The sequence below is a fragment of the Hypomesus nipponensis genome, chromosome 18 (assembly GCF_054491055.1).
Source record: "Hypomesus nipponensis isolate SF chromosome 18, ASM5449105v1, whole genome shotgun sequence".
Classification (NCBI taxonomy): domain Eukaryota; kingdom Metazoa; phylum Chordata; class Actinopteri; order Osmeriformes; family Osmeridae; genus Hypomesus; species Hypomesus nipponensis.
In genome coordinates this window covers 10460542-10600579 of record NC_140378.1, presented here as the reverse complement: position 1 = coordinate 10600579, position 140038 = coordinate 10460542, and the positions used below count along the sequence as shown (strand labels likewise).

The 140038-nt window shown below is 43.6% G+C and overlaps 15 protein-coding genes and 1 long non-coding RNA gene across 22 annotated transcripts in view; 10 read left to right on the top strand and 6 right to left on the bottom strand.

Annotated features, from left to right (window-relative positions):
• Positions 1–985, top strand: part of LOC146252058 (uncharacterized) — a 16708-nt gene extending 15723 nt beyond the window's left edge. Inside the window, exon 3 of the mRNA XM_084680502.1 lies at positions 1–985. This exon is cut by the window's left edge and continues 692 nt beyond it. The gene's annotated coding sequence lies outside the window, so the exon portion shown is untranslated.
• A 249-nt stretch (positions 986–1234) lies between these two features.
• irf10 (interferon regulatory factor 10) lies at positions 1235–4249 on the bottom strand. 3 transcript variants are annotated; one of them, XM_084679715.1, is made up of 8 exons: positions 3838–4249; positions 3357–3552; positions 3101–3186; positions 2720–2771; positions 2532–2639; positions 2001–2387; positions 1704–1822; positions 1235–1534 (listed from the first exon to the last, which is right to left on the bottom strand). In XM_084679715.1, the coding sequence occupies exons 1-8, from the start codon at positions 4009–4011 to the stop codon at positions 1409–1411; spliced, it is 1248 nt and encodes a 415-aa protein (XP_084535841.1). In that variant the 5' UTR covers positions 4012–4249; the 3' UTR covers positions 1235–1408. The 3 variants fall into 3 exon arrangements, with proteins under 3 accessions (XP_084535841.1, XP_084535843.1, XP_084535842.1); XM_084679717.1 differs by having other exon boundaries at positions 2532–2633; XM_084679716.1 differs by having other exon boundaries at positions 2720–2768.
• Positions 4250–7044: 2795 nt separating this feature from the next.
• bmp7b (bone morphogenetic protein 7b) lies at positions 7045–26874 on the bottom strand. The gene is made up of 7 exons (XM_084679929.1): positions 26173–26874; positions 12599–12791; positions 11466–11614; positions 10168–10371; positions 8956–9032; positions 8651–8761; positions 7045–8554 (listed from the first exon to the last, which is right to left on the bottom strand). Exons 1-7 carry the CDS (start codon positions 26570–26572, stop codon positions 8405–8407), a joined length of 1284 nt encoding a protein of 427 aa, XP_084536055.1. The 5' UTR covers positions 26573–26874; the 3' UTR covers positions 7045–8404.
• A 5337-nt stretch (positions 26875–32211) lies between these two features.
• spo11 (SPO11 initiator of meiotic double stranded breaks) lies at positions 32212–37774 on the top strand. 3 transcript variants are annotated; one of them, XM_084679370.1, is made up of 13 exons: positions 32214–32413; positions 32590–32703; positions 33510–33598; positions 33896–33962; positions 34115–34223; positions 34516–34602; positions 34979–35015; positions 35568–35677; positions 35787–35886; positions 36246–36283; positions 36580–36656; positions 37108–37219; positions 37633–37774. In XM_084679370.1, exons 1-13 carry the CDS (start codon positions 32301–32303, stop codon positions 37750–37752), a joined length of 1173 nt encoding a protein of 390 aa, XP_084535496.1. In that variant the 5' UTR covers positions 32214–32300; the 3' UTR covers positions 37753–37774. The 3 variants fall into 3 exon arrangements, with proteins under 3 accessions (XP_084535498.1, XP_084535497.1, XP_084535496.1); XM_084679372.1 differs by lacking the exon at positions 37633–37774 and having other exon boundaries at positions 32212–32413; positions 36512–36656; XM_084679371.1 differs by lacking the exons at positions 34979–35015; positions 35568–35677 and having other exon boundaries at positions 32213–32413.
• A 266-nt stretch (positions 37775–38040) lies between these two features.
• LOC146252054 (5-aminolevulinate synthase, non-specific, mitochondrial-like) lies at positions 38041–42635 on the top strand. Of its 2 annotated transcripts, XM_084679368.1 has the most exons (11): positions 38041–38191; positions 39402–39604; positions 39709–39885; positions 40015–40152; positions 40288–40510; positions 40628–40812; positions 40921–41100; positions 41223–41387; positions 41648–41916; positions 42014–42176; positions 42337–42635. In XM_084679368.1, exons 2-11 carry the CDS (start codon positions 39418–39420, stop codon positions 42495–42497), a joined length of 1848 nt encoding a protein of 615 aa, XP_084535494.1. In that variant the 5' UTR covers positions 38041–38191; positions 39402–39417; the 3' UTR covers positions 42498–42635. The 2 variants fall into 2 exon arrangements, with proteins under 2 accessions (XP_084535494.1, XP_084535495.1); XM_084679369.1 differs by lacking the exon at positions 38041–38191 and having other exon boundaries at positions 39024–39604.
• Positions 42636–45945: 3310 nt separating this feature from the next.
• On the top strand, positions 45946–50149 carry LOC146252053 (dual specificity protein phosphatase 7-like). Its single transcript, XM_084681131.1, has 3 exons — positions 45946–46688; positions 47229–47657; positions 48543–50149. Exons 1-3 carry the CDS (start codon positions 46319–46321, stop codon positions 48848–48850), a joined length of 1107 nt encoding a protein of 368 aa, XP_084537257.1. The 5' UTR covers positions 45946–46318; the 3' UTR covers positions 48851–50149.
• Positions 50150–56865: 6716 nt separating this feature from the next.
• Positions 56866–60612, bottom strand: tnnc1a (troponin C type 1a (slow)). The gene is made up of 6 exons (XM_084679713.1): positions 60536–60612; positions 58684–58714; positions 58414–58560; positions 58124–58238; positions 57654–57790; positions 56866–57454 (listed from the first exon to the last, which is right to left on the bottom strand). Exons 1-6 carry the CDS (start codon positions 60557–60559, stop codon positions 57423–57425), a joined length of 486 nt encoding a protein of 161 aa, XP_084535839.1. The 5' UTR covers positions 60560–60612; the 3' UTR covers positions 56866–57422.
• A 14017-nt stretch (positions 60613–74629) lies between these two features.
• On the top strand, positions 74630–80666 carry LOC146252051 (sodium- and chloride-dependent GABA transporter 1-like). The gene is made up of 14 exons (XM_084681376.1): positions 74630–74855; positions 75042–75173; positions 75374–75474; positions 75609–75718; positions 75859–75991; positions 76665–76799; positions 76907–77010; positions 77643–77767; positions 77967–78079; positions 78746–78877; positions 79095–79197; positions 79570–79670; positions 79825–79992; positions 80190–80666. The coding sequence occupies exons 1-14, from the start codon at positions 74630–74632 to the stop codon at positions 80664–80666; spliced, it is 2160 nt and encodes a 719-aa protein (XP_084537502.1).
• An 11642-nt stretch (positions 80667–92308) lies between these two features.
• LOC146252050 (transcription cofactor vestigial-like protein 4) lies at positions 92309–97282 on the bottom strand. Its single transcript, XM_084681170.1, has 6 exons — positions 97095–97282; positions 96552–96695; positions 95919–96084; positions 95326–95551; positions 95109–95223; positions 92309–94931 (listed from the first exon to the last, which is right to left on the bottom strand). Exons 2-6 carry the CDS (start codon positions 96631–96633, stop codon positions 94732–94734), a joined length of 789 nt encoding a protein of 262 aa, XP_084537296.1. The 5' UTR covers positions 96634–96695; positions 97095–97282; the 3' UTR covers positions 92309–94731.
• Positions 97283–97338: 56 nt separating this feature from the next.
• On the top strand, positions 97339–99278 carry LOC146252049 (uncharacterized). The gene is made up of 3 exons (XR_014732153.1): positions 97339–97382; positions 97490–97760; positions 99135–99278. It is a non-coding gene; the product is annotated as an uncharacterized LOC146252049 (long non-coding RNA).
• Positions 99279–99553: 275 nt separating this feature from the next.
• Positions 99554–113631, top strand: syn2a (synapsin IIa). The gene is made up of 13 exons (XM_084681370.1): positions 99554–100011; positions 107745–107802; positions 107949–108040; positions 108113–108269; positions 108485–108574; positions 108766–108828; positions 109070–109212; positions 109298–109372; positions 109643–109745; positions 109845–109994; positions 110084–110150; positions 113013–113397; positions 113499–113631. Exons 1-13 carry the CDS (start codon positions 99680–99682, stop codon positions 113629–113631), a joined length of 1848 nt encoding a protein of 615 aa, XP_084537496.1. The 5' UTR covers positions 99554–99679.
• An 838-nt stretch (positions 113632–114469) lies between these two features.
• LOC146252047 (peroxisome proliferator-activated receptor gamma-like) lies at positions 114470–118205 on the top strand. Its single transcript, XM_084681371.1, has 7 exons — positions 114470–114553; positions 115165–115392; positions 115524–115750; positions 116008–116146; positions 116735–116931; positions 117104–117608; positions 117842–118205. The coding sequence occupies exons 2-7, from the start codon at positions 115167–115169 to the stop codon at positions 118087–118089; spliced, it is 1542 nt and encodes a 513-aa protein (XP_084537497.1). The 5' UTR covers positions 114470–114553; positions 115165–115166; the 3' UTR covers positions 118090–118205.
• A 1037-nt stretch (positions 118206–119242) lies between these two features.
• Positions 119243–129128, bottom strand: raf1a (Raf-1 proto-oncogene, serine/threonine kinase a). The gene is made up of 18 exons (XM_084681115.1): positions 128668–129128; positions 126949–127175; positions 126714–126826; positions 126497–126599; positions 126253–126410; positions 125614–125706; positions 124176–124329; positions 123545–123661; positions 123357–123381; positions 123116–123231; positions 122833–122950; positions 122592–122676; positions 122252–122428; positions 122098–122144; positions 121833–121951; positions 121554–121685; positions 120612–120746; positions 119243–120491 (listed from the first exon to the last, which is right to left on the bottom strand). Exons 2-18 carry the CDS (start codon positions 127147–127149, stop codon positions 120351–120353), a joined length of 2034 nt encoding a protein of 677 aa, XP_084537241.1. The 5' UTR covers positions 127150–127175; positions 128668–129128; the 3' UTR covers positions 119243–120350.
• Positions 129129–131687: 2559 nt separating this feature from the next.
• Positions 131688–135149, top strand: cnbpa (CCHC-type zinc finger, nucleic acid binding protein a). Its single transcript, XM_084681119.1, has 5 exons — positions 131688–131819; positions 133225–133342; positions 133498–133563; positions 133804–134002; positions 134168–135149. The coding sequence occupies exons 2-5, from the start codon at positions 133228–133230 to the stop codon at positions 134283–134285; spliced, it is 498 nt and encodes a 165-aa protein (XP_084537245.1). The 5' UTR covers positions 131688–131819; positions 133225–133227; the 3' UTR covers positions 134286–135149.
• A 272-nt stretch (positions 135150–135421) lies between these two features.
• LOC146252044 (haloacid dehalogenase-like hydrolase domain-containing 5) lies at positions 135422–139467 on the top strand. Its single transcript, XM_084681116.1, has 8 exons — positions 135422–136018; positions 136658–136861; positions 136955–137067; positions 137164–137257; positions 137371–137404; positions 137519–137693; positions 137818–138006; positions 138226–139467. Exons 1-8 carry the CDS (start codon positions 135899–135901, stop codon positions 138620–138622), a joined length of 1326 nt encoding a protein of 441 aa, XP_084537242.1. The 5' UTR covers positions 135422–135898; the 3' UTR covers positions 138623–139467.
• Positions 139468–139588: 121 nt separating this feature from the next.
• The window catches only part of gp9 (glycoprotein IX platelet), a 1568-nt gene continuing 1118 nt past the window's right edge, over positions 139589–140038 (bottom strand). For both annotated transcript variants that reach the window (XM_084681118.1, XM_084681117.1), the window contains exon 2: positions 139589–140038. This exon is cut by the window's right edge. In XM_084681118.1, coding sequence (XP_084537244.1) covers positions 139849–140038 — 190 coding nt within the window. In that variant the 3' untranslated portion in view covers positions 139589–139848.

Below are 140038 nucleotides of genomic sequence, written 5' to 3'. Positions count from 1 at the left end.
CCAACCACGTCCCTCCCTCTTCTCTCTGCTCAGCACAACTCTGACAGGGGGCAGAGGTCAGGGGAGGAGGGGGGAGGGAGTGAGTGACAGTGAGACACCTAGTGAGACAATCAAGCACTTGTCTGTGTTCACTCTGTTTTTATAATGGTTGTCCCACATGCCTACTTACTGACAGTGTTTTCTGCAGGGTATCGATTTTCAATCAGTGTTATGAAAGTAAACTCTACTGAAGAAGTGCATATATAAACATAAATATATGACTATATATTACATTAAAGATGTTATATTAATATGCTAAAAATATTTTAATGCAAACTCTGATTGTCACTTTCGTAATGCGTTTTCGGTTTTTTTATTTTTCTCGCTTCTGAGCCGAAGTCTAAGTGTGGATCTGGGCAGGCAAGGTGAATGTATCAGCAACTCTTCGCCTTTCATTCTCACCACTGGGGGTCAGGTCAGTTCGCCAAGGCATTACCCTCCAATATGTTCTTAACATTAACTCCAAAAAGGGAAGAACACTAATTACAATAGCGCAATCTCCACCCACACAGAAAGGTCTGTGCATTCTCGCCTCAACACTCAAGTGTTTTTCAGTGGAGGACATTTTTTACGAAAGAATAAAAGCAAGAGAAACTTGGGATGGTAAAGAGAGTAATGGTGCTAATGACACGTTGGAACTTGATGCTTTGTGAACGCCCTAGACCCCGGTGTAGGGTACGCTTCTGTGTCCTTTTCTTCATGTACTGTAAATGTCGGAGCGCAGGGACAACGATGAAAGTATTTTCAACTCAGATACGGGTATCTCCTCTGATTCAGCACACTCTTTCACTTTAGTTTTTCAACTTCGTTTTTGTTTGTTTGTTTGTTTTTCAAAAACAGAAACCTTTTTTCTTTGTAAATGTTATAGCTATAAAATGTATATTTTTAAAATTGTGAATCTGTTATATGATGTTCGCTAGAAATAAAAATAAAAAAGCTTTCTAGATTCAAATGGAGGTGTGACATTTTTCAGTAACCTGTGTACAACACAGGCTCTGAAGACTTTACTAACTTCAGAGAAAGACTTTAAAGAATTTACTAACATACCACAGTTACAGGAGTTCCATTTAACAATACTTTATTTATTTTTAAATAGTGTGCTGTTCGTGTCTGATACAATTGCCTTGTAACTTGGCACATTGCAGTAGCTACTAGACTATTGATTATGAAGTCACAGCAAAGTAAAAAAGCTCACTTTTCACATTATGCACAATTTATTTGGCAGCAACAATTAGTCGACCACTAAATTTAAATATGTCTTGATAAAAATCTTAGATTCAAGAGCGCTCTGACAAGTTGCCTATGCTCTGAGATTGAGCCTTTGTAGGTTTGAGGGGTGCCCCCCCCCAACCCCACAACCCTCTCCTCTTTAGGGCTGGGGAGGGGGAGGGCTGTCTGGCTGGCCCTTTCCCTCATGAGTTCTGGAGGTGTCCAGATGTTGTTTCTCTGCTGTCTGGACACTCTGCAGCAGATCTACAGCAAACAGGGGCACCACCTGGTCACCGGAGCACACAGACATTACAAACCACAGGTTAGCAGGCGCGCAAGGACATCTGCTGGTGGCTGATGGACTTACAACCCCCAAGTTAGCTGGATTTCATTTCACACTGACATAGCCTTCTAGGACTGAGAAGAGACACACAAAGAAGTAGAGAAGGACCCACCTGAGCCATGATAAGCTTATTGGTCTCCTGTAGGCTGGAGTCTGGAAACTCCTCCCCAAAGCAGAGGTCAATCTTATAGCGAGGCCTATGCCCCTCCCCCTGGAGATATCTCCTAAGTTCTGAAAACAATGATTAAGAGAGCAAAATGAAGAGAATGGGAGAGAGGAAAAGAGAGAAAGAAAGAAAGAGAATGGGGAACTGGTAGACAAGTGGCAGATATGTAATGTTCATATGTCATATGTCATATTCAGATTAGTTCCCTCTCCATGATTGTGCAGTTCTACCCCCCAGACGTACCACTCTGAAAGATATGCATATCCAGCAGCTTACAGGTCCTCTCCCTGTCCAGTTTGTTGGGCCTGTCAGTGTGCTGGGCCAAGGGCCCGCTCCAGTACACCCGGCCCTGACAAAAGCGCTTGATGAAGAGGCCATCAGGGGCCACCCACACCAGAACTCCCCTCTCCAGGTGGGGAAGCAGGTGGGTCATAGCCTGGGTGATGTCTGGAGGCAGGTGCAGCACGGCAGGGGAAGGGAAGGAGATCTGCTGGGCGGAGCACGGCCCGTAGATCCTCTCACTGCCCAGGGGGCCCTGACCCTGCAGGATGAAACAGCCGTCTGGAGAACAGGTCATCACATCCAGAACCAACTGGCCATGGTAGAACAACCGCACCTGTAGACGGATGTCTTCATACACACACACACACACATCATGAGCTTTCAGTTTACATTCAGGATGTGGGATACGTGTCATATATCACGAGTCTCTGATTGACAGACAGATGTGAGAAAATAACATGTTTTTCTAGAGTCTTCATGTGTGGGTCTTACCAGAGATGGAGGTGACAGTGAGAGCAGGGGCTGTGATGATCAGGGAAGGTGACCTGTGATCCTGTGGGGCCTCAGACCAGTGGTACATGTGTTCTCTCACCACTGTTTCTAGAAAAAACACACAAATAACCCAGTCACTTTGACTTGACATGGTAAACACTGGACACTTAGGGCATCTCTGTGCTTACCTCTCAGTATTTGTACTGCGTCTCCATTTTTACTTTCATTTGTATAGTCCTGCTAAAACAGACACACACATGTTGTTTTAAATTATGTCCATAAAAACCTGACACTTTAATAATATACTATGTTCAGTAGTTGAGCCTTGATGAAAAAGTGCTGCTGTTACACACACTTTCCTCTAGATGGCAGCACACACAAAGCACTTTTTTAAGGCACTTACGGAGAGCGACAACACTCAACGAAGAAAGCTTCAGTTCAACTTGAGTTTAATACATCTATTATAATGTCCATCTATTAAACTACATTGTTCATCTAAAGTTACAGTAAGGAGATTTTGTCGATTCACTGATTCACTCTGAAGGGTTTTTGTTTGAAGGTTGTGTTACCTGTGGCTGGGGAACTGGGAGGTTATTTGGGGGGATGCTGGAGGGGCTAGCATGGCTGCTTACATGACCCTTTATCTGAGAAGACTCTAAAGGGATGATCAACAGAACAGAGGAAACTTCAACACAATTAGGAACAGAGATCATAGGATACAGAACCGAATAGACTAAAAAGAGAGAAATGCGAAAAGAACATAAATGCAAAAAAGAAGAGAAGTGGAGAGGAAACAACAAGACAGAAGTGGTGTGTAGAGTATACCCTGGCCCATGTCCGTGTCTGTTTCAGTGTTGATACGGTAGACCTTGTAGGGCTCAGACAGGTCCAGCTGGCTGTGTTCTGGAACCTCCTGGAAGTCTGTGCTCTTATTGAGGGCACAGCGCAGACGGGTCTTCCACATGGTGGGGTCAGCTTTATCCCTCCCCTCACGATACTTCCCTTTATAGACTGCCCAAGCCTGTATTACACATAATAAGATAACTGTCTCTTAGCAAATGAGTGGTTACCAACAGGAGTCAATGTAAATCATTAATTTAACACATAAGCACATCTTGAGGAATCAAATAATCCATAGGAGATTACTTAAAATCCGTAAATCATACTGTAAAAGCACTACATTTTTATTTAATTTGTAAAACATAATACATGCATTGACATCTACATCCAAACCCGTTTACAATATAATTGCTACTGATGGTAATTATTATGTGACAGTTTGGTGTGATTACAACCACATCCTGACCTTAAATAGAGCAGCGTCTTCGTTCTGTTTATAATCTTGCTTTGCAGCATGCTTCCACGGGATCCTGAACAAAGTTTTTTCCTCATTCTCCCAGCTCAGTCCTACATATTGTCCGCTGTCTATTTGAGCAATCAGCCATTCTTTGAGGCGCAAGTTCTTTATCTGCTCTTCCATGTTAAACTTACATTACAAACATAATTGACACATTTCCAGACAGCCTGTTGATGGTGCGACCACAGATTCCAAGCATGGTCATAAACAATATATTTCTTAGATCTGTAATAAACAAATAATTATACTCAATACTAAATATCCCGCAAAATAAACCATATTCAGTTGCAATGCTTCAATATACCAACGTAATACCCATCCCTCTCCACTCAAGAATTAACAACGACTAGTGAATGTAGCTCACCATCATGGGACCGATTAGAGGGTGCATTACAAACGAAAACGAAAGTTAGAAGTTAGATCACACTTTTGGTTTCCTGTTAAATCCTATTTCAGTAATGTGGGGGAGCAAGCTTCTGGGTTGTTGCCCAACGGCCTTTGACATAACGACGTATATAGCTTTTTGCTGTGTTCAAATGTATTTTATGTGTTGGAAGGCCTGTAATGTATAACATTTGAAGGAATTAAACATTATACTTGTATTAGAAAGGAGATGTGGGGGATGTTCCCTTTAATCAACAATGGAACATTTTGTGTAAAATGTTGTGCTTCCTGATACCTTTGCAAGTGTGTGTGTGTGTTTGGGTGGGTGGGTGTGTGTCTCTGTGTGTGCGTGTGTGTGCGTGTGCGTGTGTGTGAACACTATAATTAAGTTAAAATACCTGTGAGCCTTTGATTTGGGTAAAAAGATGAAATGTGATAAAGAGCAAGTGAGAGACAGAGAGGGAGTCTGAAGGCTTATTATTAACCAATAGAACAGATGTGTGCTCTGCTAAAGTGAAAGTTGAGGTAAAAAGGGACTTTCTGTTGGAAGCCACTCCCCATACTTGTAAAGTAGAAGCGGCACTTTTTACTGGCCAAACGAGATCAGGTCGGAGCTGACAATAAAAACAGAGACAAGTATATAACCGCAATGGGTTATCTTTAAATCAGACAATATGTCAAACAAATGAATTGATTACACACACTCACACGCAGGCTCACTAGTACAGCATTTTCATCAGTAGATGGCGTCCAACACACAGATAAATAACAGAGGTGCTTGTTTGTGTATTTCTGAGTGTGTGCGTGTGTGTGTGTGTTATGTCATCCCTTCACACTAATTTCAAAGCTTGTTTTCAACAAGTCATACACCAACATGCAGAACAATTTACAGAAGAACAGTTCAAACGTATTAATCTATCTATGCCTTAGGTCCTTAAGAAGTCTTCTGACTACAGCATTATCAACAGTATCTTTTTGCTAATCTGTAGGTCCACTCTATGAAACAGAGTTGTTTTTTTAAGGCCGTCTCAGAACGATTCCTTCTCATACGCTACATTTCCCTCTTGTATGTTCTTCTGTAAATTGTTACTGTAATTGTACAAAATGAAACCTTGCCAGTGTGGTGATTGTATGTATGTTTTATTTGTGGTCAGGTATTGACCACCTGACCAAAAGTTGTAAAAATAAAATAGACATTTTTCTTTCATTTGTTGCCTATCATTTTTTTACTGTACTTCAAAGCCTGGTATTGACTTTAGTTAACCAGTGTTGGATCAGTTTTGCAAAACTTTCCTCTTTATGTACAAATGGTTAATATGCGTTATCTTGATAGTTTATAGGCATTCTACTACACCCAGCAGTTTTTCACTTTAATAGGATGGCCCCTAAAACACCTCTTCAAACATTTCGTGGAGAATGGCTGTTAAAAGCTTGTAAATAATCAAGAAGGGAAGCACATTATCTTTAGTTGAGAATCAATACATTATCAACAGATAGTAAACGTATCAGTTAACTGACATTTAGTTATGTTAGTTAAAAACCTTGAAAGTCAGCAGACATTTTGTAAAATATGTAGATCGACACTTGAAATGCTGATAGTAAACAGTTAGTTGAATGTATGGTACTTGTCTGTTGAAACTGTTGAATGTCAACTGATACATTGATGACATGCTACTGAATAGCTAATTACAGCTTATAGTGTGCCAACAGATGGATTATCAAAATGCAACACACAATCTACAGACAGTTTGTTGAATATTGATTTATGACCTGTTGAGAACAAGCTTTGAAAGTCAGCAGACACATTCAATCAAATCTGCATATCAACACTTGAAATGCACCTGATAGTCAACAACAGTTAGTTGAATGCATAACTACATATCTGTTGAAACCGTTTTGTTGAATACATTGGATACATTGTTGACATGCTGAGTAGTTACTGATAACCTTCTGGTTTGGGCCTGGGGGGAGGTGGGGAGGTCGGAGGTGGGGAGGGGAGAGGGAAAGGTGGCGGCCGAATCTGCTGGTTGTAAAGAGGGCCGGAGCAGGGGCACCAAGGAGGTTACCGGAACACACAACCACATTATCAGCCCGTCAACTTCTAAGGAAGGAAGATATCAATTTGTTTCAGTACAGAGCATCTTCTCTTTAAGAGACTGGATGAACATGAGACACTGTGTTGTTACAATCATGGCAGTTCTCTTTCACCAGGGACAGTGGAACTAGAAATCCCCACGCAGGCTGGGGGTCTATGGGAAGGAGAGTCCACGCCATCAGACGTGAAGCTTCAGAGCTGCTTCTCAACTCGTCATACCTAGACAGGAAGAGGGTAGGAATTCCCAGATATCTTTGACCTGGAGGTGGTAGAGGCCTGTTCCCTAGTCTCTCACTTCAGAGCACCCCTTGACCCTGACACACACACGGACATGCAGACACACAAACACACACATATACACACACGGGGGCTGAGTTGAGCTGTGCTGGAAACTCAACGGGTGGCATGGAACACTAATCCAAACCAGGCTATGCAATAAACAGGATGTAGGAAAGGGAACCGCTCAGTGTGGAGACTGGGAGAAGGTCGGAGAGCTAGTGTGAGGAGAGTGCACAGGAAGGTATATTGTGTGTATGGAAGATATAGAACGTCTGAGAGAGAGGTATGTCCCAGATACTATGGGGAGTTTTGTGGCATTGACCTTTTCCATATCCCCCAGTTCAGGTAAGCAGACTGGTAGCTCTTTGTTCATTCAGACAACAGCCGTAGTCAGAGTGGCTTTACTCAAGTTTTATTGTAGCAGTTGTGCAGTAAAACACTGTGGAGAGTGAAGGACAAACTGCATTGGCACAGAGTGCCAGTCTCCCCAGCTCGCAATAAATATTCCTCTTAAATAGGACCGAGACATAGGGCAGACTGGACAGCATTTGAGGGTAAAACTGTAGATCCTACAATGACTTGAAACAGAATATCTCTCTGTTTTTCTCTTTCTTTCTGTTTTTACGTCTCTCTTCCTCTTAGTTGCCAATTTTACTGAAAACCAATATCCAATCTGTATTATTGCTCTGTGTCGTTTGATTGCAAAAAGAGACACTTAACTTGAATTATAAAGAGAGTCCTATAAACGAGCTAGATGGAAATTCACTGTTTTTGAATTAACAACAACATAGCTTTATGGAGCTTAGTCTCTGTTCTAAGGTTCCGTCATTTATCGCCACTCGGGCAAAAGCCTTAGCGTCACTGTTCCGAAGCACGAGGTCCCCTACAGCTTCAGGATTTGGACGCGTAAGGTCCACCCTAACCCTAACCTCCTGCATCATGATATAACGCTAAAGGATGCCCAAGAAGCGTCACATTAGGACGAGTGACGAGATCACTTGACTTTATCCGCTTCATCTGAGTCAAGTATAAGCATGTGTGTAAAACAGGGTGTGTGCTCCAGCAGGCAGGGCCCTGTCTGGGCCGGGCTGGTTCCCATGACAGCATAGCCTGCTGCTCCACACAGCCGAGGGATTTATCCCCTCCACCGTGACAGCAAAAGAGAGAGGAGAAGGGGAGCGTGAGAGCGAGTTTGTATGTGACGATTATTATTCCTCAGTAGACCTTTCTATGGTGCCAAAGATCTTTTGAATCTGATGACAACATTTGTGGCTCCAAGCCTCTGTATGTTTGAGTAACACATGGTAAAATGGCTGTAAAACATAGACAGTAAAGTACAAGGGTTTACACAGCCCTAACCTTAACACTCCCAAGAAATAAATACACTTCTGTCTTTGTTTAAAAACTATTTACACAGTATTGTACATGAAAGTTCTCAGATAAAACCCTCCCAAATCTAGGCCGGTCAGTCATAGAAAAAGCATTAAAAAATAACATCTACATTAATAAAGATCACATTAACTACAATAAACACATACACATAAAAATAACAAAGGATTGTTGATTGTGGATAACTATACAATCACTGTTTTAATGTCTTATATACACAGTAGAAAGCACAGGATGAGTGTATCTGTGGGTGCGTGTATGCATGTGAATGTGCGTGCATGTCTGCATGTCCATGTGTGGTTCTCCCGTGTGTGTGTAGTTGTGTTGAGTGCATGTGTGTGTGTGCACGAGGGGGGGCATGGTGTGGCCCTAGTGGCATCCGCAGGCTCGGACCACCATGTTGCGGTATTTTTTGAGGATAACGTTGGAGCTGTCATCGAAGTACAGCACAGAGATGGCATGCAGCTGGGTGGGCGCGCAGCAGGGCTTGGGCACCGTCTCTGGGTTGATAAAGTGGACCTGCACCGGGAGGACAGGGAGGTGTGGAGGTCACACGTTGCTGGTGGATAACAAGCAACATAACAAAACTGTATTGGTCACGTCCTCACTACTTACGAGTGTTTGTACGATGGCGTGGTTGGTGGCGTTCATGTAGGAGTTGAGAGGGAAGGCACATTCTCCCTCACAGTAGTACGCCGCATATCCCTCTGGAGCAATGATCCAGTCCTGGGGACACAGACACAGAGATGTGCAGTTAGTCATGCGTCATCGTGGAATCAAACGCAGGAATCAAAAGAGCATAGTGGGAGAGGGAAGAACATCTGGAGTGGGTAGGTGAAAAAAAGAAGAGCGGTGAAAGGAAGAGGAAAGAAGAGAGGAGGGGGGGGGGGGTGGAGGAATGTGTGGGATGCGGTCCGTACCTGCCACCCTAGGTCTCTGAAGCTGACATACAGATCATGTTTCTTACACGCCTGCTTCTGATCAGCACTGCTGTTCTCTGAGGGAGGGAGAGAAAGAAAGAGGAAGATTATGTCAATGACACAATTGCATACTGTACTACATTCAGGGTATGTATTTGTTTCTTTCACTTTCATGACTCATCAACAGGACATCTGGACAGACATATTCAGTTCAGCAGACCCTGACAGACAGACAGACAGACAGACAGACAGGAAGACAGACATACCCAGCAAAACACACCCACACAAACAGAGAGGGCCACCAGGCCAGATACAAACAGAGGTCAGTCTAGTGATCCAAAGTCCTAACATCTGAACAGAGATCAAAACTGAAAGCTGTTGAGTTGGATGATCCACAGTCCTAACATCTGAACAGAGATCAGAGCTGAAGGCTGTTGAGTTGGATGATCCACAGGTCAGGACGCTCAGAGGGTTGGGAGTCCTACTGTCCAAAACAAATTGAGTTTTCCTAAAATTTCCCAATGTTTTCCCTTCACTCTCCCAGACTTCTGCTTCTCTCACTCTCTGACTATTACTGCCGCTCCTCTCCGCTCCTCTCCTCACATCTCCTCTCTGCTTTGCCCCAGACCCGCAGGGGGTTCTGTGCAACATTACTTTCTGCTGGTCGGTCCAATTGGAAGTGATCAGAGATGACTGCTTCTCATCAGTTATTTAACAGAGACCATCCAGCCCTCCACACAGGCCCTGCGAGCACACGTGTCCTGGTCTAGCCCGCCCTCCCCACACTCCAGATGGGCTCTGTCCCCCACCCCTCTCCATGCAGAGCTCTTGGCCCTGGGCCTGCTATAATGGTGGTGTAAATAAACAGGATGGTGGACGGGTTATTTGAAGCGAAAGCATGACGGTCCAGTGTTCCATCGCTCTGTATAAACTCAACTTTCTCGCACCTCCGACCCACAGACCTAGCCAACACATGCTCTGGTAGCCTTTCCCTCGGCTCCAAAACAAAGGCATTCTCTGGGTGATTTGTGTGTGTATGTTGGCTGTAACCCTGTCGATGTGTGGAGATTGTTTGTAAGGAGACTAAAGTCACCCAGAGCAGCTCAGTAAGGGAATGGACTCACGTCACCACTGAAAAACATACAACATCCATACTGATGACACACACGCGCACACATACACACACCTGTCTCCCAGGGACAGCCCCCTCACCTGCGATGTTGGCCACTCTGAGAGCCTCCTGCTGGCCCTTGGCCCCTTTAGAGCGGTTGGGGTTACGCTGTTTGGCGCCCCCTGCTGAGCGGATGCTGCGCAGGTGCACTTCCGTGGCTTTGAAGAAGGCCACCATGAAGGGCTGTTTATTCTGCGGCCCGCTGCGCCCAATCAGCCCTGCCGTCCGTGGGTTCACACTCTCACCTACAGGGGGAGACAAACATATGGATATCAGACATGGGATGCCTTGGCTCTTTGTTGACCATCTTGTTTTCTGGGTGTGTGTATGCATGTGTGTTTCTGTGAGATAGACAGGGAGGGAGGCGTGGGGGATTTTGAGGGATGGAGAAAATAAGATTGAGGCTTATTTATTGTGTGGGTATCTGAACGTGTGTGGCCCTTCAGTCAGGCCTGGTAAGAACTATGTCTTTGGTGTCTCCTTGTTATTCAGTGGATGTTTTCCCAAATGAGGTTTTCCTTTTTAAATTCCTTTCCCTTACTCTCATGCTCTCTCCGCCGTCTAAATGTCAAACACGAATGTGTTGCCGGACATCAAAGAGTAGCCCTGGCAACCATGTACTTGACATTGTGTGTGTCTGTGTTGTAGACTGTAGTAGTCTGTTCTTACGCACAGGAATGTTCCTCTGATCAGCCGAGGTAAACCAAGGCTGCCTGTCGCCGCTGGCAATGGGACTTCCCACGCACCTCTCTGCACATGCTCGCCAATAACCATCCTCCCACAAACACCTTCGACCCACCACCAACTCACACACACTTACACAAGCACAACGACACACCACCCTATTCAACATGAAAGGGAGTGTGGCTGTTCTTGCGAACATGTAAGATCTTGCCGTTCTCTGTGATAAGAGTCTATCGCACAGTGGGCTGTTGTTAATATTGTTGATGTTTTCACTCAGCAGCTTCCTGATACTAACTCCTCCACAAGATTATGTCATATTACTGTAATCATAGGAAAGCTATCTTGGGAAGGATTTTTTGTGGGCTACGTGATGAGGGTCTGGCAGCTTTCAGAGAGTGGATCTTCTATGCTGCTTCTGCCAGTGGAGCCCTACCACCATGCAGTACATGCCCTCTACATCCTGCATCACAATCACAACCACATGTTTAATAATGCCACTTCCACTGTCCGTGATCCTGTTCTGACCTCTCTGCGTCAGAGCGTTCTGTCTGGATTCTAAATGAGGTGAGTGGATCTATTTGTGGTTGTGGCTGAGCTGGTTCTGCTTTTGTGGCTGAGGTGGTTCTAGTTCTGGTTGTGGATGAGGTCTACCTACCATGGATGCTCTCCAGCGCCAGCTGTAAACCCAGGTTCCTCCCTGGGTTCAGGACCCAGTGGTTGCTGGTCACCGTCACGTCAAACACCAACCAGCCTTCCTCTGCTGCCCAGATGACCCTGGAGTCCAGCAGCAATAGGTCTGACTCCCTACACAAAAGACATATTCACACACATATAAACACATGTACACACCATAATCCACACGCATGCTGTAAATGAATATAGATGTAGTATTTAAAAACAATGGGAAACACAGCAACACAGCAATAAAACACCATGATAGGATGAGGCATATTAAGTGGTGAGGTATAAAGTGAAGCAGAGAAAGAGAGGGAGGGAGGGAGAGAGAGAGAGAGAGAGAGAGAGAGAGAGAGAGAGAGAGAGAGAGAGAGAGAGAGAGAGAGAGAAAGCGAGGGAAGAAGGGGAGGAGGGGGAGGAGGGGGCTCCAGATGGCAAGGCCCAGGGGAACACTTCATTTCCTTAATTGACAATAATGGCTTTATAAACGACTGCTCTATTCATACACAACACACAGTTCATCACCAGCAGGAATTCAGAAGAGAGGGAAGGAGAAGGGGAGAGTGAGACAGAATACTGAGAAAACTAGAGGGAAACTGTTTTCCTTTAAATTCTCATCCAACTATGAATCCTTGCTCTAAAGTGGGGCATGCTCTCGTCTCCTCCTATCTGATATTCTATCCCTCCGTCGGCATGTATACCTCCATCTATCCCAGGGCTGATAGAGTGTCATAGAGCTCTGGGCTCATTCATGTACCTCAGCAGCGGTCTGGCACATGGATAAATGACCGTGTTGTTCCCCCTGGACCTGGGAGGGCAACAGGACCCTGCAAGAGGAGGCAGGGGGGAGGGGGCAGGGGGCAGGGGGAGGGGGCAGAGATGGGACAGGGGGGCTAGAAGAGCAGGAGGGCAGAGGGAAGCAAGGCATGGGCCATTCCTCAGTGTGGCTCACACACCTTCCTGTGGGCTCAGACAGTCCACACAAGGGGAAGCAGCACACTCACTCCACGCATTGTGGAAACCTCCAGAAAGCAATTAAGAGACTACCGTTTGGGCAGGGTAAATTCATGCATATATACACCAACACACACATACACAAACACACCCACTCACCTGTCAAAATGCTCCTCCAGAACCTGGTAAACACTGATGAGGAAGGTTTCATTGTCAAAGCGCTCGTGGATATAGTCCTTGTATATCCGGAACTCTGCAGCTGTGACCGCTTCCCCCTCGGGGATCCGTGATAGGTCAAAACGGAATTCTCGATGGTGTCGTCGCACGGGGAGGAACTCCTTATCATGCTCCACTGGAATACAGAAACACACACACCCCAGACACAATGAACATCGGGCATGATCTGAAACACACACACGCGCAACATACTCAATTAGATCAGACACCACACAGTTTGCCAAAAGGTGACTCTCAGAAATACGTTTTGGGGTGGAAGGAGCCTTGAATGCATGTCTGTGCTGAGACTGGGCCACAGCTTGAATGCATTGGGAGACAGTGTCCGGTCCACATGGAACCCATCTACGTGTGCTGAGTGGTACATGTGGTCCCCTATGATTGAGACATCCACCCCCAACAGGCTCAAGTAGGGCAGAGATATCATGTGGAGCTCTGAGGGCCGTGATAGAGAGATGCACACTCCCTGTGACAGCTTTACGAGAGGCCTTTCTTCTCCCTCTTCCCCTCTGATCCCTGGAGAGTCATCTCCTCTGCCCCTCATCTGGATCTCATGAGGGGGGCCGGCGAGGGGTGGGACTCCCCTGGTTCAGTTAGCCCCCCCACCCCCGACCCTTGTGACCCCCTGACCCCGACCCCTCTTAGTGTCCCAGCAGGCAGCTCCAGAGAGCAGACAGTCCCAGGGCAGTCCCCTCCATTCCCTGTCTATCAATATCTCCCTGTCCTATCCATCACCTCCTCCTTCTCCCCCCATCAAGCCACTCACATCCCCTCATCCTGAGACCCCCCACCACTCAGACAAACACATACCCACACACACATACCCACACACAGGGTTGCAAAACCTATAAACGTGCATCTGATTCCTGCAACATATCCTGTTTCATTTCCAGCCCATTTGTAGTGAGTGCCTTTGAGGACATCTGCGGTGACTGGCTTCCTGGCGATCTACCAGACAACAGACACAGTCCCTGTCTGTCTCTCAGCTGTTGCCAATATACTGCCAGGTGAGCCATGGACTGAGGGGGGAGCCAGAGAAGACCTTCTGACAACCCCACCCCCTCACTGGGGGACATGGCCCTGCTACTCTACAGCTCTTTATGAGCACTACTCTGAACTCTGCAGAGCATGGACTGAACAGCCAGGACTGCTGTTGCCCAGGCTCAGGCCCTCACCCTCACACACTCTACACCGGTTACACTATGTAACCGGGATTAGAAACACACAACCAAGCACATAACCAACTCTCTCCCTCTCTCTCTCTCTGTCTCTCTCTCTCTCTCTCTCTCTCTCTCTCTCTCTCTCTCTCTCTCTATCTCTCTCTCTCTCTCTCTCTCTCTCTCTGCCTCTCTCTCTCACACACACATTCTCATCTTACATTCTCTTTACATCATACATGAAAGAGCAGGTGTAATGTTATATGTAACCGGGATTAGAAACACACAACCAAGCACATAACCAACTCTTTCTCTCTCTCTCTCTCTCTCTCTCTCTCTCTGTCTCTCTCTCTCTCTCTCTCTCTCTCTCTCTCTCTCTCTCTCTTTCTCTCTCTCCCTGTCTCTCTCTCTCTATCTCTGCCTCTCTCTCTCACTCTCTCTCTCTGCCTCTCTCTCATACACACACACACACACTCACATTCTCTTTACATCATACATGAAAGAGCAGGTGTAATGTTATATGTAACCGGGATTAGAAGAAACACACAACCAAATAAATCAACCAACTCTTCCTCCCTCTCTCTGCCTCTCTCTCTCTCTCTCTCTCTCTCTCTCTCTCTCTCTTCACCTTACTCTAGCCTTTATCAACACAAACTGCTTTTATCTTTCCCTTCCCTTCCCACCATCCTCTCCTGTCACCATCGAACATGCTTGCAGACTGTGTGTTGCACAAAGGCAGCACTGTCTGATTAGGCAGTGCAGGGTAAAGGCATGGATCTAATTTCTCTGGAATAGACCACAGCTCAGTTGGCCATTAGTAAGGCTGGCTTTAGGGTCCCATTGTCCTGGTTCTCCCATAAGGACTCACACACTCCTATATACCAGCACACAGTGGCCTAGGACTGCTCTCTACTCACTCTCAGTCATAGGGTAAACAGGAAACCATGGAAACCATTGTATACTGTGCATCTCAGGCAATAGGAAGCCCAGGTCTGGCCCTGAACCACTTGGAATCTCCACCCCATCCACACCTGTGCCAGGATTCATCAATGGGGACATTCATGGTGCCCTCGCCCCCACCAAGCCATCCTTCAGAAGGTCACACTGACTGCACACATTCTACTGCTGGTGAAGAGCTTCAGCACAGCTTACAGTGCTGCAACACCTGCTCATGGACAGAGAGGGGGAGCGGGGGAGGGCTGTCCAGTCAAAAGGGCATGGCTGTGTACATGACTAGTATTTGGCTAGGTGGGCTAATATGGAACAAAGGGTGTCCTCTCATTCAGGGCTTCTCTATAAATGGAGATGTTACTGGGTGCCCAGGCCTCCAGCTCTGCCCTGGCAGACTGGCACAGACCCAGACAGCACAGCAGCTAAAGAGCTTTTCCATCTCCCTCCGTGCCTGACGGGGGTGTCGTCTGTCTCCTGACACACCACAGCATAAACACAGCCCAGCTCTTAGCCCTGTTAAGGACAGACAGGCTGAGCGCCCAGCCCCATTGGGTACATCCAAGGTCTTTCTGTGACCAAGACTGAACCTATTCAGGTGTACAGCAGTTTCCTGTTGTTTACCATGCAATGAGTTGACCTCTTGGCCTATGCCCTTTAAATGGAATGTATATGGTGCAATGCCATGACATTAATAGGGACTCTGTGAACTCTCAATTTACACAAACAGATTGCACCATTGGGTCAATCTGTCTCAGACAGGTTGGCTCAAGTACACACATACACCTACCGAGGAAACCTTTCCTCTCTCGTACTGTGTGAATATGACTAAATAACACAAATAAGATTTAAAAAGGAGAGATTTGGGGGAATCCCTACAACCTGATCCTCCAACTCAGTCTTCCTCTCTCCCTAATCCCCTGTACCCCTGCTCTGGGGCTCACTGGTCCCACCAGGGAACTCTCCCTCCTCCTGTGGCCCAGCGCAGGTGAACTCCCTCTGGGGACAAAGCCAGAACTGTTCCCCTGATCTTAGATTAGCTGTCCACCGATCCACTGGAAAAGCCCTTTACCTGTTCTTCTAAGAACATCTGGATGCTTCTGTGAAACTCCCACAGTCACCCTTTCTTTACCCGCTTTCTAAACCATCCATGCCCTCATGTTGTCTCGATTTCACTCTTTCCTCCTCTTCCTATTTCCCAGAGAATAAAACAGCCTCAGCATGCTGCTAACTCATCAACCCCCCCCGCCCATCTCTCTCTTTTTCACCCTCTCTCTCTCTCAGTCTCTGTCGCTCTGTGCCTCCCTCCCTCTCTGCCTCCATGGTAATTACAGTAGTATGGCAGTCATTAGATGTGAGGCAGAGGAGCCGTTAAAGCCAAGCGGGCACATTTATGACTTCCTTTGGGAGGAAGTGAATGGCCACCGTCCCACCTGTGTTAAACAAACACGCACACAAACATACACACAGGCACACAAACTCAGAAACACACACCTAGAGACACAGACATGTGCACATAACAACACACAAACAACCCAGTCAACTCACTGGTTCTGTCTCAGTTATGTACACCGTACATAAGCGCACTAGTGTTATAAATGTTACAGGCTCTTAGAGATGCATATAAAACAACACACACACAAACGCACACACACACACTCAAGTAAACTATATTTATTCCAGGTGTTCCTTCAGGCACATTGGAAGGACACAGCGTACACCCATGACACAGATGTAGGCCTGTATCTTTTATCAAGATGCTGAATGTGGTTATGAGTTGGGTGTGGATATTTGAACCGCCTTGTTTGGCTCTTGAAGTCCCACACATGTGCAGACCACAGTAGAGATGCAGTGATGTGATTTTGCATGCAGGCTTGCATCCCACCTGGCAAACACAAGTCAACCATGACCCCATTTACAGCAACCACTCCAAACCCAGTCCATGAAGGAAGCCATGAGTTGGGACTGAGACAGACCCACCCACGCTCAGATTGGGCTGCATCTGCCCTTAACCCCTCTCTCACCCGCCTTTCCTCTCCTTCCCTTCCTCGGTCTCTCCTCCCCCTCTCCCTCCCTCTATCCCGCCGAGCCAGTGGACCTCAAACACTTCTCCGACACCTCGGCCTCCGGAGCAACAGCAGACAGAACTGACGGCTCACATTAGGACAAGTGTCTGTCCAGCCCCCTCACACCTCACAGCCCTGCCTGCCCTCTGCCCGCTTGCTTCCGCCACCCTGCAGGGGGGGACACTCAAGCCCCCTAACCCCTCCTCATAAGACGACCGTTCCTCCACAACCCCACCCCTCCCTCCCCCTTCTCCCCCTTCCTTAAGGCCAGCTGTTGGGCAGGTGAGAGAGGGAAAGAGAGAGTGAGATAAGACCTGTAGCCAGTCTAACCAGGCCAGAGTCAGGGTTAACAAGGAGATTATGATGCCTCGTAAGAGTCATGCCTCAGCTTCTTATCACACACACTCTGACCTGCAGAGTGCTAACTGGAGCACAACAATTATCTCATCCTTTTTTTCTTCTTTCGCTTTTTCCACTTTTTCAAAGCACCCTTTCTTCTTTTCCATTTCTGCTTTAGTAAAACATCGTCCTCTAGAGGATTTTTCACTTCACAATACCAGCCAACAATGTTTTCAACATGGCACAAAGAATATGTGTCACTTTTTCCATAAACCCCAGAGAAAGAGAGATACATAGAAAGAAAAAAAGACAAAAAGAAAGAAAGAAAGTGAGAGAGATGACGATTGATCAAGATGTTTATCCTATAAAGAGGAAAGTGGGTTATATCTCCCGGGTAACGGGTGACTACCCGCAGTAGAGTGATTACCACGTTAGGAAACATCCTGCCCACTGGCGACTACTGATGACATCATGCCTCTGCAATGTATTTACACTGCTGCAACACATGACAGCAATGGCTCCTAGGGAATGGGCCCCTGCTATAACTTACCGAAGTCTTAAAAGCCATTAACTCACCAGTGTGTGTGTGTGTGTGTGTTTTAATAAGACTATGCCATATGTGTGTGTGTGAAGGAAGTAACTCCAGTACTCAGACATCAGAGAGGAGAGGGAGAGTGCTGTGTGTTTGGTCTGTGGTGACCCGTCTCTCCTTAGTGCTGCAGTCAGAAGAGAGACCATAAACATGAGAGCAGGGTTCCACCTCACGCTCCACTGGACGTTATGGAGGTGTACTTCCCCTCTGAACCCCAGATTTACTGAGCATCCACAGGCTGGGCCTGGAGGAATGTGTCTGACTCAGGGTACACCCTCCCTGGCATCTCCCGCCAGCCCAGCTGCCTCTCACACTGCTGGGCCAGCTGCAGCCACCTTGTGGTCTTGGAGGGCTGGAGGACACAGCTTCAGGAACGTGTGATGCCAGGCCTCCAGCTAGCCCATTAAGTAAACAGGGAACAGTGAAGGGGAGCCTGGCAGATGGTGTGAACTGCAAGATGTAACTCAGAGCTCCGTGGTGTCCATACACAGTGTTGTGAGAGAAGCAGCATGACGACACCCAGAGAGGCTGTAGTTATCAGATGTGTCTGCTGATGCCACAGTAACCATCCTTCCCTCCTCTCAGCCGGGGGGATACAGCTCACAGAGACAGAGAACCACAGCCCTTTATTTTCCCCATCGCTTTTCTCTCTTCCCCCCTTTTTATGTTCTTTCATTTTGCGGCTGCAGCAACCACACCCTTCTCCTCAACCAGCCAAGCCGCCTCTTATTATATACCCCAGGAGAATTCACATGTAACACACACACACATAACACACACATGCATAGCACAGACACACATACATATAACACACATGCATACAGACACACACACAAGCAGTGTGCGCATTAGAGACACAGGCAGGAGAAATCCCAGTGTCGGTGTAAACATTTTTATAGTTTGCCCCAAAACCCTTGGCGGCATCCAATGCACACATGACGGCACTTTGGCACCCTCATTTTAAGAGCTTGTTGTTTATTTAGTTTAATTACAACCATTCCTTTTCAAATAAATAAAAAATTGTTGCGAAGGATGTGGTGTAACACCCAGGCTATAGCTGTTGGCGTTCCTTAAATAAACTGAAAACTGCCACATCAAATTCATATTTCACACTAAATTGACACTATATTTCAGCACTCGTCATAAAAACACTTGGTAACAGTTGTAGCTTGGCTTTTACAAGCTTTGATTTGGCTGATGGAGCCTGTTCAGGAATCTGTTTGACATTACTGTCTTCCGCAAACACAATCTTCAACTAGGAACACCAACATACAACATGTGAAGCAGCTGGTCACAGGATAGGGTAGGTTTTTCATTGTAAAAAGTATTCTCCTCTCCACTCCCTTCAATTCATCTCCTCTCCACTCCTTTCCTCCCCTCTCCTCCCCTCTCTTCCCCTTTCCTTCTCCTCCTCCCCTCTCTAGATCAGGGCCTCAGTACAAAGCAGCCACAGAGTTGTGTTTGTTTGTTTTCCCAGCAGAGCTGAAGGTCCCAGGGTCTCTGGCTCAGCTCTGGCCCACATCTGGGCCCTTTCTCTGGGGCACACTATGTTGCATGCTGCCCTCCATCATGGAAGTCAAGAAAACAGGTCTCTCTCTTTCTCATGTTACCTGTTGCAGTTTCTGTTACAGAAGTATTTACACCACTACTCTGAGACTACTTTGAGATATTGGAGCATGTACAATGTTTTACTGCCCAGACTACAGAGTAGCTGGGTGTGAATCACTCCTCACCTTATCTATCTCTTGCTTTCATAAGCTCCCAATTCTCCCAACACTCGGAATTTAGGATTCATTTCACCCTCTCTCTCTCTCTCTCTCTCTCTCTCTCTCTCTCTCTCTCTCTCTCTCTCTCTCTCTCTCTCTCTCTCTGTCCCTCTCCCTCCCTCCCTCCCTCCCCCTCCCCCTCCCCCTCCCCCTCCCCCTCCCCCTCCCCCTCCCCCTCCCCCTCCCTCTCCCTCTCCCTCTCTCTCTCTCTCTCTCTCCCTCTCTCTCTCTCTCTCTCTCTCTCTCTCTCTCTCTCTCTCTCTCTCTCTCTCTCTCTCTCTCTCTCTCTCTCTCTCTCTCTCTCTCTCTCTCTCTCTCTCTCTCTCTCTCTCTCTCTTTCTCTGTCTCTCTCTCTCTCTCTCTCTCTCTCTCTCTCTCTTTTTCTATCTCTCTCCACCCATCAGGCCATATTCTGCAGTGTTTACATGCCATCCCAGGGGTGACTTATGTCAGAGTGACTCCTATGGTGAATATGACCCAGGCTAAGACAGAGGCATGATTAGAAAAAGTCGCCCTGGCTGAACATTCCTGGCCTTGAGTGTGCGCCGTCCGTCATCTCGGCACAGCCAGAACACCCGCCACTGCCTTCCTCCATCTGGGCCTTTTGACAACTCGCCACATCGTCAAGTCCCACCCGCAGCCTGTTTCATCATCGCTCACAGCAAGTGCCTCAGCATGTCCGAGAGAGAAGGAGACTAGGAACATCCAGATGTCTGGAGCTTTCAGGTGAATACGGGAGGAATGAAATACCAAAGGAATGTGATTCTTGGACTTTTATATCTTGAGAGCGAGCGGGCAATCTTTCTTTTCTGACGTTCTTTGTACTTGCTCTCTAAACTACAACCTGGAGTCTAGCATTAGAGAAGGTAGCACCAACATGACTGTAATTACCAAAGTGCAACAGTGGCTACCTGAAGCTACTGTTACATTCCTTTGCCCTGGTTCACTCTCTGACCAGTGTATGTAGGCCATAAAACATGCACTCTCTGACACTAATTAGCTTCAGAACATTCTTTCTGTGCAAACAAAGTTTGTGTGCTTGTCCATGTGAGTGTGTGTGCACATGTGTATGTGTGTTTATGTGCATTGGTTAGTAAATCCAAAGGGAGTGTGTTACAAAGTGATCACATAAATCAGTCGGTAGGAGAGGAAGCAACACCTCACAGAGTCAGTCAAGGCCAGGCAGAGAGAGGGCTGCTGGTGTCACTGCTGGTGTCACTGCTGGTGTCTATGTTTGGTAAGCCAGTGTGAGGCTGGTCTCAGTGTGGTGGGACTGAGGAAAGGCAAGGAGGCTGTGGTAGCTGTGAGCAGGACAGGGATGGGGGTGGGGTGAGGCAGGGGTTCTGCTGGACTTTGAAGAGATAGAGTTACTCTGCACAGCTGCTTTGGCCTGCAGACAGAGAGAAACATCTGTATTAACCTCAGTCCCACTGAGGACAGGAATGCAAGGAGAGAGAGAGAGACAGAGAAAGAGAGAGAGAGAGAGAGAGAGAGAGAGAGAGAGAGAGAGAGAGAGAGAGAGAGAGAGAGAGAGAGAGAGAGAGAGAGAGAGAGAGAGAGAGAGAGAGAGAGAGAGAGAGAGAGATTATCTGATGTGCTTGTGAATTGTCTTGGATATTTTCACTAACATCGTCCCATCTACGCCACAGCCATCCACACACAAATACATCCACACACAGACTCTACCAACAGCTGTCCTAGACCAAGCAGCCTGGTCTCTATGCAATCCACCCTAGATACCAATCGTCAAACCTTAAGACTTTTACATATGATTAAACACAGGGCTTTGCCATGACCACAATGTAACTTTACCATGACTGTAACATGACGTAAGTGCTTCCGAGCATGCAGGTGGGAGCGTGGAATGACACAATACGGTCTGACTGCCAAACCCTCTAATAAATCCAAATAAATTTGCCAATTAGAACTAGTTTTTTTTTCCTCCACACCCCTTATTATTACTATTAACACCCACCATAAAGTGGAGTGAATTAGCTGCCAGCTCTGTGCTACCTCCCATGGGCACGAGTTAGGGTGTAGGGCTGGCAGGGGGCCAGGTGGTGCCCTGCCGTGTTACCATAGAAACCCCTGCCCTAATTACCTGTTGTTGTTGTTGTTGGTGAGTCACCATCCCATTTACCACCTGGCAGATTCTGACTAAGATCAGCTATCCAATTTCCTTAACTACTCACAACAACCACGGGTCAAAGATGAGTTCAGCAGTGTAGCATACATCCTTTATCACTGTTCCAATTTGTTTTGTTTTGAAATGTGTTGAACATATGTTGTGCTGTGATTTAATGGAAGGCAGAGATATTTCACATTTTATTCAAATATAATCCAGCAAGAATCCACAGCTTTGTTTTAAAAACGGTGTATTAAATTCCCCTCTCCACAGCATAAACAGTGAGAGAGTGGATTGTACATCTATATACTGTACTCTTCATATTACCTTCATGTCGATTGTTCCCATGCTGACACAAGAAGAGGAGGGAAACCACAGAGAACTCTAGCTTTGTTTGTTTAATCATGTCCATCTAGTGAACTGTTGAACACATCTGGAGCACATTGACAGCAGCAGAACATTGGACAAATAAAATGCACTCCAGCAATGCATTGTTTTTTAAATAAGCTGACATTTGCTGACACGTGACAGTGTTCATGCCAAACTGGAGATTTGATTTGATGACGACCCCCCTTGGCGTCTCCCGGGTCAGAGTGGCGGACTTACAGCAGGACTATTACACACCCTGGGAGCCATCAGCCAAGCTCTGGTTACGCACATGCCAGAGAAAGAACAAGCATAGTTTCATGTCTTTATTCACACAGCCTCTCTCTGTCTCTCTCTTCCACTCTCTCTAGCTTACTCTGTCTCACACACAATCCTCACAATGACCTCAGGCTAGGTTAATCCACGCAGGGTTGCATGCGAGCGAGGCGAAGGAGGAAACTGTGACTAACACATCTGAAGATAACACATGAGAGTTAAACCTTCCACCCGGAGGTGAGGAGAACAGAGGCCGTAAAACCCCCATGCAGGTGATGCCAGTCTTTGTGTTCTTACGTGACAGATGCAAATACTAAACGTTCAAGTCACCCTGCGGCCCTGTGATGCATGTGCATCACTGTGTGTGTGTGTGTGTGTGTGTATGTGTGTGTGTGTGTGTGTGTGTGTGTGTGTGTGTGTGTGTGTGTCTGTGTGTCTGTGTGTGTCTGTGTGTGTGTGGGTGTGTGTGCATGTGTGTGTGTGTGTGTGTGTGTGTGTGTACGTATGTGTGGGTATGTGCATATGTGCGTGTGTTTGTGTGTGTGTACGTGCATATGTGTGTGTGTGTGTATGTGTGTGTGTCTGTGTGTGTGTATGTGTGTGACTGTGTGTGTGTATGTGTGTGTATGTGTGTGTGTGTGCGTGTAAAGGGACTTCTCACCACCAGCCCAGCCAAGCTCAGCCAAGCCAAGCAGCCCAGAGCGCTGGAAGCTGTGGTTTGTTGAAGGGGAAATGCCTTAATTCACTGTGGCTGAGGGCTAATATGCAAGGGACCACCAGGGACCATATCAAATAATTACCCAAAGGGGAGTGTGTGAGTGTGTGTGTGTGCTTGTGACCTTGCATGTGTGCGTGTGCGTGTGTTTTTGGAAGAAATGGCGGAGTGTCAATCATCCTGGCCATTATGGGGGACAACCCAGAAGGTGGTTACTTTTAAGCATGATCTTTCAATTACATTTTCCCTTTAAATATCCAAAGCTTCCCTCATGCATCTCTCCGCTGTCCATGTGTTTTCAGTGGGGAAATGCCCACACAGTCCAGTAATCAGCAGGGCAAACATGGAAGAACTGATGGCAAAGCTGACTGGCACTTAAAGAAGTCAAGTGTGTCAGCATTTTGGTGTGTTGTCTTTACATGTTCAGCACACACCCAAGGCGGGGGGCGACCCATGTTGCGTGTAGAGGTATACATTCTGCATGTATGCCGTAAGCCATTTACACAGCTGGGCTTTTGACTGGGGTTACTCTGACAGAGGACGTCCCTGACCCAGGGGTCTGTCCCTGGTCCACACGCCAACCACCCTACTCTGGAGACCACTGCCCCCTGTCCCACAAGCCACACCCCATCCACCCTACACTGGAGATGACTGCCCTGAGATACAGCTATATTGACAACACAGCCAGCGAAACACATGCAACTATATCAACTCTCGAGAAGGACTATCCATCACACCAGCCCCCCAAAAAGCTGCATAGAATATAATTTGGTTTTGAACCATGCCATGGACTACATTACAGACAATATTAAAGTGGAGGATAGTGTCTCTTACTGTGGCAGGCATGAAATGCACAAGGACTTGGTCAGTAAACTGTGAATATGACCATTACAGCCATGTTCCCCCCTTATGCTTCTAAAACTTCAAAATCAAGGTAATGCAGAACAACCCCTCCCCCCTCTTAACAGTATGTTGAAGGGAATATTAGTCAAATTGGACACACTGCTGTTGCCATAATATATACATCTGCCAAATGTATATAAAGAACGCTGGAATCCAAGCCACTGTTAAGCAGTTATTTTCTCAAAAGATGTACCTTGGAAATGGCCTTGGTGGTGAGGTGTCTAACTTCTGAGGGGAAATAAAGAACTTTCTGGTCTCTATGAATCGTAGCATATCGGTTGCTCCCTTTCTCTCTCTCTCTGCCCCTTGCCCCCTCTACTCCTTACCCACACACATCCTCCAACCTTTCTCCTTCTATCTCACGTAAAGGTTATTTCATCTACATATCATCAGGTGGATTAGATCAAGACAGGCTTATATATGATGTTATCACATGAGACTCAGCAAGAGCATTCACAAAGAACCCATTGATAGACAGAACACAGGTCAGACGGCGATTACATCACAAAGACAAACGTTCACTTTATACCCAAATGAGTGACACAGATAATTTGATATATGGTGAGATGGATGCAGTGTGCCATAAAGGAAGTTCAGCATGTGAGTGGGAAGATGGCCCTCGGTTACCAGGCCACAGCTCCTCATGCTCACTGGAGAGTGGAAGTGACTCTGGACAAGAATGCCAACATGACTTTTATTAGAGCTTCACTCACATGCCGCTAGTTACAGAAAAAACATTGCAACCTCCTGCCAAAAGGTCTCCATTTCACAAGAGAGACTCAGTTATGATTTCTTTTTTTTCTCATACAAAAAATCTAAATATTCTTTCAAGCTGAGGTGAACCTTTGTTATGAGAAGTTATGTCTGCCTAAAAGATCAGAGATTTACACAAGAAGGGAGACAAAGTTTAAAAACAGTCTCCCTTTTGCTACTCCCTGCCTCTCTTCGTTGGGACTCTTTCCTTGCCTTCTGCAACACTGACCTTGGTCTGGGAGGCGAAGGAGAGGTCTTTGACTGAGCAAGCTTCTGTGGTCAAATCCATCTGTGTCACAGTCTTTCAAAAATAGTCACAATGCAGCAGCTCCCACTGTAATGATACGGTGCACCGGAGGAACGAGTGTCACCTCCCTCACTTCTGCCAAGTTACTCCAACAATTATCTCTCCAGGATTCATCTAACACTCCCAAAACCTCCCTATGGACCCTTCTTAATTCACTTATATTCTGTTGGTTAGCTAAACTTAGACATTAAACTCTTACTATTGACCAAGTTGTAAAGTGTTTGTGTTGGTGCCGATACTTTTATTTAAAAAACATTTATCGGTTCGTATAGATCTCAACTGCTGGTCCTGAGACACACAACTGCTATGATTGCATCATTTTTGACCAAACTGACTTGTGGAGGTGTATTTATCTTGCCATGAATCCCTGAATGCTCGCTAATGTTGTGATAATGTGGACTAAAGCCCTGGTCATTGCTGACAGTTATAGTAGTTTGAAGATAGAGCAGGGCTGAGAGATTACAGTAACACAAACCGATTAGATAAAGGGAGCAGTTATGAACAGCAACACATATCCACCAGACAACTGAAAGTAAATGGTGTACAGTACTTGTACAGCAATAGAGAGAGGAATTACAAGTAATACAATTCTCTATAAAGCTTTAGGAACATCCAACCTTTCGGAAGGTTAATGTCTAAATCCATTGCCAGACACCTGACAATGACTCAAGAAGGCACAACTGTTCGGACCAAAATGTACTTTGAATGTGTTCCTTTGTTGCCACACATTTTCAAGATAGTGCAATTGATGTTGAAGTGACAGCAGGTAACATTTCCAACAGCCTGGCCACCTCAACACTAGCACTTTGTAGGCCTATACGGATGTTAGAAACACAGGGACACGGTACACATGGAACATGCAGACAGGTATGGAACACTCACTCCTAGATTCCTAGCTGATTGACATAGCTAACATTAATTTCCTTTTATGCAATATGAGTCTCCAAAACTGATCTCCTTATAAAAAAGGGCACTAGAAGAACAAAGTCAAAGCAACAAACAATAAAAAAAGAATTTGGAAATAAATTGAACTATAGAACTGTATAAACAAAACACTACATTATAAATGATAGGGTCTACTTCACATAAAAACATTTAATAAAAGCCTTCCATTATCTATTCAACTGTAGCCACTTGTGCTAGGACAGCATAGCCAAAAGTACAAGAAAACAAGTAACAGACTTACCTAAATTGACAAAGCTCATAACCATGTCTGCGTCGTTAAGGAAGTTGTTGTCTTGCAAGGTGGCAATCGGTGGCCCCTGGGTGGTAAAGACGGGCTTGTAGGGGTAGGAGTACCCGTCCTCTTCTCCCTCTGTAGACATGGCATTGTACAGGTCCAGCATGAACATTGGGGCAGCGTTGTGTTTCCCATGGAGATGGGGTCGCGGCCGGTGTGGTAGCCCTAGGATCGAAAGGATCTCCCGTTGCATCTCCCGGCGTTCCTGGCTCTTCAGACGACGGTGGATAAAACTAGAATGGACTTCGTTGTCCAGAGTAAAGTTCGTAAAGACTGAGTCCGCCAGGACGCAATAGCCCCATACCAATAACAAAACTGGAGCGCGTCTATCCAAAGTTGAGACCATTTTCGATGCCGTGCGTAATTACGCTAAGTTCTCTTACAGAGACTTAAAACAAGGATATTGAACTTAGCAATAGGTTTGTTCAATACCTAGATCAGAGACTGACCCTCATGTTGAGGGAAGAATTCCCGATTGGAGCATCAAATCAGCTTAAACGTCCACTCTTATTCTTGTCTTGAGATCTGTGCACAACTTTGGTCTTTTTCACATCTATCTAAACCAGTAATAGCCGTACAGTGTTAGCACATTGTCTGAGTCACGCGTAAACTTCGAGGTTGACAAGACGTGTCTCAGCGAGTGCGATGTCTAAGTTCCACGAACAAGTTATGAGGAGGCGCTATATGCTGGGAGGAGCGGGAGAGAATTGTGAACCACAGTGCAACAGCGTGTGCGTGTGTGTTTGTGTGCGTGAGTAAGAGAGAGAGAGAGAGAGAGAGAGAGAGAGAGAGAGAGAGAGAGAGAGAGAGAGAGAGAGAGAGAGAGAGAGAGAGAGAGAGAGAGAGATGGTGGGAGGGTGGGTGGGTAGGGATGGAGCTTGCTCGATTTTTTCATGCTGTCTATATTATTGCCTCGTAAATTAACATGTCAACATGGGAGTCCCTCGCGATAGAAACTGTTTCAGTGATAAAACACCTGCGGCTAAAAATACCTTTCTGCGGGAATGTCTGCGTGTCCATTACAATAGCAACCTCACATTACTATCTACGATGATTACAGCCCGAGAGAAATTATTTTTTTCCAGCGGAAATGTGTTGATAAGCCTCAATATCTATTGAAGGTGTAGAGTTCAAAAACAGAGTTGTCTTAAGATTCAAAAAGCTTACTTTATGTCAATTAAATTTCTGTGAGGGTTTGCTTACCCATCTGGGGATGCGCAACAGGTGCATGCTTAAAGGTAAAATGTTATGAATGAACCATCATAACTTTAATGTTTGGATGTACTGCAGGGTTGGAGCAGGTTAGTGGATATGCAGCAGTCCATCTGCCCTAGCTATACATGCACTTACATATGGACTCTGGAGCCTCCCATGCCCTTTGTGTGAGTACTGAGCAGGCCCTGCTCCTTGGGACAGGAAGTTGGTAACGACAGCCCCGATGCTCAGACAGAGAGCAGGCTCAAAGGGAGGGGTGCAGATGTTTGGCAGCTGTTTCACCCCTCCGTCTGCCCCCCTGGCCCCAGCACCTCTTAAACACCACACTTTAATGGAACGTTCCTGACCCTCTCGTGCGCTCTGCGCTTTCCTATGCTGGGAGAGGGATTTTGGATGGGATTTTCACTGTTAATGACCACTTTATGTGGCGAGAGCTCCTCCTCGTTGTGGAATGGTAAACTTTTAGATTCACAGAGAGACTCTTTTTTTACTGGCTCAGTAGTTGAGATGTTTTAGGACCACAGCATGCCAGGTAATTTTATGACAGTCAAATTAGACTTCAATGGCGGAGTTTGGGAATTGGGTGGACAGTTCAAGATTCTGAGCTATAATTGCAAGGAAGGGAAGGGAGGGGGAAGACAGCATGAGCTTGTGGTAAACAAAACTCCCCTCCCTGTCCATTTAATGTGGTTTATTTTGAAACAGACCAACTCCATTTTTTTCAGATTACAATGCAGTGAGGTTTGCCTCAAAGCCTGCATTTCTTGACACCACTCATTTGGTGTATCCGCCAGTCACTATATTGCTATTAAATTGCCTTTCAGCGGTAGCCTGTAACATATAAACACTGCTATCCGGTCTCTCAGATAGAATCAGCTAATGGCCGCAGGTGTTTACATTACAGCAGTTTCCGATAGAGGACATGAAAGAAACTTGGTTTCAGTTATAACCACGCTGCTCTCTAGCTGGATGTGAGAGCTAAGCCCCCTTTGCTCACCAGCCCCCCACTAGCCCTGGCCTCAGTCAGTGCCCAGAGAGGGGCTGCCACTCTGGGGCAGGACAATAGGAACAGACCCCCCTTTGTTTGGGCCTCCAAGGCCCCAGTGACAGTAACAGTAAACAGTGGGCACAGGCTGAGGCCAAGCTGGGTGAGTTGCACTGAGCGGCCTTTGACCAAGGGAACTTAAGCAGAACAAGTCCTGTTTGAGCTCTCCGCTCACTCACTTTCAGATGCATATGTATAGACACACAAGCACATTAAGACACATGCAGAAGACACTCAGGCACTTGCACACACCAACAGTGGCAATGACTTACCCTTTTACAGGGAACCACCTGCAGTCTTAAGCAAGAGTATTAATTGTCAAAATTGCACAGACAATCCTGAATGCCTGTTTGTTGTTTAGTGTATAGGCTAGCACTGACAGACCCCCCTGTTACTGTTGGGAATGAACAGACACATGTGCCAAGGGGCCCAAGGCAACAACCCAATTCAGTACAGAGACGGAAGACGACATGATAACCTACTATCACGAGAACAGACAAAATCAAGATGACATTGAAGAGATGCTGTTACATGCGGTGCTTTAATTTACCCTATTAGATGTCATTTAACCCCCCTCTCTTACCCAATTACAGCAGGAAGTCCTACTTTCATAGTGTATTTGGTACTCTAAGCTTTTTGTCATTCAAGATGATCTGAATCTGAATTATCTTATTACCTGAATTATGTCAATTTAACATACACACTTCAACATACTTACACACACACATACACGCACACACATACCTCCCACTCTGATCTTTGCCTGCGTGCCCAAACACACACATCACACAGCCCTTGGCTCTTCTGCAGGTTGGAGCATGATACCCGCCACTCAGACCACAGCAGCCATTTAAACACCCCCGAATCTCTCTCTCTCTCTCTCTCTCTCTCTCTCTCTCTCTCTCACACACACACACACACACACACACACACACACACACACACACACACACTCACACCCTCTCTCTTCTCTCAAGATCTCCTTTTCATCTCCCCTTTTTGGTGGAGGGTGAAGTAGTGAGAGTTGGTGCTCTCTCCATCTGTCCCTCTCCCTCTCTCTTTAACAGCTCAGAGGAGGGGTCAGAGGTCGAATTAATATTTATTTCGCATGTTGTCTTGGAGAGCGGCGGGCGGTGCTCCTTTGAAAGCAGCGGGTGTGGGGGTGGGGTCCAGTCCAGCAACCCTGCGGAGGGTACAGTAAAATGTTCTTTCAGGGTAAACTGACCCTAAAATGAAGCAGTGCGGGGTTGGGGTGCAGGGAGAGGAGAGGGAGGGGGGCACATTTTTGTCTCCCCCCGTCTGCCTGCCTGATCCGCCCTTGTCTACATTTTCGGCACAGCCCCACTGTGTGCACTGCACGATGTACCGGCCTGTTAAAACAGCCCGACCAGGTGGGGCTGAGCGATTGCAAATGTTCCCCTTCTGGTCTCTGACACTTTCAGGGGCCTCAGGAACATATGAGACACAGCTGTGAGACAGACGGAAAAGGAGCAAGAAAAAAGATGCATTAAACGGCTTTAAACTTCTGCCCTTTGTGTTTTCCATTCCCTCTGTGGATTTATAAATCTGTGCTTCACATTTCCACAACACATGGAAGACTCAGACAAGTTATGAATAAGTCATAACTTGATCAGGTGATCATGATAGAATTTGGCATCCTGCAGCTGTATTTCTTTCTTCTGTCTTTCAGTACCTTATTTTCTGTATATCCTGTATCTTTTCTCACCCTGTCTTTCTGTGTACCTGTCTATCTGCAGAAAAACAAGCTACTTAAGAACACCCCAGCTGTCTGGCTCTGATTCATAGCACTCAGCAGCTCCGCAGACCCTGTTAAGGGATGTTGACAGAGATAGGGTTTATTTAGGCCTCCCATAATGTGTGGTGTGGTAAGACTTATCCACAGCAGAATGTTATCACCCACTTACGTTGTCACTTGTGTCATCAGCTGAGAGTACTGGCCTGATGATATGCTGCTCTCCCACTCCACATAACACTCACCACTGGCCATACTGGGGTGGGAGGGGTTAATAATGGCCCCTCCAGCTCTACAGAGGCCCCATTTAGATCTTTGTCTTATGTGGGGAGAGGCCTAACCCCTTCAGGTCTTGTCCTCATCACTCTGTAAAGCTCTGCTTAACTGTCAATCAAAGCCCTTGGCGATCAGTCACCTCCTCTTTAGAGATGCTGGTCTGAGGAGCCATTAGTGAAGAGGCAACACAGCTTGATGAGAACCAGGGTAACAGGGCCATGGATATGAGGCTGGGGGGAGCATATGAGAGGGAGAAGGATGGGGAGTGCTGGGTGGAGGGATTGGGGCTGTTCTGTTTTCTATTTGTGAGGATTAGGTTGACAGATCTGTATTTGGTTTCTTTGGGCCTCAAGCTGCAGCTAATCCCCCTCACCTGCAGTGGTCCCCCCTTCTCTTTCCTCTGACCCTACAACCCCCCTCTACCCTCTCCTCTCCCCCTTGCTTCCCCCTTCACCCAGTACAAACACTCATCCTGAGACAAGCACATGACTCGCTGCACTCTGTCTCCTTAGGTTAGGGCCTCGCACTCGACACAAATCTCTCCCAGGCCAAGGAAGCGGCAGGGGACTCAAGACTTTCTGAAGCAGAAAAAAGAGGACCCCCACATCTTGTGGCCTTTAACAGATTATACGTTTTTCAGGGAGGGTGAGGAATAGTTGCTCGTCACTGAGAGATAGCAATTACTTAGCGAGTAAGAGCCATTACTGCGGAAGCAGCTTGTCACAGCCACTCAGGAGAAAGGGAGACCACTGCTAAAGTACCACATTAGGAAATATTTAGGGTCAGGTCAAGGGCTGAGACCTCTTCCCTTCAGATCCTGGCTCCCACACACTCAGACTTAGCCATCAGCACTCTGCAGAAGACCACAGTGCCTCAACAAAGGGTACCCTGACTGCAAGCAATTCTTTAACGTGGAGATTTTAGATGACCTAATAGTTCTAGCATCTAGAATGTTTTCTGTTCATTATCAACACAGTGACACGATTGCCAGATTAAAGTGATAGCCTGAGGCTCACATCAACTTATTTTAACTTCAGATGTTTACAATAGAGAAAGAAAGAAAAAAGAAATACAGAAAGAAAGACTAAAAGAAAGAAAGACAGAAAGACGAAAGAAAAACCTATGCCTTTTTTGCTGTGGGGTGGGATGGAATTTGAAGCTCAGGTGGTTATTCTCTGGGGTCACAGGCATACTGACACAATTTGAAGGGCTTGGGGTGAAGGAAACACAGACTGCAGCTGCAGGGTAAAGGCACAGTATGGAACAGGACAACGACCATTTCCTAAAACACACTTAATGAGAACCAGTTATGATTTTTGACAGTTGCACTCAATTCCCAATTTGTGAAACAATGTATTCGATTAGATGATCACTTTCATCAACTCCAAGTTGTTTTGAATGGGGGGGGGGGGGGGGGGGTGAACGGTGGCTTTCAAAACCTCACAAACATAAACTTACAGCATCTAAACAAATAAAATACGTGATCATTTATGCTACTACTGTACAAGTAAAATGATCACACATGGCGTTTATGTACCGCATATTGATATTATACACACACAGGGGCGTACTCAATCTATCTCTATCATTTGGACTTGAATATAAAACTGCACAAACAGAAAGGCGCAAAAAGTGCAAATGTCAGATTGCGTCAAGCTAAATCTTAGCGTCAATAACATCCTCGAGACCACACAACTTTCTTCACATTGATTTTCGCGCCCAAAGTACGTCATTCGCATAAGGAGTAGCAGGGGGCAGCACACCGATCAATATCAAGAATCAGCTATGGAACCAAACATATTTGAACAAAAGTTTGTTGCGATTGATAAACTTCGTGTAGAGTTGCTGGAACATTTAAACAGTATGGATACTCAACATGAAGAGGAAGAAGTTAGCAGGTTTGGCTTTCATCATGTGTAATCTTGCTGGCTAGCCTAGCATTGCAAGGATGTAGGCCTTCAGTAGCCTACCTACTAATGCCTACCTACCATGGACTAGCTAGTTGTAGGCTACCTTCCATTGTAACGCTTGTTCAGTGATATGGAAACATACATTTACCAATTTATGTTTCCAGCCAGGACGTTTTAACACGCATTGAAAAGGTGATTGTTGGAATAGTGAAGGAGCTGTCCACGGGTCATGCACCAGCTTTTGTCCTTCCAAACAGATCGAGTTGGGCCAATGTTAGGTAGGCAAACAATCGTGCACTAGGCCTGCAACTAGTAGGTCAAAGTTCTTCAACCTGACTGTGTGGGTGGTTGAATACTTGCCTTAGTCACTCTGTTTAACCTTAACAAGATAAACATGTAGCCTAGGCCTTGATGATATGTCATTTCATTAATGTTGTGTAACATTTAGGATAAACCATTGTGTGTGTGTGTGTGTGTGTGTGTGTGTATTGTATGTATGTGTATTTAAAAGACTGGATTAAAACGTACAATAATACAATTGTGTGAATTAAGAGGAATACAATGCATTACAGTCGTGGTATGTAACTCTTAAAATAAAAAATACTCCAGAATAATAATTCAAGTCCTGGGTAGGTGTCACTTGGATAAAAGACTAAAACAATCTCCCACCTCACACACACACAAAATGCAAGCACACACACGCATACACTCAACCACACACCAATCTGGCCGTTTGTGGAGGTCTTTAATGTGCACAGGCTGTGGAGACCTCATGCTCAGAACAAAGCAGACTGTCTGGTTGAGTTTACATCAAACCTTCTTACAGCTTAAAGCACATTCTGGCCCAGGCCTTTCAAATGTGAGAATCCCACAGATATGGAGCCAAAGGTTTCTTGGAGTAAACGAGCTACTTTGAGGTTCAGGGGAGGTTCTGTGAGATTCCTCTTACAGGTAGCCTTCAGGCTCTTTAGAATGTTGGGGAGGAATTACCCAGGTGGTGAGCTGCTAAACTGATCAAAGGTAAAAGAATGAAAATTGAATATCCGAGAGGAATGCATTTATGAGTTTACCATCATTTCTTGAGTTTTGACAGTGCCATCGGGCTTCAAATGAGCTGGAGAAGGTCTGTCACCACAGTTCGGAGCGACTGTTCCTCGTCTGTCACTAAATTTGGTGAGAAGAAAGACATACACCACTGTTCATGTGTTTCCCCCTTTTGTAACCGCCTTCCCCTTTTCCTGTGCTCAGAATAACCCACATTGTTTCCATTCGCAGACATTTCAAATTATTCAACTGAAAGCAATTCAATTTGTCTCACTTTCATTCTTACAGAGCTATCATAAGCTATCTTAACTTAAAAATGTGCCTGGGATTTGATAAACCCTCTGTATATAAAAAAAATACAATTTAGCAGCAATCAAATTGTTTCAGACATTGTGTTTGTAAGTTGTTGTGTGGTCCTGTTCGCAGCACACATACTCAAAGTTCTGTCAACCATCTACAAACTTGTACAGACCAACTCGTACGCTACTAAAAGGTATTTTATTTGTGATTCTTCACATATACAGCTGCTTTCTAATTTGCAGAAAGCTGCACATGATTACAAATGTACAGTATAATCCCCCAGTACTTTGAGCTCCACCAGCAAACTGCATGGCAACAGTAACGTTTTTTTTACCTTCTCAACAGAGACATCTATTACAATGACACACAGCTGTTTGGTTCACAGAGAATCGTAGATTCCATTGTGGATGACCTTTCCTGTATGCTTAGGATTCCACGTAGGAAACTGCATGTGGTATGTATATGTGAGTAAGAGAGAATATGACTTCCAGTACATGCAAGGGGACAGAACACTTTAACCATGTCTTTGATACATGCCTATGTTATGGTTATCTCAGTTTTATCAGATGAAAACTGTTAGCCAGGTCCATATTTTGCTTTTCTCATGTTCTAGGAAGCACCTGTGGCAAGGAGTTTTACTTATGATCAAACAATGAAGAAATTAAGCTTGATTCATAACAAATGTCAAAGGTTTGCATGCAGTGTATCTGTGCTTGTGTGTATGTGTGTGTTTGAACTGTCTCCAGCTGGCTACGTCCAAGGGACTCATCTCAGGCGCCCTGTGTTACCTGGAGGAGGACGGCACCAGGGTGGACTGCAGCTCCAGTTCCACGGTATGAACCACAGCATTGTTCTGATACATATGCACTACACTGGGACATGGCCTGATGCATGTTTGGATTGTTAGATATCTTTCCTTCTATTTATTTCATTCTTGTAGTGTCTTTAAAAAAACTCATCTATTGTACAAGTATGACATAAACCCTTTGCCTCATTGTCAGAGGATGGAGGCACAAGGTTAGTCAATCCTATTATATTGTTTCCTCTTAGGCCACTATCTTCAGGTTCAACCCACATACAAATGATTTGGTTTCCCTATAATCATTAAAGATGAAAAACAACCTCAAATGGTTGTCTTCTGTCTACACACAAATCCCATGTTTACTAAGTTGCCAGCTCCATTACTCAGTGTTCATATTTCTTTCTCAGGCTGTTCCAGTCTCATCCAATGTAGGCGGAATAAGGAGTATCCTAACTTTTTTGTCAGAGGCTGATGACATGGAATTGATATAGTGTATATTGAGACAGATAGTGTATATCTTTTTCCAGAATGCCCGTGTCAACTCTCACAAACTGCGTATCCAATGCAAGTCCCTGGAACTTGTACTTCCCAGAACTACTTTTTAAGGAACTTGAAGGTTCCTTTAGCCCATTGTTGGCGTTGATAACACCATAGGAGCTTTCCCCGTAAGATGAGGCAAATTAGCCTGCTGACGAATGTGCCACACTGTATTTGTACGGTATAAATATATGCATTTTGCGGTATGAAAATGTTTAGCTCGCTTCATATGCAACAAAAAAAATGTGTACACTTTGTCATCGTGGTTTGACAATTGCAATTGCCGCTGGATTTTGTGCTCAGCATGAATCCAGACGAGGCCTGGACTGTGTTCCATAGGTTAAATCCCTCTAAGGAATGTTGTTCTGTTCTTCATGTTGACGTGGGTTTGCGTGGACTTGTTGTGGGGACATGGACATGGGGTCATGGTTGTGTTTGCCTTAATCCTTGGTACTCCAGACATTGTGTCATCAGCTAAGTTTGTGTTGATCGTGGAGAAGGACGCAACCTTCCAGAGACTGCTGGATGATGACCTTTGCTCTAAGCTGTTTCCCTGCATCATGATCACAGTGTGGCCAACATCTAACATAAGGCCAACATACACTCATTTATATACAGCTCATACATTTACTTAATTGATCTGATCTCCTCTCAAAACGGCATGCGTGTGTTTGTCAGGGCAAAGGAGTGCCAGATGTGAACAGCAGGCTGATGGTGAGAAAGCTTTGGGATACCCTGCACATCCCCATCTTTGCTTTGGTGGATGCAGACCCACATGGTAAAAACATCTTTCTAATAGAAACAACATGTTCTGTCCCTTACTGCTCCCCTTTCCTCTGCCTAATCCCTCATAATGGATCATACATACAGTTCTACCTCATACACACACACATGCAGAGGGTTGCGTGTCTTGGTAAGCTGATAGAGCCCTGACTAACGTGTCACGGTGTTCAGGCTGGGGGTTGTTAGCGTGATCTTCCCCCGGTGGGATAGTACTGTCCCTTTACCCTCTCATCGCATGGCAAGACGCATGTGTAATGCTTTGCTTTGTTCTCCGGCTGTTACACTGCTTAGGATAATTGCTCTGGTATGGTGACTGTTATTGCACTGTGTGTCTGTCTCCTCTGATTTCCCCAGGCATTGAGATCATGTGCATCTACAAGTACGGATCAGTGGTGAGTCTTGACTTCTGTACATTATCCGATGTGGCCTGGGCAATGTCTCGGGGATGATAGGATGTTAGTACTCTAATTTTGTAGTTGGAGAAATGGAACATCAACAGTGGTATTTGAAGTGACATTGTATGAAGTGGAAAAGTTTGATTATATGAACCCTTATTGGTTGGTGGTGTGGTCGTGTTTTTCTTGAACAGAACATGGAATAAGTACGGTTCCTTTTTTCAGTCTTCGTTAGTCTCTGTCTTTGTGCTTCTGCTGTGCATGTGTTTGTGCGTGTGTGTATCTTTCCACAGGCCATGTCGTTTGAGGCCCACAGTCTGACCGTCCCCAGCGTGATGTGGCTAGGCCTCCTCCCCTCTGACCTCCAGAGGTTTGGACATACCACGCGCTACTTCCTATTTCCTCTTCCCTCCTCTAATTGGGATTATATTCTGGGGATTTTAGATTGTTTGTTTTGGTTTCTGTTGCTGTTGCCTTCACTTTCCTTCTTCCAGAGAGCTGTTTTTGAGGGTATATTGAGTTTTAAGTATATAGGGCAATCTTAGCCTTAAAACGTTTTTTTTTTTTTTTTTTTTTTTTAAATAAGTAAAGTTTAATTCTAGTCCATAAACTTCTTCCTAGGCCTCCTCTGTATGTATGTACAATCAAAGCATCGTGAAATCATATTGTGGTAAGACATGGTAAAGCAGTTTCCTTTGACGTTTTTGTTGTTGGCGGTCTGGATCCATCATGTCTACTCACTCCTGTCACTTTTCCTACCTCAAACCTACAGTAAGGTCAGATCTCATTTCATTTCTTCATGTTTGTCTAATTCACCTCAGATTGAGGGTGCCTGAGGATGCTCTGATTCCCCTCACCCAGAGAGATGAAAACAAACTGAGCAGCCTGCTCAAAAGGCCTTACCTCACCTGCCAACCAGTCTGGCAGAGAGAGGTGAGAGATGAAAGAAAGAAAGTCAAATTATTTTCATTTAAAATAATTTGTTAAAATACTGTACATCTTAGTTGATAAGCCTTCTGGTCACCTTGCCTTCTGAGCATATGAGTTAACATATGTTAACATATCTACAAGGGTCCCTTCACTGCAAGAATTGTGTATTTGGCAATCCTTTTATTTAATTGTTTATGGACAGGCACTAAGTGTGTTTTACTACTATTTAGACATGTTGTAGGTGTGACACACCACCAAGGAATGTATATGAGTAGGTGCTTAACCGCTGGACTTTGGTATAGTTTACAGTACAGAGATACTTGCTTCATTATGAAATAGATGTTTGACTACATGATCTTATCCGTTTACTACTGTTTTGCTTATCTGCTAAGTTTGCATGTTTGTTCTTGTTATAGATGGAGTTAATGCAGCAGAATAAGGTCAAAGCTGAAATCCAGTCATTGGCATCCATAGCTCCTGGTTTTCTCCACCAGGTCTACCTGCCTAACAAGCTGCGCTATGGAGGATGGATATGACCAAATACTGCCCTCTTTTGGTGTAATGTGATAGTAGAATGGATACAGGAAGTCACTTTCGTTTTTGGTTAACTTATTTTATAACTTAATACTTATCTCATGAATTGATTACATATTAGTAGGAATTAAAGCACTTTATAACAAAACAATATGCATTGATATTGTTATTGGCCATAGTGCATAGTATAATAGCATTTGCGATTACACGAAAAGCAAGTGGGCAACGCCAGAAATAGCAAACGTGCAGTCACGTGCATGTGAAACCAAATCCTACGTCGTGATCAGGGTGTTGTAAAACCCTACTAACATGGTTGTAATGCAAAGCGAGTTTCCCATCACAGACGCTCATTTCGAAGAACTGGAAGGAGATAGCTAGTTGTTTATTTCTGCTGTGAATCACCGGACTCTAATCCAAGAAAACTTGTTTTAAATAATTCAAGTAAGTCTTTTGTCAAATATGGTTAGATCTCAAAGGTGGCTAAGCTAGCTACAGCACAGTATTCGACGCTGTCGGTGGCATGAGCACCTTAAACAACGTTACGTACTATCGCTGTAACCAATGACCTTGGCTGCTAGTGGTTGTACGTTTAATAAGCTTTGATTTAGTAAAATATTTAACACATTTTTCTCGTCTTTTGTGCTAACGTGGCTAGTCTAACTAGCTCTAGCAACACTAGGTAGAATTCCCATAAGAGCCTGTCCGGACCTAGCTACTTAAGTCACAATTATTCAGTCGCTTTTAATTCTATGTACAAACACTTATCAATTCGATTTAGCACGGACACAAATGTTATTGGTTAGGTATATGCTAGTGACCAGTATGGAAGGTATATGATGCGTTTGGTGTGAGTTATATTCTGGGAGGTAAATCTCATAAGGGTTTGTTACTATAAAGAACAGATGTTATTCAACCAGTGGCTTTGATAACCCAGTGGTTATATAACTGATTCGTTGTAGACGTGGTGACTAATACCTTAGTGGTTCTATATTAGAATGAACAATCACTTGAAGAAACAGATGGCCCTACTACTTAGTCTTGATTGTGGTTATATTTATGTTCCTAGTGTAAGGACAGGCCCTTGAGTGATCCTCCCTATTTTCCTCATGTCAAGGGCAGCTGACAGAAACCGCCCTGCTGGCTATGAACCTCTAAAATCTTCATTACTCTTGACTATTGCTTAGTACTCTTTCGGTCATGTTTCGCAAGATATTTTTGTTCTGTTCCGTGAAAGTGGAGTGGGATGCATTCAGGTAATGGCTAGTCTTGGTTAGGATTTGGTGACATTGACTGTGAGTATTTTTGCATTGTTTATTAGTTATTTTAAGGTTTGTGGTATTTTAGTAGGGTCATAACCTTAACCTATTGGGGAATTCTACTTATTTTATTGTTGGTACTTTCTGTAACCGAGCCTACTCAATCATCACATTTCAAATTTAAAGCCTTGAATAATCGTGTTCTATTTTTGATTGTGATAGACCATTTGGCTTACCTTTGATGACAGTCCAAAGTAGAGCTTAGTGTCTCTACCCAAAATGACCCTTGTTCAGAAATATACCTCTGATCAGATTTTACATCCCACAGTGTCTGCCTACTCAGACGGATAGGGTAATGACATTAGGCTACATACACATTTCTCCCCTCCATTCAGAACAAAAGGATTCCAAATGGACACTGTCATACGTCGATGCCCTTTTCTGACGATCGTGCCCCGGGCCTTCCTGCAGCTGGTAGCAAAGTCGTCTCTAGTGGGCTATGCTCAGAGGTGTCCTGTGATGATGGACCTGGCCTCAAGACCTCTGGCCAGAGCCCTGTCCTCCTCTGCCTCTGTGTCCGATGACACATCCAATGACGGTGAGTAGTAGACCTATTTAAGACCACTAGAGCCAATGAATCCAAATACTTTCAGTAATCGTTTCCTTTGACAATAACCATTATGTTCCAATGTCCTGTGTTAGAGCTGAATCGTGCGTCCAAGCGCCCCCCCGGCCACCCAGTGCCCCCTGCTGGCCAGGTTGTGGGCTCCAGGTGCCCGTTCCTGGCTGCTGAGATGGGGCAGAACAACAATCGAGTGGTGAGGGAGGCCCATATAGAGCTGCAGGAGGATGTGCAGGAGATGAACACCGTCCGCACAAGTAAGGGACTGTGGGCCAGTTACGCAAGCCTGAAATGAGTCACTATGAAATAACTTCACTACTGCAACTAAAGTTGGAGTTGGTGGCTAATGGAATCAAGTTAACCATCTCCTTTTGTTTTTAAAACAGACAAATCTGAGTCGGTGGTTGATCCATCCGTAATGAATCTCATCAAAGCAGACAAGTCTGACCCAGGGGTTCTGAAGAACATTCTAAAGCAGCAGCCGCGCAAGGTCTCTCACTTGCTGAAGGACAACTTGCCCAAAGGTTAGTTACAATACAACCATGTAATGTGAACCTTGTCGTATAAAGAACCTCAGTACCCTGTCCGATAGCAGACAAAATATGTTTGTGTGTCCCTTTGACAGTGCTGTAATAATGCTGCTCTATTTTCCTATCCAGCTACAGCCACCTTTAAGTACGATCAATTCTTTGACAAGAAGATTGAGGGGAAGAAGAAAGACCACAGCTACCGGGTGTTTAAGACTGTGAATCGACGTGCCACAACCTTCCCCATGGCAGATGACTACTCAGAGTCTCTCCACCTGAAGAGAAACGTGTCTGTGTGGTGCAGCAACGACTACCTGGGCATGAGCCGCCACCCCCGTATCACCCAGTCCATCATGTACGGACAGGCACAGAGAGCATGCAGTGTAGGGTGCATGATAGGTTGATATTGGGAAGACTTGTGTCATGGTTTTGTGGTTTTCCAGTGGAGTGAATGTTCTTCATCTCTCCCCAGGGACACGCTACAGAAGCATGGGGCAGGAGCAGGAGGCACGCGCAACATCTCTGGAACTAGTAAGTTCCACGTGGACCTGGAGTTTGAGCTGGCCGACCTGCACAGAAAAGACGCTGCACTCCTCTTCACTTCCTGTTTCGTAGCCAATGACTCAACATTATTCACTCTGGCCAAAATGCTACCCGGTAGGATGAATGAAAAGGCGACGGTTGGATACTTTCATTTGATGGATGTTCCATTTTAAGCCCTTTCAAGGCTAAAAAGCTGTGTGTTCATGCTTCCCCTTGTGCCAGGTTGTGAGATTTACTCAGATGCAGGAAACCATGCCTCCATGATTCAGGGTATAAGGAACAGCGGAGCCAAAAAGTTTATCTTCCGTCACAACGACGTCAACCATTTACGAGAGTTGCTGCAGAAGTCTGACCCTTCCACCCCCAAGATCGTGGCTTTTGAGACGGTACATTCAATGGATGGTGAGTTCAGCGTTAAATAACTATCTGATAACTACTTTTATCGTGTCCATGGACACCTCTTGTTTCCTTCCCCCACTTGGTGTTTGGGTTGGTCTGCAGCCAGTTGTGATCCTGTCCTGCAGGTGCTGTGTGTCCTCTGGAGGAGATGTGCGACGTGTCCCACGAGTTTGGGGCCATCACATTTGTGGACGAAGTGCATGCTGTGGGCCTCTACGGCGCCCGGGGAGGAGGCATCGGAGACCGAGACGGTGTCATGCACAAGATGGACATCATCTCAGGCACTCTCGGTAAGAACCGCTGCTCACGATCAACGATCTTAGGAGGTTCTTCACACCTCAACAGTAAGAATCACAATGGATTCTCCTCCTGATCGTCTAACCGAGTGAACCAGGAGAGGAGCCAAGTGATTTACAGGGGCAGCATGGGACGCAAAGAAAAGTTTATTGCTATACAAGGAAGATCTGATTCTTAGGAGCGGGTGGGCGCCTGACTGGAAACAGTTTGATAAGATCTGGTCTAATCCACCGTTACCCTCTGGTGTGTGCAGGGAAAGCGTTTGGTTGTGTGGGCGGCTACATTGCCAGCACCAGGGCCCTGGTGGACACGGTGCGCTCCTACGCAGCAGGCTTCATCTTCACCACCTCCCTGCCGCCCATGCTGCTGGCCGGCGCCAGGGAGTCCATCCAGACCTTGAAGAGTGAAGAGGGACAAGTGCTCCGGAGGAAGCACCAGAGGAACGTCAAGCTGATGCGCCAAATGCTGATGGACTCGGGGCTGCCCGTGGTCCACTGCCCCAGCCACATCATCCCTGTGAGGGTAAGAACGGCTTCCCGTCAGACTGTCCGTTCTCAAACACTGATGGGCCCGCCTGCCTCTTAGTCCTCACATGCGGGAACCCTACCTCTTGTGGCAGGTGGCGGACGCAGCCAAGAACACGGAGCTGTGCGACATCATGATGGCACGCTACAGCATCTACGTCCAGGCCATAAACTATCCCACGGTGGCCAAGGGGGAGGAGCTTCTTCGCATCGCCCCCACACCACACCACACCCCCCAGATGATGCACTACTTTGTCAGTAAGTACACAGCCAAATAACTCAATGTTTTTTGGGGAAAAAAATAAACATGATCCCTTAACAGGGTATTGATCCTTTATTATCTCTAAATATTATCCCTTAACCTGATGTGTTCCCGTTTTGATTAGCTTCACTGTTTGACCTGCCTGTCCTTCCACAGAGTGCCTCGTGCAGGCTTGGAAGGAGGTGGGACTGGGCCTGAGGACTCACTCATCAGGGGAGTGTAACTTCTGCCAGCAGCCTCTTCACTTTGAGCTGATGAGCGAAAGGGAGAAGTCCTTCTTTACAGGTCTCAGTCACATGATCTCTGCCAGAGCCTAAGATTAAATACCAGATCACAAACGCCTCACCCTAAAGAAACACATATTGATTATATTTATTGTTATGTTATCTATAACTTCACATGTATTCATAAAAATGAAATATTCTGTATCACCAATAAAATTATGGGGAAAGTAATTGCTTTGCTTCTGTCCAACTGTTACTATCTCTTGACTTCACAGCCCTATTCAGTTTTCAGCCTTGAGTGTAGTGTGTGACAAACCAAGTTGACAGTTGAAGCTGCATTTGAGGGGCAAGGCTGAGTATCTGCATGTGTTGACTCAAGTGGACCAAGTGTTTACTTAACCTTGAAATTGTTATCACTTTGGCAAAAGGGAGATTCATGTTTCAGGATATTTGGTAGTCAACAGTCAGGTTATTGAGTAACATTATTGAGAAACATTACTTCAACAGACAACATTAACTCTGGCCCATGTGATTTAGCAAACATGCACCCAGTGTTGACCAATCTGCCAAGGTCGTCCTCAGCATCAATTGTATATTGCCAAATTATGAATCATAAGCAAACAATCGTTTATTCTGAAAAAAAAAAAATATAAAGAAATGTGTTTCTTATATACTAGTGTAATAATTGGACCAATACGCTGTTCCTATTGGTCAAGAAGACGATCTCAAAAGTTTAAAAATCCGTTTATTGACCTCCCGAATGTTTGCAGAGGTAAATAAACGTTTTTAACCAACCAGGGGGGTATTCCAGAAAGCAGGTTATGCCACATAACCAGGTAAGTTAACCCACCAGCTGATTCACAATGTTGCAACAACCTACTGGCAATGTTGCTACAACGCTGGATGTCAGCTGGGGAGTTAACTTACCCGGGTATGTCACATAATTTGCTTTCTGGAATACCCCCCAAAGAGTTGTTCTGTTCAGTTATGTTGGAGATGTAGTGACGTTACCAGTGCAAGTGCAGCTGATTGCTATGACAACATAGCGTCTGCTCCAGATTCTACGGGTTTGATTGGGATCTTCCCACGTATTGTTGTAGTAGCCTATATAATAAACCAAATGTTTACTCCTCAAAAGGTCAGCAAACGCTTTGTCGCCTCAATTTGTTAAAATGATTTGTTAAAACAATTTCGACCTACGGTCTCGGTTAACAAACGTTTTAACAAATCTCGGTTACAAAGGCGTTTGCAGACCTGTCGAGGACGAGTAAACATTTGCTGTATAACTTGAGTGGGAAGTGGCATGTTAGGCTGAATACATACTCCTTGACGACTCCTGGTAATATTTCTAGTTAATATCCAGTTTTCACAGTAAATCTCGCTCCAGTTCAGTTGCTTAGGCCTATTTGTGTTTTAACACATTAAGGGATGGTTCAGAGAATTCTACACGGAACTGAAAATGGTCAAACTGACAACCCAACTTGTTTTCATCCTTACTAAATAAGCACATTCTTGCATAACCTGAATAGTTGTAAAATGATTTTTGTTGTTTCGTTTTTTCCGATAGCTTGTTAATGTTGATTTGATCCGGTAAACTGCTTACCACTAACTTAATGATTTACAAAAAGTATAATCTATTACTAAGTACACATGTATTTCTCCCAGAGTCGGAGTAACCATTTTGCAATAAGAAGCACCTCCCATCCATCGATGACTCATTAGTGTATTTTCCATAGTGAGCCTGTAGATGGCGGTAATGTAGTGCAGTCACAATTACGAAAGCAACACAGCGCAGTAAAATACATTATCAGTAGTACCTCAATGACGTAAGAATCATCATTTTGATTGAGCAGTCAGATGTGATCGAGTTCATGTAAAAATGAATGGTAAGAAAATACCTTGTTTTAACCACAGGTCTGAAACCCATGCTAAATCAATCGCATGGCTTCACAGTCCTGCGTATTATTTAGGTCTATTCGTGAAATAACTAAAACAACTGCTTGCAGACCAATTAACACATTTCCCGACTTATCTATTACTCTGAGTTGAATGTTATTATTCACTCTAAGTGAAGTTATAAGGTGACCATCCTAAAATCAGCTAGGCAAGGCAGATCACAACCAGGGTTGCTCGTGTAATTCATGTCTAATATTTTGTATGTTTTGTATGTCTTGTTGGTGGTTTAAATGGGTAGACAATAGATGCAGAATGTACGTTTTGGTCATATATAAGGCATCTTATTCAAATTCCAGTCATCCATTTCCTGCATAATGCCATGCCATGCATGAGCATTATGAATAATCTTGCGCAATGGTAGAACGTCTTACACTACCTATTGTATGTGCCCTCATTTTTTGTTTTTCTTTCAATCTACATCGTGGCGCACACCATGTAGTTCCTTATCAGGGCAAGTCTGAGGGGCAGGCCCAATGACTGGGTACTCTGGGAGAGGCATAGAGAAGAGCTGAAGCATGCCTGCATGTGGGTGGTAGGGTGGGTGCGTGTAAGTATCTGTGTGAGTACTACATTCTATGCTCTGTGTTTGGTGGCAAGTGATGTGATAGGGTAGAAGCTGATTATTTATTATATATAGATTTTGATGCTGTGACTTCAATGCCAGCTTGTTGTTGTATGTGCTATGTCAGGTTCAACAACATTTGATTCTCTGTCTCTATCTCTCTCTCTCTCTCTCTCTCTGTGTGTGTGTGTGTGTGTGTGTGTGTCGTTCTTCCTCCATGCTGTGGCAATCCTGCCAGCTTTGCACATCTGTGTCTCTCCCACTCACGTGCACCGACAGATGAGCTGTATGGCTGGCTTCCCAGTGCGCTCTGCTCTCTCACTCTCTCTCATTATCTCTTTCTCATTATCTCTCTTTCATTCTCTCATTATTTATTTCTCTCTGTAACACACACACCATAACTGCTCTTGTAAAATCTTGTGAGACTGTAGTCATCCTCACAGTAATCCTTGATGTGAGAGTAAAATTACACACCAGCATGCTCTACTTTTCAAAAAAAGATCTAATCTGGCATGTTGCCAGAGTGTTTGGAGCACTGCAATGAAGTAAACTACTCAGTTAATATTGTCTTGGGTTACCCTCCTGAATGAAGTATGTATAATCCAACATAGGATATTTCTATATCGAAATGCTGTGTGTCCTGTCCATACAAAGTAACTATATACCCCTCCAACACATCTGGACATCATTTCAATCATTCAAAATGTTTGTTATCACATCAGTTTAGAAAATGTTTTTATAGACTAGATGGAGAATGTTAACAAGCCTACTTAGAAAACCAATGTAAATATTGAATAATGTAATTCTTTTGGATGGAATTCTTGTAATGACAATCTTCAATAAACCTCTCTGTAAATCCACTGGATGATGAAATATAGTTATCTAAGGAAAGCAGAAAATAAATTAATGCCGTAGCTTGACTGATTTTTTTCACCCTGAAAGTTTTGTTCCTGTGTCTTTAAATCCCGAGGCACAAACTCCTCCCCGTTGTCTTTCTACCCTGTCAAAGAAAAAAATCCACTGTATCGGAATGGCAAAAGGAGAACGTGTTGTAAGTTTGTGTGGGCTCACTGTGTAGAATAGTTTGGTTAATGGCGTTGTGGTCGGCTGTCACTGTCTCTTTGAAATACCCGTAGGTGAATTTTATTTGACTACTTGTGCTGAAGACTATTAGCCTAAATACCAAAACTATACCCTAAAATCTTATGCTTATGGACACCAAAAGTGAGGGGTAAATCGCCGCTCCCGCTCAACCACAGGTTATCGGAACGTTTGAGCTTTGAAGCCACCAGCACAGTACATTGTTTATTCTACGAAGTAGTTTTATGGTTCTTCAGTACAATGTAGCAGTGTTTGTGAATTACAAGCTTGAATGTAACATGATATTGAGTTCGATATGACTAATGTGACGCCAAGCAAGAGCGTAGAATGGCTGCAAGTGGAGTTAGAATCCGGAGGGAGCTCCTTGCTTTTGCTGGATTGCCGATCGCACGAGGTTTTCGAATCATCCCACATAGAAACGGCCATAAATTTGGCCATACCTGGACTAATGCTACGGAGGTTTAAGAAGGGCAATATACCCATCCGAACTATCATTCCAAACCACGAAGATAAGGAGACATTTCTAAGACGATGCGACACAGATACAGTGATTCTGTATGACGAGTGCACTATGGATTGGCAGGAGAGTGGAACCACAGGTTCGGTTCTAGGACTGCTTCTTCAGAAATTATGGGATGACGGCTGTAAAGCATATTACCTGGAAGGCAAGTACTGTTGATGCGAATCACCCCTCCTTCCCCCTCACACACACAAAACTGTCACCCATCCTGATTTTTAAACTAAACATGTTTAAAAATGTTTCTCTACTTTAACAAACTTTAACAAAACAACAGATACACAAAGCCCTAAACATAAATACTTCGTACATAAAGATTGAATAATATTAGTATTCAAAACAGCTTTCCTAAAGGCATCTTGATTGATTGTCTTTGCATGAAATGATGGTGTTTGGGGAATTGAGCCTCATAAATTTAAAAAAGTATAATTGACAGTTTTTTCAATTACAATTCTATAATGGCTACCATGTTTTGTTCCAGAAGAAAAAAGACCAGCATTTTATCAATGATGGGAGCCCCTCATTAATGTTGTGACATAACTTAAGAACCTGACAAAATAGGCCACAATTTACTTAGATAAGAGGAAAAACTTCATAACAAAGCCTCTGTAAAACGTTTTGTAAAATATGTTATGAGATGACAATCGATTGAAACTATCATCCTTTTCATGGCCGCTCTCGTTCTCAGGGGGATTTCTGAAGTTCCAGACAGAGTATCCAGAGCACTGTGAGACGCTGCTGGACAGCTCCTGCCCCAGCTGCTCTCCTCCCCTCTCCGTCCTGGGCCTGGGGAGTCTGAGGATAAGCTCTGACTGCTCCGATGGGGAGTCAGACCGGGAGCCTAGCAGCGCCACCGAGTCTGAAGAGAGCCCCGTTCCTAACAACCAGCACGCCTTCCCCGTCCAGATCCTCCCGCACCTGTACCTGGGCTGTGCCAAAGACTCCACCAACCTGGATGTGCTTGGACAATACAACATCAAGTACATCCTCAACGTCACACCCAACCTGCCTAATGCGTTTGAACATGATGGCCACTTCAGGTACAAGCAGATCCCCATTTCTGACCACTGGAGCCAAAACTTGTCTCCGTTCTTTCCTGAAGCCATATCATTCATTGGTGAGTATCTCACTTACAGGACGTATCAAAAAACAAATGTAGGGGAGTTTGTTAGACCAACCCTCTTGACCCCCATTTGCTTTATCGAATGGCATGCAGAAGTTTTTGCCTCCTAAGGCATGTTACTAATCACTGAAATATGAATAGTTTTACTTTTCATATGTGTTTGTGTAGTGACACCACAGAAGCATCCATGACCTGACATTTGAGTACATTTGGTTTTGTGGCAGTTGCAGGCTTTTCAAACACTGAGGGCTTGGCTTGTGGTACAGGAAGGAAGCGAAGCTTCCACTCTCTGTGGCTGGGTTTGGTTATCAGGATATCGGTTTGACACATCCTGACATATCCGGCTTGTGGAGCTGGGCGGATACTTGTTTGTCTACCTCCTATGAGTTTATAAGAGGATATTAGACATCTGCTTATCTAGATTGAGGAGGATGTTAATATTTGAAGTAGACTTCAAAGCCAAAGGCTTACCCTAACTTGTCTAACTGCAGACTGGGCTTTCACAGGGAAGGGGAAGTGAAAGGTCTCAACAACATCAACAACAGTTGGCAGTGAGAAAGAAATATGAGTTTCATGTTAAGCATATATATAATCACTGGTAGATGATAGAAGACTCTGGATTTGTATTAGTTTGTTTTACTTGGCTGGCCCTTGAAACTTTCTGCAACCCAACCATGGGCCTACATGTTCACTTCAGTTGGCTTTCATGTCCACATATGAATGAATTGGCCCTATTGATTTCTTGTTCCTTGGTGTCATAGCAAAATTCCAGTTAATAGGGTTTGGACCAACTGTGTTGTGTGTGTGTGTGTGTATTAGGTTAGGGTTAGTACGATGGCTTGTAGCTCCTGTGTACTGATGAGTTGTTTGGTCTTGTAGATGAGGCTCGCTCGCAGCAGTGTGGCGTCCTGGTCCACTGCCTGGCAGGGATCAGTCGCTCTGTCACCGTCACCGTGGCCTACCTGATGCAGAGGCTCAACCTGTCCCTCAACGATGCCTACGACTTTGTCAAGAGGAAAAAGTCCAACATTTCCCCAAACTTCAACTTCATGGGGCAGCTGCTGGACTTTGAGAGGACACTAGGGTTGCACAGCCCATGTGACAACCGTGCACCGAATGAGCAGCTCTACTTTACTACGCCGACCAATCATAATGTATTTCAACTGGACAGGCTGGAATCTACATGATGGGACAAGGCAGCCATTTTTTTGTTTCCCACCATGTAGACATTTTCAAATAGGATGCCTGCTTGTGTCAAGGCCAGGCAGACAGAGACCAGGGGCGGCTGGCAGTACAGATCCTTCCAAGGACGTGATATGCTCCCTTCTGTATAGAACATGCCCTGTGTCTGATGCCTTACATTTTACCACAAGCAGGACTATTGTAAAACAAGACTAGTCATCAAAGACAAACAATGATGTACAATCATAATAAAACGTATAATATCTTCAGGAGGATTAGAGAGGCTTTGATTGTTTCATATTCTCCAGCTGGAAAGGCATTGTATGTTGCTTGGCCGTTTAGAATGTGAGCCATGGTTTTCTTTGACTTTACTGTCACTGATTGGGTACACAGAGGGACATGGGCTACTGTAAACTGACAGTGAATAACCTTCCTACAGATGACTGTTGTAGACCTCTTCATTTGCAGCTCAATGCATTAGAATGGACATTTAGCAGAACTTGTTAAAAGCTCTCTAAGGCTTACTTTTCTACTTTTAATTCCTTCATTACTTACAGTATGTGCTATTCTTTTCATTTGGAAAATGTTTTAAGATTTTTTTTTTTTTTTTTTTACAAAATTCTTGTAAGATGTATTGTGATAAACTGTATATGCACATTTGGCATGTGATTAAGATTCACAGAGGATATTTTTTTATACTTTACCTCTTTCGCCTGTTGTTCCTGTGGCCTTTACCATACCTTTTCTAAGTTAACAAGCAACTTAACTGTCTTTCACCAAGGACTTGGGTATAGTGTATAGGATTGTATTTTACCATGCTTGAATGAAAAAATGTATCATAGTAATAATCAATTTACAAATGAATTAACATGAGCTTATTACCACACTCCTAGACAGTCTTAAGTGTTTAGCTACTCCTGTTGTGGCGCGATGATGTCAGGGCATATTTTTGGTGTTTTATCAGTGCTCAATTGCCAGTAATAACAAGTGGGCTAAAAGTTAAATCTTGAGGGAATTAAAACAAATGAGTCACACAGTTGTGCTCTTACCTCATAGAAAAGCATATTCAGGGATTTTATACAAGACATCTGTATCTTGTCACAGCTCCTTAAATATATTAAAGAGCTTGTTTATTTGGTGTGTACGTGTTTGTAAACTGTACAAAAGATTTGGTAATGGGGACCTTTTTCCTCAAAATCAAGAATTGTGAAATTGACCCTATTATAAACTGTATGTGACTAAGCGTACAGAACATTAATGCACAAGTTTATACAAGAAATAAATGGTATATTTTTACGCATTCATCTTCATTGTCTTAAGTAGGTGGAAACACCAAATCTTAGTTTCTATATTAAGTTTTGTATATCATACTGTGAAAATACATCAACTGATGGCCTGTTATGAATTTAGAGAGAGCCGTTGTGCACCACAGTTCTGTCCACTGAGTGGTATGTGACTGGTGGTGGTCTGCTGCCCTGGCCCAGCCCCGAGGCTCTAGGTGTGGTCAGATATCCGCTCTCTGTCCACTCTGATGCCTGGCTTCCTGTCTCTCACCGCCTGTCAGATACGGAGACGGGTGGCAGTTCCAGATCCCTCAAACCACAACAGACCCACTTCCTCTCCCAGTTACTCATGCAGCACAGACACAAGAGGAAGAAGAGACTGTACCAGAGAATAACAGCATTGCGGGATTATTTAGGCCATTGTTACTTGGAAACTGATCTCTCAAGGAAAGCACCCGAAATATGAATGTCTAATGGACCCACAGCTGCTGTCTTTTTCTTGGAGCCGCATTTTCCTGTTTATTGGATGAATGCAATATCCTGTTGTGTGTGGGTCAAAGTTACATTCAGCACTATTTGGTTTACAGGAGGAAATGAGAGCCCTCTGCTACATCCTCATATCCACGTTAGGCATATTCGGAAAAGGGTGAAGTAGCGGTCATACCTTTTCGAGGGTGTTTTGTCAGAAAGTCCCCAAGTCTTTTCCTGCTTTCCACTGTAAACTTTCCTCAGTATTTGTAAGATGTCTCATCAAGGGGGATATTCAGTAAAGTTCAGAAAATGGTGGTATCCCTGTAAGTTTACTCATGAACTTGCAACATCGACATTCCAGTTTATGACAGAGAGGGGATGTGAAAACGGATGACACCAGGTATTTCAGATGTAAAAGTCTCAAAAGGGCTTTTTTATAGCCTGCTATCCCGCAATGACAAGACAAGATCACGTTTCCACTGCTGACAATAGCACAGCACATGAACACAGCACAACTTTGCGGTTGCGACAGTAAAAAGTGGTGTAGGGCAATGTTTTATAGCATGACTGAACTGGCAGGCTACATAACTACAGGTTAGACCTGTCATGATGTCAGAGCTACCCAGCAGGCCTGAGACCAGACACACAGTCCCAGAAGGACACACAAGAACACCAGTGATGTCCTGACACTGGGGACAAAGATCTGACAATGTCTGCAGAGATAAGATAGGCACATCAATATTCCAAGTTGGGGGGGGGGGTTGTTGCCTCCCCATTTTATGAGTACAATACAATTTCATGAATATTTAAAATAACAATACGATCTTTCCATTCCATTGTTACTGCCAATACGATACAGATTCAGAAATGAAGTTCCTCCAGTGCAGGACAGTAAAAGGGTGCGTCAAAAGAAAGAAAAGAAGACAATTGTTTGCGCTTAAGCTTTTTAAAAACAGGTATAGCCTCACATTGGATGCCAGGGGTATTTCTGTCCTTTTGTTGTTACTTGTGAAGGGAAGCAGAGGTTGAGACACTGCTTACTCAGCAGCAGTGACAGGGGAAGCATATGTGAATGAGACATGGTTCAGAAAGAGGAAGACAGAAACCGTGTGTGCGTGTCTGTGTGTATCTGTGTTGTGTTGTTTGGAGCAAGAGAGAGGGAGAGAGAGACAGTGAGCTGATCCCCTCAGAGCTGTTCCACACCTGCTGTGGTTAAGCACATTTACAGCACTCACATTCAGCACATTGCTTGACAAGAAGAGAACCTCACAGCTGCTAGTGACTCCATAGGACAAGCATTCACTGATGTGATTATCCCTCATTGAACCAAGATGGTTAGAGTTCAAAAGTCAAATACACACTTAAATACACTGAAGAGAATACATTGTTGCTTTATTTTTTTTAATCAAAATCACTTCTCTCTAGCCCCTTTCCTATGGTTTCGCTCTTCCATTGTAATATCTATTTTAGGACACTCCATCTTCACTGGGGTGATTTTCTCCCCAGTAGTCACGCTTTGTTAATGGTTAGGCAGATGTTCCCAGGGCCATTGAGAATAATCCTAATCTGATTTTTGGCTGAACAAACTGAGTGACATCATGGCAGTCAATAGAGAATGACATCATGGATGTTGTGTTTGTTGTTTACTCTCCTGCTCTAGATAGACAGGATAGATACTTAATTAGGTTTTGTGGTTAGTGATGCTGATCTGGATGTAATCACATTGACATTTGTGATAGGCCTATACTGGGTCACATTGATTAATTGTCCATGTCTTTTTCAGCGGGCAACCATAGTCTGAAAAATGTATGGTTCTGGACATGATTTTAAATTCAAAACAGAACACATTAAAATACATTTATGATACTTAAACAGTTTTTCTCGACTTGACCATTGACAATTGATTTATTGGTAGATTTTTGGACAACAGAGAAATATCTGTCTTTTCCTTATCCAGGACTGGGAACATAATTTACGTGCATCACATCATAGTTGTATTTTTAATCCAGGATTTCCCAGAACTATACATAGACTGTTAGAATTGTATGCATTGTCGTGCCTATGATTTAATTTCCTGTGGTGGAGGATTACTGTTTAATTCCATGAATCCATGAATCACATATAAAGCCTTCAGCATGATGTTGTCCACCCCCATCTTTGTAATGGAACAAGCCAGATTCCCAGTGTTGTGCACTCATGGACTATCGCACATATTGGGATGGGGAGGCAGATATTTAACACTGATACTTACTTGACTGTAAAATGAACCATGACAGAACAGTATATTCTGTGTTCTCTGGCAAAACACCTTTACTACACTGTTCAAGTAGAATGTCATGAAACTCTGAACTGGTCTAAAATGTTAAGGTGTTTATCTTGTCATGTATTTTGGACTCCTACTTGGACTCAATAAAATCGTGCCGTTTTAGTTTGCCATTATCTAACCAGGAAGTCCATATCTAGTCAGGGATTCTGTTTGAACAAGACATCTGCTGTTCAAGACATATTCCAAACCCCTCTGTCCTCATATCTAAACTTACAGAATCCAACACAACAACTGTGTTCTGAGAAGAGTGAGTAGTGTGAGTTTGGCACTATGGATACTGGGTCAAGTATAAAGCAGAGCCACATGGACATGACGGGCAGAGAGAGGGTGCCATCTGTTAATACCAGAAGCCTCTCTGTCTATGGCCAATTTCACCATCCGGCGACATACACCATCCCATACTCACTACACTGACTTGTTAGTCGGAAGACCGGTAGGAAACTCCCTAGGGAAGCAGAGAGAGAGAGAGATAAAATCCACAGTTTGGGATTTAAAGTTCGTAGAGTGAAAGGTCACAGAGTGAATAAGGGAACAGCCCTAAGGTACATACAGTATAGGTCAACACCACATGTTGTCTATCTCACATATGGACACCTACATTAAAGAGCTAGGTCAGAGGGTCTGTTCTGCTGGCTTGTTTCCCACTCATGCAGGGCCATATGCTGCTTACAGTATGGAATTGCTGAGTGTGCCAGGAAGATCTGTCTGTGCCTCCAGTCTTGGGACCCTATTCCTGGTCCACTGCTTACCATAACAATGATGTCACAGGAGATGCAACCGAGGTTAGGGATTTCCTGCTCTGTTCTCTGTACGCGTTCCGTATTGTAAAACGGAATAATAAGGTTATGTGGCTATCCCAACATTGTTCTATGTGGAACTCTGAGAAGATCTGAGGAGTTTTCTCGTGCTTAGCATTTCAGATATTCCAGGTTGTAAAAATAGATACATCTTTTGATTTCACAGAGTGGTACAAATCAAACAATTGCTGGCATTCATTTGAATCTATGAATAGAATGGCGGAATTTCAGACTTCTATTTCTTGAAGGCTCAGTCATCTATGAGCCATTATGGCTGGGACAGCTCCAAACAGTACTTCAGTGTTCTCTCGAGGCCAAGTGGGTTTGCATATCACCATACAACATTCTGTCTGTTGAACTCTGATTTGCAGTCATTCCACTCTTTCTTTGTGTAAGATTTCCTCTCTTTCGGTATTGTGTGTTTACAGGAACCAATGTGTTCAATTCTCTCAGCAAGTGCGGTGTCATCCATGATATCTCATATTATACGTGATCATTAAGTGCTCCAGTCTTTTGATCTTTTCAGGGTATTCCTCTTCATCTGGCTGTGTGGGATTATTCTCTCCACCACGGGGGTTTGCTCCAGTGTGGGAAAGCATCAAACACAGAACCTCATTACCATAGTAACTGCAGGTTCTTCCTTGACCTGAAATATATATTTGGGGTTTAAGAGCTAGTCATCCTCAGGTTTTGTGCCAGTAAACATGCATAGAAGAGATCCTGCTGACGGTGATGGCACGTGTTCTTGTACTGCTTCAGTACCAGTGGAACGGGTAAAACAGGAACACGTCAAAGCCGTCAAGCTTCCTGTTTTCTATGTGTTGCTCTGTGGTTGTGTGGGAATCATTTGTACAGAATGTTTATAAGAGTCCTTGTTCTCCTGTAATCAATTACGAAGAGAGATAGACATTTCCATATATTTGTTGCAATAATAATGTGACCAATATATAAAAACCATCCAGTGTACCCATAGCCCATTGAGGAGATGTTGTATGCTACAGTATTAGACAGCTGTCAAAGTAGACCATGCATGTGATCTTGTGCGTCACTAATACAGGATCAATGACTGGCTTGTATACTACAGCCCTTTGTCAGTCACTCTTGCTGGTAGCCAATAAGATGCCTGCTAACCACACAAATTCACACACACACACACACAATGAATGAAGAATTGAATGAATGAACAAATGAATGAAAAGGGTAACATCATTTCAGTTGCATACTTAAATCAATGACTTTCAATGACACAATAAAGCAATCTTGCCAAACTGTGTGTGTATGTCTCTGATATACATGTTACCCACTGCAGTGCTTTAAGACACATAACTGCAGTGTGTGTTAATGACAGCCAGCATGAGTCATCAAGCCTTGCTTGCGTAACTCGGTGACTCCCCCACCCTTCTCTCTGTCTCTGCACCACACCCCAGACTCATTCACACACTGGTGGCCTCAGCCTCAGCCTCAGCCTCAGCCTCTACTTCAACCTCAACCTCAACCTAAACCTCAATCTCCCAGCCTCCCAGCCTCCCAGCCTCCTAGCCTCCCAGCCTCCCAGCCTCCTAGCCTCCCAGCCTCCCAGCCTCCCAGCCTCAGCCTCTGCCTCAGCATGCCTCCCAGTTGCACATGATTGCGGCTGCCCTATACACACTGTCTTACAATAGCACTGAAGTAGTATATTATGGATCGATAGAATTTAGGTGTGAGGCTATAGTAACTAATAATGCTGGGTTATTTATCCTCTGTCTCTTCCCATGTCTCCATACCCATATGAGTGCACAGCCATAGGTGTTTAGTGACAATCAAAGTAACCATCTCACCCACTGTCTCACCTACTTTAGAAGCTATTGCTCATGGGGTAAAGGTGAACCCACATGACTTTACCTTTGACCTGGATCAAGGCAGTCCAAATGTCCAGTTGCCATCAATCATACATAGACAACACACACACACACACACACATACAGGCTTGCACTCTCGCACATGTACGTAGTAGAAACGCATGGCCATCATGACACACTTCGCTTTCTGTCCTTCCTATGTCCCTCTCTCTCCCACACACAGACATGTTTACAATCTTAGACATGTCACCACTTTAGATAGTAGGTGAGTGACCCCCCTGCTACATTGTGCTATTTTTACTACTTAAGTCCAAATCAGGCCCCTTCATTCAGCCAGACGTCCTGTGAACGCCTAGGCTGAGTCATTAGCCCTATTGTAAGAGTGTGTATTTATGACTCTGTGAAGTCTAGTGTGACTCACCAGTCATCACCACTCCCATTCATTCAGTACCCTAACTCACCTACTCCCATCTGACTAGATTTGAGCAATTTTGTGTTACTATCGTGTTGTTGCTCAGCACCAGTCTCACTGATCTGATTGTCATTAGCATACTTTTCAGTACGAGGGCTTGATACTGGTCTGACCGAGTCTGACTGTAATCCTCTGAGAACGTCAGTTTAGACAATGCGTCACTTCAGAATGTGGATGTCTGCTGACACCTAGTGGAGAGAATGGGGACTTTAAATTAAATAATTAGATTATGAATTTGATAAAGCTCTGAGTTGTCTGTCAGCGGGATATTGCATTATCAGCTGTGAGATATGAACGTCTAAGATACTGAACAATCTGGAAACAGAGGACTGACACTCTGAGTCCTTCAGTCCAGAGGTGTGTTGGAGACCCACTCAGTACTGGGTCTCTCCTCCTTGTAAGGCTAAAGGCATTTGATTGTCAACTGGTGTCGGTCAAATCTGATCCCCTAACATGGGCACTAACGGGATTAGACATAAATAGCTGCTGTCTCCAAACATTGTGTAACTAGATACTGCCCCTCCAACTATATGAATGCTGGGATCTGCTCTACCTCCTCTATACCCTTGAGGAGATCCTCACAAAGGCTCTTAACCCTTCCATCAACAACACAGCTGTGTACAGAGCGAGAGGACGCAGAGGGGATCCCACCTGCGGAGCTTCACTTTGTGATCATCCAGTCATGGACTGGCTAGCTCTAACATCTCTTTTTGAAGCATCAAAAAACATTGATTTCCCTCTTTTTTTTTGTTGAGAAGTGACCTTAAATAATTTGAAGAATGTCAAAGTAATACACTCTAACAACTGGGTATGAGTGAATATGAAATCCTTGCTTTGACAAATGCATCATGTTTATTACGTGGTTGCTCAATTTAAGCAGATGTGCAGTGTAGATGTCCATGAGAGGGTATCTCCCCAACATACTGGAACACACTATACATCATACATTGTTTGCTGACAGTAGACTCATTGTAAATGTAGCTTATGTTTAGCCTACATATGGACCAACCTAATTGTGGTATAGGGGTATGAACAGAACTCATTCGGTAGAAAGATTTGTAAACTGTATGTGGTGCTGCACAACTATGAAATCAAACATTATAGTTTGTGGCCAAACTGAAGTAATGTTGGGTTTGTTAATAGGTTGCATCTACACAGATGCTGTATGTGGGCACCCAACTAGATGCAAACAATATTTACAACAATGCAAGAAATGGTAGAAAGTAAGAAAAATACAGAACCAATCCAATATTCAACTAAATCTTGCAAAGTCGTTCAAAGTTTCTCAATGGCATCCAAAATCAGCCTCCAGATGTTCACAGGTGTCTGTGGACTGAGATACAAAAATAACACTATGGTGTGAGGGTAGTCCATCGTCTCCTGGTCCCGTTTACTCCACTCCTTTCATAAACTCCAAGAACTCTAGATCACCAGGGAGAGACACACACAGAGACAGTCAGATGAGCTTCATGAATAAGCCAGCAGCATGCCTTACTCCCACACGTGTGATCTTCAGTAAATGACAACACCTCACATCCTTTGATCATCCCATGAATAGGAAGTCCATGGCAGGTGATCAGTCAGACATAGTTGTAGTCCCACCAGTGTTTACACTCCTCACCATCGTAGTCAATCTTTCCGTCGTTGTTGCGGTCGCCGTCCTTCATCAGCTCCTCTATGTCGTCCTCGGTGATGGCCTCTCCTGTGGCCTCCAGCATCACCTTCAGCTCCTCCAGATCTATGTAGCCGTCTGCATTCCTGCAGGGTCACACGTCACAGCAGCCGTGTGTTACACTGGCCGTGGGTCTGAGGACTGTGTACAGGCTTTGGTTTTGGACATTTTATGCTGCTATGAGAGCACTGGTCGGAGAACACAGAGAATGAGCAGGGTTTATATTTGGGCCCAGGTGTTCTCATGGGATTTAGGGAACTTTTCTACCAGGGTTCTTCTACTCTTATTACTCACATGCCTGCTGTGGGATTTCCGTTTGATGGTACACACACACACCACACACCCACCCACCCACCCACACACCCACAGATATGGCTCGATAAGATCCAAGGCAGCAAGTCAACAATAGATCCACTCACTTGTCAAACATGCGGAACAGCTCGGCAAGTTCCTCCTCAGTCTTGCCCTTGCTGTCGTCCTTCATGCACCTTACCATCATGACCAAGAATTCATCAAAGTCCACCGTGCCACTCCCTGCAATCAGCACACACACACACACACACACACACACACACACACACGCACACACACAAGGTGATGCCAAGATACCAATGCATCATACATGGACAATGTCATACAACCCCCCCAAACCTTGCCACTAAGGATAATCACAGCTTTGTATTTGGGTTTGGATTCATGTTGAGTTTACCATCTTCATCCACCTCGTCGATCATCTCCTGCAGCTCCTCTGGGGTGGGGTTCTGGCCCAGCATCCTCATCACCTTCCCCAGCTCCTTGGTGCTGATGCAGCCATCCTCTGCATCCTGCACGAAGATGTCAAACGCTGCCTTGAACTCTGGAACAGGACAACACAGAGCTCAGTCAGGTCATAGGTTGGTGTTATACTTCTTTCATGTGTGGTCAACCACACTGTTATGTCTTGCTGAACTGCCTTCACATATTTTGGATCCAAACACACCATTTTTCTGCTCATCCGTCAGCTGCTCTACCTGAACAGACAGAAACAGAAGGTGGAAACCAAGTGTCAGCTGGGAAAGAAGAATACTTTACATATGACACCGGCCTAGATTAAGGTTTAATACAATTTGATTGAAACATTTACAAATACAACATTAATGATGTCAGGGCAAGATATTTCCTATCTCCTTTAGAAAAGGTCTGGTTCTAACCTTGCATGCAGTAGCTCCAACAATATTAAGCCGACAAATCTGGATAGTATCCCTAGCCCAGCCTGTCAAACAGATCCCCTCCAGGGTTGTTTTACATAAAACTTATTCAGCCCTCAGTTGTACGTTTATTTTAGTGCTTCACACTTTACTAACCCTCACTAAACACACAACCTATATATCATATGTGTGGCCTGAGTCTGTGGGCACAGAGTTATAAATACATTGACAGGAGGATCAGAAACCGCAGATAAAGGACACAATACACAGTGCTTTAAACGAGCATAGCAGTGGATCTGGCCCCACAATGGAGCAGTAATCCTGGAAAAGCTACCATGTATGAGAGAGGGAGACAGCTGCTTATGTAAGAGTTATTGTCTGTCGACCACCACAGATTGAACAAACACTTCACTGGTGATGATATATGAATAAAGCAATGTCCCTCTGAACATCACACACGCTTCCACAGACACACAAACACACATTCCTGTGTTTTCTCTGGCTGGTGGTGCCCAGCTGAGACATGGGTGGCCTGGGGAGTCAGGCTGGGGAGGCAGGCTGGAGAGGGGGTCTGGGGAGGTAGGCTGGAGAGGGGGTCTGGGGAGGTAGGCTGGAGAGGGGGTCTGGGGAGGTAGGCTGGAGAGGGGGTCTGGGGAGGCAGGCTGGAGAGGGGGTCTGGGGAGGTAGGATTGAGAGGGGGTCTGGGGAAACAGGCTGGAGAGGGGGGGTGGGGAGGTAGGCTGGGGAGACAGGCTAAAGGGCTGGCCAGTCAGGCAGGCAGGCAGGCAGGCAGGCAGGCAGAGATAGACAGATAAACATACAGCCGGAGCAGCTCACAGATAATGCTGGAATTCAGCCTTGGGGGCTGAGGGGGTGGGGCGTGGGGTGGCTGGTATCTAAACCTGAAGCCCTTCTCTGGCACCACACAAACACACATGCAGGAGCATCTGAGCAACTGGGCCAAAATTAGCCATGTGAAGTGGGACTAGTCCATTTGTAGTCATGAATGAACCTCCAGTGTGGACCAGGGATCTGTCCTGTCAGTGACCCCTGAGTGGCTCCTAAATGCTCTGATAGCAGGGCATCTAGAGACCTATACATGGTCTCCAGCCTCACTCATCAGAAGCTGATGTTGTATGTTCTAGACAGAGGAGAGACAGTGTAGAATGTCAGTCAAGTCATTTGGGATTTGTAAACCATCCAGGAAATGTAGGACGGACAAAATACTACACAATATAAGACTTCACTGGAGTGTTGACACTTGAAATCTTTTAAATCCTTGAAATATTGAAATTAAGTTTAATACTTTAAGGTGATTGAATTCTGTATAATTTTGTTTTAACAATAATTTATTGTTAGTCAGAGCTGTTCATCCATAAAGTTGAGCAAATAACGCACCAGGTATACTGTACCTGATGTAAACAGAGTTCTGCAACAGTCAAGAGATTTACAGAGTTATTAAACTTTACGTATTGACCACTCCCCTTGTCTCCCAAATCACTCAGTGTCTCTCAGTCATCATCTCAGTGTCTCTCAGTCACCCCCAGACTCATGCTACTAGGGAATCAACAACAGTCCACATATTTGGGACAGTTCCTCAATAGAAGCACCGCAGTGAAAACGTAGGAGTTGAGGAGGACGTACCGCTGCTTTGTAGATGTCGTTCATGGTGGAGGCCGCTGCCCGTCCAAGGGTGTAGAGGCACAGAGGAGGGAGGTGGAGCAAAGAGCAGAGCAGGACACTGGACCCATCCTAGGAGGGTTTTATAGCTGGAGCCTGGTGCGGCCTGGTCCCTCCCTGCCCAGCCTCTTGGCTCTGTGTGTGTGTGTGTGTGTGAGTATGTTTGTGTGTACCGATCCGTCACAATCACCAGGCTCAGATAAAAATGCGGCTGCTCTTAGGGGGCACACACACACTTTGGAATGGAATGAAGTGTGGGGGCATGCATGGTGAACCCTAATCTCTAGAGAGGGGCCAGAGACACTCAACATTCCAGCAGACCTGGAGCAGAGGGCCAGGAGAGAGGGGGTAAGGGCCAGGGGAGAGGGGTCTGGGCCAGGGGAGAGGGGTCTGGGCCGGGAGAGTGGGGGTGTGGACCAGGGAAGAGGGGATGTGGGGTAGGAGAGAGGAGTTGTGGACCTGGAGAGAGGGAGTGTGGGGTAGGGAAGAGGAGGTCTGGGCCACGTGAGAGGAGGTGTGGGGTAGGGCAGACCGGGTGTGGGCCAGGAGTGAGGGGGTGTGTGCCAGGGCCAGGGGAGAGGGGATGAGAGCCAGGACACAGCCCAGCCAGGGCAGCCCTATAAAGAGGTAGGGAAAGGGAGTGAAGAGAGAACAGAACAGTGGGGTTCATCTTACCAGTAAAACACAATCATATAGGTGTGTGCATGCAACTGTGTGTGTGTTTGCATGTGTGTGTGTGACTATGAATATGGCACCAATACTGGGCATGGCACTGAGCTTCTTGATGAATTTCTGATTGAGCTGCTCTTCCCCAACCAGCAGAGGGCACTGCCCACTGTCTGTTGGAGTTGAATGGCTGCACAAGCCTGGCATATAATATGTGATTCATCAGAGGGTTGAGAGAGAGATCTGGGTCAAATCTAAGGAACCATAATTGACATGAGGTAATGATGGCAAATATTGAATTAGATTAGCTCCCTACACGGGAGATACCTGTCACCTAGATACCTAGAATATACTAAGTCTTGTGGTATGAATCAAGGCAATTTTGACGAGCAAAATAAACCCTGCAGATTTCTGTCATGAAAGCCATTACAGTAAAGAAACATTCGTCTGTTGCTTTGTTAAAATAAGTCTATGAAGAGACATAGTTTATTTTTCCGAATAATTCATGTTTCCACCAACATCATATTGGCTTTCAGTACGCATTGGAAATTGTGCAATATTTTGGATAACAAAAACATTTAGTGCACTCATGCTATGCTACATTATCATCATGCTAATTTATCTCGAAGGAGAGATACAAGCTATCTGTAGCGAGATAGAAACACACAAACACACATGCAGTGAGCTGTGGCAGGCACTTTGAGTGACTGGTGATCATGCTGGGTTATAATGGGATGCTAATGGGGACTGGCACAGCCAACAACCACTGCACAACAACCCAAAGAGAGAGACAGAGAAAAGAGAGTGGCAGAGAGATGGAGAGAGAGAAGGGGAGAGAGAGATAGAGAGAGGGGAATAGAAAGGGAGCGATCAAGGTGGTGGTGGTGGTGGTGATGTATGTAAGTGTGTGTGTGTGAGTGAGTGGGGGCGGGGGGTGCTGGTGTTCACACTGAACAACACATTGCTACCATGTACACCCTTGCAGACACACAGAGACCATCACAGATCGCCTTGACTGCGAGGCGGCCATGCTCTCCATCACTCCTGCACAGACTTCACAGACAGAGCCCACACACACCAAACCATCATTCACCAGCTGATCGAGAGAGATACAGAGAAAGAGAGAGGGAGAGACACACAGACATAGAAAGAGAGAGAGAGGGAAGGAATGGATGAAACAAGAAAGGGTGAATGATTTGATGGTGGATGTCCTTGATAGCTGTCATCACAGTCATTTGTCATTGTTCTGTGCAGGGTTGATCTCATGAGGCCCATGTCCAGCGCCCAGCCCCCAGCCAGTCCAGTCAGTTCTTCCAGTGTAAGCCTATAAGGTTGCCTGTCTGGGTTGGGGTCAGTGCAGTGGCACCATGGATGGAGTCCCTGTTTGGGGAGACAGAGAGCAGAGTGATGAATCCATAGTATCTGTCCCACACAGACCCACCACAGGAGCCAGCATTAATGAGCTGCTCTGCAGGGGGCAGCAGATTCTAATGTAAAGCTGCTTTGAGCTCACAAACACACACAGCGGTATAGAACTCTGGCTTGGCACTGCCACAGAGCCTGCATACACGTACATCAAACACAGCATATGGAGAGGGCCGTTTCAATGGAGCACTTCACCAATTTCCTGGTACAGGGGAAGGCTGAGGAGGGAGAGGCAGCCATCTCCTCCACACTCCACAATCAGGCAGTGCATCTCGAATCCACAATTCACCGCACACCGCTTTTTGAGAGGTTGCCATAGAAACTCTGCTGGGTAGTAGAAAATGAGAGGAGATGAGCGGGGCAATTTCCCCCCTCCCCTCTCCTCTCCACCGACACATTTTGTCCTCACAGTCACTATATTCTTTCCTTCGCCTTTTACACACACGTGTGCATGCTTGCGCGCACACACACGGACACGCACACTCATGCACACACCGGATGTTAAGGAGTGATTATTTGTTCCCTTGTAACCTTAATGAAAAATGTTTGCTAATGCGATGGTTGACTTGATCCCCATGTCCAAACAATCACATTTCACATGTCAGGGTGAAGAAAGCAGACAACTGAATTGTACTCCCTGCCCCTGCTTGAAGAGCAAGGGTCTACAGTGGCATATTTGTTTTGTTTAGAAGGTTTGCCCATGTGAACAAATAATGCTGCATGAATTGTCTAAATCAGTCACACGTGTCGCACGTTGTTTTCCAGTGGTGTTGTCATTGTGGTGATGTGCAGACTAGGTTACGGCACAGGTCTTTCACTTCCTCTCCCTCTCCTCATCCCCTCAGTTGGAGGGTTACTCTGTGTCCATCAGCTTGTCACTTTCTCTAATGCCCTTTCCCTTTCTGCCATTCCACTCTCCCTTCTATTGTGTCTCTCGCGCTTTTTCTTTTTTTGTCTCTCTCTTCTTCTTTATCTCGCTCTCTTCCTCCTTCCTAGCCTACTTTATCCATTGCCCCCCCCCCCTTCTATGTGATGTGCAGAGAGAGAGTGGTGGAATAGGAGGAGTGACTGGGGGCATTTACATCTCTCTGTATAGCCAGACTCCTCCAGCGAACACTTACTGCTCAGAGGGGAGTCTATACTCTCTCTACGCTCTCTGCTTTCCTCTCACAAGGAGACTAGCGTAACACCAGAGACAGGGATTAGGAGTTAGAGAACAAGACTGAGGAGAGACTGGTTGTCTCTGCACTTGTCTGCTGTGTTAAGACCCAGTTGGGTTTACATTGAGGGACTCTACTGTCATGCAGGCTCTACACTGGTTCTATGATGGGCCAATGGTCACTTTCCCCCCAGCCTAATAAAGGCACTCTGTCTCCCTGCCCGGGGGGGGGGGGGGGGGAAATGGGGTGGGGGGAAGGGGGGAAGGGGGGGGGGGTTGGGAGGTTTTCCAGGCCAGTGGACCACCGTGTATCCTAGCCTTCTTTGTTAGCGGTAAGACACCCAGAAAAAGAAATCATCACACATATAGATTATTCTCTCATGCAAGAGAATATGTCTGTTGGCTGCAACTCAAGGGGTCTCGATTGAGTTTAATTTGTTTACTGTACAGTAGTACGCAGTACAGAGTGCTTGTCAAATAAAATATTGAGAATAAAAAATAAAAAATGCAAATGTACACTGAAATAATGCGTTGTGTCCATGGAGTGTACTAATAAATCAAAGGGCCATTTTCCTTCAGTTAAAAAGGTCTATTTACATTGCTGGGTAACTGCTTATCTCTTACTGACACATGTTAAAGACAGCAATGTTTGTCTTAGTATTGACAGCTTAAACTAAAGACCACTGCATTTATGCCATGACAGTGAGTGTATCCATGCACAAATGTGTGTCTCTGTGTGTGTGTATGTGTGTGTGTGTGTGTGTGCATGTGCATGCATATGTGTGTGTACATATATGTGTGCGTACGTTTATGTTTACGTTCATGCATGCATGTGCATGCTTGTAATTATTTCTGTATGTCTGATATGACCAATGAGCTTTGATGAAGATGCTTCTGAGCACAGATGACACACTCTTCTGTAATCAGTGCTCCTCATTGTCATGGCCAGCTGTGTGCGTCACAGTGCTGACGGTGGGCTCAGTACATCACTGCCCTGCAGTTACAGACTTAACACCTTCACTACCTCTCTCTCTCAGGACCCAGGCACTGTCCACAGCAAACATCTCTCTCCTCTTTCTCTCCTCTTTCTTTCTTTCTTTCTTTCTTTCTTTCTTTCTCTCTCTCTTTCTCTTTCTCTTTCTCTTTCTCTTTCTCTTTCTCTTTCTCTTTCTCTCTCTCTCTCTCTTAACATTGTGCTGTTATAAAGTCCAGAGTTCCGGGAGTGTGAAAACAGGTCATATCATGGTCACAGTATGTATGGACACTGCATTTGAGTTTGCTTGTATCCTGGGAAAGGAGGACACATATGAAACCAAAGACAAGCTACTTCAAGCATGAACAGCAACATCCTGCTTTACATAAAGGTTAATGTCTGATAACATTGTCCAACATTTCATCTTTTCTTTCAGAGTTTTCATTCTCCCAATGACTTCTGCCCAATGGCAAATTTTAATATACATGCAAATTAGCAATCTGGGTTACTTACATAACTGCAATCATTTTTGGGGGTCTGCAGCAACAAAACTTCCAGATCATCAAAGTCCAAATATTCAGACGTATCAAAAGCATTTTTTGACTAAATCATTGTCGTAAATGTGTCTGTGCTTTGAGCTGGATATGTCAAATGTTATTCAATATGCTTAGGTATAGACCTTTCAAAATTATAATAAGCATTGGTGGTAAGAGTTTGTATGTATATATTTCTATAAATTCTTAGGGAAATTGAGATAATACAAAACAAAATGCAAAATTTCACAAAATATTCTGTAGTCTCCCTGTGAATTATTTCCATTACTGCTGAGGTGATGTCTTGACACTGCACACACACATGCACACACATGCAGTTGCAGCATGGCTGAAGGAGGAAGAAGGCACCTATGCATGGGTCAGTGTGTGAGGTTCGGCCCTGGGCCCTGGGCCCCAGGGTCCAGTGGAGTGTTCTGTGATTTGACAAGGCTGATGATGAGAGACTCTGTAAATATCCGGCCCTCATGTGACTCACTGCATGGCCTCAAGGAATCAACAAAAGGTCAATGTTTCCTGATGCCGCTGCCAACAACTGAATGAAATGACTTCATGCCTTGCTCCTGCATCTGTCCCAGTTTATGAGTTACACTCAGCACTGGAGGTGTCGCACTCCCGCCAAATAAACTGCTCATTCACTGCTCTGCCTATTCTACTTTACACAGAAAGAGAGGTTACTACATTCTTACACACAGACATACAGGCACACACACACACACATAGACACGCACACACACACACACATCGACACTCCTCGTCCAGGGCTTTACAAAGGCGCACACTGTTAGCTTCTAGGTTCATCTCATCATCCCTCTCACATCTGTCCATGACAACAGTGTCTGCATGTTATTCAGCACCATAACATGCAAAATAATTTGTTTTACTTCTGTACCTCAAGATATATGAAGGGGTAAAGGGCATCACTTAGAGTGGGCCACCAAATCTACCAATACTACAGAGAAAAAAATATTTATTACATTTTAGGGAAAAGATTTGGAAACAAAGTTTCCCCTAGGAAACTTAATACCATCCCTAAATCTGGCATTTCCTAGTTCAAACAATGAGAGGTGAAGAAATAGCCTAGGACACGTTTAGTTCTTAAATTATGATGTAAAACAATGGTACATTTCCATCCTGACAGGGGGTACATGAAAGTATGAAAAAGGTACATTTCACAAAAGCTTTCCAGAATTACCCTTTTGTACTATTTTTCAACCTAATACTCATTGGCCATGGCTCATTTTCTGGGAAGAACATGTGCAAGAACACAAATTAATTTAGTTCACACAGTGCACTCCCCTACACATAACACATGTGGGTTCACTGGACCCGGGGTAATGAGAGTGTGTGTAGAAGTAAACAAGTACAAATCAACCAAAAAGGTTTACTGTGCACTGTATTCCTCCTCCCTGGTGCTGCTGTCTGAACACAGCTCCAAGAGCCTTTCTGCCTTCTTGCATGGCTGATTGTCTCCTGCCTTTGTCACACTCATTACTCTTTGTAGTTTGTGAAAGTACAAAACGGTTTAGGGAAACCTGCATTACAATACATTCTTTGTTACATTCCTTCGATGCAATGTAAGAAATCAACACTGCCCAGTCAGACAGTTTGTTTACAGACATTTTTATGGCATGTTGTTTTAAAACCCCAATGAGTGTGGGTTCATCAGACCAGAGCATATTGACTGAATAACACACATGTGAACACCACACAAGGGATTCATGGACTCCATTTTGTGAGTGGACCATAATATGAAGTAAACCAGGAGTCTAATATGTGTCTGAACACCACATGTACCTGCAGATGATCCCACTGTTTGATATTGATCAATCGGGTATGCTATTTTCCTCTAAGCTCTTTGTACTGGTTTCAAGGGTCTCTGGCTTGCTTTTGGTTACCATGGAAATGTCAGGTGAAGTGTTGTTTATTCCTTTGGTGGTTCAATAAAGACATTGGATCTACATGACAGGACATCTTTTTACCAACGTGTTAACATCTAGCTACTTCTGAGTTGTAATGGAATAACCTTAAAGACAGACATCTGGACAGTGAAGAGAGGATATATTGTGGGTACTACTCACTGTTTACTCACTGTAAATATTTCCCTCCACTTGGTGTGAGTAGCTGGAATCCAAGTATTCCTCTCTCTAAGACTCCCTCAGAGGAGGCCGATCAGATGAATCCTCCACTTTGTAAAAAGGTTTGTTTCATTTTCACACTGGATGAGTGCCAGTATTAACTATCCACATTTACAATCAACCCATCAGGTTAGAGAGCTTCTCATAGACCTCAATGGCCAGAATGTTCTTTGCAGGTGTGTTGAATAAGTGTTTGTAGGGGTGTGCAGCGGGTCTGAGGCTGGAGGAGAGCAGGGCTGAGCTTCCTGTCTGCCTCTGCACCCCTGCAGCACAGCTCTGTGGGTCAGTTGATTAGTCGATCAGCTGAGACTGCCATGACTGATAGACAGCTGGGAACACTCCAACAACCTAATTGGAGAAGGATCCTTTAATTAAGCATCATGTGCTGTAGAGAACCACTGGAGGCCCCACTGTGGGCATAGATTTCATCCAGCCAGAAAATTCAAACTCCACGCACGCTTTTGGCACTTTTATGAAAAGATGTAAGGTGACAGCAACAAGAAGAAGATTTTTTTTTCATTTTTGGGGGTGGGGGAGGTTTGGCCTGCTTTCCTAAGCTCTTTATACAGACACGAATCATAACTGTGCACAGTCCCTGTCTTCATGCCAAATAACGTTTAGCACAATGGAATTTGGATTCCAGTCAATATGGTTCTATGTTGCAAGTACCTGAAGATACTCTCCAGTATTTTAAAGGGGCAATTGATTGGGTTTTTGTAGTATTTCACACTGTTCCTTAAAGAATTGTTATCCTTCCGCTACAATTAGCTAATCTTTCAATACCAATGTTGGTGCTGACTGCGCTGATCTGACTCTTATTAATGTTGCCATTGCTGTCCTGTAAGTACTAATGACTGTATCTGGGCTGCGAAGGGGTTCTGAAGGGTGTGGCGTGGTTTGGGGAGCTGGTGTGGATGGATTAGCCCTGACGCCAACAGCACATGTTAATGTGCTACTCCAAACTTTCTGTAAAAGCCCTGAATTGGAAGCTTATCTGGGAAATTTGTCCACATGCTCTGGTCCATTCTTGTCAGAGCTGGAAGGATTGCGTGGTCTCACTGATGGGTAGGACTAGCAGCTCACTCAGCTTTGAAGCTGGTAAACCTTTTAAAACCATGACCAAGATTTCCTGCAGTTCTCCTCAGAGGAAATGGACAGAAATAGAAAAGGTGGCAGTTTTAAAAATATTTAAATATGCTCGGCTGTCCGCCCAGCCAGCCTCCATCACAAGCAACAGGCTCATAGAATCAAAACAAAACAGCTAAATATTTGATATGTCATTTGGCATTAAATTACTTGTTTAAAAGATGATTCAACAAGCATGTGCCCATTCCAACTCCTACTAACCATCCTTTTAACCTGACATCTGTCATTTTCTTGATGCCACAGCACCTCCTACATATGGGGGGAAAACTGGTGTGGTGGGTTGATGGCAGGAAAATTGCCCACAATCCAAGATGGCAGCCGGCAAAAACCAACATGGCCGCTGAGCAAGCTTGGTGGAACATTGTTCAATACACACAGCATCTGCTGCGCAACCTCTTTTTCAGACCCAGACATGGCTGGCTGCATGGCACAAGTCAGGCTGCAAGGGCCAGCCATCCAGTCAGTTTCCATAGTGATGTGGGTGAATAGAGGAGATTAGCAGGGGCAGTGTGCTGCGGAGAGATTGCAGGCTTCTGTCAGAACTTGTCATTCAGACAGCTCCATGTCTCTGCTGCTCCATGTAGCTCATATTTGGAGATCATGATGACCCATTGCCCCCCCTCTCCTCACTCCACTTACCCCCTCCCTGCCCGCCGGGTTGTCTGAAAATAATGTTGCAGTGCTGCAGTTGGCACCTGGTGTTTTGTGACATTTAATTTGAAAAAATCTTAAGACAATTGGCAGATAAATAACCTTTTTGTTTGATTACAGGGTTTCATAGCTAATGCTACTAATATGGTGGGGAAAGACAGCAAATCAAACAACATTTTATTACCATTGCAGAAGTAAAGGGAGAGATAGTACTGTTTATGATAATGGTGATAGAAATAACAGCAGAATTAGCCCCATTAGTACTGCAGTAGGTGTGTTTTCAACAAATGGAATCAGTTTTTGCTGGATGTTCAGCTGTTAGCAGCATTGAAGAATCGTACGTGTGTAGTTTAGTCCATTTAAAGGTCCATTTCATCCTTAACACATTCTCATTTCAACACCCCACATGTATGTTTTCTAACTCTCAGAACTTTAATCTTTGCCGTTAATGGAGTTTTTGTTGAACTTAATTAAACATTTCCAATGGAAGCAGCAGAGCAATCCCACCAGAGAGAGGCATAATATGAGGAAGACTGAGACCGATTATGCTGTTGCCTAGCAACACGTGTACAAAATTTGAAGCGATCCAGTGCCCCCATACTGCTATATCATGGAGGTCATATGTTTACACAACCAACATAAACGTGTGTTGGCTGTCAGAGCTGAAGGTGATGAGGAACTGAAGGGTCTGTCTCCTAGCTGTTCTGCACACATTGGTGCAGACAATGCGAAACATGATGCATCATAGCTGTCCAACATCACAGGTCAAGGAGGCTATGGTGTTTTCTATGAATGAATGACAAATGCTCCATCAAATGAAATGCTTATTGACACTTTTGTGGAAGAGGGCTTTGACTCATTTGCATTCGAGGAGAAATCAGAGCCAAGAAAGGCTCAAGAGAGTGTCAGTGAAGTGGGCTCCATAAATCTGAATGACGCTTGCTCACAGTTCCTGGAATGCGACTGGTCAACGCACACCTATTTCCAAGCTCACCATTATTATAAGCCATTTCATAGACGTTTTGCTGGTAAAACAACTTTGAATATTTTTTGTCTAAATGTGTGTGTGCCTGTGTGTGAGAGAGAAAGAGACAGAGAGAAATAGAGAGAGAGAGAGACAGAGAGAAAGAGAGAGGGAGAGAGAGAGACAGAGAGAAAGAGAGAGGGAGAGAGAGAGACAGAGAGAAAGAGAGAGGGAAGAGAGTTAGAGGAAAGAGGTGAGACAGAGCACTTTATAGTAATTTAGGTCACGTTAAACAAATGGTTTACTGCAGCAAGCAGACAAATCACTTCCTTAAAGTGATTTCACTGTCTTGTTCTTTTTATATTGCATCACCTCCTGTTCGGAGGGTATTTCTGCATCTATACCTATTAGACAACGTTCCTCCATGCTTCTATATTTGACAATTATGGAAAATTAAGAATATACGATGATGTGTTTGGTATTGCAGCGCAAATACTGAAATCCTTTTTTCATAGAGATTCATGAACACTGTCCAACATCGGAGCATGTACATTTTGATACAAAAACAACAACAAACTGAAATATGTTAATTTTTCCCAGACTGAATAAAAAACAAGTCTGCATCAAATATGAATAAAATATGTGCATTGCTTATGATTAGCAGACTAATGACTAATCATCATGCTCATCAGTTCATTTGTGACCTCAAATTGCAGATTGCTGGAAGAAAACACAGGGCCACCGAAATTCAGCTAAAAACCAAGAGATGTTCTGATCCTACATAAAGTAGATATGAATGTATATAGATATGTATGTATGTGGAATGTATTTGCCTGGTACTCTCAATTTCACCATTAATGTAATTTCACCATTAAATTATGTAATTTACATTTTGGCCATGTTTAGAAGGGGGTCTAAATGCAATAATTTCAATTAATATGAGTCACAGTCAATATAAGATCAGGCTGTCCACATTTGAGTGTTTTTTGTTAATCTTTTAGGACATTTCTTTTTACAGCATAATAACTGGAAGATTAATCCCACCCATTTAATAAAATGACACCAATGTACCATTACTGTTAACTTGTCAGTTGAAATCCCAAAATGTCAACTCATTTGCTCAAGCGATGCACTGTACATAATTTTTTTTATAAAAAATCACTGAAAATGTCATTGCTCATGGTGAACATTATACATACCTTGCTCAAGTACTCATGGGAAATAATTAATGAGTTCTAACAAAATAACTTTTATAATTGTTGGTAGGAGTCGCTTACAAAGCAGTCCTATATAAGGCAGTTTACATTACATTAACCTATACGAATCCCAGAGTGGAAAACTTTTCAGAAATGATCCTCCAGTATCAAATAGACAGAGTTATTGACCATGAGAGCCCCAGAGTTTAGAGGTCAGTGGAGGGACCAGCGTGTCACCAGCCACTGACACGTGTGTGTGTTCCAACAGCAGGTGTATAAATATGTGTCATGTTTCACACTTCATGTCCGCGGGGAGAGAAGCCCAGATGGGATTTTAAATGTTACATTTCATGTGGTATCATTTAGTGGGTTAGTTCACCCCTCATTGGCTTACCATCTGGTGCCCTCTCAGCCATTATGTGTGTGTGTGCAGAGGGGATAGGAACATTCACACTGAACTCTACTGCCATAATTCCCTTGATCAAATGACATGATGACTTCCTCTACATTAGTCACACATAACCAGAATGTAGTGCAATAACTCAAAAAGTATCCATGTCTCATGTCATTAAGTCATAGGCTGACACATGTAACGGCATTCGTAGACATTGGTTTGGATATAAGCATATATGTTAAATAGCTTAAGTGACTAACAATGACTGAGCAACTTTGGTTTGCATTTTTTTTTTTACAACTGTGACTTCTTATTGATCATATCAATGACCTCATTCTCACTGAGAAAGATATGTAAAGGAGATTACATTTATCTCTTATGTTACTTATTTTTTCATTTGTTTTTCAGATTGTTCAAAAAAATAATACTTACATCAAACACCAAATCCAGATACGACAATGTTGTATTCTTTTAGCTCTACATAGCTCAGGTCTTCAATAAAACACAACAAACATTTCCAAATTCTTGAGCCCACTCCGCGTGTATCGGTGTTCTCACTTTTAAGACTGACCCAGCTGCCGTTTGAATTATCCTGCTTGAAGCCATGCATTTACTTGAATATGTAAGTTGAATTATTCTCTATTGGGTGAGTTTATGCCTCTCACATCATCCCCTCATTTCTGGAGACGATAGGCTAACACGATTACAGGCAGAGTTAGACAATCAGCGAGTGCCCCCTCCCTTTATTGACGGACTCTCTTATCACATTTGCCAGATTGGAGACAGCGTCCGGGCTCACCTTCCAAATTGCACATTGGGAATTTTTACCATGCTAAATATGTCCTACGTTTTCAGCACCCTGACATTGCATCTCATTTTAGGGAGGCTGGACTGTGTTGGGGTAACAGATATTAGGATGGGGCTATGAGCGAGGAACACAGACATTTGATTTTTTTTTCAAATTGAAAACGGTGATAGGTCGGGGGAAATACTAAGTACAAAATACCTGTAATCAATTAAATAAAAAAAATGTGTTCAAATTAGATTTTATTTAGTTGTGAATACTTGCTAGAAATGTGTTTATTATTGAAATAAAGTTGCAAGGAAGTATAGGACAAACCAGTTTGTCCATCTTCCCTGCAATTAATCATAATTTGGCAATTTGTAAAACAAGAGCAACTAATTTGAAATCATTAAATATTAAGAACCAGGCTCCAGTGCAATGTTACTCTTGACTGTGTATAGGGAAGAGGAGGGGGGGGCGACTTTCAGATGACATTGACGCTATGTAGACGGGAGTTGAGAACTGCGCTCCCTTCAACGTTTCTGGTTGTTGATGTTAGACAGTCGCACAAGGCGAAGCGGCTGCTTCTCGTGTTGATTCGCCACCTCGTCAGCACTGCGCGCTGCTGGACAGCTCCCCGCTGCGGGATACGTGCGCGCTTTCCTCTCGGACACCTTTGGCGCTGGTTCCAAGTATTTTAATGGAAAGAAAATATATTTATGTTCCAAGTAAAACTGGAAGTTTACAACTTCAGGAGGAATCTACGGATACCTCGTTTCAAGATTTGTGGCAGGCAGCACATCCTCGGTGGCAGAGAGCACAGAATAACTGTGAGTAAATTGGCTTCTCATGCGTTTAAGAATTCCTTTGCCCACTAAGGTGTCTCACAACGTAAGTGAGACACACATTTGATTAGTTTGCTGTCACTGATAATGCTGGTGATTAAACTCGGGATTGAATGTGTCAAAAACCTATGTTACTGAATGGTTTTGCAAGATACAGCTGCGAACCGTATTATAGCTAATTAAATGTTGAAGTAATAGCTCTTTCTAACAATAAAATGGTGCAAATCTGTGTACGCACTTTGATGCCTGTTCGTCTCCTTTGGTTCCCTAGGCTATTTATTGAATGGAATGGAATTTAGAGCCTATTTGTGCAGCCGGATGCGTAAAGCTTTACGCTTTGGACATTCCTTTGTCTCCACAATACGATTGTATTACAGTTTGTTTGAGAGATTTCTTTTTGTTTTCTTGTCGATTAAATAGAGCAAATATAATTGTTAAAAGGAACTGCAAGTGTTAATCGTTGCTCACAACAAATTCGCATATTGGCGATCTCATTCTCTGGAATATTATATTGCTGTTGTGCGTCTCGCGCAGAGTGTATGTTCCTGGATTCTGTGTGTAGAAGTTCTGGCTATATAACAAACACGATTGCATGGTTAGATTTGCTCTCCTTTATTGACTCCACTAATTCTATAGCAGAATGCATTTTCTGTTCTGATAGTAAGGATGGGCTACAGCTTTCGAAATGCTATCTAGACTACGCACAACTAATTGTCTGCGTATTGTTGATGGAAAAAGTCCAGTATGAGTTTTCTGCAATTGTTTTTGCATTGTGTGTTGTAACATGATGAGTTTAGAGATTCGTATCATGTTGAATACGGTTGATGGAAAAATATCCCTACCAGTAATTTGTGCAAATGTGTCTAATTGTGTATTATGGTTATTTAACACAACCAATTTACATGATAGTGTTATTACAATCAGATTCTGGGTTGGCAATCAATTCCATCGTGTTGTTTCATCAATCTCTTAAATTGAGTGCGCCCTCAAATGACTCTATTCACCGATTCCAGGTTAACGGCAACAGACGAGCCGTGTCTCCATAGTCTTCACCTCCCCCAAACATTTGGTCCAAAGGTTTGGTGTAAACCGCGAAGCTGCTGTCTGCGTGGACTGGTGCTGAAGCCTCTCGTCCGACTGCCAGGACCTCTGCCAAATCCAGAGACATGGCGACGAACGGCACCAAAACGGATGCACAAGTGACAGAACTGAACGAAGTGGCAACTAATGACAAACCCAAGTCACTGGATGTGAAAGAAGAAAAGAAGAAGGATCTTCCCGAAAGAGAAACATGGGGGGGGAGATTTGATTTCCTTCTGTCGTGTGTAGGTTATGCAATTGGACTAGGCAACGTATGGAGATTTCCATATCTCTGTGGAAAAAACGGTGGAGGTAAACACAATTTAGAAAATGTGGTCTAGGGCCTATTTGCTTCGTCAATTGATGCCTAATTAATATGGAAAATGATTAACTGAATGTGTAAGGTGTGCACAGTGCAGATATGTAGACAATATTATTTGAATATCAATTAGATGTATGCTTATTCTAATCTAATTTGATTCACTTATGTCCATCCAGGAGCCTTCTTGATTCCTTATTTTTTGACCCTCATATTCGCTGGGATCCCCTTGTTTCTGCTGGAATGCTCCCTTGGCCAGTACACGTCTATTGGTGGGCTTGGTGTGTGGAAACTGGCTCCCATGTTCAAAGGTATTCATTCCTCATACTCACAAAGGCATTATCAGTTTTATCTGCAAATGATTGTGGTCATTTCTACAGTTCTAATCAATTACCTCAAACAGATGTAGAATGGCCCTTCCGGTGAATATCTGCACCATTACATGCCACATTTTCTTTGTTCGTATATATTCTATAATTAATTAGAAATCTGCTTGATTTCCAACTGATAGGTGTTGGCCTTGCAGCAGCTGTTCTGTCCTTCTGGCTTAACATTTACTACATTGTCATCATTTCCTGGGCTATTTACTACCTGTACAATTCGTTTACCACTGTAAGTACTTAACTTATTTCACATGGGGAAGAAATGATCACACTTTGCTCTGGTCTATGTGAAGAGCCCAATAAGTAAATGTGTGGTAATGTCATGTAATGTGTATGAAGGAGAACAAATTGTTTGTTTTGCAGGATCTTCCATGGAGTTCATGTAACAATCCATGGAACACAGAAAAATGTTACTCAAACTACAGCATTGCATATAATACCAATCTCACCAGTGCTGTACTGGAGTTCTGGGAGTAAGACTGCTTTCTCTATGCTTTAAACAACACTGCATTAAGGGGGCATGCACCCTCTTAGAAATAAATAATAAGCAGACACTTAGCTACACAGCTTCCTCCCTATGTGTATGATAATCTCATTGTCGCACATCTTATAGGCGCAACATGCATCAGATGACCGATGGCTTGGATAAACCAGGACAGATACGATGGCCATTGGCTATAACACTGGCAATCGCTTGGGTCCTTGTGTACTTTTGTATCTGGAAAGGGGTTAGCTGGACGGGAAAGGTGAGATGTGGTTTTCCTTTGTCAGACTCTATTCCTTGATTTCCAATATCCAACGTTTGGCAGTTATGCAATATTAATAATTCTCGTATCACCTCATCAATCATTTAGAATGCAGGGAGTATTGTCCAGATTGATTTTAGAATGAGAGAATAGACATCAAACACTCAGTAATCATATTCACACTCATGGTGCTTTCTCTAATTCCATTTCTCCTGACACAGTTTTTATACAGTGGGGGTTTGGCTTTAAGCTTGGAGGAGGAGCTAACAGGCCCACTAGAATCTGGTTGCTTCTCTCCCCAGTATTCTTCCCCAGTGTAGCTACATTTGGAAAATCTAAGGCATCATGTGCCCATGGAAAGTAACATGTGTTGTGGTTGCGAAACACCCCACCCACTGTATTTTCTTTGCTCACAAATTGTATACGCAGTGTCATAAAAGTAAAAAATAAATAAAAGGAATGGTGAAATGGCATTTATTCAAATTTAAACCTGAATGAATGACATTTGAGATGTGAGTTGAGGAAATAGAAAGGGACTTTCTGCTCCTCTGAAAGACCTTTTGTAGTGTCAGAATTACAATCTGTTCATTCAGGGACTTAGCTGTTCTTCCAACAGTAGTTTTACCATGCATTGTCTTCTTGGTGATATTGACTCATGAATGATATTTCCTAGGTGGTGTACTTCTCAGCCACGTACCCTTATTTCATGCTGTTCATTCTGTTCATCCGTGGAGTTACTCTGCCTGGAGCAAAAGAGGGAATTCTCTTCTATATCACACCTGACTTTCAGAAACTCAAAGAGTCTGAGGTAATGGTAGATTGTTCAAAGTCACATAGAAATCTTCTGTATGTTTGAGTTACCATTGATAAGCTTCTTTGTCAGTCAGTTAATGGATGCCTGTCTCTCTTTGTCAGGTATGGCTAGATGCAGCCACCCAAATATTTTTCTCTTATGGATTGGGACTGGGGTCCTTGATAGCTCTGGGCAGCTATAACACGTTCAATAACAATGTTTACAGGTAAGATTGGAGGATGGACTATTGGATTTAAATTAGACTGTGGCTATAAGAGGGTCTTGAGGACAATTGATGTCCTTTGAGATGCCTGAATGAACACTGTCTGTTATGTATAATAATCAATAGAATATTATGATAATTCATTGCTTTGATTCTGCATAGCATATTTACAGATGAACATTAGTTAACAACTGCAGATCCTACCCTCTAATAGCATCTTCATGGTTCTAGGTCACACAAATTGCTTATCTGTTGCGTAATTACGGGGCCCTTAACTTGCATTTATTTCAATTGGCTTGTTGTTTTTGATTATCCCAATAATACCCAGCTAGAGGTCGAGGGTTTTCATCATACAATTAACTGTGTAAAGACAAACTCTACTTTGTAAATGGGGCCTTATTATCCATTGAAATTAGGATAATATAATTTAACACGTATTTTAAACATTAAATCTAGGCATGTTTTCACAGCACGTGGTCAATACAGACGTCAATAGCTGTTCAGTTATCTCCCTGGCGGAAACAAGCTTCCTCTCCTTCTCCAAAAGCTCCCTTTTCAGGAAGGCATGATATAGGAGAAATGACAAATCACTTGAAGCGTTGACAACAGAACTGTTTGATGTTTTCTCTCCCCAGAGACTCAATCATTGTGTGCTGCATCAACTCCTTCACCAGCATGTTTGCTGGCTTTGTCATCTTCTCTATTGTTGGGTTCATGGCGAACGTGACAAACAGGCCCATTGCTGATGTTGCAGCTTCAGGTAACTATTCCACATGCTCCATCTGTAATTGCACCATCACACCAATGCTAAACAAAGAGATGTAACACTGAGGATCCTGACTCCAGCTCACAGCAGCCCTGATTCACTCAGACTGAAGGTAAACATCCAGTCCTACACTGACACAAGGCATTGGGAAAAAAGGATACATCATGTTTTCACACTGTTGTTTCTTCCACAGGCCCCGGCTTGGCTTTCCTTGCGTACCCAGAGGCTGTGACCCAGCTACCCGTCTCTCCTCTCTGGGCCATCCTGTTCTTCTCAATGCTGCTGATGCTGGGGATTGACAGCCAGGTATGAGATGCTCTGACCTAGATATGTAAGCACAGATACTTATCATACCATGCCTATTCTGGTTTCTTTGTATGATAAACATGCAATCTGCTGCTAGTGGACAGTTGTGTCTGAACTTTGACTTCTCCTGTCGGATGGTTTTACTGCAACATATCACCTCCATCTGCCCCTAGGCTTCTCTCCCCCATCCTCTCTGCTGTATGAACTATGGTTTAGTTTGAAGCTGTTGAAACCAGCAATAATGATACATTAGATGTACTCCTTCCATCCACCACTTACCCAACCTATTGGGAAACAAGAAAATCTTAAATATTCTGACTATTATTTAAATCAGGGTCAAACCAGAGCCGTTTTTTGCCTGTATTAATTCCCAAGATGGCCTTAAAGAAGGGGCCATTAAGAAGTATTTGGTTATAATGCATTACAATGTCCACAATACAATATGTCATCTGCTGAATTGACAGAATATAATTCATCAATGTCCATTATAATTGTCACTAGTTAAAGGGTGGGCTACTTTGCAAATGTAATGGTATGTTTACAATTTCTGTCTTGAATAAAATAATAATCATTAGAATTCACAATTTTGGGACTACCTGTCAACCCACGGCCTAGCCTGACTCACAGCCTCACATCTTACAGTAGGATTCCCTGTCATTGTTTCAGTTCTGCACAGTGGAGGGCTTCATCACTGCTCTGGTGGATGAGTTTCCTAGAGCTCTTAGAGGGAGACGAGAGCTCTTCATAGCAGCTGTCTGTTTTGTCTCCTACCTCATCGGCCTGTCTAACATCACACAGGTACACCAAACATCTGCTCTTTCACATCAGTGCTGGATAGGAGGGCAAACTAAATATATTGAAATCCTATTGAAATATAAAAAGTATTAGATAAGCACTGTAAGGATGAGCAACTCTAATAAACACTGCAGTTTCTCCTCTGCAAGAGTCATTCAGAAAACCTTAGTGAAGATTTACTGTGTGTAGTGGTTCATCTGACAACTGCGTCTGTCACCAGGGTGGGATCTACGTGTTTAAGCTGTTTGACTACTACTCTGCCAGTGGAATGTGTCTGCTCTTCCTGGTCTTCTTTGAGTGCATCTCCATATCCTGGTGCTATGGTGGGTGTTATCACTGAGGACATCTGCCCTTCATCTGCTTTGTAGATCCAAAATATGTAAGAAACAGGACATACATGACATACTTTGCATAAGTGCAAACTAATTGTCTCCTTTTGTTGGATGAAAAAATCCTTGAAAAGAGGATACAAAATGTAACAGCTTGAAGGCGAGGGTAATTGTAAAGGTGGAATGAAAGAACCCCCTCGCACCTGTCCAGAGGCATTAGTGCAGCTTGGAAGGTGCTGTTGCTTCAAGGACATCAGGGCTCACACACTGTATCCCTCTTTTCTCATCAGAATGCATGACAGACCACCGGTAAATTGAAATAAATTGGATATGAATATTTTGATCGGACAATCATTTGTCTCACAGGTGTGAACAAGTTCTATGACAACATCCAGGAGATGATTGGCTACAAACCCTGTATATGGTTTAAGTTGTGCTGGGTCGTGTTCACCCCTCTCATTGTCGGTGTAAGTACCCTGAACAGATCCAATCGTACATCCAACATCATGCAATGAAAAATGAAATCAACATGTATGTCAATATCCCTATCCCAGGGCTAGTCAGAACCTTGAATCAGGGGTGTCAGGATGATGCATAATGAGTTTCCCATGTCTTCCTCAGGGGGTGTTCCTGTTCAGTGCCTTCCAAATGGTCCCCCTCACCATGGGCGACTACGTGTTTCCCGGCTGGGGCCAGGGAGTAGGCTGGCTCATGGCTCTCTCCTCCATGTTGCTCATCCCGGGATACATGATTTACATGTTCATTGGCCTCAAGGGCACTTACAAAGAGGTGCCAGACTGTATCTTGTCTTTTTACTGTTTAGGTGGTCCCCTTGGAAAAATTATGCATCATGATCATTTGTCTTTATTGATTCTTGTTATTTATGTAGTAAGCCTGATTTTTTCATGGCAGAGCTTTGGCATATGTCTGCTGGTATTGATTTGACATTTACAGTGGGTCTCAATCATCTTGTGTTGTTTTCCCAGCGCTTGCGGATAATGCTACAGCCCCCAGCAGTGGTGCGACGGCCCCAGGAGAATGGACCTGAGCAACAGGTGGAGACCAATGCAGCCAATTTAGCTAGCCCTGCTAACCCAGCTGCTCCTGCCATCCCAGTTGTTCCTGCCACCCCAGCTGTTCCTGCCACCCCGGCTGCCCCAGCTGCCCCAGCCGCCCCAGCTGCCCCAGCCGCCCCAACTGCCCCAGCTGCCCCAGCTGCTGCAGCAAGCCCCACCAATCCAACCAGCCCTGCTGCCCCAGCCACCCCAGCTCCTCCTGCCAACCCAGCCACTGCAACCAGTCCTGTGAACCCGACCAGCCCAACCAACCCAACCCAGACCACAAGCCCAACCAACCCGATTAGCCCCACCTATCCGCCAAACCCAGTGAGCCCAACAGAGCCTATCATCCCCCTCAACCCTGTGAGCCCCCCTAACCTGACCAATGCAGAGGCCAATGTCTAGACGTGAAAGAAACCCTAACGGAGAGTGGAGACCAAGGACTTTCAAGATTTTAATTGATTCACCTACCTCCAGGGGCAATATGTGATCAAACCGGATTTTAGATTCATGTTTAATTTTTCTGCATTTGTACAACCAACCTGGTAATGTCTTATTATTGGTACTGTATGCATTACAAAAACAAAAATCAAAGACTGTTAATGTTCTCAAAACTCCCGTAAATCTGAGAAAAAAAAGTTAACATAGTGTGTAATACTGTGAGAAAATACAAATATTGAAAATAGAATAGCAATTTGTTAAATATATTCATGAACCAAGTAAATGCAGTGTGAATATAGTAGAGATGAAGTAGTCACCATGGTCACCATGGGAGAGAGGAGGGGACAGGGTCCAGTCATTATGTGGTTGTTTACCAAGCCTCACACTGTTGTCCCCTCTGTGAGGCTCCTTACAGATCACCCTGATGATGAGGGAAACTTTGACGAAGCACAATGCCAATATGAAGATGAAGTCAATGAGCCCTGGAGTATTCCAGTATCTGTTGCAAAAGAATTTGTGTGAGAGAGACTGTTATTTTATCTTCCTTTTTGAGTAAAAAAAAAAACTTTGATGTGATTGATACATTTTTAGAATTATTTTTAGGATGTTTTCTACTATACATGTTGTGACCGAGGACCAAAATCGTAGGCAGACAAAAGCAAAAACTATCTATGCCATGTAGAGTTCAGTTTGCGAAGCACAGGGTACAAAATGTACTAAAAAAAATATGAGCACAGGGTTAGAAAAGTGATTTACCAACATTGACTATCTCTTAATGCTGACAGTCAATCCTGTTTACGTTTTGCATGCTTTCCTCAGGAACATCAGTGAAAATTTCCAAAATGTCTCCTAACAAAAATAAAAAACAAGATCAGAGAAGGCCTTAAGCCAGTTATCAATCAATTTCTAAGTCATGGTCTGTTTACACGACTGGGCACATTTCCAGAATAACACATTTTTACGCAATCAAACAATATTGGACCAACTCTGTGTTTAAAGAAAGTCATTCATTTTACTTTATGTGTAAGGATCAATTATATTTTGATCAATATGTATTCAGCAATACATATGTAGACGTATAGGTGCAGACCAGTATGATAGTGGTCTGCTTCTCTTTTTTTTACGTTGTCTTTGTTTTACTAGTGAAAAGCACAAAGCTTTAATTTCAACAGACTTTTGCCATGACGTGTGAGGACAATGCTAGTTTGCTTCTATGGCAGCTACAGTGAAAGCATCTGGTTGATCGAAACATGTTTACTTTGAAAAGCAAAACAACAGAGTGGAAATGTGAAATGGCTACAGTTCATGTCCTGTGAATTTTGTATAAAGTTACTCTACCACAGTTTTCTCTGGAACTTTGTTGTAAAACTGTACTGTGTAAAACATGTAACTGTGAATGTCTGTAATACATTGGAAGTTATTGTCTAAATGTTGAAAAAATTCTAAAGGAGTTGCTGTTTTCTGCAATAATATTTTGATCACAGAAACTAAAGCACATATCTTACAGAAGTATACGAAATGATGATGACAATAAAGATATTGATGATTATATTAAAAATAGAAACTATGTCTAGTAAAAATGATATTGTTTTGTATATTTTTAACTGTCTCACTGCCTAATGTACAACATAATATATACATGATATGTATTTAAATGGTGTCACATGATAAAGCACGATTGTCATGTTATACAAAAAGAAAAAATATTGAAAAAATAAAGAATTATAGAAAACACTACGACAGGTCCTGCCTATATTTATTACAGCACACAAACCTCATGCAGCCTCCTGTTTCCTGTAGCTGTTGTTGTCAATGAAAATGGGGTCACAGTCTTATCAAAACAAAGTGCATTCCGCATTGAATGTTCACATCACATTGTTTCTCATATTAGTGATAAAACCTGCAACATTCCCTTGATGTTTACTGTATCATCAGATTTGCACATGTAATGAAATGCACTGTTGAGAAAATATAAGGCAAGGATCAGGCAAAACAATGTTTTGATATGGATGCATTTTCAGGGCGCTGACTGGAGCCATGTGGACGACAGGAGATGGAATAGAAGGAATTTATGGAATAGAATCAAAACTATTAAGAAAGGCATAAAATAAATAAAAACTATTCAAAATGGGTCAGTTTCATCTATACATAATGACAGGAAAATATCTGCTAGGCAGCCTTGTGTTGCAAGCATCCACAGCCAGAGCTGAGTGAGGCCACAGCAGGCACATCACCAGTGCACAGCTCTGGCCCTGCGGCCCGACGTACCCACCCGCTCCATCTCCCAAACCCCTTCTATACGGCTGTGTGTGTCTGTGTGTCTGTTTGTGAGTGTCGTCTGTGTGTGCGTGTGTGTGTGTGTGTGTGTGTGTCTGCCTTCTCCCCCACCTCCTGCAGTTGCTGCTTCCATTAGCTTCCAGTGTGATAAAAGAGATGGCACCAGCTGACACCACAACAATGACTCGCACATGGATGAAAGAATGAGATGTCCCCTCTGGTAGCTTGAGGCAAACTGTGTGTGTATGTGTGTGTGTGTGCGCATGTTTGTTTTTTTTGTGTGTGTGTGTACATGTGTGGGTGTTTTTGTGTGTCTGTGAGGATATTGGGGTTTGAATAATTGTCCCTAATGGAAGCTCCTATGAACTAGGCAGTGATGGATGACTTACTAGCCTCCCTATTCCCAGATGTATAATTTAGCATCATTACCTATGAAAACCAGTCACCACTAAGACAACTTAAACTCATGTCTCATGTCCATGAAAGTAATGGATCATCATTGTTAGCTGGGGACGACAGTAGAGGGAAGCTCTTAATTTGTTAAAATCAGTCTAGCAGAACACATTTGTACAGACCTAAGCATTAATAAAAACCTTTTGTATTTTTCTAGATAGTGATCATATATGTTCCATATTGACATCTCATGGAGACAGATATCTTTGGAAAGCAGAGCAGGGGACCTTGATTGGTGTTGGGTGCAATGAGTGAGGCACAGTGAAAGGAGAGCCTATTTTTAAAGTAAAAAAGAGCTTGGAGTGTGGCCGCGGGAGAGGACACTGAAGGAGCAAACTGGTGATCCATGATGCTTTTATAAAAGGATGACAGTCGCTCCAGCTTCTAAACTCACACTGGCCACTGTTATTAATCCTCAAAGCCCACTGAGGAGGAGAGGCTAATTCTGGTTTTGGGATGAAAAGATTGATAATTACGGGGATCATTTTCTGTTTCTCCCCTTATTAAGAGCTTATATTTTAGAACATAATGACCGTTCTATTTTGCATTTATCCTTGTGAATCACCTAGCCTTCATCATCTTCCCCAAAAAATGTTGCTCACTTGTGACAGTTTTCTTCTGATACATTTTGTTTGCCCAAGACTTCCGTCTGAGTTACCCTCACCAGAGAATTCAAAGCAAATACATTAATGAATAACGAATCTTTGCAGATGCATGAATCTACATATCAATGTAATCAGAGGATGTTGTGTGCATGGCTATTTCCAGCAGAGGGGCTGAGAGGATGTCAAGCATGCAAAGCCTCTCTGCATATATGCTAATCGTACTTCATTTCCAATTTGAATATGAACCCTGCTGAAATGAACTTGTTAACCAGTTCATTAAACAATCGTACAAGCGTATGTTTTTGCACGATTTTGCCCAGGACCTTCCCTACGTATACACTTAGACTACAACTACCTGAATCTCAATCACGCATTTTATCAGTGCCGTTGTTTGATGAGGATTGAGATTAGAGGCTGCCTGCAGAGATGTGTTCAGTCATATTTTGCTCCTGATTCGTCTGTTGATGAGATGTTTGGGTGACGCAGCAGACATAGATGTGGCTCAGAGGCAGGCGAGGCACACTCTTGTCTACTGAGGTAGCAACTGCAGACAGCCCATACATACCAAAAAGGTAGCCCAGTCATGTCTCACACTAGTGGGTTATCTAGCTCTTTAAGAATATGCAAGGGTTTTAACAAATCCCCCTCTTCTGAAAATTATACAGAACCTTCAAAAAGGAGGATTAATATTTCCCATCCCCCATCCCTCTTCAGCAAAATGGTTGCTGTGGACCTGTGATATATACCGCTGATTCACTGTGTGTCAGTAGGGTAGTATTTAAATTTTGCAACTGCTTGAGTTTCTCCCTGGCTAGGATGAAAAACCATTTTGTCTCCCCTCATGATCACATTTTGGATAGCATATTTGCTCAATGAATAATCTGAGTGAAGTGGTGTCTGGGCCCTTGTAGATACTTGGTATGCTTTGGGCCCTCTGCACTTGTGCTTAAGAATTAGCCTCTATCTGAGAGTGGGAATTTAAACTCACAAGAAGAAGCCATTTTAGATAATCAGGAGGCTGTCCCTAGTGACCTTCAGTTTGTTCTAGCCTGTCTTGTCTTTGTCACAGCTTATAACATCTCCCCAATGTGCCAGAGGCTTATTGAAGAGTCACTGTAGATTACAGTTTGGTTCAAACTCTGCATGCAAATTAGCCAGAGACTAGTCAAAGAGAAACACAGAGAGAAGCAGGGAGCCAGCTAGATACCTCATGGAAAGATAAAACTGCAACTGTAATCACCATCCTGTAAACCTGGGAATGCACATGGGTAATACCTCTGTTTTCTTTTTCTTTCTTTTTTAAGTATCAATATTTGTATTGTGGGATTGGATTCGTTCGTTTTTTTGAAGATACATGTGCTGAAAGACTTGCAATGAGTGGCATCAACCTCTTGACCTATGAAGAGGGTCATTAACTAATTATTTTCGGATGTGTCAAGTGAACAGCTCATCCTAACTCTTTGCCGGGGTGTAAAGTTCCACATGGTGAGCAAGACATGTTCCTCTCCCTGCATGTCACGCACACTGTCTGATCTTCTGCTCTAATGGCCAGCCAATGGCTCATCACTGCAGCCCCGGCTCCTCCTTCGTCAGATGTGACTTAAGGGTCCCCAGCCAGACAACAGACATGCCCATGTGTCTGCTTCAGGCACCACTACACATGTTAGAAATGAGTTCCTTCAGCCTAAGCCAGCTAATGAATCAGCTGTCTTAGAATTGTCTCACAAGATTTCTTTCTGACAGATGTAATATTGTGAAACGTGTACTATTTATGTTTGTGTGTGTGTGATTAGTTACCTGACTCTCTATAATACTTACTCTTTCACTTTAACGCACAATGTCTTTCTCACTCTTAAAACATATGAATCTCTATAACACTAAGTATAACATATGTCATCACTGTATACATTTATATTGGTACCTCTTCTAAAAGCATACATTTATACAAACTTGTTACAGCAAACACACATTCCCTTGTACGCACACATGATGAAGAGATTGTAGGGTTTTTCCATTAGGCGAAGACTAGGGGCTGTGGTGAATCAGAGCTCTCATGGGGCTGATGTGGCCCTTTCTTTCTATTCCCAACTGTCAGAGAGGCTCAGGGGCTGTGTTCACTGATGGGTGAGTGGGACCAGGCTGGGCCACAGCAGCCTTTCCAGCCAGGGCCCTTGCCCCTGGGGCAGCACAGCTACAGTCCCCTTACACACCCCTATCCTGGAGCTAAACAGGAGCCAGAATGCTCAGTCAGGAACATCATGGAGCCTTTAGGGTTTTGTACAGTCAGTAAACAACCGTCACTTACTGGGGGGTCTGTAAATGTCATATACAGTATTTATTACCTGAATGTAGACTGCACAAATCAGTTTGAATCAATGAAATAGTATGGACCAACCGAACATAAGGCTCTCAATCATCCTCCATCATGGTCTGCAATATGTGTGTTTCCCTCAACTGCTAGATCGTAAGCAGTGTTGAGAGGGACGCTCCTGTCGGCTGTCAAACACATCTCTTGGCAGGGTATAATGTGGCGCGCGACGCGTCACTGCCTATCACTCCACCTTACAGCTGACCAGCCGCTCACGCATGCCCTGTGCACCTCTGAAGCCCAAAACAGACACTGTCAGGTGTGATAACGGTTTGAGCCCCAAAACATGCTCTGAAGCCCTGGCCTCTCCCATTCTCCCCTGCTCCACTTGATGCTTCTGCCGCAGAGCTCGCGGCCCACAATGCATTGCAGCCAGTGAATGTGCAGCATGTCCTGATGATACTTCTCTCCTGGTTCACCTGCTCATCCCCCCTCCCTCCTCCCGGCTGAACCCCATAGATAACCTGGCTGCTCTGCTCCCTTGGACCAGACTCTTCTACGAGGTGGGGGGCTGAGAAGAGATAAGGAGGGCTACCGTACCAGAGGGAATCAAAAAGTCCTCTATCGGTCCAGGTTCTGTACAGTTTAAAATGACCGAAAGGTGCAAGTTACAGCATATGGAGTGTAGAGCATACAGTAGGCATGTCACTCCAGGACATGCTCCCCCCAAAGCTTGGACTGGGAGCCAGATGATTCCCTCTCTATCTTTCTCTTTTTCTTGCTTTCTCCAATTCTCTGTTGTTCTTATGTCCTCTGGCGTCCTCCATGCTCCTTGGTACCAAAATCTGCTGCCTACATTTAGCATTGGGGGGAAATACTCCTCGGCACACACTCATTATTTCAATCCTCACAAGCCCGCGGACAGGCACAGTCTCTCTGACAGCGTTTGATGCTTTCTCTATCTCTTTCTCTCTCTCTCTCTCTCAGTCTCTCTCTATGTCCCTCTCTCTCTCTCTTTCTCTCCCCCAATTCATTCTCTTGGATGACAAAACCTGTGGAAACAGCAGCAATGGACAAATAGTTTTACTTGTAAACATATTAAGCACTGGTCTGTTGACACATCTTGGACAATATCAAAGGATGTTTATTAATGTGAAGGATTGTGTTGGCATGCTGAGTCACAATATACATCCCCAAAACAGAAAATATGTTAATTTCTACCGACAAGATTTTGAAGTGACATAGGCCTGCATAGGGTACATACACATAAACTACCTCACACTACACTAGTCTAAGATCCACACATCTGGGTCCAGTGGCATGATCCTGTACAGCATATCCAACCTGGCTGTCTGTTTCCTATAGTGAACCTCCTGATCATTCCCCTTTTGTTCTGTTTGGTTTCCGACATGAAGGGGAGTGATGGCGTAGATACAGTTGCCTACTGTGTAGTCTGAGGATACTCGAGACTGATAAAACAATGTGATGGTGGAGAAGAAATGGGGAAGGGAGTGATTTTCTGTGGCGGATTGTTCTCTTTGATCTGGAGTGCAGTGAAAGGAGGACATTATGTAACATCTTCAGCACACACATGGCTGAGTGTGTGACTGCCAAACAGAGAGAGACAGAGAGACAGAGAGACAGAGAGAGAGAGAGAGAGAGAGAGAGAGAGAGAGAGAGAGAGAGAGAGAGAGAGACAGAGAGAGAGAGACAGAGAGAGAGAGAGAGAGAGAGAGAGAGAGAGAGAGAGAGAGAGAGAGAGAGAGAGAGAGAGAGAGAGAGAGAGAGAGAGAGAGAGAGAGAGAGAGACTGAAAGAAAGACAGAGAGATAGGGGCAGGGAGAGAGAGACACTGAGAGGCAGGGAAGATGGAAGACGTGAGAGGAGAAACATTGCCACTCATATTGGCATTGGGTCACTTTCCTTATTAGGGCTACTCAGTCAAGCAGCTATAACATGCGTCCTAACGAGGCTGATAATGAGACATGAGAATGCCCCTTAGTGATGGTTCAGCATTTATCTGCTGCTCCATGACCGAGTCCTACTGTCGCCATACCCATCTTTTTCTGTGTCAGTTGGTACGCAGGAAAGAATTTGTATAATTGCAATGGGTGCTGATGTTGTAAGACATGAAAAATGTGGTTGCTGGCTAACAAGAAATATTGGCTGATCATTTGTTTTTGTTCATATGAAACTACTGATTATCTTGAGAAAGAAAACATGGTGCCGAAGCCATTGTGTGGCAGATGGATTCCATGATCAATCATTCAACGAGGAATCAATATTTCAAAGTTCAAGGGAAATTATGTAATGTGTCTTAACAGAATGGTCTTCATCAAACACCATACGGTCCACAGACCTCTTTTCATGTACTCTAATAAGGATTTCTGAAGTGGAGTAGAGCAGGGTAAAAGGCAGAGAGACAACAGCTACTGAGCTAAGCTGAGGCAGCACAACATTAATCAAGTCATTGATGGAATCTAGCCAACAATGGTTTACATGCCATACATTACGCATCTGAACAAACCATGTTTCAACATCTGGAGGTATGGGGCAGGAGGACAGATATCAGGGATTGGCAGAGTGTGGTGGAGGTGGTGAGAAGCCTGTTGATGTTAAGAAGAACTGACAGGTTCTTTTTCTGTTCTGGGAATACTGATCCAGAATGACCGTATTGTCTTTCTTTTCCTCCATCGAGGTTATGCCTTTGCCAGAAGTCCACATGACACAATGGATGAGCCTCCACCATAGCTGAGACCAGAGCCTTCTCAGGTCAGTCCTCTGAAGGTAATTTACAAGTACTCACAACCCCCCACTGAACCCTCACTACAGATCCCAATCACGTGGGGCCAAATCAGAGCCTAGCCTTTCGATAATTTTCCCTCGTTTGCGACCCATTGTAGGGCTGTGGCTGCATTTGGAAATGACGTGTTCTGTAATCGGGTGTGTAGGGCTGTCAGCACAGGGTGCATGATCTTGCCAGCATGACTCAAGTCTGCCCGTGAGCCGCTTCTTGCGCTTGTGCATCTACTCCAGTTGCTTGTATGATCTATTTTAGATTCTCTTGCCCAAGGATGTGTGTGCATCCTTACAGCAGAAAGACATAGATATATTTTTTTAAGGGTGGGGGTGTGTTGGGAGGTGTATAGATAATATTCAAATAATCTACAGGCAATTATGCAAATTCCCCAGATGTGGAGCATTCAAGGATGTTGTAGATAACAGAGCAGCCTCACCGCCTCATCAGCCACAGAACATTTGGAATTATGCAAAAAACGAGAAAATAAGATCTTTATCAGACGTGTGCTCAAGCCAACATGTGGGCTACATACAGGCCAACATGTGGGCTACATACAGGCCAACCTGTGGGCTACCTACAGGCCAACCTGTGGGCTACATACAGGCCAACATGTGGGCTAAATACAGGCCAACATGTGGGCTACCTACAGGCCAACATGTGGGCTACATATAGGCCAACATGTGGGCTACATACAGGCCAACATGTGGGCTACATATAGGCCAACATGTGGGCTACATACAGGCCAACATGTGGGCTAAATACAGGCCAACATGTGGGCTACATATAGGCCAACATGTGGGCTACATACAGGCCAACATGTGGGCTACATACAGGCCAACATGTGGGCTACATATAGGCCAACATGTGGGCTACATACAGGCCAACATGTGGGCTACATATAGGCCAACATGTGGGCTACATACAGGCCAACATGTGGGCTACATACAGGCCAACCTGTGGGCTACATACAGGTCATATGTGTGTGACAGGAAAGGAGAGGCCCACTCCTCCATCCACCCTTTAGAATGACTCATTAATTCAATGGGATTAATTGTCACATGATACTATCTGTCTGATGTGTGCAACTGCCTGTACTATATTGGCTGCTTCATTTAACATATTAGAGTATGAGGAGAATGGAGCAGAAAGCATTGACCGACATCAGTCTTGACTATGTCTGAGAGCAGAGGCCATCCCCTTACAGAAATAACAGCAGGCAGGGACTGAAGACCAGTCCTCATCGCCAGCACGTCATGCTCCCTGCTTGCTTTGCACACTGAAAGGGCCGCTTGAATTTGACGTGACCCTGAAGTGTCGTCCTGATTTAGACCCTATTCTCAGTGTCGGCTGCCGATGTGGACTGATGTCTATGCTGGGTTTGCTCTTGGTTTAGATTTTACACAAGCAAGGAAATGTGGATTTTCACTTGCAATAATCCCAAAGGAGCAGGCTTCCTTGGAAGGCTTGGCTTGGAGGGAGTGCTGGCATTGTGGTAACTGAATGGCTGGGTCTAATCTGGTGGAGGCAGGGGTCTGTTGGAGGGGGTTTGAAGCAGTTTTGAGCCTGAGGGAATATAGACACAAAAAACGAAGGGATCTTGTTCTACCAGTGAGAGGATTTTTGTTATGAGGAGTGTTGGGTGTATTCAAATTTTCCAAACTGAGGGGGCGCTAGCATATTGACTGCATTGCATTTACAACAAACCCATTGATAATAACGCTATCCAGAAGAATCCTGTCGCATGACGAAATCTTCAGAAAAACAAATCTGTTGCAGTCTTTTTGTTTTGACAAAAGCAGCTGCTTTCAAAGACCAATATCAAACATCTGCAAAGCAAGAAAGACATAGAATCTCTTGAACGACACAACAATCCTTGCAGCTTTTATCATGAAATTTCATCATGCCATTTTTTTTTTCACACAAAAACAAAAGATCTATTTTGAAGTCAGTAAAAAAATATTTGACATAAATAATATATCTTTATATAAGACATTTCCTCAAATCCAGTCTTTCCAGAGTGATGATGCTCAATTCTTTGTCTGGTCTCCAGGGAAGGGATGGAGTTATGGTTCTGTTTGAAAAGTGATTCAACACTGCCATCTGCTGCGTAACACCAAGAAATAGGTTTGGGCCCCAACCAACCGTTGAGTTGGCACAGCTTTGTTGTTTGAACATACCAAAAGCAAAAGTCCTGATATTTTTGCATATCAAAATACGACTACAGTCAATATAGGTTTTGTGTGCGGAAAAGAACAGTTAGGATTTGAGACACCATGATGATTTCTTACTTCAATCAGCCCCTCTGAGTCAAGAACCTCACATGCATAGCTACCACTTTTACAGGAAAACAACTATGACTAGTATCCCAAAACAGGAGGAAACATTAAAGTGGGTGTAACTCTTTCCATAGTGAGAAAATAACTCAAACCAGATGTTCTGGTTCTGTGTCACACATTCTGCTTCAATAGCCAAGAGACCTTTACAAAAAAAGGTTATGTAAATTTGTTATGAATTTCATTAATTGGTTTTATTGTACTTACTCTAATTCAATAACACATTAGAAATGTTGACCCCCGATGATACAAGATTGTAATGTGGCATTCTGACCACACTTCCAAAATGCAGACCTTCTTTGCGCTCTCCAATTAAGTTGCTTTATAAAGTTTCTAAACAGTGAAGACTAAATTACAGGGTTAGGACCGGCCTGCCTGGCACCAGCCTCCGGGATTCACTATTGGCTTTACACGTTAACACTGCTCTAGAGTGTGTGTGTGTGTAAGTCTTATTACATCATTTTTGTTTGTTATTCAGGCATATTGTCATGGATATATCTGGGGGTTTTGTTTAATCCTGAACTGTCTTTTATGGCTCTAAAAGAGAACAAATTTACTTAGTTCATCTTTTGTTATTTGGCCCCTCTAAATAACAAGACGTGTGTTTGTGTGTGTTGAGAGGCAGAGAGAAGTATTGTCATCCATCTCAGCCAGCCCAGAGAAACAACTAAACCACAGCACAGCTGCAGCTTGTTATTACCCTGTGCCTCCCAAAAAAGGCCACTCAGGTCATTTGTGAATACTACACAGTAAACTTCAGCAGCCCTGAGCATACTGAGAACTAGTAAACAATTGTTTATGAATCTACAATACATACATTTTGAGCCTTGGTCTGTGGAAGAGCACTTTTGTTTATTTAGAAGAAATCATGTAGAAAAACAGTGGCATTTTCTTCTTGAGAAGGCCAAAAGTGAACAAAATACAGATGAACAGTCAACAGTATTTCAATGCATTTTCCGTGTGAAAGACACCAGGAAGATTTCGTTTCTCCAACTTTTCTAAAAAAAGGCCCAAGCAGTTTACTTGCAGTTAAATAATATTGGAATATGAAACCCACAGACATTGCTGAGAATAGCCCTGTGTCAAACAGGCAGATCCCCAGAAAACCCATTATTTCCAAACTGCGGTCCATACAGACTGTTAAACCTGCAGCACTGCAGTCATCCTGACATGGTACCGAGAGAGTCTTTTCATAGAATGACTGATGTGTTCCTGCACTTATCACACCTTTGACAATCCTGGAAAAAGATCAACTTTTTTATGAAGATAAAAAGGCATGGTTAGAGGATAATGAATATCCATGCTACATGAGTACATTGTTCTTAAAAAAAAAGAAAAATCCTCTACAATCATTACGCGCGGCGCAACGATAGTCTTAAGATATCCAAGTAAAACAAAAGATTAAAAAACAGGATAGTTAATATAGTAAATTTTAGACAGTGTAGAATATTAAATGCACATATATAATTTTCTCAAACGGCTGAAAAGTTACTCAATCTCAATGTACAATATCATTTTCTGTCAGTGTTGACAAATAAGCTAGGTTTACTAAAGAAATAATAGGGGTAATACAAGTTATTCAACAAAAGGATCAGCTCTATCAAGACTCTTTTGGACTTGGGATGGCATTCACACTGATTTTCCTCTAAGCTTTGAAATCTAGACAGTTCACATCCAAAGACCACCATTTTGAGTAAATAAACTTCTGCTCACAACGCTTAAATAGAATTGACAAGACCTCATTTAAGTTACAAAGGTGACCAAGTTGGGTCCTACTGAAAGAATAGTCACTGTGTTTAGGCCTCTATATGAAGACGTTTTAGAAAGGCTTTGTTCAAGGCCAGGTAAGTGGAAAGTACATTTTTAAAATAAATCAAATTTTTGACTAATAAGGACCGAGGATTCCAATACTCTGCACCCTCAGAACAGTAGTCAATCTGACAAAGTTTCATCAAATGGGATACAATATGCTTAAAGTTAAGTGGAGGTAATACAGTTTGAATAAATAAAAGTATTACTGATGACTGTATCATGAAGATAGTCAACTCTTAGATAGGACTGGTCTATCGATTATGAAGGTTTTCAATCATGCATAAAGCTATAGCATCCATTGCCATAGAATAACCATGCGATCTAGCTTGCTAAACTGCATTCCCAGCCTGGCCGGAGGCTGTGTTTTGTGGATGGATGCTAATGTAGACATATACTAATGAAAACCAGATACAAAACATATATTGAGTACAACTGTACCAGCAGTGAGTATTTCTAACTGTTAAGGATAAAAAATAAAATCTGAAGCTAAATAGACAGAAAAAGAGTTTGTAATAGATCCCAGCTATTTGAAAACATGCTTCTTGGTGAGAAGAGTTCAATACAAATGTCTAATCTACCAAGTGAACCACAGTGAGTAGAAAAATAAAACACAAAGACTAACATTATATTTAGTTAATATGTAGGTCCAGTTCAGCAATGTGGGAAAACTGAAGAAAAATGGGGAAACTACCAGAATTAAACTTGCAAATCTAAATAAAGACACTGTCACGCTTGAACATGTAAGCTCAGATTGAAACAGGTAAGGAGTTGCCAAAACAGTCATACACATGAAAGTGCAAATCAGACCTAGCTGTCATTTTCAAGTAAAACATGAAAAACAGCAGGGTGACATGAGTGAAGATGTTGTCATAGTAAACCTAGGATGTCAGAAATGAGCAAAAAGGGCGCAAAGCAAACCTATGGCTTCTTGTTGGAAAAGGCAATGGATTTCTTTGGTTAATGAGTAAGGCAAAAGAGGGATTTGAAAAAACATCTGACCTTTCATGGAGGTATCTATCAATTAATATGATCAGAAATATTACTGCACTATACTTTAAGTCTGCAAAACTCGTAACATTACAATAACACTGCCCACAAAATGCTAGTCATATAGATGGTTTGTCAACCTGGCATTTTCCAAAATAGAATCTGAACCAATTAATTTCCTCCCCTGATGTGACCTAAAACGGTGGGGGTGTGGGTAAAGGGCAGTAAAGTGTACTTTAACAGAGGCTGGCAGAAAACCTCTGGGTCCATAGAAGAGCACCCTAAGTGAGCACCATATTCAAACCAATACATATTTTGTCTTGTTCTCAGCTCAGGGGAAGTTGTGCTAGGTGAAGGATATGGTGAACCATCTGTACTCTTCATGAGGAAACACAGAACAAGAGTGTGATCCACCATCCAACATCCAGGGAAGCAGTCACTCCTGCCTCCCCATATCAGAAGTTGGTCTCTGGGCTTGGGGGCCCTCCTCCCTTGGCTTTGATCTGGAGCCAGGTCTCCCCGAGGGCCTTGGCGAAATGGTCGTCCACAGAACCTGTGATGGACACGGAATTGGACACAGGCTCTGGCTCCTTGTAGTTCTTCCCCAGGCTGCGGCGGAAGTGCTCCTCAATCACAGGGTCACAGGCTGTGTTGGCTGAGGTTAGAGAGGAGTGAAAGGCTAATCAAACGACTGTCCATACAAACAGCTGTAATGAAAACCTACAAAATTATACATGTTCAATTGCAGGCATGTGAGATACATGTCACGGAACATGTAAATACCTTGACTCAACCAGACATGTTGACTGAGGCATACTAACGTAAGACTTACCGTTGGTCTTCCTTTGGTCGATGGGTGGGCTAGGTGAACAACCGTTCTTGTGGCAGTGAGAGAGGTTGCAGTTACGATTGCTTGCAGGAGCACAGGTGATCACTGAAGGACGATTCTATAACATAAACAAATGAACAAATGGTTTCAGGTTGATGAGTGGAAAACCGAAGACAAAGGGCAGAATCATATGGATTGTTGTCTTTCCATGGTAACTCACCTGCTTGCGCTCCACAGGACCAGACATGCCAGGTATCTCAGTACTCCCCAGACTAGAATCCAGGTTGCTTTTGGTCAGGGCCAGTGGCTGCTCCATGCTATAGCTGTGGACTGAGGTGTACATGTGGTTGCCATGGAGACCATTGGAAGAGGAAGTGATGCGCTCAGCAGGGCTCGGGCTGTGGCTCCAGGGGTCATTGCGGTTGACTCCACCAGTGGGCCGTCCCCTTAAAGAGAGGACAAGTGGCAAATTATTCCAAAGGCATAACACACAGACCACCAACTGCTCTGTCTATTCATAGGCCACTTAAATCTGCCCTCTTTGATGTCAGCCGATTGACTGTGCAGTGTTGCTTAATGGGGTAGCAGGGATTTAGTAGCTGTATGTCTTGTTCACAACACACTTGAAATGGCAATGGACATGGCATTTGCTTTTGACTGCAGCTCTTTAACATGGTTCACCACATGCACAACAATAAATGAACACAAGCAATAGACGAATACATTCTCAATACTTAAAATCCTACAAATGAAATCTCAAAGCATTCACAACCTCGAGCAGCTAGTTGCATCTCATTTTTATGATGCACTTACAGTTGTGCAGCAAACAGACGGCTCATTTTGGTCATATGGTCATTGTCACAGTCAATACGTTCTTCCACTTGTTCCTCGCCATACTTTCTTTTGCTGGGGCATATGGGAGGAGGTCCAGTTCTCATGCTGGTCATTGCAGTGGGTATGGAAGGCATCCTGGACTCACCTGTGTGGGTGAAATTAAGCTCACTCATTGTGGTATACTGTCATTTCACAAACGATTGAAAGACGCATGCTGGGATATCTTGATAACTTGCTCGTTAACTCGTTAACAGCTAAAACTGCAGTCAGACGGTTTAAATGGAACACGTGACTGTTTTTACTAACCCACAGTTGCTAAACTGTTATTTTGCCAGCGACAAAGCAAAGATGCTTTACAGCAACTTAGCTATCGAAAAATGCATGTGGTTTTATGTTTTAATTAACTGCTCGTAAGACTTAACTAGGTAGCTAGCTGTTAGATGTCAGTGGTAAGAAAGGCAGAATACACTTACTAACTAGATGCTATATGTCATCCAGTACAGAATTGCAAGTTAACTAGCTTTCTGTTTGTCACCCGAGTCCAACGACGTTAACTGGCTGAGGCCGACGGAGGTTCGCAAAATCTCGCAGGTGTACGTCAAGACTACTTACCTTCGTAGTGTAGTCTCCCAATGTTGTTGTTCATTTTGTCCAGGAACTGAGAGTTCAACAGGTCCATTCTCGTGAAAAGCATTTACACGTACTTGCTGATTGCTAACATGAAGTTAGCAATACGTAAGCTAAGCAGCTCTTTTCCTGCGGAAATCGAAAACATCAAGTGTTACTCGTACTGTATTTAGCTCAGTGGCTAGCTAGCAATCTACGATGGTTTGGTTGCTAGCTAGTCCACTGCTATCCGTACAACTACTTGTATTAGTAACACAGTTTATGTAGCTAAAGAACCGTTGTCCTTAAACTTGTCACCAGCTGAACAAATCTACCTACAGTAAGCTAAAAAGCTAAAATAAAAACTAAAATAAAGTTACTTCGACGATGGCAAACATGAGTTGGCTAGCTGACGCGTTACACCAGCTATACGCTAACTAGCTATTTTGCTGTATTGGCTAGTAAAGTTAGCCTTGCTTGCAAGCTAACGCTAGTCAACTTTTTAAAGTCAGAGAAACCATTTGCGAGCTTACGAAAACGCCAACTTACAGTTCGTTCTTGATTATAGGCCAGTCAAAATCTCAAAGCTGAAGAAATGTAATGTGTATCACTTATCACAAATCAATTGGTTGACATTTCTACTCAAAACCGTTCGCTTAGACAAAGGGACGTTGCGCCATATCTTGTCTCAGAACAGACCAGAGAAAATACAGCAAAGAAGTCTGGCTAGGTTAGCTAGCAGAAGCTCAAAGTGAATCATCGATTGCGCATGTCCCCCTCGTCAGAAAAGACAGACTAGAGAATGCATAAGACACGACTCGGAGTTACAAATAACAGGTTGGAATTTATTAAGTGCTTCAGTGCCTTTATTCATAACAATGTTGGTGTTATGTACTTTCATACAATAATAATATTAATTTTGTATTGTTAACATCTCATTACAGCCAGGGGCTAAACCAGGCTAATTTCCAAATTCCTCACTGAACTGCAGTGCTGACGGACACAACACACGTTGAGAATCATGTTGAGAATCATGTTCTACACATAGCAGAAAAAAAATGAAGTGGTAACATTACATATTAGTCATTGTTGAAACAACCGCCAAACAATTGGTACGACCACGGGGACAATTTGGGAGAATGACCAACCAACTGACCGACAGAGCGAGCTATAGAGCTGCTAAAAAGCAGCCAGACGTAGTTGGATCCCAATAAGGTTGGTTGCCAGGATGACTGCTGTCAAGAGTCTAGTGGTCACTGGTCAGTGAGTACACTAGCAAATCCACGACCTATTCTGTTTTATCTATCCTCCTTGCATCCAAGATCATTTACGTTCTTCTGGGAATTTCAGTGACATATCAAATTTGTATAGTCCTTTTGACAAGCAACGTAATGAAGGCTGCCAGTGGAACTTCCCCTAAAACAACTTAAAAACGATAAAATAAGGAATAAGCCAGGAAAAATGGAAGACACCTTGGGAGTAGCAGCTCAGTGAGGGACCCTTCCTCGGTTGGTGATACATAGAAATGCAGACCATAGGCTGAAAACAATTATGCAGTAAAAATAGAGATAATAGTGGTAAACCACACTAAACACACATTTGTACCTGCAAGAGAAAACTTGGTTTCTTTCTGTTTTACTAATTTATAGTTTATTAAACTTTTCAGTACAAAGGTACAACAGATACTACAGAAATATACTCACATAACAGCATAAATGGTAGCCTACAGAAGAAACACAAAACAACAATACATTTTAGACAACACACAACATAACCCCAACCCTGCTGCACCAAAATATACATAGACAAATACAAATACATCCAGTATGTAAAAAGTACTTGCATTTGCACATTTTACATGTGATTTCCAAATACAGTTTCCATGGTGATGGGCTTACATTGTCTGCCACTACTTGCAATCATAGTGTGTGCAGAGTACTCTGGGGGAGAAACCTGACATTTAATAACAACCTGAGGAACACCTCCTGGGTCAAAGAGGAAGGAAATGAGTCAGGCTGCACTCCAGCCTAGCAGCTTGTAACACTTCAGATTACACTGTCATAATTATGCTATACAACTACAGTGAAAATACGTTGACTATAAAGGCAATGCTGATGCTGTTATGGCCTGTAAATATAAACAATTAAATAGGCTACATAACCATCCTAGTGATGTAAAGATAAACCATGGCGCTTTGCAACATGTGATTGTGTGATCTGAAATCCAATTAGGTGGCAAGATGATGTTTGTTCATTTGGATTCAAAGCAGGCAAGGCCTGCTAATCAAGAATGTACATACACACCCGCATGAACACATAATGATGACCTTGTGCAATGATATGTAGCAGACGTGATAAACATAAACAATGCATTAACATTTATATTTTAAGGAAATCCATCCGAAATGCATCCTGCTGACTGAATGTGTTCAGCAACATGAGTGGATTTATTTAAACAGCAGAAATCCTTGAGGTAGAAGAGGGGGTTAACAGCATTGGTGTCCCCGGAGACTGCTGCTGACTCCTGCCTCTCTTTCTACCAGGCACACTGACACAAGCACCAACAGCCATTTTCTGTGTTCCCTACTAGAGCTGTATTGGACAACATACAGGAAACAAAAGGACTGGAGAAGGAGAAAGAGGAAGCACTGATCAGACAGAAGGGGGAAACAGTAGTGGAGGTTTCCCCAATATTGCATTTGCGCATTTCCATCGGAAACCCCTCTTTTTTTTGCAGTAGTATGAAAAAGCTGTGATGCTTGTGAGGCAGCAGAGAATGGGGGAGGGGTGGAAGAGACAGGCACACACACGATACCAGTGAGTGGGAGTGGGGAGGAAAAGAGGAGGGGAGGGAGGGGCAGAGCGTGAGCATCTCTTGCAGTCATTCTGGCCAACGGAGGCAGGCGATTGGCTGAGGGAGAGAAGAGCGTCACTGACACAGAGGGGGAGCTCTGAGGATGCTCCACTGAGCTGGGAGTGAACACATTCACTGGGAGTTTGCATGGAGAACTGAGCTTTCACCAGCTGCTCACTAGGAACTGGTATCCTCTGCCAATTCATCTGACCCACGGGTGATATATATATATATTGTCGTTCCGATTCAGAGCTTGTTGAATCGTGCACTCAGCTGCAGCCATGAACTACCTGCGCAGGCGTCTCTCGGACAGCACCTTCATCTCCAACCTACCAAATGGATACATGACAGACCTCCAGAGGCCTGACCCCTCTCCGCCTCCTGCAGCAGCCCCAGCCAAGTCTCCTACGGCTGGGCCTACTCCCCCCGCTACCTCCCCAAATCCAGAGAGGAAAGCTCAGCCAGCTCAATCCAGTGGGGCAGGCTTCTTCAGCTCCATCACCAATGTAGTCAAGCAGACAGCTGCTTCAGCAGGACTAGTGGAACAGACTACAGTCACGACTCCCAAGAAGTTTAAGATCCTTCTGGTCATCGATGAACCGCAGCAGGAATGGTGAGAACAAAACTGTTGTTGCTGTGCGAGGTCTATGTTGTGGCTTAAATAATTGATGTTTGTTATTTGCACTTAGTTAATACAGCCACAATCTGTGAGATTGATAAGGTTATTCTTCTTGAAAACTAGCCTGTCCTCTTAACCAGGTCAATCTCAAAAAATGGGTTTCTTTGGTCGAGCTTTGGTTCTGGTTAGACTTAGTGATAAAGTATTGTTTAAAAGATGTGCCATTCAAAAGGTCTGGAATCTGTCTTGGGCTTTGCAGACTTGATCAGGTTATTGCCTGCATACTGACATCACTGCATGTCAGAGTAATGACAAAACACAGACAAGACCCTTCAGGAGGGGAGGAGATCTGGTCAGATCTCTATAGTAACAAGATTAAAACCCTCTCTTCCTGTCTGGTTTTGACAGACATCACTGTATTTTTATATTATCGTAGTATTCACAGTATAGCTCTACTATCATATCAGTATATATTTTGAAAATATCTCATGTAATTCACTTTCAATCAATCAATCAATCAATCAAGATGATGCCATAGCTTTACATCATTCATGAAAGTAAAGCTATCAATATTCAACAGGCACTGTGTGTAGGAAGCTTGTTTTCTCCATGGAGTAAAGACTGCAGTGCCTTCCAGCCCTCAATGAGATTTCCCTCCTGCTCTGTCATAGGCAGCATGTCACATGACCAACCACCACCACGCTATATTGCGACGGTCTTCAATACTACATGGTCGATCACACAAGTGATACATGAACCTGTGCCTGGAGAGGAATGTTAAAGCATTATATAGTATGCCACATGCATGATCAGACATGTTTGAGGCGATTGAACCCCAGCCAGCTGCAGTGTCTGGGGTCTATCACTGAGAGCTAGTTTACACAGTTAGAGGAGCAATCAGATTCTTTATGTACCTGGTGTGTGGAGCAGAGGCCTTTGCAGTGTTCATCAGCTAGTGTTTGATTTGATACCTGGTGGGTGAGAAATGTATTTTGTCAGTGAGTAAATGTTGAGCGACAGCTTAAATAACTGTTTGCACTGGATCCAAAGCCAAGAGCCCAGTCTCATGGAATCCTGTATGTTGTTTACCAGTGCAGGTTCATGCTGTAGCTAGGTTGCAAAAAATGAATAAGGGCATTATACTAATACGACTTTGCTGTTTTCAAGGTTAAAGCACAACATTTCTTTATCATCCAGTATGCAGATGGGAGAGAGAGAGAGGAAGAGTGTTAGCCTTAGCCTAAGGGACACATCTGTGCATGGATGACATGTTGCATGAGCTGTTTCTGAAGGTTACTTAGGCACTCTGAAACTGAAAGATGCAACCCATTGCATAACGCCAATGTTAATGCAACCACAAAAACATATTTATTGGCATCTTCAGCTGTAAACGTCTAATATCCTTTTGCAACCCTTGAGTGAAATCTCCCTTTGATATTTTATGAGCCCTAAAGTCTTTGAGCCCTACATCTTTTAATGTAGACTGGCAGACAGGTCCTCTTGTCTCCAGTCCACATGTAATTTTGTCATGAGAGAGGCAATCTGTTTGGTGAATAGAAACCCTAATAAGATCAGACCTTAATTAGCTAAAAGGATGTGATCATAGTGAGCACGTCGCTCTACCTTTGCATGGACAACAGGATGCTGTAAAATGCAATAATACATTGGCAATCCCCTCATATATTTTACGAGATGTCTCGTTCAAATAATGAGATAAAAGTGCTGCCAAGCATAAAAGGTCACTTGTCTTAGAGAATGTTGAGAAGACAGATGCAAATGACCATTCATACTGTTCACTTGGCTGCTGAAGCTGATTTTGTAGCTAAAATGTTAAAGCAGTGTTATTCTGACCAGTCTTCCCTGAACTCCCCCAGATCCAGAGACTGGAGTAGCCCTCAGTCCTGAGCACTTTCTAGCTCTTCTGTTCCCAGGCTATCACGTTTACGCCTCTTGACTAGAATATAAGTGATTGTCCACCTATCTTTTTACATACCATGGGATTGGTGGCTAAAAGGACTGTCATTGTGTGTGTGTATTTGTATGTGTTGGTGGGGGTGGAAGTGGGGGTGGAACTTGGCCTCTGATAGCTTTATTTATAGCTTTTGTATGATTTACCCACATATTTTAGACTGTGGTTGTCAATCACAAGGACAATATTTGCGACTGTTGATTCACCTATGCAATTCATTTTCCCTTCATCATTCATTTAGAACATTGTAGATCCGTAGTTTGGTTATCTTGTAAATAATACATCATATTTGCACTGAGAGTAATGTAAAAGAGTGCCATCAAGCCTATTGGTCAGCAAGATTATGTCTGTAAATGAAAACCTTTTTATATGATATGCCTCTTCATTTGTCTTTCTGTGATATAAACACAATGACATCCTGGCCAAGGGCTGTTTTTTATTTGTTTCAGTTTGTGGTGGGGGCTGGTTCAAGATCAGCAGACAGGGTCAGTCAGGTTCTGAAGGCTCCAGGACACACTGAAATGGAACCAGACACAAACTCTCCAGTCCCCACTGACTGAAGGCTTGGCCCATAAGCCCTTCTTTCACCACGTCCAAACTAGAATCTATGTTTATATTTATATATGTAATGAGTTTATCGTTTCTGCACATTAGGTCCCTGAGGGGTATGTTAAATGTTGCTGAAAGTTAGCAAATGTTCTTTCAACAGTCACTTACCGGTAAAATGAATTAGTATCTCTTTTCCTGTACCCTGCTATCTTAATTGGAGAGTGCTGATTAGTGGTTGCCAAGATAACTAGACAAAAGACTTGTGGTGCTAGAAACAGAAAAGCTGCAAAAACAATACTGTATGTCTCTAATTGCCTGTAGAACATAGAAGCCATAATGGTGAATTACTAACTATCCCCATGACCGAAACTTGATGTAGTGATGGAGATTACGTCCAATCATGCCTTTATTACTGCAATTATGTTTTTAACTCTTTAGAGGAAGAGCAATTAGATGGGAACGCACCACAAATGTCTCACTGTCTGTTGTGTTTAATGAAAATGATGCCCGTCATGTGTCACGGTTTCAGTGTTTGTGTATCATTATGTACTCTGTTTTGTGTAGGTGTATGAGAGTGCATGTTATCATGACCCACCCTGTACTGTAGCTCCCACAGAGCAGGGATGACCTCAGGGATGACCTCAGGGATGACCTCAGGGATGACCTCAGGGATGACCTCAGGGATGACCTCAGGGATGACCTCAGGGATGACCTCAGGGATGACATGGGTGCCCTCTTTAAACCCTACAACATAGTTCCCTCGACACATCCCTCCTTGCATGCTGCAATGGATATAACATCCCAAAGGAGACATAAGAACATCTTGTAGATCATTAATAGAAAACCCACCTTGACACAACAGCTCTGTGCCTGATCCAGGATATTGTGCTGATGGACATTGGTGGGTGAAAGGAAGGTGAGGTAGAATTGAAACTGTTCTCCTTACAGGCTCTATTGACAGATCCAAGGTAAAGTGTTTAGTGGTTCACTAACACCTACCAAAATGTAGGCAGCAGTTCCTCACTGACAGCCTTCTCCTTTTTCAATTGCTGAACATTATCTTCCAAAATTATGAACAGAAGGTGGGAAGACACTCTAATGTTCTGCTTTTCTAATCTTTGTCAGCAAGATACATCTTTGAAGGGTAATTTCCTTCCTGCTGTCAGGCTTGCAGATAGCTTTTTCATATTCTGGTTGTTCTGTTTGGAGTTCGAAAATATCAAGGACATGATGGGCCCTATACAATCCATATGATGTAAGATGTTTCTACTTTTAGCATACATCCTCTTGTGATACACCTGGACACCAGGTCTTCAGATGTTTCAGGTCTTTCAACAATCAGACACCCTCACATGGTGATGTTGTTGAAGCCCTGGCTTGTGTTCAGATGGCACTGCCCCACCCACGGTTCTCCTGTCCTGATCCACAGCCTAGGTGGCCAACTTGATGGCCCCTTTGCTTACTGGCCCCTGAGATGCCCATTATGTTGAAGACCAGACACCTCAGTGGACTCACATATCACTCTACACACACATCACCCTCCACACACACATCACCCTCCACACACATCACCCTCCACACACATCACCCTCCACACACATCACCCTCCACACACACATCACCCTCCACACACATCACCCTCCACACACATCACCCTCCACACACATCACCCTCCACACACATCACCCTCCACACACACATCACCCTCCACACACATCACCCTCCACACACATCACCCTCCACACACATCACCCTCCACACACACATCACCCTCCACACACATCACCCTCCACACACACATCACCCTCCACACACATCACCCTCCACACACACATCACCCTCCACACACATCACCCTCCACACACATCACCCTCCACACACACATCACCCTCCACACATATCACTCTACACACACATCACCCTCCACACACATCACCCTCCACACACACATCACCCTCCACACACATCACCCTCCACACACATCACCCTCCACACACACATCACCCTCCACACATATCACCCTCCACACACATCACCCTCCACACACATCACCCTCCACACACACATCACCCTCCACACACATCACCCTCCACACACATCACCCTCCACACACACATCACCCTCCACACACATCACCCTCCACACACACATCACCCTCCACACACATCACCCTCCACACACACATCACTCAAAGAAAATAATCTGCTTGAAGCCTTTAGAGATCAACATCCTGTCTGGTAGGGGTGGGAATCTTTTGGTACCTCACGATTCGAATCAAATCTTGGGGTCACGATTTGATTAAAAATCGATTCACGATTTTTCCAAGATTTAAAAAAATAAAATAAATCAAGACTGAGTCGCAATTTGAATGTGAATCGATTTTTCCCCCACCTCTATGCCTGGCCTCTCTGGCAGCAGTTTCTGGGAACTTCAGTTGCTTCCCCAGGTCAACCTTCAGCTCTTATGTCGTTGCTAACAGCCAGGCATTTGATGGTTGCTCCTTCCCAGCCCTGCAACGGTGTTCTTTGCTCTGTGAAGGCACTTCCAATGGCTAATCCCACTGCAGATGGTGTCTGGCTCCAGAGGAAGCCCCTCGACCGGGGTTTTGGAGCAGCCGCAGAGGATGTGCTCCAGGGTCCCTCTTCTCAGGTGCAGAGGTCAAGGCTTGGTAAAACGTCGTAGACTAAAATCTAGAACATTTTATGAGACTGAGAAGAGTCATCAGTACGCTAATGTTAAATAGGAGGTTGGGGCTGCTCGAGTAAAAGTGTTTTAGATTTCCTAATAAGTTTGTTGAACTTTCTAGAGAGGAAATTTAAAGATGCAATTCAAGGCAAGGAATTCTCAGTAGTGTTATGAGTTCACAGCACCTACTCTGTGTCTTCCTCATTAAAGGAGCCTGCCAGTCATCCAGCAGGCTGTGTCCAGTGACAGGAGTACTGTCCTACAAATCACTCAGCATTCAGAGAGAACAGATGGAATCATCAGACTTACAAGACGAATGTCACAGCGTGGATCTATCCTTTTTTTATTATATTTTTTTTTTTTACTGAAGTGAGCAATAAGGCATTAGTATTCATATCACTGTCACCAGCCTAGCTAGCAAATCATCTGTCCATCTCAGACACACACTCAAATTCACACCTAAATGCATAACATTGTCATGATATTCATACAAAATATTGTTTGGATTTTTCAGGACTGCCTGCATCGCTGTCTTCAATCTCTCATTCTATTTTAAATGCCTTAATTTAAGAAATAACTTGGGTCTTTCAATTTTGCAGTCATGCTCTCTGTTTGTCTTTTTCTCTGTCTCAGGCATTACGCTTCCACTTGAGATTTGACACATTTGAATATATATATATGACATCAATCCAGGTTCTGCTAACCATTTAGCATTATTTGGGAGGCTGATGGCATGAGGCTCATTCAGCCTGAGTGGCTCCTGCTTATCAGAGAACATCCATCAACCTTCACCACAAGTACCAATCTCCAACTAGGCCCATCACCATGGGAACCTTCCCGTTTAAAAATATCAAACTATCCCCACAGCATGTTGTCTTGAACTTTTGGCTGCAATTTTGCATAGATTTTCTAATACCGGTACCTCAATATAACATTGATAAACCGGGTGGGTGTTGTAAAAGAGATAGTTTCATCCATAAGACAAATGACTTTACTGTCCGACACTGTGCTTCACCGTTTTAAACTTGGATTGGGAAGGAATTGAGTTTTTGTGCCAATAAAATCTTTTGAAATAATAAAACCCTTATAACAGGTTCACCCTGAACAGACAAATCAACAAAATTCACTATGTTAAAATAATGCCAAAAGTGGTAACTGAAAGAAGGGGACAGTTGTAAAAAGGAGACTGTTTCTTAAACCAACCCTGACCTATTTTCTATTCCAATGCATGCGTTGTCACTGACTGTGAGTCATATCTGTGGCTGAGCTGACTGGATCTAAGGACTGGAGCATCTATTACAGCAAGCAGAGTCTACAGGCCTTTCATTCCCTCAATCCTCCTCAACATTCATATTCCTCTTGTTTCCCTCCCCAGACAGATAAATTCCCCTCTCAAATGAGATCAGTCATGAATTATTCAACCACCCCCCGATACTAGACAGGGTGTGTTGTGTTTGGCAAACAATGACAGCATGAAACAAAAGTGGAAATGTATCGAAGAATTCCTCAAGTTGTGGGAAACAGTAGTTTTTCAGTTAGTAGGCAAAATAGTAGGATCAATGTCAATAGAGGGTACTAACCATTATCTGCAGTGCCCTTTATTAGGCTGGTCCCAGAAAATAGGTGTTGTGTTCTGAGCTACACTACTTAAGCCCAGTTCCAAACTGATTGAGGAGAGACAATTAAATATGTTGTGCTCCCTACATGAGCACAACTGAGATTTTGGCCATTGAAAATTCATTAGCTTAGAGCACTGCCATGGTAACACTGAACAAAGAAAGCCAATGATGTTATTGGTACTCTGACACTAGGTCTGTGTTCATTAAGCACCTCTAAGGCTAACTGTGCTCCTCCCATCAATGCAAGGCAACTTAGGTATGCTGCTCTCTTTATCCATGGCTCCATTCAATAACTGTGCTCTGTTGGTTCAATACTCTGCAGTCTGCCTGTCTGGAGAGACTAAAGAGAGCACCATCAGTATGGACAGAGCTCCATGTTTAGTTGACACGGGGCTCAATCAGTTCTACTCAAATTCAACAAATTAGCATTTTAGGGGCTCAAGCCTACAACTGTCAACAGTCAGAATGCAATGCAATGAGAGTTAGAGGGATAACTATCACCCTAAAGTCTATCTGCCATTTGAAGTATATTCAAATGCAAAAGATTGTTGTTCAGTGGTCAACTGACTGCAGTGTACCATTCAGTGAAGAGCCACTGGGTGGCAGCAAGGGTTTCAACCATTATGTGAAATACACGTGATTGAGACGTACTGTAAATACGCCACAATAATGGCAAATTTACTAACAGAGATTCTGTAAATTGTTTATGTTACGTGCATGATTGCAATTCAAGTATTAAGATGCATTTGTCTCGTCCAATATCGACCCATGTCATTTGCAGTTGTAAAATGATAGATGGTACAACTTACAAGAGTACAGCTATTATTTATTAATTGGGGAAACATCTTTGTTGTACCATATTGCACAGAAAAGGTTAATCGAAACTGTGTTTCTGTGTTGCTCAGGGCAAAGCTTTTCAGAGGGAAGAAAGTGCAAGGGGATTATGACATCAAAGTGGAACAGGTAAGCCTTATTAGGAAAGCCGCATTGATTTCCTTCTGTCCTGGGTTATTACCTATCTTGACATGCTGTGTTATACAGAGATTGGCTGTATTATCAATATTCCTAACCTGTCTTCATATTGATGTGTCTGTCTCTTTTTTCCTCAGGCTGAATTCAATGAGATCAATATCGTGGCTCATGCCAATGGGACCTGCAATGTGGACATGCAGGTGCTGAGAAATGGAACTAAGGTGGTCAGGTGAGACCCTCGCACACACACACACTTTTCATGTTGTCTATGTATGTCTCTAACACATGCTGTTGTTTACAGGTCGTTCAAGCCTGACTTTGTCCTCATCCGTCAGCATGCCTTCAGCATGACCCAGAACGAGGACTTCCGTAACTTGATCATCGGCCTGCAGTATGGGGGCATCCCCAGCATCAACTCCCTGGAGTCCATCTACAACTTATGTGACAAGCCCTGGGCGGTAAGCACACCCAGGCAGTCTGGCAACATGTGCTGAATGAGAATGCAGCTCAATGACAGTGACTGGGAAGCAGAATTTGTGGGCCTTTGTGGGTTTCCAGCCGACGATAATATTGTCTTTAACGACCCATTTGAATTTGACCTCATTCGAAATGTGACCATACTTAATGAAAAGAAACAGTATTGTCTGAATGACTCATTTCTCTATGTCTCCAGTTTGCTCAGCTAATAAGCACCTACAAGAAGCTGGGAGCAGAGAAGTTTCCTCTGATTGAGCAGACCTTTTATCCCAACTACAAAGAGATGGTGAGAGCCTGAAGATTACAATCTCACGTCCTCTGAAATGTGTTACATCTTTGTAAAAGCTGCAGTAGAGGTTAGGCTGAATATGAGTCATGCTGTAAAACTTCCAAAAATGTTCAGGTGATTATGTCATGTTTTCCTGAAGCATGAGCATGAGTAGAAATAAAATGACATCGACATGGTCTTGGTTCTAGGTAACCATGCCAACATTCCCAGTTGTGGTGAAAATTGGACATGCTCACTGCGGGATTGGAAAGGTAGGAATATTGCATATTGTAGTACTTGTATATATTGTACTTGATTTGTTTCTGGGATAATTGTTTGTTTGATAACGTGGTTTTAACAGGTTATACTTTCCAGTACATTTCATTTTAACAGCATGTGGTGTCAATTAACCTTCTATGAGTATGTGTTCACAGTTCATCGTTGTCTTTGTTGATTGATTGACTTAATTGATAGTTGTCTTTGTGATTGGATCATTCTCTGACTTGTGTCCAGGTGAAAGTGGACAACCACAGTAAGTTCCAGGACATTGCCAGTGTGGTGGCTCTCACCCAGACTTACACCACCACAGAGCCCCTGATTGACTCCAAGTACGACATCCGCATCCAGAAGATTGACAACGACTACAAAGTGTACATGTACGTATAAAAATGGTTGAACGATTGTTGTGTAAGTGGACAAATGAAGGTGTCGGCGTGTAAAGCATTGTGTCCTGCTCTGCAGGAGGACGTCTATCTCTGGTAACTGGAAGACCAACACTGGCTCAGCCATGCTAGAGCAGGTGGCCATGACTGACAGGTGAGAGAGTCGTTCCTCCATCTCATGAAGGAAGTTCATTTTATTTCCATATACTGTTTTATCCAATCAATGTGCATGAGTGTCATGGGGACACCAATTACAATGGCAAACCATGACATTTGTATCTGACTCAGTTGAACTGATAACGTTTAACTGCACAGCAAAACCGTGCCAGTGTGTACTAAGAAATGCAGGTGCACTGACTTTCAGGAATCATAAACCTCAATGAACAAGTATTTTGAGGGATGATCCTATCTTCCTCGTGTTTAGGTACAAGCTGTGGGTGGACACCTGCTCTGAGATCTTCGGGGGGCTTGAAATCTGTGCAGTGAAGGCCATCCATGGGAAAGATGGGAAAGACTACATCACTGAGGTAAGTCGTCCATACAGTTCAGCCCAGAGGGTTGGGAGCGGCAGGGGGATGAATGGTCATGATGGGGTACTTACAGTACCGGCATATTCTCCCTGCCAGGTGGTGGGCTCATCCATGCCCCTGGTAGGAGAGCACCAGGCAGAGGACAGGCAGCTCATTGCTGACATGGTGCTGGTGAAGATGAACCAGCTGGCAGAGAAGCCCCCTGCAAACTCTCCCCAGAGACCCACCACTATACAGCCATCTCAGGTATGGTACAGTGAAGTCAAACACGCATACACAAATGCACACACACACATTTTGGCGTGGACTATCATTGTCGATGTGTTTTCTTGCAGAACGGCGGACCTAAAGACATGGTAGCTGAGCTGACCACTAAGCCAGGCGCAGGGCGCCCTCCTCAAGGTTGTCTGCAGTACATTCTCGACTGTAATGGCGTTGCAGTAGGACCAAAATCAGTCCAGGCCAACTGAGCAGCCCAGAATAGAGGGGGTCTAGATAACACAGGTGTACATTGGCTGAACACAAATGCAGAGGAGGGCGGGGAGGTGGAGAGACGGACTGTGATCCTGATATTAGTGTGGCACTGTCGTGTGCCGGCCTGGACTGGGTTTCTCCTCTATGCAGCGTCAAAATGTACTGTCCACTTTGTTTCCCTGTTGATTTGTGTGCTTGTAATGGTCGCCTCTGTTTACCTGTAACCGTGGTTTTTCCTTGAGGCTGTTGTTTACTATGTAATAAGCAGATTGTGCCTATACTGAGTTCAGTGCTGCGGTGTGCCACGTGTTTGATTCAGTCATTTGCTATTCTTTGCCCCCCCTCCCCACCTCCTCCCTTCATTCTACATTTTGGTGTGTACTTTTAGATATTGTTCAAACTGTGGTTTGTTGTGCAGTTTGGCGTTTGTGTCATTATATATATGTGGGTGTGTATGAATGTAGTGGTAATTATTTTCATACATATATACTAAATCGATATTTATTTTTGTTTTGCATGATTGATCCAAAGGCAGATGACAGTGCAGTATGTTGTAAATGTAAATGGGATGTTGATAGTAACATTGCTGTTATTACAGTATATCCTGTTTCCTGGTCGCTGTGATTTATGCCTTGTGAATATGTAAGAGAATTAATATTGTATAAGTTATACAAAGTAAGTTTTACAAATTACATTTATCCATACACTATCATGTTTTATGGTTAAGAACAGACACTCCTGACAATGAATCCCAGGGGTCTATATCAGTTATTATTCTAAAGGAGTTCTTTATGGCATCCTCTATACAGTATTGCATAATTAATTAATTCAAGTGAGGTGATCTTATCTCAGTGAGTATGTTTGAATTATTCCAAATCCACACAGTGAGACTGACAGTTTTCCAAACTGTCACTATGCACAGATTCACACCACGCATCGTCACTAAATATACTAGATTAAATACAACACTTACAATAGTTCAGTGGACTTACCGTTTATCTTTTTGAGCCAAAGAAAGAATATTTCATGTTGTGTAACTCAGCACTTGATCATGCCCCTTGCACAGTCCCCAGTGTAAATATTTAGGAGTTGGTGGTGGTAGCAGCAATGGATATGGGAGACTTATGTCATAGCGTTAGAGTGAAAGAGAAATGTTTCAATGTTACCACATTATGTGACAATAACATTACACCAAATTGTGAGGTTTCAGTCAGTGGCGAATGATCTAATAAATGATGTTATTAACTATATTCCGAAACAGAAAACTGTGCAATGGTAAGAAGGTGTTGCCCAATGCATCTTCAGAAATAATTGATCTGGTTTTAGATTCAACCACAACTCTGTTTATGTACATTGTCACGTGTTGTAATGGGGTTGCCGTGGCAGTGCTGCAGTGATCTGTATTGGGTTATGTATGTTACTGCCATTTTAATGATTTGTCGTATTTGCCTTAACATACTCCTTTTATGAGTTGACAGAGAGTTTTCTTTTTTAGCTTCATATTCTATATTTTTAAACTTGATCTTCCTTTGTGACTTTTCGGAGAGCTATATTCATAAATGTGACAACACTTTTGACACAGTGAACACTGTTGTACATTGAAATAACTGACACCAGTTCACCTTATACATGTTAGGTGACTTAGAGGCAACATATGTTTCCTATTCCTATTTCCTATTGGTCACATAACTCATTCAACATTATGATTTGTGCAACATTTCCAACATATTCGTTTGTTAGTACAACTGTAAAAAATGTTCAGCAAGCTATGTGTGCAATTCTTTTCCAAGGTGTATTAACTGCCATAGTGTCTGTGAGAGTAAGATGGAGAGTAACTTTGTAAAAGCCTTGCCTGTGGCTTTATGGATGTGCTGTTTTGATCTGTAGGAAATATGCCATGACGCTTCTACTGGAGAGGATAGAGCAGACATACCATGGTCCTAATAGTTGAGGTTTGGTGCATTCATTTGATTGCAGATGTTATTACAGTAGGACATCTTAATAATTGGCCATTGTTGAAAGTTGTAAAACCTATTGGACAGCAGCTATATGGGACCATGGGTAGCCCACTAACTGTGTACTCTTGGAAGTGGTGTTGGACTGTTTTAAAATCCTGTGAAGAGGATTACAATATTAATATGGAAAATCCCCCTCATGGATATTTCCCTCATGTCACTGGCAATAAAGCTTCATTTGCAATATGTATGGTCTTTGTTGCCATATTTGTTATTGCTGCCAATGTCACATTGTCCACCTTACATGTTAAATTATAATGGACAGGTAAGATACTTACTAAAATATCATACTATGATATGACACTAGTGAGAACAAAGACAGTCAGCATTTAATACAATCAGTTATACAGTATCTTTCTCCAGACCTGTGCAACTGGCTGGATCAGGAAAGTTGGTCAAAACCTGTATGTGGTCAAATCAGAGTATTAAAAGTGGGGAGAACTAAAAAAAACTAACAAACGGAATGGTAGCTTCTTTCCCTCCAAGTCCTGGAGAACTTGTATTTTCCAACCATGATGCATGAACACCCCACATTGCTTTTAATGCATGGAGAGATAGCTGCGGTTTGGTGAAATTGTACCGCTCTGCTTCATGTGCCTTGTGGCTTCAACCCTTTCCTGTTTAAAAACTGTGAATGGAAAGTGTCACAAATTGAATTGTGCTTTTTTACTTATAAGAAGACAAGAAACACATGTAAAGCAGTACCACTTAAAATGTACTCTCTCTCAGCCAAATATGTTTTAATATCATTTAGTCTTTCTTGCACTGAAACTAGGGGGTCCTGTGGATCCTAAAGGATCCCTACAGCAAAGTCTGAGGCCTGCTCCACAGTCAACCCCTAAAGCCTTGGTTAAGGATCCAGGCACAAGGCCCATCTCAACCACACAGCAGTCCCTGCCTCAGTCAGCCATTCAGGGCAAGGCAACTACAGGAAACCTGGAGGCGACACCTCAGCATGATAAACCTTTTCCCCCAGGATGGCACAATTCCAAACCCCAGGTCCAAACAGAAGCTGCTCCTGAGGCCCAAGGTGAGCCATCAGCCCAGCTGCAAAGTGAGCCGCCTTTTCAAAACCCAGTGAAGGCCTGGAGCCATGAAGGCCAGCCACCTGTGGAACCAGAATCAACGGAGGAGAAGACACAGGCACATCCACAGCTGAAGTAAGATGTTTGAGGAGGCTAGGAATGTAAACAGGACGTCCATGAAGTTCTGTTGTATCTCTGAGAGACGTTTACATATAATTCTTTCTTTTGTTTTGCAGTAAATCCCAGTCCTTGTCCAGTGCCTTTGGCCTTAAGGAAACATCCTTTTTTCGCACAGCCAGCGAAGACGTGGCCAAGGCTGAGACCATCCGCAACTTGAGGAAGTCCTTTGCAAGCCTGTTCTCTGACTAGAGACGGGCTGATCAAGCAACAGACAGAAGGAATTAAAAGTGATGCATCAAAACTGTTTGTTTCACTGACCTCTTTGTTCACTGAGCTTTCACCTTCCTCTGTGACCATGTGTTCTACCAGTCAGAACAGACTAGGCTTTTTCAGTTATATTAAGTGTGCGCAAAGGTCAACCATACAGTAACGTAGGCTCAGAGAAACATGTAGCATCAAAACAAGTGTCCCTGTACTGCAGTGGATATGCACATCAGATATAAGTTGCATGTTTTGTGTTTGATGAGTTTTGACAGTGAATCCTTATTGTTAATGTACTAAACTTAAAGTTAAGTATTATCTGTCATACAAACATCTCATAACACTTAAATAATGATCTTGCCAATGGCAGGTAAATTATGTGTTTTAAAGGTAATATGTTAAATGCACCTGTGGTTAACTTGTAGTCAGATTCTAATTTATTTGTGAAATGTATATTTCTCCAATGTGGTTTGCATGTTTTTTTTTCACCATTGTTGCTGTAGTCCTGTTGTAATCTCTAATAAACATCAATATGTACAAGACAAGCCTATTTTGACATGGGATACATGTACATTGAAACAACGAGGCAACATAAGCACATCAGGATGTCTTTGTTTACGTATTCAGAGGTACAGTCCAATTTATCATCTGTCAATTGATGAAATCATACATTCATTCTTACAGAACTTTTTATGCCTCTACTGTGGAGATAGTGTTCCTTCTTCCCACTCCAGAGGGTGAGTTTAAGGGGAGGGATTTAGCTGGGGCAGAGGAAGGAAGGTGCACTAAACTAAACTACCCATAAATGAGGTGTCACTTGGCAGCCTGACGCACAGTATACCTGCTCGGTTTGTAGGACGACAACGAACAATCCTAACAGACTTGGTGAAAAAGGTCAACAAAGGTTCAGGTTGGTGTTCTTTAGTTCTTTTCTTTGAATTTATGATCTGTGAAAGCTGTTCTGTGTTAAAAAAATTACAAACAGGTATCCTAGAATATGTTTTAAAAGTTACCCCCAATGGGATCAAGTTCAACTGTATGATCAATGTCTGATCTTGAGACAGTTAAAAGGTATTTTGTAACATTATAGACATGTGGGATGAGGGAATTCTCAGAATTCTTGTGAAGAGGCATTTTTTTTATCTTTCCTTTATCTTTTGGCATCATTAACCTTTGAGCCTCTTGCTGAGCGCAATACATGAGTTATTGAGTACCTGTCTGCACAGGTACCTGTCTATACAGGTACTCAAATACACTTAACATATACACAAAATACACTAAACACAATTTGAAAAATAGAATTAAGAAACAGTCTATAATTAATGGGTTATGTTGACCCATTTTGCTTTGGAGTTAAATCAAAAATGTCCCCAGGCAGTTAACCATTTAGTCATTTAGCAGTTAATCATTAACTACTTCTAGAAATGAAGTGTAGTGGTGATACAGAGCAGAAAAGACTGTTTGTGTCTACCACACTGCTGTTTCTAATGCTGAGTTCTGCTCTGTTCCCTGGTTTCTCAGAGATGGTAGACAGTCAGTGGAATGTTTGGTCCATGAGTTCTGGGCTCAGCCCACTGGACCTGGCCGAGATGGATACAAGAGCAAACCCCTCTGGCATGATGTTCCTGTCTGCCATGGAGCACCAGTATTACGCCCCCCTGGAGCACAGTCACAGAGATCCACAGCTTGCCAGGGACAGAGAGCACACACATTGCTACCCATCCCATCACATGTTCAACCAATACCACAGTAAGTCCACAGTGACACAGTAACTGCTGTAGTTTACCAGCCATTGTTTACTCACCTAGTCATGAGTTTTTTTAAGATGTTGTTTCCCTTCATCATGTCTGCTCTCTTATCTAATATCTCTTCACGTTTAGGCTCACTGAAAGTGGAGCGTGAATTACCACAAGCACCTTCTCCACAGCAGCAGCAGCAGCAGCAGCAGCAAGACATGGGTCTGCATCCACACAGACCCCAGGCTCCCTTCCTGTCCCCAGGTGACACAGACTCACCAGGGGACATGGGCCAGGACATAGACTGCAGAGTGTGTGGGGACAAGGCCTCTGGCTTCCACTATGGTGTCCATGTCTGTGAGGGCTGCAAGGTTAGAATGGCAACTGTTCCTGAAGTGGTAGTAAACCTGTATGGGCAGCCTTTGTTTTTAATACTTAGCCTTTGCTTTCTTTATTGTACAAAGGAAGATTAAACTTTAACAGTAGACACGATGAGGAAACACCTGCTAGACTATGATCCCTTAAGTAGTAAAATTCATAAAATGAGTCAAATGAATGAAGTTAAATATGTGACAAATACAGAGATGCAAAATCCTATCTGTCTGTCTGTCGGTCTGTCTCCTCACAGGGATTCTTCCGTAGAACCACAAGGTTGAAACTACAGTATGAACCGTGTGTCCTGCATTGTCGGATTCACATTAAGAGTCGTAATAAGTGCCAATACTGTCGCTTCCAGAAGTGTCTCCAGGTTGGCATGTCACACGATGGTAAGCAGCATTAGGTTAAAGACTAACAAAAAAAACATTGTGGCATACCAATCCAGTTATCTACTCAGTCAATGATTTCAAAGATCAGGGTTATGTAAAGTTACTTGTAGTTACTTGTTAAGGTTACTTACAAAACAAAGTATTTGCTGGAGGAAAAGTAAGCCACAATAATGTAGGCCCTCCCATTTGAATGTCTCACAGTCAAGGATATGCTGTATCATTTGTCTCTTTAGTTGTTAATGTCAGTTTACCTCACAGTGATCATTGTACTTTAAATCACTTCAATTGAAGGTCTTGTTAAAACCACTGTTGTTGAAAATATTAAATTCTTGTTTGTGGTAAAAAATGACTGTGCTTTCAGATCCGCTATGTTAATGTCAGTCCACTAATTTCAGTCAAAAGAAATCAGTGTTGATATGTTTTTAAATGTTTCTGTTGTACAATCTTGGAAGGATGTTGGTTTCCTTTAACAAACACATCAAAATGCCAAAGATTATGCTTGTGTCAGAAGTCTTGTTCACAATTTTGCACCATTTTTTAAACAGACAATAATAACTCCAACCAATCAGGTCTTTGTCTACCCTCCAGCCATCCGTTTTGGCCGTATGCCCCATGTGGAGAGGGAGAAGGTGCTGACAGAGTACCTGGAGCTGGATCCCAGCAACTCTGCGTCTGCAGAGCTGAGGGCCCTGTCCAGACTCCTGGTGAGCTCCTATCATAAGCACTTCCCCCTGACCAAGAGGAAGGCCAGAGCCATCCTCTCTGGGAAAGCAAACAGCAATGCAGTAAGGAGACAATCCTGCCATGTGATGACTTCTGAACGCTATTGTTTCTTATAATGAAAGCATCTGTGTTAATATTTGTCTAATTTCACGCACAGATGGAAAAACACAAAATTAAACATATGTCCTGTTATTATGAAACAACTTTAGAGGAAATAACCACCTTCCTTTGTAGCCTTTTGTCATCCATGACATGGAGTCCATGGTGGCGGGCCAGTACTATATGAACTGCAGACAGCTGCTGGTGGATCACCAGAAGCCTGAGCAGCCACCTCATCAGACCCTGCCGGCCCAGCCCTGTTCCCAGGAAGCCCAGGGAGAGCTGGAACTCTCCTTTTTTCGTAGAGTGCAGTTCTGCTTGGCTGAGGCAGTGCGTGAGCTCACTGAGTTTGCCAAGAGCATCCCAGGCTTCAGTCAGCTGGACATGAATGACCAGGTGACTCTGCTGAAGCACGGGGCTATGGAAGTCATGACTGTCTTGCTGGTGCCACTCATGAACAAAGATGGCACACTGTTAGCTTATGGACAAATCTTCCTAACTCGTGAGTTCTTCAAAAGCCTGCGCAGTCCTTTTTGCCATATGATGGAGCCCAGGTTTGAGTTTGCGGTGAAGTTCAACATGCTGGAGCTGAATGATAGTGACATAGCACTTTTTCTTGCTGTCATCCTTCTCTGTGGAGGTTAATATCCAACTCAATTTCCCTCTTAGATCCAAATTAATCAGCTTTGGACAGATGCCGAACTAATCCCTAAACCCTGAGTAAATTGAATTTCTTTGATTATACTGTATATGAGATCAATGACCAAATAATTTTCCTCCCCATTGCATGTCTTAACTCATCCCTCTTGATCATTCACATCTCTCACTCTGTCCTCTCCTGTCCCTCACCCCCACCCCCTTAACGGTGTGAAGATCGGCCAGGCCTGGTGAACGTGAAGCCCATCGAGGACCTTCAGGACCTGGTGCTGCAGGCTCTGGAACAGCAGCTGAAGACCCTTCACCCTCACTGCCCACAGCTCTTCGCCAAGCTCCTGCAGAAGATAGTCGATTTGCGGCCACTGGTGGCTAACCACGTCCGCCTCATTCACCTCCTAAAGGAGACGGAGCGGGACATGTGTCTGCACCCTCTGCTGAGAGAGATCATGACCGACCTGTACTAGCACTGGGGATGTACTGGAGAAATGCCTTTGTTGAAATCCAAGAGGGGATGGGTGTGGGAGATGTTGTCTGCCTGGAACTGTATGATTGCGTCATATTATATCATTTTCCGTACAAACATTTTCTTGTGCCGTTTCTAAAACAACAATCACTGTTCTGACTGATGTTCAAAGCAGCTCACTGTTGCCATCTGGTGGAGGCTGATTCAACTCAATGACGACCCACCGTTTCACCATCCGGATGCTGTTTGCACCAAATACAAATGGTGCATGACATCATGTTAACACAGATTATATTATCTGAAAATCACTCTGCTCATTTGGTTATGACACCTCTAATTGGCTTTGGTTGGAATTTCATTGTCACTGTGGTGTCCAGCAGAATTGGTCTCATGAGAAACCAAGTTTATAGTTGGCTAATCCCTCTGCTGTGGTCTGGATTTGCTGTGATTGTGTGTGAAGCTACAGATGTCATCAAGGAGGAAATTGGCTCCAGGGATCTGTCAGCCTTCTGGCTACCACTGTCCTCTAGTATCCACAAGCACCTGTCACCATGCCCGTGCCTGTCCCTGTCTCCTTGGTAACGTGTTTTCAGCGTGTCGCGTGCCAACATCTCCATGTCTTGGGGCGTGTGCTTTTTGTATATTTGGTAACTAATGTTACCAAAGTGTTGATGGTGGCTCTCTTCTCAGGTGTCTTTGTCAATAGCAGAAATAAACCACAAACAGATAAAAACACATAAGAGTGGATTTGCCATGTGTTTCATAACTTCTGATGACAGTGTGCTATTTTTCCTCTCACTGTGGTTTTTGAAACACACAATTTACATTTAGTCATTTAGCACACCCTCTTATCCAGAGCAATTGGATGAGATGAGGGAAAAATCCCATTACAAATGCTAATATGTCACATGCTGAGCCCAGGTCAAATGACCAAGAACCACAACAGTACAGCCATCCTGACTTCTAATGAAACAGAAGCTGTCTCAGGTTTTATGTGATACACATTAAGAATGACACAAGGATTTTGAAGCATTTGATGAAATAAGGTGACTAGTGTGTGTAGTGCCTAATGCTGGGATGTCCAAATAACACCTCATTGCTAACAGTACATTTTGGGATTTTACTGACGGAAAGCAGAGTGACACACTGTAGTGTGACAGTTATGCATCAGAGTTTAACTTAACTTTATTAAAACAATAGGGAACAAATGACATTCAAGTTTTCAATAAAATGTTTAACCTCCAGAAAAAAAGATGTGGCAGACAAATTAGATTTCAAATCATTCTTAAATATTAAAGACAACTGCCCAATATCCAGCTCACGATGGCCCGCTCACACTGATCAAACTGTGTGTTCATTAGCTACTGATCTGACTACAAGCCATGAATCAATTTAATGGACTAAAGAAACACAGCCATCGCTTTTGTTAAAATGTGCAAATTAAAACATTTTCCCTCAATCACTCACGCTTGCCCTCTGCTGACTATATGTACTACATTTCCAGACTGGAAAAAATAGGAAAACAAGCAATGACATTAATATGAAGACGATGATAATAATTTTTAATCTCTATACGGTTCTGATTAAGACAATGTAAAATCAAATACTCCTGTGCAAGAAATGGACTGCATCGTTTGTTTATAATCCTGGGAGGTGTAGTTGTGCAGGGCATGGGTTGTAGGCTTGTTCCTTCAAGCAGGCACGATAAGCTACGGCAGTCCTCTTCATAAGAACCGAGGGCAGTCGAACAGAAGGAAGGGTGTGCTTTCCAACTGAAGAGTCACTTCTCTCTTGAGAGTTTCCTTCAATGACCCTGCTTCTCTGTCTCTAGGTAGCTTTGCTTGCTCAATATTTACATATTTGACAAATCACATTATTGCCATTCTGCCCATTGCACGCATAATAGCAATGGAGAGTGCTATGGCTCTGTAGTACATCATCACGTGAATTCATCTCTACACTGTTCCACGAGTTGGTTTGTATGACTATGTTTTACATCAATCTTCCACTGGTGTAGATCAGTCAGTGATCAGAAACATACACTGCCTCTTTCCACAAAGTCAAAACACCCCATTCCTCTCTCCTTACATAGTGGCTACATGGATGCCTGGGGGCAGGAGAGACAGGACACAGTGCTTTCTGTGGTAGACTAAAGGCAGTCTTATCAGAGGCAGGAGGCAAAAGAGGCAGGCGGCAGTGCTTGCTGTGCTAAAAGACAGGCAGCCTGATGGTGGCCAGAGGCAGGAGGCAGTGCTAGCTGGGCTAGAAGACAGGCAGTCGGCTGGAGGTCAGAGTGCAGGCGTTGATGTCCTCCGTATGAGAGGCTCTGTGCAGTGAGGGCTCAGAGGCACTTCGGTTGATTTTAGGAAGCGAGTGCTGCAGGAGCTCAATGGATGACAGGATCTGGTCAAAACAGAGACAAATGAGAGATTGAGAAGATGTAGTCATTAGCGGGTTTCTAACCCCTGCACGTTTGTAGATCAAGTCTTGGTGTGTGTGTGTCATGTCTGAGCAGAGGGCTACCTGGGGAAAAAGTGGCCTCTCATCCTTGATCTTCTTAATGCAGTCAGCCACCAGCCTCTTCATGGCCTTAGGGCAGCCCTTGTAGAGCTTACTGAGGTCTGGAGACAGGTAGCCACGGCCCACCATGAAGATGATCTGTGACATCAGATAGAAAGAGACGGAGACGTGAGGGATTCAAACACAAAGGACCTAAGGCCAGACCCCCCATCACCACCACCCTGCCAGTGGCCCAAACCCCCCCCATCACCACCACCCTGCCAGTGGCCCAGAGCCCCCATCACCACCACCCTGCCAGTGGCCCAAACCCCCCCATCACCACCACCCTGCCAGTGGCTCACAGCCCCCATCACCACCACCCTGCCAGTGGCCCAAACCCCCCCATCACCACCACCCTGCCAGTGGCCCAGAGCCCCCATCACCACCACCCTGCCAGTGGCCCAGAGCCCCCATCACCACCACCCTGCCAGTGGCCCAGACCCCCCATCACCACCACCCTGCCAGTGACCCAAACCCTCCCATCACCACCACCCTGCCAGTGGCCCAGAGCCCCCATCACCACCACCCTGCCAGTGGCCCAGAGCCCCCATCACCACCACCCTGCCAGTGGCCCAGAGCCCCAATCACCACCACCCTGCCAGTGGCCCAGAGCCCCCATCACCACCACCCTGCCAGTGGCCCAGAGCCCCAATCACCACCACCCTGCCAGTGGCCCAGAGCCCCCATCACCACCACCCTGCCAGTGGCCCAGAGCCCCAATCACCACCACCCTGCCAGTGGCCCAGAGCCCCAATCACCACCACCCTGTCAGTGGCCCAGACCCCCCATCACCACCACCCTGCCAGTGGCCCAGACCCCCCATCAACACCACCCTGCCAGTGGCCCAGACCCCCCATCACCACCACCCGGCCAGCACCTGCTGCGATGAATCATGCCATGGTCTACCTGGTCTCTGTTGGCTATCTGGGAGTAGGGCAGCTCTCCCGTCATCAGCTCGTACATCACGACGCCATAGGAGTAGACGTCAGACTGGAAGCTGTATGGGTTGTTGTCCTGCATCCTTATCACTTCAGGAGCCTGGCCAGGCAAGAAAGAAATGAGACAAAAACTGTGTGATTTCCTGGAGTGTTTTTGTGAAGTCCATGACAAGAACTTAATATGGCGCTTTGTTTTGACGTTGTGCTTCACTCTGAGGGTTTATTAGGACCAGGAGCTCTGACTGACCATCCACAGGATGGATCCGGAGGGCTGCTCCACCTGATGAGAGCCGCTCCACCTGGCTTTGACCGTGGCCAGACCAAAGTCTCCGATCTTCACCGTAAGGCCTTCATGTAAGAAGATATATGCATTGCTGTCAAGGAAGCAGAGTTGGACTACAGGTTGTACATATGTTTCTCAAGCCTAATTTATTCTCAATTGACAAGTTTGCGCATGGCGTGGCTTAGATGTCGACAAAGACATTCTGAAGGAGCTTGACAGTAAAGGATACTGTTTGACTTCATGTCACGATGGATGATGTTCTTAGCATGCAAATAGCTGAAAAAGAAACAAATTCTCAATGAGTTGAATGTCACAATGTGCATAAATCGCAGTGGGTGCTGCCATCCCTGTTCAAGTTTGAATGTGAAATAGTATGGACTCACTCCATGCCCTGAGCTGTCTGCCTGGCAATATCAATGAGCTGGAACATCTGGAGGTTGGTCTCCTGAACGTGCAGGTGCTTGTAGAGGCTGCTCCCATCACACCACTGGGTCACAATGGCCAGGTTGTCTTTCGTCATGTAGCCCATGAACAACAGGATGTTGACATGTCGTGTCTTCCTGCAACCAGTCACGGAAAGGAAAAGGAAGTCCAAAAAACTAAGATGAGATAGCAACTTAACAAAAAATATTGGTCAAGAATTAATTAGCGGTAAACAAATCCAGTAAAGGAACGGCCATCTTCCCTTGCAGGCGGCGACTGCAGCCCCCCCCCAGGTCTTACCTCAGGACAGCCACCTCGTTCCTGAAGGCCTGGAACTGCTCTGGTGTGGGGTCAACCACTTTCAGGATCTTCACTGCCACATCCCCTGTAACCACCCAATACACAGGTCATAGAAGCATACCATTACATCACAACAGACAACTGTACTCTGGGGCAGCAATGCCATGCTGGTCTGATAGTGCTGAGGCTAACTCAAGATGACTGGCTCCAAGTATAAACTAAAGAGTAGGCTCATGCTCACCGTGCCATTTCCCTTTGTAGACAGTTCCAAAAGATCCTGAGCCAATGCGAGAGTGCAGAACTACCTCAGAGGCTTCAATCTCCCAATAGTAGCTGGAGTCTCGCTTGTCCCTTGGTCTCTGAGGAACCACAGAAAGCATAATACACAACTAATGATAAGCAACTGAGAGAACCTACTTTATGTTTGACATCAGCCTGTTTTAATAGGGCTACTATTACACCGTATGGACATCAAACTTTAACAAGTGTAGTCAAGAAACAAATTGTGAAGTTGTATGACTCACAATTTTGTTTTTCTCCTGAGAGTTGAAAGATGGAGCCCTCTCTCGCTGGGTGGGCGCAGGGGCTTTGGGCTGGGATTGGGACCACTCTGTGGGACTCTGGCTAGGGGAGTTCCCTGCTGCAGAATAAAAATGGATGTATGTCAGACAGGCTTGTACCAGAGTAGGAGGTGCAGGTGGAAAATGTCGCTGTGGTCGTATTGAACACATGTATTAGCTATCAGTGCCACCGTGAAGAACATACCCGAGTCAGGCCCACGCATTGCATCCTGGATGAATACAAAACACAAAGATGAGTCAGATTGGTCAGACTGCACTATTTGTCATTCCATAGTTGGATAGGTCTGTTGGAAGGAGAAACCTGGAAACTAGTCTCTTCCAATGTGTACCATGTTGGTGTGAACACGGCACTCAGTCACTGGGCTTCCTAACCTGGTCTGGGCTCTCTGACGGCACGTCTAAAGAGTTGGAGAAGCGGACAATACCTACTCTCCTCTTCAGCCAAAACCTCCGGCACCAGGAGCTAGGGGAGGCATTCAGGCAGGCTAGCTACTCTCCGCCAGGAAAAGAGAGCACACAGGAGGGAAGGGCAAGGAAGACAGGAGAAGAGGAAGAGGGAAAAAGAGTGAAGGAAAGGGAGGAAAGACTGAGACATACCCGGGTGTTTGTGTAAAGAACTTCAGGTGGAAATATTCCACATGGAGTGCCAATTCTAACCCTGCACAGTTAGATTCACACCCAGGTACAGAGGTATACAAAAGCAAACTAGCAGGGGAAAATCAGGATAAGACAGAAAGATGTGAAGTTTGCTACACGGTCGAAAAGAAATGGCACACACAAAGATCACACATAAACAGGGGAGTCATGCAAATCAAGCAGAACCCATTCCAGGTGGATTACTTAATGGAGAGTGGGCAGAGCAGATCACAGAGCAGAGCCAGTGGAGCATGGTTGGGATGCCTGGCATGGAAGAGAGCCAGATGACTCTCAGAGAAGGGTTATTTAAAGACAGGCTGCCTGGTCCTCCAGGAGAGCCTTGGGGGCCCTCCTGGTGTGTTGTTACCTCGATCATGCTGCTGTCGATGGGCAGGGTGGTGCTGACCATGTGGACGTTGGGCGTGGAGGTGGAGCGCTGCCTCTGGGACAGAGCGCCCCCTGTAGGGGGATAGGCCGTGGTGTAGTTGATGGCGTGAGGGGTGGAGTAGCGGTGCAAGGAACTGGATGGGATGGGATGAATATCAGGAGGAGAATGAGAGGCAACACCCAGCAGCACTGCAACTCCAATTTCATCAACCCATTCTCACAGGGGTGGGTGCCAGTTTATCTGCATTTTTGTCATATTTTGTTCCCAGCCTCAGAAACAGAAAGTCTTCGTTTCTGTTATACACATTTGAGGACTGTTATACACATTTGAGGATAGCCATCTTGATCATTGGTTATCTCAAGAGGAAGTAAGTAACAACAAGATGACTTCTGTCTATTCTGGTCATTATAAATTTGCCTGTGCATTTAATGAAACAAAGTGCAACACACTTAGAAACCAGCATAGTTATATTACAGAATATACCAGTGCTTATGTTTCAAAACACTGCCCCTCCTTTTATTTCTGGCTCGTGGTTGGGTAGCTATATTTCACTTTCAGCCTCCGTCTAGCACTAAAATGATTCTACAGCACAAAGTTTAGTTAGTATAGAAACTCAACCCAGTCACAATAATTCAGGTCATTTAACATCATTACTTCATATTACAGTCAGAATGAGACGCGATGGTGAGGCAGATGTGGGTCACTGGAGCTGACTGAGACGTCAGGTTCTGTGCTGTGTGTAACAGTTGAAAACTGTTCTCCATGTAGGAGTGACATACATCAACAGAGCTCACATTACACCACACTCAGAACAGTTTAGTGCACTTCATAAGTACAAATCCCTCCTTTGGCAGTACAGGACTAAGTTTCCAAAGAGCATTTGAGATTTCTCTGAACGGAACAATTTGATCCTGTGTGTGAGAGCTAATTTGTCAGCACTTAGAACAGTTAGCAGTGTTTTCTAACTGTTCCAAGTGCTGCTGAAACAACAGGCTCTTTTCACGCCTCTCCTTACATCAGCCCCCTGGACTGGTAAGCCCCTATAAAGCTAAAGACTTATTCAAAAACAGAATTGTTTCTATTTAAGGAACTTAAGGTGCTTTTCCGAGTACAGCTGCAACAGCTGAGCTTCAGGCAAAAATGACATTCAGTGACACTGGTTATTATGACATGTAAGTCAAGTATCACCTCCTAACTAACTCCACTCAACCTCATTTTGTCTCAATCTCTCCTATAATCTCCATAACCCTGTAACCCAAAGGTGGTGGGACATATATGCGTGATTGTGACACAGCTGGCTGCAAATCAGAAGTTGCTTGTTCAGAGTAGCCATCCCATAATGTCCAGTGGTAGCTGTACGTGGCTGAAGATGGTCATGGGCTGAGGTTTAGGCTGATAACAGGGGGTGGAACCTTACCTGCTGGGGGGGCGGGACAGGGACTCTCTCATTCTCCTGGATGTCAAGGGAGGAAGGGATGGACCACCACTTTCACCCGGTGTTGGGAATAACCTACAAAGGGAATAACCATGCGAATCAATGCTCTGTTCTGAAGGCAAGTAGGCAGAATGATATGTGTGAGTGAAAGGAAGCAGTCAAACAGCAGACCCAATCATGCGAGCCTGCTGTCACCATCAAAGTATGTCTGTACATTTTACATGATCCACTTAACTGTATTGCTACGTAAGGACAAACACATTCAGTTACACTCTAACACAGGGGTAGGCAACCCTGGTCCTAGAGAGCCGCTGTCCTGCATGTTTTAGGTGTTTCCCTGCTCCAGCACACCTGATTCAAATAAATGGTCATTACCCGGCTTCCACAGAGCTTGATAACCACCCATTCATTTGAATCAGGTGTGCTGGAGCAGGGAAACATCTAAAACATGCAGGACAGCGGCTCTCTAGGACCAGGGTTGCCTACCCCTGCTCTAACAAGATGTGGGTGCAATGTTGTGACTGCAATTGACACAGACTTTTTTCATAAAGACCACATCATTGTTCAACAAAGAAAATAGGGATTAGTAGATCTTCTCTGAATGCAGTATAAGAGCCTTACAAGAGTTGTCTGATGTTGCTCCAGTCCACGCACATTGTGGGCACTTTGGTGCTGCAATGCTCATGGAATTTGTAGCCGCATGTTTGGCAGCGGAAACCGTTCAGAAGGAACTTCTGGCAAATATCGCAGAAAGCCAACTTCAGAAATGTTTTCCGAACCTGAAAGATGATTAGGAATTCATTTGTTGATTTTCCAAGCAGGAATTTGACTGGGTACATTCTTTACAGTAACTTCAGATACATACAAAATTGTGCGTTGTCAGTGGTACGTGATCTAAAACCTCCACCAGCAGTTCTTCCCCAATGAGTGAGGTAGAATCAGTGTTCCAATCCATTCGCAACTTTTTACTGCAAAAGAAGACAGAAACAAGTGTCCAATTGGAGCATATTAAGTGGTTTTGTTTATAGACCTACTGGACAGTTACGTCCCCGAGTCTACACAAGCACAAGGCCAAGTCTCACCTCCTTTGTCCATGGTGCAGTCTGAAGACAGCACAGCACTCTGGCTGCAGCCCCCGAACCTTAAGGGCTTTGATCAAGCAGCTGTGCAGGGTCATACCTGCTCGCACGTTGACCTGGAAGGGGAAGGGGCAGAATAACACAGCTATGTCAGAATTTCTAAGCTATTTCAGGATGCCCAGTAGGCTCTGTATCAGCCTTGTTGCTTCGGCTGGCCTATCCTGCCTGGTGAGCTCACCACAGTGCGCTGCTGGTTGGGGAGGTAGACTCGGATGGTGCTGCTCGCCTTGGAGTCGGGCGCCTTGCTATCATCTGAGGAGCGCCGCTGGTAGGGGAATCCCTGGACCATGGTGGGCGAGAGGCAGGGCCCTTCAAACACCGAGTCCTTAAGGCCAAAGCCGTTGTTAAGGCTCTTCCACGCTCCCTGGAGGTGCTCCATTAGCAAAGGCAAGTGTTCTCACTGGTCTGTAACAACGAGGAAAGAGATAGAGAAAGGCGACAGTGAACACATTTCTCTGTTGCAAAGACTGCCAACATTTTCCCACGAGCCAACCACCTGAGCATTACCGCGGCGTTGCAACTCAGAACTGCAGAATCTGCAAAATCCTAGTGTCTCGTTAGTCAAGTCCAAGTGTCTCATATAGCCTATAATGTCAGAGCTGAACTCCAGTTAAAGCCCACACTATACAGAGTATACATACAAAGCTTTCTGAAGCAAAAAGAAACATTTGCAGATTTCACCCGCCTACTTGGTGTATGGAGGGAGGAGCCATAATACTGTGAGGAGTGTGGACATAAACTAATCCAGTCAGACCAAGAGAATCTCATGCCTCACCCGAGGTCAACCATGCTTTTATTGGATGCACTTCCAACTGGCCTGCTAGTCTGAGGGACAAGCCACAAAACACAAACGTTCGTTCACTTTGATACAGATATAAACCGGTCATAAAGCATGTGCTTTCCCAAAGGTCATCATCCTTGATCAAATTGAAGGCATTATGCATTGTATTCTGCTAATCACTGGGAACCTTATAAACAATACAGTTTATAACAGTTAAGTTTGCCAGCCCTAACCACAAATAGGCTGAGTCTGTGCTCCCAGATATGTTTTCAATACAAATACAGCACACTCCCTCTCTCTTTTTCTCTCTCTGACACAGTAGAAGTGTTTTACACAATGACCATACATAGATGATTTACTGATGTTTGTGGTTAACTTTAAACCCACAAAGTCCATATGTCCCAACAGAGACAAGGTATAGGACAGCTCAGTAATGATGCACTAACTAGGCCTATATAGGTATACCATAGACCCAGAGTAGTAGAGGCCAGCATGACTTTGGTGGTAGTGTTTATTATGTTTGGTTAGACAACAACCTGCATGAACATCAATGTGAAACACTACTGTGGTCAGTAAAAACTGATTCATCTGGTCAACAATGGAAAGCTTCTCATGTAGACTATTGACTGGCCTGAACATATCTACATTATTGTGTCTGTATATTGGCGATTGTCAGCAGCACCATCATCACCACAATATCGAATCATTCAGTGACTCGAACATCAAAACGTATTGAGTGAAGCAGTTGCGTATTGCTTATCAGCTTTACAGGCAGGAAAATAGGCTGGTTTGTCAAATATAGCCTATACTTCAAACTTGTTGCATTGGTTGCAAGAAGATAAAACAACGAGTATAATTTCATAATTCCTACAGTACAAAGCACAACTTAATTATTTTTTACGATAAAACCGTTTTGTAAAACATGCAACGTTATGTAGAATCTACAATTGCTTGTTTGGGCCCTTTTCTAACAATCCAAACGCAACATCAGCTTCCAACCTTTTATTTATGATTTTAAAAAACTAACTCTTATATTGCGATTATATAGCGGCCATAGAGATATGGTATCATTGACCAACGGTCATTAAATAAAAAGCACTATGAGAGCCTACTTACCAAAGAAAGTTAGAAAACCTCAGCTCCGCCATAACTTGAGGAAAAGTGAAGCCAATGACATCATCATATTTGCAACACATTCAGAAAAAAAGAAATATGATCAAAGCAAAATGTGTGAAGCTATGGAACGGTTTATAGATCCATGTATCGCACCATTCCAGTGCAAAAATGAGTATATGTCGTGAAACTCAAATGAGTATAATTAACATTCCCTTTCAGAGTGTCTTTCATTTGATCCGAACGGAAAAAGTAATACAGGCATAGCGATGGACGTTCCCAAAGTCCCTGGGTATGTGAAAGACACACGCAGATTACGCTGTTGTGGTCAAGAATTAAAAGTGCAAAAATTCTGGTCGCATTCCAATCAATATTTACGATATGCACAGAGAAGGTGAACGGGCTTGAATTCTTGCCGTGCGCCTGTCTGACGCCAGTGATTGAAACAGGACCTCGCAGTCACAACGAGTTGCAACTATACACACAGCCCATGAGAACTCAAGTTGAGCCCACTGAGCCCACCCACTCCACTAAGCATTATATTTTCTGTTGGAAAAATCTGAACAAAAAGAAGACATACCCCAGCGACAAACAGGACAGTGCTATTTATCAGACTACACGGCCCATATAGCAAAATCATAGTTGTAATCAATCATGTAATCAATAGTTACATTTAGTCAACGCTTTGATGGTATATTTTATGCACTAATACAGTAGACGGACTTAAATGAGCAAAGTTGGGTTATATCTTTCATAAATTAAATATAGATATGATGGTTTTGGTATAAATAAATACATGAACTATAGTTCCATTGTGAATTGTTCAATAGCAGAATCGGCATCAAAATAATCACAAGTGCACCATCCTCTGGTGAAGAACAAGAGTGCAGCAACTGTGGATTTTTTCCTGCAAACTTCATTGTAAGATAAAGCTTTTCAGAACATTGCCACTTAAGAATCCCCATTATGTTGGACGCAATATCGATATATGATATATGTGTATGCGACTTAATCTTCCAAAACATTTTCATATGACAAATGATTCCCCATTGGACAGGACATAGAAAATACATTCCAAATTAATTATGACCCAAAGGAACAATATTACCCATATTAAACCACTCACCATGTGTTTACCATCTTTAGTATTCCAGGCTGAGGACAAATGAAATGCCCACAAATGGTGACAATCTCAAGGATCTTATCAATGAGACAGGCTTGAGTAGAAGGAAGACAGTTAGCTTGCACTTTTCAGCTACATCACATTCCCCTCCTCTGTATGGTGTAAGCCTGATTATACAAAGCTAAATGCATTCTTATCCAGATGCTATGATGATCATACTGCGTCCTGTCAAACCATCACATTTGTCACCATCCATGTTACATCCCTATTTCAATTTTTATACTAGTCGTGGCTTGTAATAATCCTAATGCCAAAAAGCAGTAGACCAAATACTGTACATGTACAGTATAGAGAAGAAGAGGGCGGGGTTGTTCTTTAGCTGTTTACTCTTAAGGTACTCCATGAAACATCACTTGCAATATTTATGAATATGATCATCGTGTAATGCACTATTATTTATAAATTGGTCTGCATCCCACCAAAATTATAAGAACCGATGTATAATAAGTATAGTAGAAGGTGTCAGAGACCATTATAATTCTCGGAAATTGTGGACATATGTTCCTTGATTTGCAACAATGAAAGTCACCTTAAGAAAATGATGATTGCATCTTTCCCACTTATTGATCTGAACATAAGCACTCAGCAGATGCTTAAAACCTCCATGCTTTGATATTCCACTGATCTGGTGCCCAAAACGTGATGCAATCTATTTTATGAAAATGGTTCTGTATATTTAGACCTAAACTTGTGTTTTTCGGAACTGAAGCTATAGACAATCAGCTCAACAATCTTACAGAAACACTGTTGTCGCATCAGAATGCATTTGGACTGCGTTTTCTCTTTAGATTAATGTCACAGACAACCCAAACCAACTTGTGCCATTACAAGCCTATACAGTAATGTTTAATGCCCCCCTCTATAAGAATATGGCATCCTTTTAGTTAGAAAAAGATACTGTATAGACTTGAGGGTTACTTCAAGGGGCACATCCTCATATTGGTTGGCCCACAAAGGGAATGGCTTTTACTATGAATTATTCAAGTAGGCCTACGTTTTGCTATTACAAACATAGAAGTTCTCTCAATCAACCTGTAACCAAAATGAATTGGGAGAGTGGTTCCAATGGTCACATCATCACAAATTAATTTTAACTATCTCTCTTCAGTTGTTGAGGCTGTTCATAATGACCTTTGAACCATATCCCCAATCCACACAATGTTGTTTTTTATTAAAGTGAGACAATTGTTAGAGGGGAAAATTAAAATAGTACATGAGTTATGTTCATAGTGACAACTTCAGTGGTAGTAAAACTTGTTTGTGCAATACACAGTAGAAACAAATCCAGAAACTTTGGAATACTGTCTGATAAAAGTAAGGCCAAATTATTATGAAGGGGACCAAATCGATATAGCTCGTGTAAGACCAACAGGCTTACGTGATGTGTTTTTGAATGAAAATGTATGCCATAATGCAATACATTTTTATCCAGGTGTATCTGGTACTAAAAAACTAGATTAAAAAGTGTAGGCTACATTACAATGAGAGGGCTACAATGTACTACTGAGTGAGCAGTTATGCTAGCAATTAAACAAGGTAGGCTACTACACTGCATAACGTTCTGATGAAATGCACATTTCTGGCATTCCTTGCGTATCTATTTGCTCACTAAAATGAACATTTTAGGTCCTCTATGATATATATGTCAATGTGTAGGAAAATCATAGCTTCAAAACGTAAGGCCGATAAACATTTAGATTCAACCCTCACCTTCCAGGGAGCCCGCATTCGGCAGTTTCTGTCGTGGACAGGATATGATGACATTCTTGTTTACTGATTCGCCCAATCATGGAGGCGGTTCCCAGATTCTCTCGTATATGATTGGCTATAGAAACAGATTGCGCCCAAGTGAATTTTACTTGATGTAATGACACTCCTCCCTGAAACTCGTGTTCACACCGCATGTCGCGCAGCGGAGAGAGGAGGCGTAACAGCTAAGAATCACCTAACAGTAGCTAGGTAGCTAACTAAGGTAAGCAATTAATGTGTTTATTTAAGACTGCACATAGTTAGTGACTGAAATATCAACGTGTTAGAAGTCCATCAAACGGTGGTTTTAAGATGCCTAATTTTGTGATTTGCTGATGCCATTTAACGGGATTGGTTTTTGGCCTGTTCAATACGTGCAATCTGCGCGGGATTCGGGAAAATCGCATATTCGTGTATTTTACAAGAAAATCGCAGAGAAGATGTTTATTCGGAGGAGGCGATTTTTTCCCCCATTAAAGTGCAGCAGCCTAACTGTAAAATGAAACTTTGAATGGCCGTCGATGCGGCCTGGAACCCTACCACACTAGCCAACTCGCGCTAGCTGCCTAGCTTAGGCTAACTGTTGTTGGGTTGAGAAAGCAGCTGCACCTCAACGTGACAAGGCCAAAAAGCCTCCACTGATGTTTTGTCTTGTCGACGAAGTCTTTCTACTTCTACGTGAATTTATTTTAGAAATATGATGCCGGAGCATAATTAAATGGCTCCAAAAATTTACTGGTACAAATCTGGAAATTACTAGCAGTACTAAATCAATTGCCGCTGAACGTCACATGTGTTGCATTGCTAGCCACGCTAGCTTGCGACAGACTGGCCTTGTAGCCCGCATGCAGTCTATCTAGCTAGCTAGGCACGAACTTTAACTAACTACTGTACTCAAGGCGTCAAGTGTTGGCAAGCCATTTGCATTGCGTAAAAGAGGGTGAACTTTGAGACCAGGTGTATTGTAATTTTGATTATATTAGCTCGCTAAATCGAAAACTGAGAATATCAGCTAGTCTGCTAGCCAAGACAGTTCGTTAGACTAGCAAGCCAAGTCCAACCAATTACAATGTAACGTGCTTACCTATCTGATATTCCTGCCCTGCTTACTGCCTGGTTACTTATTAATCTAGCCGGTTTTTTGCGCGATTTACCGTCTGTAGCATCGTCAGCAAACACTGGGGAAAGAAGAATCGCCATGATTTCACTGCAAAGTTTATGTAAGTGAAGAGGTAGCGATTGTAGCTGGCTACTTGCTTCAGACTTAGTTAACTAAATAGCAGATTCGTAGATGGCTACCGTCATTTGCTAGTAAGGTGAACCTTTTGCTCGAGTAGTAGTACAGTCCCCAGTAGATTCATATTCCCAAGGCGTGTGCATCTACATAACTACCAGTTAATCGCACTGGTAGTTAAGTAGGCCTATTTGGTTCATTCTGGCTAGTGCTTCCTTTTAGTCTATTGACACCCCATAGTTGTATAGGTCAACAATCTACCATTTCCTAAACATTGAATCATGCTGTTAATCTGATTTGATTTCACTTTTAATTGAGTTCACCTCTACTCCTTCATTTGGAAACCATATTGAATTGTGTTTTTAACTGCCTTCTGTCAATTGTTTGTCCATAGATAATGGACATGAGCAGCAGCAGTGAGTGCTTTGGATGTGGCCGCTCTGGGCATTGGATCAAAAACTGTCCTAATGCTGGGGGGCGTGGCCGTGGCAGGGGCCGAGGACGTGGAAAGGGTACTAGATGTTTTTCAGTGCCACACCCCTTGTGAATTCGACACATTGCATGGTTCAAGAAATGTATTATAAACCAGGATTGTGACAGCTTGGTGTCCTTAATGGCAGCTCAGTGTCCATGAGCACTAAAACATGGGATTTCTGTATGTTTGCAGACCAGTTCTGCTACCGATGTGGAGAGCAAGGCCACATGGCCCGGGACTGTGAACAGAGCGAGGATGGTGAGAATATACCTTGTTGAATCGTTGAATGCTAAGTGCAGGTACTTGCAACTAGTTTGTAAACATGACTTGACCTAAACTTGACATTTTACCATGGTACTGCTAATGTTTACTAAATGGCAGAAGTACCACTAGTGAAATAATCACTGTAGTTTACAAGACTAGCAATGCACGACACAACATTTAAGAGCAGAAACTGTTCTGAACATTGAATAATAATAAATTTGTTCTGCTGCTTAGCCTGCTACAACTGCCACAGGACTGGCCATATCTCTCGGGACTGCAAGGAACCCAAGAAGGAGAGGGAGCAGGTGTGCTACAGCTGTGGCAAGGCCGGCCACGTGGCCCGCGACTGTGACCACGCCAACGAGCAGAAGTGCTACTCCTGCGGGGGCTTCGGTCACATCCAGAAACTCTGTGATAAAGTGAAATGTTACAGGTGAGCTATGCATTATTTGTGGTGCCTTAAAATCCTTTGGGGGGGTGGCATTGGCTACAAATGCACAGCCATGTTTGCCTCAAGTTTCCTTATACTAACACATGTATATTGACTGAGATCCACTGGTCCATTGTCCAACAGATAATTTTTATATTTTGTTTTCAGGTGTGGAGAGATTGGTCATGTTGCCGTGCATTGCAGCAAATCCAATGAGATGAACTGCTACAACTGTGGCAAGACTGGCCACCTGGCAAAGGAATGCACCATTGAAGCCACCGCATAATCAGTGCCCTTTGTTGCCCCTCCTTTTTTTCTGATTGATGGTTGGTTGTATTATTTTCTCTGAATCCTCTTCACTGGCCAAAGGTTGGCAGACAGAGGCTAGTCCCAGGCCAGTGAGCCTCTCGACATGTAATATGATGAAAGGGGTGAAAATATCTTTCTGCATTCAATACAAAAATGTTTGTTTAGTTTGGTAGCGGTGTAATGTATAATGCTTTGTTAAAGAACCCCCTTTCCAAGCCACTGGTGATCAGAGATAAATGAATGGGACTAAACATATGGGATATATAGGACCTCTGGGCTTGTGGAAGTGAGTCTCAGTAAGATGAGAAGTAAGAAGGGAGTAAATGGAAACCTGAACTTCCATGTAAGGTTATTTTGGTTTGTTTTAGTGGGATAACATACGAGTTGACCAAGAGAGTATGACAGGGGAAACGTTCACAACATGATGCATCTGGGCCCTACAAGCAGCTATGTGGGCGATAACAAACTACATGTTATGACAAAGTTAAATTTTGGAGGAATAAAAAGAATCTTATGTTCTTTTATAAGAATCTGTTTACAATTGAATGGAGTATCCGTAATTTAGTCCACGGTAGAGGTTTCTTTAAACCTTTTTGGGAAAGTACCTTGGAGAAAATTAGCATCAAGAACAGATCAGCAGAATTAGCAGTTATTTGGGAATGGAGAATGTTTTCACAGAAATCAAATGTTATTTTTGTACAATATCACTTAGACTACTGTAAAAATACCATTTGCTTGTACTCAGTTTTTAAGTCGGAAGGAAAATGCAACTGAAGTCCTAGAACATAGAAATGTAATTTTAAACTATCAATAAAGTTGGAGGAGCACGGGGAGGAAGCTTGTTTTTGTCATTGCATTTCTGTATATTATTAACATTAAGGTTTTACACACTTGTTTTTGATATTAAATAATTTATTTCAAGCATTCTAACATTATGGATGTCACACTCATGTTCACTCCTTAAATAGATCGAGTTGTACCAAACTACCCAAGGGGATGCTTTTCTATTTAACCTATTGGCTCAGATTCCCATTTCAAGATCCCTGTTGGTGGCATTCGCAGTCTATATTTAGCTTGACTATAAAAAGACAGTTCTCTTGCCCCTCAGCTCTGGCTGTAAAATGTGCAGCCACGTCAATAATGAAAGGGATATTTGTCCACATGGACAAAGGATATTTTTGGCAGAGCATTATGGATGTTATTTTTGCCACTACTATTTAACAGTAGCTATTAAGTACCAACACGAAAGCCAGACGATCGTTTTCAATCAAACTGCATCGTAACTGTATAACATATTTGCTTGTAGTCTACTGTTGGCCTACATAGCACAATGCGTTCAACCTGATGTTCAAAATGGCAGCGGGAGCTGTAGTTGCAGCGCAGCCACTGCTCAACCCCCTTCTTGTCGGTAAAGTAGAATTCTCAAGGACCTCCCACTCCTCATGTGTCGTCATCTAGCCTGAGCCGGAGAGAATATTTATGAGAGAAAATCGTGGAAAAACAAGTACCGAACCGCCTGCGTAGGCTAAGCCGGCTCCCCTTGTCCGGGGCTTTGTTTTATTTAGATAGCCGGTATAGCTAAAAAGGGGGATGAAGGGACTCCTGCCATTTTACCGGGCGTTTTACACCTTAAGTAACCTACAAGGCAAGCGAAATGCTGGATTTGCCGGTTCTCAGTGCGGGTTTTGCGGAACCGTGTCTGATGGCAAGGTACGATTCGAAATGCAGCTGTTGATTAAATCCCTCTATCAGTTGATACATTGTTGCCTTGCGTTGTGTCAATTGATAGGCCTACCTTTTTCATTCACGGTTTCCGTATCAGTAAATGGGTAACGTCTCATTTTCCGGTGCCTTTCTGAGATGTTAATTCAATGTAACCTATTTACCCATAGCCTATAACACATCACACATTTTCCCTATAACAACGCAGGGGCCTAATAAAGTTAACAATATTTCAGATGTTTATTAGGCCTATCATTTTTCATTCACCACATCACGTTATCATTTTTATTTCACCATTAGGTAATCAACCCATGGGCTTGGTAACATATATATTTGTTTTATTAAATGGCCATAATGATGTTAGTTTGTGCTATTTGAGCAATCTCTGTCACCCAGTCTGTCATCAATATTGCAGGCTTTTGCTGCATCAGGTCAGCAATGGGACCAGGTGTCTTGAATGATCACATTAAGCTTCAAGCTCCAGAACAACATAGGTTCATTGTGTGTCAGTGATTGTTTCCTAATGTTGAGTTGTTTGTATTTTTTATTTGAATAACTTAAAATCAGAATATCCAGGAAATAACATGAATGCTTATCTTCCCATGGTTCTCTTCTGGTTCTTTTTAGCCACAGCCTGGCTTTGGCCTGCTTTTCGACATTGATGGGGTGCTTGTCAGAGGAAAAACTCCTATTCCTGCTGCCAAAAAGGCCTTTCAAAAACTGGTGAATTCTCAGGGACAATTTGTGGTGCCAGTTGTGTTTGTCACGAATGCGGGGAACTGCCTTCGACAAACTAAAGCAGATCAGCTCTCCCACATTCTTGGAGTGCCTGTAAGTTTCCTATAATTGATTCTATAGATCTGCTCTACTAAATATGATGGCCTAGTCCCACATTTGTCCTAAACAATCTGCAATTGTTTTCAGATCACACAAGACCAGGTCATTATGTCCCATAGTCCTCTGAGGATGTTCACAAAGTACCATGAGAGATGTGTTCTTGTGTCGGGTCAAGGACCAGTCCTGGACATTGCCAAAAAGTATCCTATCTGTTGTATACCTGATCTGTGATAATGAAAACTGTAGTAATAATGTTATCACTTGGTTTGATAATCCTTAATTTGAATTGCTGCAAGTCTGGGCTTCCAAAACGTGGTTGGCATTGACACGCTGAGAGAGTCCTTCCCTTTGCTGGACATGGTGGACCATAACAGACGACCTAAACTTCCTGTGAGTTTTAAAACTAAGATACTATTAGAATTGATCTTAAATACAATAATAATATGTAAAATAAGAAATGCATGGTAACAATATTCATATCAATATAACTATTTTATTTTTAGTCCACCTCCATTGTCAACCTTCCAAACATAGAGGGTAAGCACTGTGATTTGTTTTAACGTTTTTTTCTTTTTCTTAAACCGTCACAGCAATGTTTCCTGACTTCATAGCTTATCCTATAAAATCTGTCATATATATCTCTTCATGCAGCTGTGATTCTCTTTGGCGAGCCCATTCGATGGGAGACTAACCTGCAGCTAATTGTTGACATCTTGTTGACCAATGGGAACCTGGGTAGTACCCACCAGCCCCAGAAGCTGCCCCACCTCCCTCTGCTGGCCTGCAACATGGACCTCATGTGGATGGCTGAGGCACATTCTCCACGGTAACCAACATAGCTCAATACTGTCATGGAAATTAGTCAAAAGCAACAGAACAGCTGTGTTTATTTCCTGTTCTTAGCTTAATGTGTGGCTTTAAAGTTTTTTATTTTGTTCTTTTGAATGCAGGTTTGGTCATGGGACTTTTCTAGTGTGCCTAGAGAACATTTACAAGAAGATCACAGGTAAAGAATTAAAGTACGAGGCTCTGATGGGGAAACCCAGTGAGCTGACCTACCACTTTGCAGAATATCTCATCAGGGGCCTGGCTGTGGAGAAGCAATGGAGATTGCCCATCACTTCCCTCTATGCTATAGGGTAGGTTGGACATAACGCAACATCAATTGAGATGATTCCCAAGCAACATAATGTTATTGAGAGTTAGAGAGTTGACATATGAGTGGAGAATGTTTTCAAAGCTTCATAAAGTGATGCATAATGCACAATGAGGGCAGCACTAGAATGTTGTGGTATGTCCTAACCCATTTTCCCCCCCATGCCTGTCATTCACTCTCCATCTTTCTGTCCTTTCCCCAGTGACAACCTCATGACTGACATATACGGTGCCAACCTCTACAACCGCTACTTGGAGGAGAGGACAGCCAAGAAGAAGTCCAAAGCAATGGCCAAGATGGCATCCGCCGCTGGCGCCAGCACAACCCTGCCTGAAGAGGTGGAGGTGGACAACGCGTGGGAGGGGGAGCTCGCTCCCCCCTTAGCCACTTCCTGCAAGTCCATCCTGGTGTGCACAGGGGTTTACAACCCACACACAGAGGTGCCCACAGATGCTAACCAGTGTATCAAGGAGACTGTGTTTCACGGGCACCGTGACTTCCGTTTCGACCCTGCACTGGTGGAGCCAGGCCACATTGTGCAGGATGTCGACGATGCCGTGGATCTCATCTTTGAGCAAGAGAAGTTTGTTCCTCTGTAGTTCATGATGTCATCTTCCAAAAACCCTTTGAAATAGTCTTGGGTTCTATCAGACTGAGGTGGTTAGGTGCAAGGGAAAGTTAGTATTAGAGGGATAGTTGTTTGGAGATAGATAGTTCTAGAAAATATCCCTCTCAGTTCTCCACTGAAAAATACCACTTTTATCGAGTTACTTGTGATAAATCCAACACTGTGGACAGTGTTTATAAGTCAGGGCATTGAAGTAACTTCATAAAGGTCATGTTCAAATCATAACATTGTAACAAGTACTTGACAGCTGAGACAGAACAGTTTTTTTCTCTGTTATGTTGTTTTATAGATGGTTTTGATTGAGTCAGCACAATTACCCAAATTCTAAGCAATGACAATTACATTTAAAGAATGCCTTATTTGATGTAATTAAGTATTTTCTTGTGCATTATAACATTTTAGCTGGTCCACCCATCCTTTATTTATTATTACAGTTATGTTACCTATGTTTTCCATCGTATTCATTTTATATTTTACATTTGTCCAAATGTTTTTTCTTTAAACATTATGCATTTAACTTGTTTTTTTTCTATGCATGCATTTCATTAGATTGCAAATTTGCACTGTGAGAACATAAGAACATATTATTTAGAGTGCAGTATGGTCCTTTGACAGTGCTGTCTAAATTGTCTATTTACCTACATGTGTAACTATTTCATGAGTTTTTGCACAGAAAAAAATGTTCATTTAATGTTACCATATCTTGCAGGGCTGTTCATCCTACCCTTAATTGTATGCATTTCTTTTCATATGCATACAACAAACTGTAACTAGCCATTTATATTTATATGAAAGATATAAATATAACAAAAGCTATTTTTCCATTGGTTGATTACTTGTGTCTTTCAGTTGCATTTCATATTTTAAGAGCTCAATATTGCCTGGAAAGAGCATATGTTAGTTTACATGCACACAAATAACTCCCTTATAAAAAATAAAGCCCTGACATAAACTTCTGTTTGTGGTAAGAATCTTCTCATTCCCATGAATTGTATGACAACAGACAGAAACAAAAGAACCAATATGTCACGAATGATAACAAGACATGCATTACTGTACAGGGCAGACTAAAAGTCAATTCACAACAAATGTAATTATAGTCTTTAAGAATTCAAACTTTCTTATAGCATTAAAAACCCATTCGTCAGCATGTAGGTAGTGTCGTCCATAGTTCTTAGTCACACAGGTACACAAACCTCAGGTGGCCTTTATCTTTATGTTGTTCTCACGCAAGCCATTCATTATCTGGGGTAAAAACTCTATGTTAATCCGAGCCGTCTCTAAATCATCTATCCAGGTAATGTTGGCAGAAGTCCCACTGCTCTCTGATAGCATGCTCCGGCACCTTCTCCTGTGCTTGGGTCTGTGAGAGTGTAACGATTGAGCC

Coding starts and splice junctions, on each gene's coding strand:
- irf10 (XM_084679715.1), bottom strand. CDS start 4,011: ATGGAAGAGCAGATAAAGAACTTGCGCCTCAAAGAATGGCTGATTGCT. Junction 2,772..3,100: donor TCCCAGTTCCCCAGCCACAG/GTAACACAACCT, acceptor TGTCTGTTTTAG/CAGGACTATACAAATGAAAG. Junction 2,640..2,719: donor CGCAGTACAAATACTGAGAG/GTAAGCACAGAG, acceptor TGTTTTTTCTAG/AAACAGTGGTGAGAGAACAC.
- bmp7b (XM_084679929.1), bottom strand. CDS start 26,572: ATGGTCTCAACTTTGGATAGACGCGCTCCAGTTTTGTTATTGGTATGG. Junction 10,372..11,465: donor GGCGCTGGAGAGCATCCATG/GTAGGTAGACCT, acceptor CTCCCCCTGTAG/GTGAGAGTGTGAACCCACGG. Junction 9,033..10,167: donor CAGAGTGGCCAACATCGCAG/GTGAGGGGGCTG, acceptor TCCCTCCCTCAG/AGAACAGCAGTGCTGATCAG.
- spo11 (XM_084679370.1), top strand. CDS start 32,301: ATGGAACCAAACATATTTGAACAAAAGTTTGTTGCGATTGATAAACTT. Junction 34,224..34,515: donor CACGTAGGAAACTGCATGTG/GTATGTATATGT, acceptor AACTGTCTCCAG/CTGGCTACGTCCAAGGGACT. Junction 34,603..34,978: donor ACTGCAGCTCCAGTTCCACG/GTATGAACCACA, acceptor TTTCTTTCTCAG/GCTGTTCCAGTCTCATCCAA.
- LOC146252054 (XM_084679368.1), top strand. CDS start 39,418: ATGGACACTGTCATACGTCGATGCCCTTTTCTGACGATCGTGCCCCGG. Junction 40,153..40,287: donor GAAGGACAACTTGCCCAAAG/GTTAGTTACAAT, acceptor TTTCCTATCCAG/CTACAGCCACCTTTAAGTAC. Junction 40,813..40,920: donor TCTGGCCAAAATGCTACCCG/GTAGGATGAATG, acceptor CCCTTGTGCCAG/GTTGTGAGATTTACTCAGAT.
- LOC146252053 (XM_084681131.1), top strand. CDS start 46,319: ATGACTAATGTGACGCCAAGCAAGAGCGTAGAATGGCTGCAAGTGGAG. Junction 46,689..47,228: donor TAAAGCATATTACCTGGAAG/GCAAGTACTGTT, acceptor TCTCGTTCTCAG/GGGGATTTCTGAAGTTCCAG. Junction 47,658..48,542: donor TGAAGCCATATCATTCATTG/GTGAGTATCTCA, acceptor TTGGTCTTGTAG/ATGAGGCTCGCTCGCAGCAG.
- tnnc1a (XM_084679713.1), bottom strand. CDS start 60,559: ATGAACGACATCTACAAAGCAGCG. Junction 58,239..58,413: donor CGACGAGGTGGATGAAGATG/GTAAACTCAACA, acceptor TGCTGATTGCAG/GGAGTGGCACGGTGGACTTT. Junction 57,791..58,123: donor CTGTTCCGCATGTTTGACAA/GTGAGTGGATCT, acceptor GTGACCCTGCAG/GAATGCAGACGGCTACATAG.
- LOC146252051 (XM_084681376.1), top strand. CDS start 74,630: ATGGCGACGAACGGCACCAAAACGGATGCACAAGTGACAGAACTGAAC. Junction 75,475..75,608: donor TGTACAATTCGTTTACCACT/GTAAGTACTTAA, acceptor TTTGTTTTGCAG/GATCTTCCATGGAGTTCATG. Junction 79,993..80,189: donor TCAAGGGCACTTACAAAGAG/GTGCCAGACTGT, acceptor TTGTTTTCCCAG/CGCTTGCGGATAATGCTACA.
- LOC146252050 (XM_084681170.1), bottom strand. CDS start 96,633: ATGCTTTTCACGAGAATGGACCTGTTGAACTCTCAGTTCCTGGACAAA. Junction 95,552..95,918: donor CGTCTGTTTGCTGCACAACT/GTAAGTGCATCA, acceptor CCTCTCTTTAAG/GGGACGGCCCACTGGTGGAG. Junction 94,932..95,108: donor CGACCAAAGGAAGACCAACG/GTAAGTCTTACG, acceptor CTCTAACCTCAG/CCAACACAGCCTGTGACCCT.
- syn2a (XM_084681370.1), top strand. CDS start 99,680: ATGAACTACCTGCGCAGGCGTCTCTCGGACAGCACCTTCATCTCCAAC. Junction 100,012..107,744: donor GATGAACCGCAGCAGGAATG/GTGAGAACAAAA, acceptor TGTGTTGCTCAG/GGCAAAGCTTTTCAGAGGGA. Junction 110,151..113,012: donor CGCAGGGCGCCCTCCTCAAG/GTTGTCTGCAGT, acceptor CACTGAAACTAG/GGGGTCCTGTGGATCCTAAA.
- LOC146252047 (XM_084681371.1), top strand. CDS start 115,167: ATGGTAGACAGTCAGTGGAATGTTTGGTCCATGAGTTCTGGGCTCAGC. Junction 116,147..116,734: donor GGTTGGCATGTCACACGATG/GTAAGCAGCATT, acceptor TCTACCCTCCAG/CCATCCGTTTTGGCCGTATG. Junction 117,609..117,841: donor TGTCATCCTTCTCTGTGGAG/GTTAATATCCAA, acceptor AACGGTGTGAAG/ATCGGCCAGGCCTGGTGAAC.
- raf1a (XM_084681115.1), bottom strand. CDS start 127,149: ATGGAGCACCTCCAGGGAGCGTGGAAGAGCCTTAACAACGGCTTTGGC. Junction 122,951..123,115: donor CTCAGGAGAAAAACAAAATT/GTGAGTCATACA, acceptor GTGGTTCCTCAG/AGACCAAGGGACAAGCGAGA. Junction 121,686..121,832: donor CCGGATCCATCCTGTGGATG/GTCAGTCAGAGC, acceptor TTGCCTGGCCAG/GCTCCTGAAGTGATAAGGAT.
- cnbpa (XM_084681119.1), top strand. CDS start 133,228: ATGGACATGAGCAGCAGCAGTGAGTGCTTTGGATGTGGCCGCTCTGGG. Junction 133,343..133,497: donor GGGCCGAGGACGTGGAAAGG/GTACTAGATGTT, acceptor GTATGTTTGCAG/ACCAGTTCTGCTACCGATGT. Junction 134,003..134,167: donor GATAAAGTGAAATGTTACAG/GTGAGCTATGCA, acceptor TTTTGTTTTCAG/GTGTGGAGAGATTGGTCATG.
- LOC146252044 (XM_084681116.1), top strand. CDS start 135,899: ATGAAGGGACTCCTGCCATTTTACCGGGCGTTTTACACCTTAAGTAAC. Junction 136,019..136,657: donor GAACCGTGTCTGATGGCAAG/GTACGATTCGAA, acceptor GGTTCTTTTTAG/CCACAGCCTGGCTTTGGCCT. Junction 138,007..138,225: donor ACTTCCCTCTATGCTATAGG/GTAGGTTGGACA, acceptor TCCTTTCCCCAG/TGACAACCTCATGACTGACA.